The following is a 144,179-nucleotide window of genomic DNA, read 5'->3' on the forward strand; positions in this document are numbered from 1 at the left end:
CTAGACCGCCGACGGTATCAGGACCCTGCATACCGCCATGGATCTCGGGTGGTTGGGAACCGCCATGAGATCCATGGCGGTAGGCACTATCAGTGCCAGGGAATTCCTTCCCTGGCACTGATAGGGGTCTTCCCCACCCCCGCTAACCCCCACGAATCCTCCCACCACAACCCACACCCCCCTGCCACCCCCCAAAGGTGGCACAACCCCCCTCCCCACCCCGAACATGCACATATACACACCCCTACACGCACACACCCCCAACATGCACATATACACACCCCTACACGCACACATACACCCCGACAACACATACCCGCACACATACAAACAGACATGCACACTGTTCGACCCGCACACATTTCCCATACACACAGCACCCCCCGCACGCATACACTCACTCACTCACCCCCTCTACACTCTCACACGCACACCCCCATGCACGCACACAACACACAACACCCCCCCACCCCCTTCCCTAACGGACGATCAACTTACCTTGTCCGTTGATCCTCCGGGAGGGGACGGGATCCATGGGGGCAGCTCCGCCACCAGAACACCGTCACCAGAACACCGCCACACCGAATCATGGGACGTGATTCAGTGGGCGGTGTTCTGTTGACATGGCGGTGGAGGTTGAGCAACCTCCACTTTCCCGCCGTCCGCCAGTATGGCTGCTGGCGGCTTTCCGTACGAAAAAAGACGGCGGCCTGCCAGCGGTCATAATACGCGGCGTGGAAGACCGCCACCACTGGCGGTCTTCAGCAGGGCGGTACCTCGGCGGTCTTGCAAAAAGACCGCCGAGGTCGTAATGACCCCCATAGTTTTCTATAGAGAGGTGCTTTTTTAGGTCTTTCCTAAATTAGAGGGGGTAGGTGCAGTCAGAATACAAAGAAATTGTATCCTGGGCAGATTACTTTCAAGTTCTATGGAGCAAAACTCAGAGGTGCCGGTGGGGACGCTCCATCTCTGTATCGCCCAAGAAAAGGTGAAGGAGGGACTAGCATTTCTGTGCCTCCTCTCAGTGTGTGGTAACCATAACAGTGGGTTCTGTTGGAGGAGAGGTTGCTATGCTGGGTGTCCCATCAGTCAGTACCGGAGCCCAGGAGCCTGGGCTTGTGCTCATAGCTGCCAATTAGCATTTACTTGTCAGGCCCCATCAGCAGCAATGTTTCATTAATAGAGTCTCATAGGCAAACCAAAGCTAACAAAGTATCTGTCAATTTCGCTTTAACTACCCCTAACCTGGTTCACTCTGATTCATGGTAGGTCAGCTGGTTTGGAGCACCCAGCAGGCTGGCTGGAGGGACCATCAATCTTGGATCTTGTTTCTACAACTGAAAACTTTTCAGATCTGTCTATCCCAAGGCTTTTCTATTATAGGACAACAAAGACTAGGCTTGCCGTCTCTTTCCATGTTATAAGAAAGTCATTTTTTGCCAGTCCTGGAATTTTCTGTTACATAACAATTGCTATTAGATGAGTTAGTCCAGTTAATTCAATAGAAGTAAATCAGAACCACAACTCCAAGGGCACATGAGAGCAGTGGTTCCCAACGCAGGTCCAGCAGGGCTGGATCCATGCCAGATTTTCTAGACAACTGCTCATCATGTAGAGGAGTTGCAGCCAAATTCATTTAATGTAAATGTATTTTATGTGGATATACCGAAAAGCTGTTTTTGATTTGTTCAATTCTACATTGTGCACCATTGCAACATATTTATTGAGTGAAAGCTCATGTGAGGAAATGTGGTGTTCTAACCACATACAGCTAGCTGTTATCCATGGAAAAGATCCATAAAGTAACCATTAATTGAGAGAGGTTTCTGAAGACTGAAGATATATGAAATAACTCAACAGTTACACCACAAACTGGACATTCTCTTTGTGTCTAGTGGTCAGGGTTAAAATTAGCCAACTTCATGGTTCTAATTCAATCAACATAGGATTGTTAAACTGAGCTGGCCCTAATAGCATTTACCTCTTCAGAGAATGCACACCCAACCAATTCAGGAGCCAGACTGAATTGGTTGTACTCTAAGAGTCTGAATCACAAAACCATTTACTGGTGAAAACCTACATTTAACAGTCAACAGTTCATTTATATCTGCTGGTGATCCTCAAAATTATACCCAGCAACTGTAAATGTTTTTCATCATATGCAATAGTTCATACAGTTCAAACTTCATACAATTATGCGGTAATAATGCCTAAGGTAGGTGTGAGAGGTGGCTGGATCTAAGTGAGGTTGCCCCTCAGAATTTGTGAATGTTCTCAAACCCATTAGGTTGTCATAGTTCACAAACTCTTCTCCAGCCTTTTATTCCTGGGAAACGGTCAGAGATTTACTCCAGCAAATGGCACAGTACCTCATTTTAGGATGCTAGTTGCGCTCCAGCAAGTTTAATTCTTCACTGATTCATTCATAAAATCTTACACTGGAGAAATAACTGTTGTTGCATGATATCCCAGTTGTGTGCCTGGAAAGCAGCAACTGGCTAAGCCTTATAGGTGTTTTACTGCAAATATTTGTGAATTCCAAACATCTTAAAGGTACATCCATGCACAGGAGCAGGTCTTTGGTGCATTTTACTTTATGGGTGAATCGAGCCTAAAAGGTCTGATTCTTGACAGGTTACGGTATTCCAGAAGTTTGCCCTAATCACCTGGAATGTTCTGATTTTTGGAGCTGTCAGTCCCAAATCCAGAGCCTGGGCCGCTGGAATTATGCAACAAGGGAAAACCAAATTATGCAATAGGGTTGACTAAATTCTGCCTACAGAAAAGGCAAATTATGAGGCATCAAGTGGCACGTTTTGTGATAGCATTACTTCTTTATTTTATCGTTTTTTAAAATGGTTTACTCTCTCTAGGAAAAATGCATCAAACCATTGTTGCCAGTTTAACACCCAAATACACCAATAGACAACAGAGAGGTGATCAGTCAATACCTAAAGAACGAGTTACTTACCTTCGGTAACAACTTTTCTGGTGGATACATTAGCTACCTGTAGATTCCTCACCTAATGAATACTCCCATGGAGCCAGCATTCGACGGAAATCTTCTTCCTAGTCTCTGCACGTCGACGAGGACGTCACTCTAGCCCACGCGACGCCGTCTGACGTCATACAGGCAATAAGAGGTCCTCGACGACGTGCCGACGTCAGTACCAACATTTTTTACGCGCATGAGAACAACAACCCAATGCAATGAAAGAGCAAGGCAACATCCCATAACCTTGTAAAATACACAATATTGCAATGAATAGCTGTAAATTTAATATAACTCTCTCTTTTTTTTTTAAACGAACAAATATATGCAAATCATGTATATACACAAAGATATATACATATATATATATACAGATAAATATACACAAGTATCCATATATACAACATCTATTGCAACCTTGAAGACCAAGAGGAGCGCACTCAAGGATTACTTGGTAAGACCAGAAAGGCAACGGGGAGGCGGGTGGGACCGTGAGGAATCCACAGGTAGCTAATGTATCCACCAGAAAAGTCGTTACCGAAGGTAAGTAACTCGTTCTTCTGATGGATACAACTACCTGTGGATTCCTCACCTAATGAATAGAGTCCCAAAGCAGTACCACGCCCGGTGGCGGGTGCCTAAATGGTCAAACCAAGAAATCCTGCAGCACTGACCGTGCAAAATGGCCGTCCCTTCTGACCTCAGAGTCCAAACAGTAATGTTTCGCAAAAGTGTGAAGGGACGACCAAGTTGCGGCCTTGCAGATGTCGACCACAGGAACACCTCTGGCCAAGGCCGAAGTGGCCGACTTAGCTCTGGTGGAATGAGCTCTAATGCCCTCAGGAGGATCCTTCTTTGCCAAAGAGTAACAGATTTTAATGCAAAGAACAACCCACCTGGAGAGTGTTCTCTTGTGGACTGCCTTTCCTCTCCTCTTGCCCACGTACCCGATGAACAGCTGATCCTCCAGCCTGAAATCCTTTGTTCTATCAATAAAGAAGCTCAACGCCCTCTTTGGGTCCAGACGGTGCAGTCTTTCTTCCTCTTTAGAAGGATGAGGCGGAGGATAGAACGTGGACAAAGTAATTGTCTGAGCCAAATGGAACGGTGAAACAACCTTCGGGAGGAAAGCAGCCTTGGTCCTCAACACCACCTTATCCCCATAAAAAGTTGTATAAGGGGGCTTTACCGGTAAGGCCTGCAACTCACTCACTCTCCTTGCAGATGTTATAGCTACCAGGAAAACTGTTTTTATAACCAAATACCTTAAGGGGCAAGAATGCATAGGCTCAAAAGGGGACCCCATAAGGAAAGTCAGGACCAAGGACAAATCCCATTGCGGCATAACGAATGGTTTTGGGGGATATTTATTTAGAAGACCTTTCAAGAATCTGATAACAATAGGGGATTTAAATAACGATGGTTGGTCTGGAAGACAAATGAAGGCTGACAAGGCCGACAAATAACCCATAATGGTAGCCACTGCACAACCTTTCTGCGCTAGAGACAGAGCAAAAGACAAAACGTCCGATAGATGAGCATGTAAGGGATCAATCTGCCTCTCTCCACACCACGCAACAAATTTAGACCACCTATTAGCGTAGATAGATTTAGTGGAGTGTCGCCTGGCCGCTAATATAACATCCACTACATCAGGCGGAAGAGAGAAGGAACTCAGGTTGCCCCGTTCAATCTCCAGGCATGTTGGTGCAGACTCTGGAGGTTGGGGTGTAAAACCTGCCCCTGCGACTGCGAGAGGAGGTCTGCCCTGAAAGGGAGACAGAGCGGAGGGCACATTGAGAGTTGGAGAAGGTCGGAGTACCACACCCTCCTTGGCCAATCCGGAGCTATTAAGATGACTAGCGCCCGGTCTTGGCGAATCTTCCTCAATACTCGAGGAATCAAGGGTATGGGAGGAAACGCGTAAAGCAACTGGCCGCACCAGGTTATTTGAAACACGTCCCCCAACGCTCCCTGCATCGGATACTGGAGGCTGCAGAATAACGGACAATGCGCGTTCTCCAGAGTGGCAAACAGATCTACCCGAGGAAACCCCCACCTTTGGAAGATCAAACGGGCTTGATCTGGATGAAGACGCCACTCGTGGTCTGCCGAGAATTGGCGACTGAGACCGTCCGCACGTACATTCAAGACCCCGGCCAGATGATTTGCTACCAAGCAAATCTGATGGTCCTTTGCCCAGGACCATAGTCAAAGAGCTTCTCTGCAGAGAAGGTACGACCCTACTCCTCCCTGTTTGTTTATGTACCACATCGTGGTAGTATTGTCCGTCAGGACCTGTACCGACTGACCACGAAGGGAAGGGAGGAAGGCCTTGAGAGCCAGACGTACAGCCCGTAACTCTAACAGATTGATATGAAACATCTGTTCCTTTGGAGACCAAAGGCCTTTGATCTCCAGATCCCCCAGATGAGCTCCCCACCCTAGAGTGGAAGCATCCGTTATGACCGTGGCCACTGGTGGCGACTGCGCGAACTGCTTTCCTTGTGAAAGATTGTTGCTCGCAATCCACCACTTCAAGTCCACAGCAGCATCTCTGGAGATCTTGACAACACCTTCTAGATCTCCTTTGTGTTGAGACCACTGCCTTCGGAGGCACCACTGAAGAGCCCACATGTGCCAGCGAGCATGCGTGACCAACAGAATGCAGGAGGCAAACAGACCGAGCAGACGAAGGACCTTGAGGACTGGAACTACCGCTCCACTTCGAAACATTGGAACCAATTCCTGAATATCTTGAATCCGCTGAGGCGGAGGAAAGGCTCGACTCAATGTTGTATCCAGTACTGCCCCTATGAACAGGAGGCGCTGAGAGGGCTCCAGGTGAGATTTGGGCTCGTTCACCGAAAAGCCCAGGTCGAACAACAACTGAGTCGTTGACTGCAGATGATGCAACACAAGCTCCGGAGACTTGGCTTTGATCAACCAGTCGTCCAAGTAAGGGAATACTGCTATCCCCTTCCTTCTGAGCTCTGCCGCAACCACCGACATCACCTTTGTGAAGACTCGAGGTGCTGAAGTAAGACCAAACGGAAGGACCGCAAACTGATAGTGCTGCGATCCTACCACAAACCGGAGATACTTCCTGTGTGACTTGAGTATCGGGATATGAAAGTAAGCATCCTGCAAGTCGACAGACACCATCCAATCTTCCTTGTTCAACGCCAAAAGCACCTGAGCTAGGGTCAGCATCTTGAACTTTTCCTGTTTGAGGAACCAATTCAAGATCCTCAGATCCAGGATTGGTCTCAACCGACCATCCTTCTTGGGAATCAGGAAATACCTTCAGTAACAACCTCGACCCCTTTCCTGCTCTGGGACCAACTCCACCGCGCCCTTTGAAAGGAGGACTTGTACCTCCTGTTCTAGCAACAAGAGGTGTTCTTCTGAACAATAAGATGGGCGAGGCGGGATGGGGGGCGGGAACTCCCGAAAGGGAAGGGTGTAGCCTTTTCCCACAATACTGAGAACCCAAGTATCCGTTGTAATAGTCTTCCACTTGCCGAGAAAATGCCGTAATCTTCCCCCTACAGGAGAGGAGTGAGTGGGAAATGGTGGAAGCCTAAGGCTGCTTTCCCTGCTGCACCCCTCCAGAGGACGAGGAAGAGTCAGAGTGCTGCTGAGAGGCTCCTCTGGTGCGGGCCCTACCTCTCCCTCTAAAAGATCTATAGGGATGGGAAGAGGCAGGTTGCTGGAATCTCCCCTGAAAGGAAGAGGAGGAAGAGCCACGCCCAAATCCACAAAACCTCCTGAAAAATCTGGAAGAGGCAGAGGAAGAAGGAGCTTGGAGCCCTAACGATTTGGCTGTGGCCCTGCTCTCCTTAAATCGCTCCAAGGCCGAATCTGCCTTGGCCCCAAACAGTTTGTCCCCATCAAACGGGAGGTCCAATAGGGTTGACTGCACATCCGCAGAAAACCCCGAATTACGGAGCCAGGCCTGTCTCCTTGCCACCACAGCCGTGCCCATTGCCCTAGCCACCGAGTCGGTCGTGTCCAGCCCAGACTGAATAATCTGGGTCGCGGCAGCCTGGGCGTCCGAAACAACATCCAAAAGACCCTGGGGAAGCTCCGTAAATGATGACGAAATGTCATCCATAAGAGCATGGATGTATCTCCCCAGAATGCAAGTTGCGTTGGTGGCCTTCAACGCCAGACTGCAGGATGAAAAAAAATTCTTGGACTGCGCATCCAGCTTTTTCGAGTCCCTGTCTCCTGGCACCGTCGGGAAAGATCCAGGCGCTGATTTTGATGAACAGGAGGCTTGCACCACCAAGCTCTCCGGTGTAGGGTGTCTAGAAAGAAAGCCAGGGTCAGATGGCGCAGCTCGATACCTCCTGGCCACAGCCCTATGAACCGCTGAGGAAGATACTGGCCTCTTCCACACCTCTAGCACCGGATCAATCAAAGCCTCATTAAACGGCAAGAGAGGCTCCGCTGCAGCAGAGGCCGGATGTAGCACCTCCGTTAGAAGATTCTGCTTCGCCTCTGCCACCGGCAAAGGCAGGTCCAGAAAGTTAGCTGCCTTCCGTACTACAGCGTGAAAGGAAGCCGCCTCCTCCGTATATTCCCCTGGAGACGAAAGATCCCACTCAGGGGAAGTGTCCAGCCCACTGGCTGTATCCAGACCATGCAGTCCATCACCAGAGTCCTCCAGTTCTCCTTCCTCCAGGACTCGTTGGTACTCCTGCTCTTCCAATAGACGAAGAGCCCGTCTCCTCGAATGTAGCCTCTGCTCGATACGCAGAGTCGACATGGCCTCCGCCGAAGTCGAAGATTGGCGCCGATCCCCAGAAGCAACCGACGCCGCGTCCGGCGCCACAGGCAACTTCGACGCCGATGAAAGAGCAGGACGAAGAGAACTTGGAGCAGATGGATCCACCGGAGTCACAGGACAAAATCCCGACGTCGACGGGATGGAAATCTCCGGGGCCAATCCCTCTGAAGCCACCGGAGCGGCCACCGGCGCCGACACCGGCGCCGAGCCCACGTTCCCAAAAGGGAGAAAGGGCATAAAGGGTGCCGGGCGTAGAGGCGCAGGATCACCCAATGAAAAGGCCAAAGGACCAGCCGGAGCACCCCCTGGAGCCATCTGTTGGAAGATGGTATACATCGCATTTAGGAATGCTGTACTATCGGCTCCAGGGGTGGGAAAAGCCGGGTACTGGGGTGTCTGTATCGAAGGCGACCCCGACGCCGGCCTCGATGTCTGCGACGCCGGAGACAACACAAGAGGCTGCATCACCTCAATCACCGACGCCTGCCCAGGTGAAGTCGGTGACGCCGGAGAGGGCAACGGCGTCGACGGATGCGGCGTGACCGTGGGACTGACCTCCCAAGTCCTCCGGCGCCGATCCGAAGGCGACCTAGAACAAGTCTCCTTGCTTGAATGGCGCCGTGAATCTCTACGGCGCCGGGAGTCTCGATGACGCCGATGCCTTGGCGAAGAAGACTTCTTGTGATGCTTTTCTTTCTTCTACTTCGCCATAAACAACTTAGCCTCACGTTCCTTGAGGGCCTTCGGATTCATGTGCTGGCATGAATCGCAAGTTGAGACGTCGTGGTCGGAGCTCAAACACCAAAGGCAGTCGGAGTGAGGATCTGTAACTGACATCTTGCCCCCACACTCTCGACAAGGCTTGAAACCCGACTTTCTCTGCGACATTATTACTGCAGAGAAGGACTACGCAGCAAAAAATACACTGTAACCACAAAAGTAACAGTTGCTCCCTCGAAGATAACCGTTTCGAATGCACGGAAAAAAGGGAACTGACGTCGGCACGTCGTCGAGGACCTCTTATTGCCTGTATGACGTCAGACGGCGTCACGTGGGCTAGAGTGACGTCCTCGTCGACGTGCAGAGACTAGGAAGAAGATTTCCGTCGAATGCTGGCGCCATGGGAGTATTCATTAGGTGAGGAATCCACAGGTAGTTGTATCCATCAGAAAAAGTCATTTTTAAATGCGTGGAAACAATGATCCGTTTGAGCTAGAAACCTTCTTTTGGTTACAATCTGCAGATTATGCAACAGATGATGGATTATGTGGTACATGCGGAAAAGCAATATTATGCGGAAAACGCCGAGCCTGCAAAATGGCAGAAATCCAGTGGTCGTGCCCACGGCTAACTAGTAGTGAGTTCAAGATTAGTCCCTCGCCTGACAGTCTTGAGGCTGCATCGATCCCGCCTCGAACCCCTGTCTGCTGTAGTGATCACTGCCCTGGTTCGCGCCAATTTCCGCCCCCGTGGGGCAGTGGAAGCCGCCTGCCGTAGGATGACTGCGCGTTCAGAACTTCTTTGAATCTCTCTAACGCGGCCAGAAGTGATGCAGATTACAGGGCCCTGTTGGTGCAGGCCTCCATGAAACACCAGAGGACAAACGTGTGCCAAGATAAACCGCTGCAATTCTTGGAATCCCCGGTCCAGGAGGAACAACCCCTGCTTCTTACAGCCTCTGGCTCCAGGAGCCCCTCGCCACCGCCAGCCTCTCCTCTAACATTGACCGACGCATAACACCGACTGCGCATCACCCACGCATGGCCCTTCACGCGAGGCCACCCTTTGAAAATGACAGGGCCCAGAGGGGTGGGTAGTTAAAAAACAATTAAATCCTGCGTTTGCACACCGTGGGTAGGGGCCGGGAGAGCACACTTCCCCGTTCGCAGTGGGGCGCGCTGGATTCCAGTTAAACGGGTCTCAAGATCATTGAGACACTGGGGGGTCCGTTTTGGAAAGGCACTTTTGTGATGCTCGCCCAATTAAAGTCCAGTGGGTCATAAAAACAAAGAACAGGGTCAGCCAGGACCAATTATCGACGGACGCGTCAGTATAAGAAAAGGGCCTCAAAGAAGCTCACAAGGCCTCCTTGGAGAGCAAGTCCTGCGCCCTGAACATGACATCGGCCCACTCTTAGAGTGGCCTACCATACCAAAAACGTTGAAGTAGTTTTTATAGTTAATTGATTAATTTCACATTAAGACAACGCATAAACACGTCTTTGTTTCAGATTAAAGTAATTGCTAATGTCTAGTGTGCCAACCACAAACTACATGGCGTCTTGGCGCAGTGAGGTGATCACTGGACGAGGATAGCAAAAGCGGTGCAGTTCAGAGAAAAAGGGTGGATTTTACAGCTGACATGGTGTTTTTGTGGGGAAGCCCGTGTTACGGATTTTGTGGCCAAGATAGACAGTAGCTTGGGGTGTTATGTCATGTTACAACATCTGTAGGGTTTAGTGCCGTCGCCTGAACTGTCCATAAGCGCCTTCAGTATCTGGTCGCCCTACGTGGTTTTGGGGTTCTTGTTAAATTGAGTAAAACTGGACTTTTAATAATGCATTAGCTTGTGTTTAGTATTAGGTACAAATAATGTTGAACCTGCAGCAAGAGAGCAGTACATTCATTTATTGATTAGAGATGGATTTGATTGGATTGTGTTAGGCTAGATACTGTTTTTGCGGTTGTATGTCACAATATTGTGGGCACATATATCGTCTGGCACATGTTTCGACTCCACAGTATTCACTACAAGGGCCTGTATTATGTGTTGGGCGCTGAAGCGCACCTTGAGCTGGATGCACAGGTCCTGAACAGGTCAGTGCGCCCTATTGCAGTCCCAACCCTGCATCTGCCAGGGAGGACGTGCGTTAGAGAAAGGCAGACAGGCTGTTTTTGCAAAATAAAGCGTGCCGGTGCCCAAAGCGCTGCTCAGAAGCCCGCATCTAGCGCTATTGAATGTCAGAATGCTGAACACCAAGGCTGATAGGCCTGAATACACCTCCGGCCTCTTTAACCCCTTTGCTGCCAGGCCTTTTCCCCCTCCTGTGCCAGGCCTTTTTTTGCCTATTTGGAATAGTTCTCGCTTAGGCCCTCAAAACCTTTTGTTCACATAAGCTACCCACGTCAAATTTGCATCCTTTTTTCCCAACATCCTAGGGATTCTAGAGGTACCCAGACTTTGTGGGTTCCCATGAAGGAGGCCAAAAAATTTGCCAAAATATAGTGACAATTTCGTTGTTTTTTAAAAAAAAATGGGGAAAAGGGGCTGCAGAAGAAGGCTTGGGTTTTTCCCCCCTGAAAATAGCATCAACAAGGGGTTTGCAGTGCTAAAATCAACAGCTTCCCAGCTTTCAGGAACAGGCAGACTTGAATCAGAAAACCCAATTTTTCAACACAAGTTTGGCATTTTACTGGGACATACCCCATTTTTATGATTTTTTGTGCTTTCGGCCTCCTTCCATTCAGTGACAGAAATGGGCCTGAAACCACTGCTGGATCCCAGAAACCTAAACATTTCTGAACAGTAGACAAAATTCTGAATTCAGCAAGGGGTAACTGGTGTAGATCCTACAAGGGTTTGCTACAGAAAATAACAACTGAAATAAAAAAATATTGAAATTGAGGTGAAAAAAACAGCAATTGTTCTCTACGTTTTACTCTGTAACTTTTTCCTGCAATGTCAGAATTTTGAAAGCAATATACCGTTATGTCTGCTGGACTCTTCTGGTTGCGGGGATAATAGGGCTTGTAGGTTTATCAAGAACCCTAGGTACCCAGAGCCAATAAATGAGCTTCACCCTGCAGTGGGTTTTCACTCCATACCGGGTATACAGCAATTCATTTGCTGAAATATAAAGAGTGAAAAATAGCTATCAAGAAAACCTTTGCATTTCCAAAATGGGCACAAGATAAGTTGTTGAGGAGCAGTGGTTATTTGCACATCTCTGAATTCCGGGGTGCGCATACTAGCATGTGAATTACAGGGCATTTCTCAAATAGACATCTTTTTTACACACTCTCTTATATTTGGAAGGAAAAAATGTAGAGAAAGACAAGGGGCAATAACACTTGTTTTGCTATTCTATGTTCCCCCAAGTCACCCGATAAAAATGGTACATCACTTGTGTGGGTAGGTCTCACGCCTGCGACAGGAAATGCCCCAAAACACAACGTGGACACATCACATTTTTCTTCAGAAAACAGAGGTGTTTTTTGCAAAGTGCCTACCTGTAGACTTTGGCCTTTAGCTCAGCCGGCACCTAGGGAAACCTACCAAACCTGTGCATTTTTTAAAACTAGAGACCTAGGGGAATCTAAGATGGGGTGACTTGTGGGGCTCTCACCAGGTTCTGTTACCCAGAAGCCTTTGAAAACCTCAAAATGTGGCTAAAAAAACACCTTTTCCTCACATTTCGATGACAGAAAGTTCTGGACTCTCAGAGGAGCCACAAATTTCCTTCCACCCAGCGTTCCTCCAAGTCTCCTGATAAAAATTATATCTCACTTGTGTGGGTTGGGCTAGTGCCCGTGACTGTAAATGCCCCAAAACACAACATGGACAAATCACATTTTTCTACAGAAAACAGAGGTGTTTTTTTGCAAAGTGCATATCTGTAGATTTTGGCCTCTAGCTCAGCTGGCACCTAGGGAAACCTACCAAACCTGTGCATTTTTTAAAACTAGAGACCTAGGGGAATCCAAGATGGGGTGACTTGTGGGGCTCTCACCAGGTTCTGTTACCCAGAACCCTTTGCAAACCTCAAAAGTTAGCAAAAAAAACATGTTTTTCTCACATTTCGGTGACAGAAAGTTCTGGAATCTGAGAGAAGCCACAAATTTCCTTCCACCCAGCGTTCCCCCATGTCTCCCGATAAAAATGATACCCCACTTGTGTGGATGGGCCAGTTACCTGCAACAGAAAAAAGCCACAAACTTGTAGAGATTATCGGGATAGCACAGCAAGTTGATAAGCACATATTCTTCTTTTATACATCTTTAGGCTGACTCTGCTTTGAGGACCCACACAAGTGAGGTGTCATTGTACTTGGGAGACTGAGGGGAATGCTGGGGAGTAGGTATTTTGTGCTGGAGTGGTAATCGTACAAAGAAAAGTCAGGAAAATATGCTTTTTAAAGCAAATTCTGAGGTTTGCAGAGGAGTCTGGGTAAGAAAATGTTGGGGGATCCACGCAAGACACACCTCCCTGGACTCCTTGGGGTGTCTAGTTTAAAAAAAATGTCCGGGTCTGGGAGGTTTCCCTAGATGAAGGCCGCACCCAGGACCAAAAACATAAGTGCCCCCTCCCCCCCAAACACAGGTAGTTTTGTAATATATCATTTTGATTTGTCCACATACGTCTGTGATGTGCCAGAGAATGTAATTGTGAAAAGAAACACACTTAGGTTATGTGAAAAAGACCCCTCACCCACCAACCAAGTTGGTGGCATGCTTCATCATCGGGGTCCCACCTAAAACACCTAGCGTGTCACAAGTGTGCTGCGACGTCTGATTACAGCAGAGCATGTTTTTTAATTTTTACCACACATACTGGTTGGATTTGGAACGAGGGTGAGTGATGGTTCAGTAGATCACATTTTATTAACAAGAGATTTCACAAAAGTGAAATGCACTGTTAATAATTGAAAGGCCCAAAAACGGAACCAATGACTCACAGCTCGTGAGCTGTAAAGCCACGGCAAGGCACCAACCGCTTTACAGTCCATTCACACACCTTTCATACATGACATGCACAAGACCATTCATGCCGCCAGCCACGGGCCCAGCACCTTACAACACTCGCATCGACAGACAGCGCCACTCAAGGGCCCATCACTTTCATACGCCCACATGCCTGATACAGCAATCACACCAGCTGATGAGTGTGTGGGCTGGCATTTGGCTGGCACCGCCAGCCAAGCGCCACCCCACGCACACTGCCAGCCAAGTGCCACCCCATGCACACTGCCAGCCAAGCGCCACCCCAAGCACACCGCCAGCCAAGCGCCACCCCACGCACACCGCCAGCCAAGCGCCACCCCACCCATATCGCCAGCCAAGCGCCACCCCACGCACACCGCCAGCCAAGCGCCACCCCACGCACACCGCCAGCCAAGCGCTACCCCAAGCACACCGCCAGCCAAGAGCCACCCCACACACACCGCAGGGCATGCGCCACCCCATGCACACCGCCAGCCAAGCGCCCCCCCATGCACACCGCCAGCCAAGCGCCACCCCACGCACACCGCCATCACTTTTTCTTGTTTATAAACAACAAAGAAACCACTAACTAATTATAAAATAAGTACAAAACTACAAACACAAAAGCTCTAACTAAATACATGACAGTAATGCCAAACGTGAAACTGAACATATGAAAATATAAAATAGGCAGTTTACGCTCACGGTATTTCCCAAACGTTTTTCTTGGTGTGGGAACTTCTAACACAGCCGGGCACACACAGCCCAGGCTTTGAAGGGCAATAGGGGCAGTACATCCGGCTCTCCCTCCGGATTGCTCTCCGGGCACATACTCTACATATCTTTGTGGGCAAGTCTATTTTGGGAGTGGAAGGAATGTGATCTGGAAAGTGCCGATCTTTCAATCTAGCCACATCCTCCACCACTTCTACTCTAGGAACTCTTGCCTGTTCCACCACAATAAGGCTCTCTATCACTGACTCCTGAAATTTAACAAATGTCATCCTTGACTCAGGTGAACAATCCTTGGACACAATAAAAGCATTAAAAGTTGCCAAATGAAATAAATGTAGGGCCAACTTTTTATACCACACGTAAGACTTACGAAGAGCAGTTTAAGGTTCCAACCTCTGATCTACTCTATCAACACCACCCATGTGCCTATTGTGGTCCAAAATGCACGCAGGTTTGCGCACTTCCGCAACCTGACCCCAACCAGTCACAGGGGAAGTACTCTCATCATGGATGGTAGATAGCATGTACACATCCCTCCTGTCTGAAAATTGCAGAGCTAGCAGCTCATTATTCCGCAAGGCACTGCACTGTCCCCTCTCAAGTTTTTTACAGACAAGCTCCCTTTGATAGCCTTTCCAGTTAGAACGGATTGTGCCACAAGCAACAGTGTCCACTCTAAACAACTCCTTGAATAACTGCACTCCAGTGTAGAAATTATCTATGTACAAATGGTGACCTTTGTTAAACAGTCTTCTACCAAGTTCCCACACAATTTTTCCGCTAACTCCAAAAGTGGCCGGACCAACAGGAGGGTCAATACTGGAATCCCTACCAGTGTAGACCCGGAAATTATACACATATCCTGTACTGCTTTCTGACAGCATATACAATTTAATCCCATACCGTGCCCTCTTACTAGGAATGTACTGCTTAAAAACTAAACGCCCCTTGAAAAGGACCAAAGACTCGTCCACACTTATCTCTTTGCCTGGAACATAGACCTCTGAAAAACGATCTACAAAATGATCAAGGACAGGCCAAATCTTAAAAAGACGGTCACAATCAGGGTGATCTCGTTGCAAGGCTAAAGCATTGTCTACAAAATGCAGCATACGAAGAAGAAGCAAATAGCGATTACGTGTCATAGTTGCAGGAAATATAGCCGTTGCCATCAAGGGACTAGCAGACCAATAAGAAGCCAGTGACGGCTTCCTGATCAACCCCATCAAAAAAGTCAAACCTAAAAACTTTTTCATCTCTTCCAGACATGTGGGAACTCACTGAGTAGCTCTAGACTGAGGCCAAAGTCTGGCAGCGTTGTCCCTCAAATGTTGCTCTGCATACAAATTAGTCTGCTCCACAATCTCTTCCAAAAATACATCGTCCATAAACAAGTGAAAGAAATGGACAGGCAAAAAGTTTTCCGTATTGACTCTACACCCTGGGAGACCAGTAATGCAGGTAACTGTGGCTGCTCCATGTTTGGGGCAATCAGGTGTCAGGTCTTCTAATGGGAAACCCTTCAGCCCCAGGCTGCTGCACTCTTGGCACATCAATGTCCTCCTCTAAAACAGGCCCTTCATCTGCACTGAGAGTAGCTTCATCATCAGAAGAACCTCTCGGACAGAAAACTCACTGCCAGAATCTCTCACTTCCTCCTCTGCCTCAGATGCAGAGTCAGTCTCTTAATCATGGTCGGAAGACGACTCAAATAGCATGCCAACAACCTGCTGAGCGGTCACTCTGCGGTTAGCCATGATCCTCACTAACAACAAATGGATTGCCAACAACTACTAGCACTAAAATAAGTAATAAGTGTAGCTTTATCACAAAGAGTTATGTACTAAAAAACTATACCACTCACTTGCCTGAAAAAGCCACTCACCAGCAACTACTCTGCACAGACACAGCAATCACCAATGATATCCCACTAAAAAGAAAAAAGAAAATTAGATATATGACAACACATACTGTATTTAGTACACCACCTACAAACATGTCATTCATGCATGTCAACAATACTCCTTTGGAGTAAATTGCTTTCACTTACCTAAAACATGCAACTATGAAAACCGCAGAACAACTACTGCCAAAACCGCAAGGATCCACAGCAAAGGAAGCTAAAGCTTTGAACTAGAACAAAAAGAAGAAATAAACTGTTATAATCACAAATGCAAATACTTCGCCAGTTGACAAACACCCCGCCACCAAGAACTTAGAAATTGTCCCTGGTGCCTAAGTGGCTTCTGCCCCACTAGGAAGCAGATGGGCATAAAACAAATAGGCTGATCTGCCCCCAAGTTGGGCAGAAATGACGAACAACTCTGTACCCTGTTTGGGGGGGCGGCCCTTGCCAAAGGGGGCGAATGGGGGTGCCCCCAGCACAAAAAAAACAAAGGGAACCAAAAAAAAACAATCTGTGACATCTTGGTGCCTTCTGCCCCCCTTGGGGGCAGATGGGCCTTAAAAAATAGGCCAATCTGCCTCCAAGGTGGGCAGAAATGGCCATCACTAACGTGCCCCCTTTGGGGGGCGACCCTTGCCAAAGGTGCCACCCCCCCACACAAAACACCCACACACACACACACAGGATCCCTGGTGCCTAAGTGGATTCGAAAAAAATTGCCCGATCTGCCCCCAAGGGGGGCAGAAATGGCCAACAGCTCTGTGCCCCCTTTAGGGGGCGACCCTTGCCAAAAGGGCAAAAGGGGGCACCCCCAGCACAAAACAAAAAAAGGGGAAAAAAAAAAAAGCCCTGGCGAACTGCTGGTTTCTGCCCTCCTTGGGGGCAGATGGGCCTACAAAAATAGACCCATCTGCCCCTAAGGGGGGCAGAGATGGCCAATATGAAATTTCCCCCCTTTGGGGGCGACCCTTGCCCAAGGGGTGCCCCCAAACACACAAAACACACACACACCACACAATCCCTGGCGCCTAGTGGGTTTCGACCCCCCTGGTGGCCAGATCGGCCAAAAACATGGCCTATCTAGCCCCGGGGGGCCGAAACATATAAAAAATGATTGCCCCTGGGGCAGCGACCCTTGCCTAAGGGGTCGCTGCCCAAAAAAATAAGGAAAATAAATTCCCTGGTGTCTAGTGGTTTTCAGACCCCCCAGGGGCAGATCGGCCGAAAAATTGGCCGATCTGCCCATTGGGGGGGCCGAAATAGGATTAATTAAGCCCCCCCAAGGGGAGCGACCCTTGCCCAAGGGGTCGCTCCCCAAAAACATAACCAAAATGAATTCCCTGGTGTCTAGTGGTTTTCGCCCCCCCCGCCCCCCCGGGGGCAGATCGGCCGAAGATGTGGCCGATCTGCCCCCGGGGGGGGGTGAAATAGGATTAAAAATAGCCCCCAATGGGAGCGACCCTTGCCCAAGGGGTCGCTCCCAAAACTAAGCCAACAAAGAAATCCCTGGGCCCCGCCCGCGTTCGTGGAGCAGGAATCCACTGAAAATAGGCACAGGGGGAAAGGAAAATCCCTTTACTTTCCCCCGTGTCTGTTCCCCCCCCAAAAACCCCCAAAAGGGGAAGGACTCACCTCTTTAGGGTCCTCTCCCTCGACGCACTGGCCGTCCTCGGCAATACTTGATGACGTTGGCGCGCTGTGAGCGCGCTGACGTCATCAGATTGCCTCTGTGTGGGGCACAATCACTGCACCTTGTGACAGTCTCCAGGCGTCTACACCCATGTCTATTTACAGCACAGATGCAGAGGTAAAGTGTCTCTGTCATCATTGCCAAGTGGTGTTGCCCAAAGCAAATGAAAAAAACACATCTTGATATCGCACCTGAGCTACACGTGCACCAGGGTGATCTATATTACAGAAGTGACCACACAAGAAATACGTGCATATCCCTCTTGGCCCTCACTAATAATAATACTATAATATTTAGCAGTTGTGCAACCGATTGTAGTTCAAACAGGTTGCATAATAATTTCCTTCTGTTGTTTTGGCCTGCTACAGTTACATAAGACAAAGCAGCTACAGGTCATATCTACCACCTTATACTGTACTGTCAACAGCAAACAGCCCATCATCATCTTACCGCTGGCCACTGGAGGACCCTAAGTTAGTCCACAATTTCTACTGCCAACAACTATATACTATGATAATCTTCTTAACTTCTGATAATAACACTCATAGAAGAGATGTATCCAAAGTCCACCCCAGTAGGTCCCTTGATCATCTCCACTACCAATCTATGCTGCTTCAATGCATAAACAAGCTAATATCTGAATAGACAACCCTGTGCATTAACCAGCTTAGTGGACTGTGCCCCTAAGTAACATCATAAAGTTACCTACAGAGCATATCAAAGCTGCCTGGCCACACAAAACTATAGATTGCATTCCTGTCTTCTTTACCCATGACTCTGCTTAGCACTGCACCCCATAACATGATAAATGCACCTCTGTAGTCATCATGACATGGATCCACTTATCTTGTGTGACGAAAGCAAGGAAAACCCATTTCCAACCACTTCCCCCACATGGAGTAGCGTGCTACCAATCACTAAAGGTGGGAGGGAGAACACTGCATGTCATACAGGCTTATACAATTTGTCCAGATGTATTGTCATAAATGCTGTGCATGATAACGCTAACTTTAGATGAAAGTATTTAGTATTTACCATTCTTGGTGCAACAAGTTCTATGTATCTCTAGACACGTTTCAGTATATTTGTTCTTCTTCAGTTGAGAGTGACCCTTTATATTTGGGTGTGGTAGCAATTCTGCTCACTATTTTCTCTGTTTCTGTACCAGAGCGCAGGTGCATCTCAATTAGCTTTTCAGCTCAATAACACAACAAGAAGCCAATCATAAAAGAAGCAGCCTGGCCACACCACACCATAGATTGCATTCCTGTTTTTAAACTTTTTTACCCACCACGCTGCTAAGCACTGCACCCCATACCACTTTAAATGCACATCTGTAGTCATCATGCATGACATAAAACCACTAATTACATATGACCAAAACAAAGACAGCACACTGCCAACCACATCCCCTACATGGTGTAGCATGCTACCAATCACAAAAGGTGGGAAGGAGCCACTGCCTGGCATACCCGAACACAATTCACCCAGAAGCATTATGGTAAATGCAGTGCATGAAAACACTCCAGTTTGAAGTCTTTACTATTCTATGGCAGGACCGGAGGCTTAGATTATGCTTCTCTTTCTTTACTACTCAAATTTACAGCAGCCAATCAAAACACAGAAAAAACTTAACTACCAGTGGCGGCCCGTTCTTTAGGGTGGAGGGGCCACGCCACCCCCACCTTTTGCCCCTCATAAAGAGTGTTTGTCAGGCTGAACAAAGGTCAGCCTGACAGACACTCTCCACGTTCAGCTCAGGCAGCCAGCAGCAGACACGCACGATTTGCGCACACTCCTGGCTGCCTGAGCTGAACTTTGCTGGGCTGAGGAGGTCACAGCTCCTATGGGCGTGACCACCTCAGCTCAGCAAAGGTGCCTCAAGGCCCTCCCCTGGGTGACGAGGAAAGCGTCACCAACTGACACTCTCCCTGGCAACTTCTGGTTTAAGCCCTTAAGTGCCCAGGGTGAGTGTCAATCAGTGACACTTCGTCACAGAGTGGGGTGGGGTCAGCAGTCTCACTGACCCCATCCCACTCTGTGACGAGGCTGGGACTGCTGCCTTCCCTCATTAGCTGACCTTAGAAGGCAGCAACCCCAACCCTCCTGGGGCCTGGAGGCTGAAGGTAAGTGTGTGTGTGTTTGTGTGTGTATGTGTGTGATGTTTTAAATTGAATGTTTGGTGCACATGTGCATGTTTGAGTGTTCTGAGTGTTGTTAATGAATGTGCGTGCGTGTGTGTGAAAGAATGAGTGTGTGCGATCTTTTAAAATGAATGTTTGGTGCGTGTGTGCATGTTTGAATGGTATGAGTGTTGTTAATGGATGTGCGTGCGTGCGTGTCTGTGTGTGAAAGAATGAGTGTGTGTGTGTGTGTCCCGCTCGCCCACTCCCTCCTAAAGCTGCCGGCAGCCACTGTTAACTACATTTCCCATCATGCCTTATACAACATGTCCACCAATCACATGCCTCCTGACCCTATTAGAGTCCATGACACCAAGTAAAACTCCTCTTCCTTTGCTGCTTATCTGCAAGATAAGTACTCACTTTTGTTTGGGTTTATCCTTGTGGTTGCTAATTCGTCCATTGGGATTCCTGCAGTGGGGATCTTGGATTGGGCTGTTTGGGTGACGCATTGTTGCCACTGATCCCTTGGCGTTTTGGTTCGTGTCTATTTTTTTGACGGTTTCTCTTTGCAGGTTCGCCATCGGGCGGGGTCGCCTCGTCCGCTTGACGCGACAGCATCAGCCAGACTTACAGGTGGGCTCTTTGTCTTTTTCTGCCCTGTCCTAGTGGCGCTTTTGCGCTTGCCCAGTGCCTCCCCTTGTGCGGCCCGGATCGCGTAGCCCAAAACCTACCTGAAACAACTGACTGGGCTACGCGCATTCCGCTGTCAGTGTCTCCTCCTCCCAGCCGTTGACAGCACGTTGGAATCGCGCATTTTTCGCATTACTGACGTGCCTGTCATCGTTGTAGACGCCGAGCTCTGGCTGAAAGAACGGAGCAAGCCTGTAATTTAGCGGCGTGCACGCTTGGTGGAATATATTTTTGACACCCTCAGAATCCATTTGGGGGCTGCAATAATTTTCAACAGCTGTGGCTGAGGAGCGCTGTTAAGGACATTTTTCTCTTGCACCTGGGGTGGCTCCCCCCCTTTTTTAGTCTAGTGTCAGACTGGGTTATTCTATAGCTGTTTACTCAATAGATTATATTTGCAATGACCGAGTGGATGCCCTTTGAGGAGGAGTTTGGGCAAGGGTATGAGGAGGCCCTCAGTCCTTATTTGGGAGAAGGTCTGTCTGGGGTTATTAATGCCTCAGTGCAGCAGTCTCTCAGCAGGACGTTGGCAGTTTTCGTACCGCAAAAGATCAATCAAGCTGTGTTGGCAGCCTTGAAGCCCCTCACGCAGCAATTTGAGTGTTTGGTAAAAAAACAAGGGTTGGTTCCCTTAGCAGACGATAAGCTGACGGAGGAAGGTCCTTTGGTTGTGGCTAAACCCAAACCTTAAGCTCCCTCGTGGCGTCATGACGGAGCCATGTCGGCCTTGACCCAGTTTTCAGTTTTGGATCTTGTGTATTGCTCCCTTCGTTCTACTTCTAAAGGGTCCCCTCTGGAGGTTGAAATTTCATCCGTCTCGGACTCAGCCGCTTCTGATTGCTCTCATTAAAGTGGCTCCTTGTGTAAGAGCATGGGGGCAAGGAAGTCAGGTTCTTCCCACACGAAGGAGAGGTCCAAGTCTCCTCCCAACCCGTTTCAGTTTAACCAGGAGGATATAATACATCCTCGGTCAGCGGATTGGGCCCCGGCGCAAGCCGTGACGGATTATTTACAGAAGTTACAGAAGGGTTTTGACAAGGAGGTGCGTAATAGGTTGCGGGCTGAGTGTCCTAGGCCCGAAATTCCTAATAAAGTGATGGGAGATGCAGAACATTGATACTAGTATGCTCACCTTGCTCAAGAAGTTCGCCAAAGATCCCAAAAAAGGCATCGATTGGGCTTGGCATTCGTGCCAAAACAAACTATTGGACCTTTCGGGACCTTTGGCTAAGATTTTGGAAACGGCCTTAAGGGCTAAGGAAACTGGCGCTCCTATTGATCCGGATACCCTGGCTGAGTGGACGAAGAGGGCGATTTGCTTAGGTAACGCTAACTGCACCATATCTATGGAAAGACGGAAGTCTCTCCTTATGAGAATAGACACCACTTTGACTGAGATGGCGGCGGTGGATGCAGGTCCCCTTGCGGAAGGTCGTCTCTTTTGCAACAAGTTTGTTAAGGATATCGCCAAGTATGTGACCACATTTACTACTTTAGAAAAAGCGCAGGCAAACTTAAAAAAGGTATTCCATTTGGGCCTTTTTGGACAGGCTGGGCTAGGCAGGGGCCGCTTGTCAGGCTGTTCGAATTTCCAAGGCTCCCAGAGGGGCTCCTTCAACCGAGGCCAGGATTATGCCAGAGGAGGTACTTTCTTCCCCTCCCACTTCCTTCGTCGACATGGACAGAGAGGTGGTTCAAGAGCCAACATCCAGTCAAGTTTGTCCACAGGGGAGACTTACAGATTGCCCTCTCATTCAGTTGGGGGGTCGTGTGCAGCATTTTCTCCACAACTGGTGTTGTTTGACTCAAGATTCATCGGTGTTGCAGACTGTTCAGGGTTTTCGTTTGGAGTTTTATTAGACCCCGCAGTAGGGGAGTCTACCTCCTCCTCTCAATTTCTCCTGACAAGACGCCAGCGTGATCGATTCAGAGATTCAGGCTTTGTTCCAGAAAAGAGCAATTGCTTTCTGTGAACCCCATCCTTCTGGGTTCTGCAGCAACATCAGTTGGTTTTAAACCTCAGAGAGTTCAACTCCTTCATCGTTTACAGGCATTTCAAAATGGAGGGTCTTCATCTGTTGCCAGGTCTTCTTCAGACGGGAGACTGGTTGATGCGATTGGACCTCAAGGATGCATATCTGACTTCCCATTTGGCTTCCTCACAGGCGATTCCTCCAGTTCAGGTGGAGGGGCAGTTGGATGGAGTATTTGGTCCTGCCTTTCGGCCTTTCCTCAGTGCCTTGGTGCTTCACCAAGCTACTCAAGCCAGTGGTTGCGCATCTGTGGGAGATAGGGATCCGCCTGATCATATATTTGAACGATATACTGATCATGGCGCAATCCCAGGAGTTGCTCAAACAACACAGTTTCACAACGATCTCCTTTCTCCAGGATCAGGGGTTTGTCATAAACGAGAAAAAATCGATGGTTATGCCATCCAGAACTGTAGAATTCTTAGGTTTTGTGATCGATTCAGGGAGGTCCCTATTGGTCCTTCCCAAGTCCAAGCTACGAGACATCAAGAAAGAGCTTCGGGTAGCATTAGCCCAAACCTCGTTGTCCCTGAAGCAAATCACACGTATTGTGGGCCTGCTGGCCTCATCAATTCAGGCGATGTTTCCGGGGCCCCTTCACTACAGGGATTTACAGAGGCTCAAAATCCGCCATCTTCAGAGAGGCCTGACTTATTCCAATTTGGTTCCTCTGACGGAAGAAGTTCGGTCGGAGCTCAATTGGTGCTTGACGCAAGTCGATGCATGGAATGGCAGGGCTATATTCAGCTCCCAGCTGGAGACTGTGATATTATCGGATGCCTGCCACATCTCGCTGGGGAGCGAGATGTGGGGACATCTCGACAAGGGGGAGATGGTCACAACAGGAACTTCAGGTGCACATCAATTGCCTGGAGCTGTTAGAAGGGTCCTTTGCGAGAAAGACTCCCAAGAAGGTTTTGTGTTCCATTCTTCTGCAGATGGACAATATCTCGGCAGTCAGATACATCAACAAGTTGGGGGCACCAGGTCATCTGCCCTGGCTGAGATAGCCAAAGATTTTTGCCATTATTGTTTGAAACACAAACTTCTGTTGATGGCAGAATATCTTCCAGGTCAGGTCAATGTGGTAGCAGATTGGAACTCCAGATACCTCAGGGATTACAGCGACTGGAAGCTTCTGCCTCAATTATTCCATTTGACTCAACAGCTGTGAGGCCAGTGCAAGATAGATCTATTTGCCTCTCGTTTGAACAGGCAGATAAAGGATTTTTTCAGCTGGAGGCCGGATCCGTTGGCAAGGGCCACGGATGCCTTCCTTCAGGATTGGCAGGGTCCCACAATTATGCTTTTCCCCCTTTCGCCATGATTCCGAGGGTGGCGACTCAGATCAAGCGGCAGAGAGCAGAGGTAGTCCTGATTACTCCGATTTGGAGAACTCAGCCTTGGTTCCCGTTACTTCTGGGGATGGCGTGCGACTCTCCTCTATATCTTCCTTGGTCTCCAGGCATTCTATTGGGTCCGCAGGGCGAGAGGCATCCTCTGGTACTTGAGAGACAGTTGCAGCTGACGGCTTGGGGGCTTTCAGGCAACAGTGGCATATGCCAGGAATTTCGGAATCAGCTGCAGAATTTATAAATAGAGCATGGGCACCGTCTACTAGAAACAGGTATTCCTCCGCTTGGAGAGTGTGGCAGTGGGATAGCGATAGGGACGAAAGAGACACTCAGGTTGACGATTTTATATAAGAGGTTTTATTTTTTTGTGTACAGCTGTCTTCATACAGTCTCTCTATTTTCTTATGGGTTGCTTATCTTCTTTGTTTCTTCTTTTCTAGGGTCCCCAGTGACTGGTGATATGTCTCTCGGCGGTGATGTTGTCAGGTGGACCGGAAAAAGAATGAAAAGTAGGTAAGTCCTACGTCTGGGTGACTCGTTGGGATGGTGTTAGTGGGGAGAGGGTGTAGAGAGAGAGAGAGAGATGCAGTGTGAACAGTGGCGCTATGGTATAGAGTTCCAGACCTAAGGGAAAAGAACGGATTGGTAAAGTGGATAGGGTCCTGTCCCGTTTCACCTCTGTGGAAACCAAACTTTCTTCCTTCACCAAACTTAACTGTCTCTGTGTTTGTGACTAGTGCTCCCCCCTTTTGGTGTCCACTTCCCCAAGTATCCCTTCCCAACCTCCCTCTGCTCCCCCTCTCCACCCTCCACCCTTCCCACTATAGCGCTTAGTCTTGTTTTAAGCAGGACCGTACCTGCTGAAGCCACGCCCCTCCAGGGACGTGGCAGAGTTGCTGTTTTTCAGAATCTCCTTCTCCTTCCCGGATATTGTCTCTGGAGTCCAGGGGTCTTGGGTTGAGCGTTTCCTCCTTTCCTGTGGCCAGAACGCTTCTCCCCGCGTCCTCCTTTTCCGCCGTGTCCCCAACGTCCTTGGTTGCGCTCTCCTCCTCCTCTCCGGCGTCCTTCTCCTCTTGCTCTTCCTCCACAACGCGCCACGCGCATTGTCCTACAACTCTTTTCATGGCATTGGAAACCCGGATATCCGGGTTTCCAGTCGGTGTAAGTCCTTCCTCTATGGGACCCCCGGGGCACTCAGCGTACAGGCGATTTCCCTCATATAGAGCCGGGGTTTCCGACACCCGGCTACAGAGAGTTTGGAGAGGTTGGTGCCTGGAACGGCATTTGTATCCCGTGGCAGCCGGGATTGTCCAAATCGTGCATTTTTTGTCTCAAAAAGCCGAGGAAGGATTGTCGTACAGGTCAGTAAATAATTTTCGTTTAGCCATTTCAGCTGGCCATGTGAAGGTTGATAGCATTCCAGCAGGCATGCACCCTGTGGTGTCTAAGCTTCTTAAGGGTGTGAGTGTTTCCAATCCTCCATCTCCTAAGTATACGTTTCTTTGGGATGTGAATTTAGTTCTTCACTTGTTTGAGAACTGGCCAGACAATTCGGTTTTGTCAAGGAGGCAATTGTCATTCAAGTTAGCAATACTTTATGCTTGGCAGCCTGTCAAAGATCTTCAGACGTAAAGGCTCTGGATCTTTCAGGTAGAGTTTTTACACCAGAAGGTGTTTCTTTTTCTATCTTTAGGAGGACTAAGACAATGTCTATGAGTATTGAGTATTTTACATTTCCTTTTTCTAAAAAGTTGTGTGTTGTCGATTGCTTAAAAACATATGAACAGTGTACTAGATCGCTCAGGTCTGATCTGACATGTCAATTGCTGATTTCATTGCGTAAGCCTTTTAAGCCCGTTTCTTTAGCGACCATTGCTAGATAGTTGCGCGTTTTAATGGTTGAAGCAGGCATTGATATGCACTTATTTGGAGCGCAGTCAGTTAGGGGTGCGATGGCATCAAAATCTGTGCACTTGGGAGAGTCTGTGCAAGATATTATGAAATCAGCTGATTGGTCTTCGGACTCTACTTTTAAACAGTTTTATTACAAACCAGTGGATGATTTTGCATCTAGGGTTTTTCATGCAGCTCTGATCTACCATATTCTGAGCCTCTGGTCCTGCCATAGAATGTAAAAGTTGCTAGCATTCACGCCAAGAATTTTCAATTCTGTGAAGGACACAGAGGCAAGGATTATCCTTCCCAGGGTATTTATTTGCTGTGTCATTTGGCAATATGATAATCGCAGGCTATGTTGGAAATGTTTTAATGTGCCCTCCCGAGTTATGAAGTTGGTGTATAGGATTACCATGTTATTATTGTTTTTTTCAATTTTTTCTTAGGATCTGAACCGATGTCGGAATAACAGGAAAGTCTTTTCCAGCAAAGAACGGTGGGACATGCTATCTACAGTGAATGATCGCCTTCAAGCATTTGAATTTCCTTTGTGGATGCTTTCCAAGTTCTTGGTTTAATGGTTCATCGTGATGCAGTTCGGTGGAGCAAAGAAAGAGGAGTTCTACTTGGTGTTATGGACTCTAATAGGGTCGGGAGGCATGTGATTGGTGGACATGTTGTATAAGGCATGATGGGAAATGTAGTTAAGTTTTTTCTGGGTTTTGATTGGCTGCTGTAAATTTGAGTAGTAAAAAAAGAAAAGCATAGTCCTCGCCTCCGTGTCCTTAATAGAACTGAAAATTCTTGGCTCAAATGCTAGCAAATTTTACATTCACTCTTGTTGGTGCATCCAGTTCTATGTACCTTTTGACATATGTTTCAGGATATTTCTCATTCGCTTTGAATTTGGAGGTTCTTGCAGTAAGGCTCACAGTCTTCTGAAGTGCTCCCAGAGCGGAGCTGCATCCAATAAGCTCGACAGCAAAATATGCCAATGAGCCAATCACAAATTGAGGGGGTGGGGGAGTACACTGTCTGGCATACCAGTACCCAATTCACACAGATACGTTGTGGTAAATGAAGTGCACAGTGATACCCACTTGAGTACAAAGTATTCACCATTGTTGTTGCAGCCAGTGTTGTGTATTTCTAGACATGTTTCAGGATATTTGTCCTTCATCAGTAGAGAGTCATCTTTTACATTTGGGTGTGATAGTAATCCTGGCCACAGGTTTCTCAGGTTTCTGCTGTACTCTCAAAGTGCAAGTGCATCCCAATGAGCTTGTCAGTCCAACAACTCAACAAGGAGCCAACCACAAAAGGGCAGAGGGAGCACACTGCTTGAACAGAATACAGATTTCGCCCAGATGCATTATGGTAAATGCAGTGCATGATAGCACTCACTTTAGTTGAAAGTTTTTAGTATTCACCAATGTAGGCTTTATAAGTGATACAATACACCAGAGGTGCACATGCCAGCAAATTAATATGGGCAGCTGATCCAGAACTGATCCAAGAGTCTAGCTTAGGTTTAAGAGCACATGCTGGCTGACCCATGAAAAAGTTTGCCATATAAATTATCCAACAACCATCACATAAATATACGATACTCTTCATAATTCATAAAACTGTATTTCTTTTACATGCAGAACTGTTTCTCCTTATCACATAAGTATATGTTACTGCTCTGAGAGGCATTTATTAGAAGTTTTTTAACATGAACTTAGAGACGTTCATCCTTCGACCCACCCTGACAACAATGCCATTAGTAAACTAAGAGGAAAGTCAGTTGTCATGTGCACCCTAAATGTTGCCTATGTCATAATGCATTGCCCATCAATGTAGGCAAGCTTCAATGCCCTGAATAGAGGTTGTAAGTGCTTTATAAGTAATACAATCCAATAGAGCAAGTCAACACTTAACAGAATTAGCTGAGCCAGAGCCAAGCCAAACCAAATTACCTGCAGCAATTCCAACTTGGGGAATTGCTGCGGGTGAAACAGAACTGTAGCACCACACAGATATTTGAGACGAAACAGACAAAGATGGTTGGAAGATTTTGGGCTAGGAGTTACCACAAGAAGGTTCTAAGGTGAGCCTGTGAGAAGGTGAAGGGACAGCCAAGGGAGAGATTGCTGCAGCAAAAGATAAAGGTTAAAGAACCTAATGTGGTTAGATATTAACCACTTATAAAAGTGAGTCCGCCAAGATCAAATGCATGCTTGAGGCATTGACATTTAGTGAGATCAGATCTGGCGATAGGAAGCCTAGTCAGTCCCTAACCCATGGTGACTTACAGAAAAAGTAAATTATTAAGGGACATGTTGGTGACAGCTATCCAACTGGGCAGAGTAACAAGGGATCCTGGTTAGGAGAACAGCAGGGTTTTTACAAATGTGGGAGATGTAAAGCATGTGCATCACTACTAATAAGAAGATGTACACCTTGCCAACAGGGAGAACAGCCAAGGCAAAGAAATTCATCACTTGCAACAGTGACTTTGTGGTTTATGTTCTACAATGCCCCTGTGGATGTTAGTTGATGGTTAGTACCATCTTCACATTGAAGAAAATAAATTTGGAGCACTTTCGTGCTATCAAAAATAACGATCCAAATTACCCTGTAGCACAACACTGACACCAAATGCATGAGCCCAGAAGTGATCAAATCTAATTTTTTGGCATTCACAGTGTCCCTGTGAGTACGAGAGGAGGGTACAGAGAGAAGAGATTGAGGAGAATGGAATAAGAGTACATTATCATGCTTAACAGCAAGCCTACTGGAGGTCTCAACATAGATGAGGAGCTGCATGTATACATTGGATAACAGGATGGTGTAATTTACTCTGTGCATCATGTTTGGTCTGAATTTAATTGTGAACTAGATTATTCTTGAGATTAGTTATCGTTGGAAGTCATATCTTTGATGTCTCACCCCAGAGTTTTTATGATGTCTTTCTCGGTAAAGGAATATATATATATATATATATATATATATATATATATATATATATATATATATATATATAACAGCCAGCCAGGGCAAAAATCTGGATCCCAAAGGATACAATGAGCCACAAGAAAATGTAATAAAATCTCACAGGAAGGATGCAAAGCAGTTAAACACCATGCTGCTCCAGCATTCAAATCAGTCTCCCATGAACCATCCTTCAGAAAAATGCAACAAGGTCAAGAAGAAAGAGAAGACCGAATCTTCAGAATGTGGTGGGGGTCACTGATAACTTTTAGAATCACTATTTTGATGCTTCAGTCTTGCTAGAAGCTGAAAGCTGGATTGGTATTCAGAAAAGATCATTTTAAAAAACAAGCTGTATTGTAAACGGCCAGTGAATTTAGGAATGTGAGAAAAAAGATCTGCAACAAACTCACTTTCAGAACAGGGATGTTCCCAGAAAACACAAATTGTTAGGCAATTCCCTTACCTAAAATATTATTTTGCATAACATTTCTGCCGAAAATGAAGTTAGTAAACTTGCCAGTGTTCACACATTGTGCAAACATTACCAATCTTGCGAAGTTTGTAACTTTTCACATCCTTAATTTTGTCAGAGAAAGGATTCTGAAGCTAAGCACATTTTTTAAAGGAGCTTCATATGCAATGTTTGTCTAAAGACACAATTGGGAAGACAGTTCTGTAGTTATTAGTTTAAGGGTTACGCCTGCAAAGTTTGCTCTTATAATCTTTTAGAAAGGGATTTTAGTTTTGGCACCCTAAGTGGATATACATGTTGCAGACTATGGTGCGATACAATACAACACAATAATTCTTTATTGGCATGGTCTTTCATTTGAAATAGTTGGCAGATTTTTACAGATTCAAAGATGTTGTAGCTTGATATTTTTTTCTCTGATGACGTCTCAGACTGTCAAGTAGATAGGAACACTTCTTTTTCTATCATAACTGGAGTAGCACAATGAAAGTCAATAAAGGATAGCCTGCAATATTTGTAATTGTATTTATATAGCGCTTACTAGCCCTGACGAGGTGTTGAAGTGCTTTCGATGATTAGAAAGTCACTCTGGAACCCAAGGTGGATTGGGGTGGAATAGTAGAGAGAAATACAAGTTGTTACTGTAGTAGGACTACCCTGATATCATTGGGGTCAGGGGCTATGATGGAAATGCCAAGAGTAGAGTAGAAACAAAGCCTTGGGACCCCTGATACATTACATACTGCCCAGACCTAGCCTTTCCCATGCTCCACAGCAACAAATAAGATGCTGCTGGAAGGAGGAATGCGGCACAATGCTTCGACCTCGTGATGTTTGAAGGGGTCAAAGTGTAAGTGAAGCTACTACTAGAATATTTGTCATTTGATGTTCATAGGTAGTACAATGCGCCAACCCATATTATAGGAAGAAATAAATGTCAGCCATGCCCACATGGGTTTTAAGCAGGGCCAATGGAATTATGTGGCTGTGGAGGACCAAATTATGTGGCAGGGCTGACTAAATTATGTACCAAGGAAAGGCAAATTATGCATCGTATTGGTGTATAATTTTGATAGGATTACTTTATTATTTCATCATTTTTTCGTCATGTCAACAGCATCTTAGTAAAGGTTCCACCTCATTAGTACCAGTTTAACACCCAAATAGAGCAATAAGCAACTGAAAGGTGATCAGTCAAGCTTTGTGAAGGGCTTACCAATGAGCAGCAACACATTTTTAGTACCTGAGCTAGAAACAAAAAACATGTTTGTTAAAATCTGCATATTTTGCAGCGGATAATTATGCGGAAAACACTGAAACCGCTGCTCAAGCTTAAGGAAAAACCAACGAAAGTAAGTAGTAGATACAGGAGTACTTCACTGACAGAAAGAGCTACAAAACTCCTTCTGTGAAATAGCCAGCGAGGCTTGTGCTTCGAAGCCAAGGAAATGACGCTAGCTGCAGTTAAGCCAAGATACATCTGTATGTCAGAGCTTACAGCATATTCACTACATTGCCACATTGTACAGAGCATGTAAGACCCCGAGGGGGTGCTTCAGATGATGATTTCCAGATTCGCATTTGAAATAACGTCTCGCAACCACTGGATAATTGGCTATTGGAAGGTCTTACTCAACAGTCTCTTGGACTTTCAGCTGGGCGTGCCTCATCCTGCCCTTCACTATGCTGCCCAGATTCTGGCATCACTGGGTCTGGTGGCTCAGTAAGTTAATGCATGAACTCCAGGAATCTGCCCTACCTCTGGGGCCCAGGTTCAAATCACTGTGGGTCCTCTCAGCCTTTCATCCTTCTGAGGTCCATACAAGGAGTTCAATTGAGTTGGGTTACAATAAACATTTGTTATATGTCAAAAGCAGCAAGATACTTAGCTGTAGTGAATGTGCACTCTACAAATATGTCCTGTATGCGATCATCAATTAAAGATGTGATTTAGAGGTTGACAGATGGGTCCCCTAATATTTCCCACCTGCTGCTTTCCTTCATGATTCTCTGCTGCACTGAAAACGGTGCACTTCTTAATTGCTCTGTACTACCTTGGCATTCGGCAGCTCAAAAATGTTTGGCCCTTGCAATTACGGTCTTTTTACAAATCAAGCACTAGGGAAGATTCCACCCTTGGCATAGCACTGCTATTCGTTCATCTGCCAATCATCCTTGTGCCCCGACCATTCACATGCTGTTCTACACAATACTTCTTTAACTCCTGGGGGGTATAAAAGCTCGTGTTCATTACAATGCAGAGTGCACAAACTGCTCAAACCCTAGAGGAGCGCGCGAACAACCAACCCCGTCCCTCTAAGCCAATAGCAGCAGCAATAAGAATCTATCTGCAATCCAATAGCACCGCCCGACTTTCAATAAAAACTATCGAGCAAGGTTCTACTATAGAGCCACCAGGATGCCGTCGTCTATGTTCCTTTGCTGCAGACAGAGGGTGCCAAAGCACAAAGTATTTATGAGTATGGGAAGTAATACTATAGGTGTACACTTTTAAATACTCTTACGTGCTTTTGTGAATTGGTCCCGAAATGTCCAGCTCCTTATTAGTAAAAGTGAAAAGAGGGCACAGTTAATTCTGATTGAACTCATAGAATGTGGGTATAAGGATAAGTTACTTACCTGTAAATCCTAGTTCTCTTCCAGGGGTATCCTCATCAAAGTCATAAACATTGAATATTCCCGCCCTTGTGCGGGGACCCCGGAGCATATATACAATATATACACATTATACATGTGTAACAAACAGTCATGCAGGCTATCATGTTAAAAACAGGCTAAAATGCTTTATTTCTATGAAGTTTTTTTTTTTTTTTTTTTTAAATACTACAATAGAGCATAAATAAGTACCCAAGCTCCTAAAACTAGGCTTGGGGAAGTACGCAGTAGCAAACTCTAGTGAAAAAATAGAGAAAACTGCATTGAAAAACAATGAAGCATTCTTAGCCAATAGGCTGCATGTAGGTTAACACAGGAGAACCATAAAAACTTTGGCACTGTGCCTTTAAGACCCTGAGCACCTCCAGTATCCCACCATGCCTCAGGGGTGAAGGAAAGGTGACAGTTGGTTCACAGTTAGGTCAGTTCTTTTTACGGTGACAATTTGTATAATTGAATCAAAATACTGTCTGTCCTGCACTTCCAGTAGACGTGTGTCCGGGGAGGAGGGTGGGTTGTTTATGACTTTGATGAGGATACCCCTGGAAGAGAACTAGGATTTACAGGTAAGTAACTTATCCTTCTCTTCCAGGGGATCCTCATCAATAGTCATAAACATTGAATAGATTAGCAAGCCCATCCCTAAACCCAGCGGACTGTCCGATAGAAGTGCAGGAATAGACATGTCTTACGCAAATAAATTCCTTAGAGAGGCCTGCCCCACTTGGGCATCCGCTCTTGCATCTGAGTCTAAACAATAATGTCTTGTAAAAGTATGGACAGACTTCCATGTAGCAGCCTTACAAATCTCAGATATAGGAACATTGTTAAGGAGAGCAGCTGTAGCCGCTTTTCCCCTTGTGGAATGCGCTCTAGGCCGCGCTAGCAATTGTCTATTAGCTAGCTGGTAAGTATTAACAATACAAGAGACTATCCATCTTGATATTGTTCGCTTAGATGCTGCTTCTCCTGTCCTTAAATGACCATAGTTCACAAACAAGCGGTTAGAGTTTCTAATCGATTTTGTCTTGTCCAGATAAAATTTCAGCACTCTTTTCAAGTCTAATGAGTGCAATGCTTTCTCAGCCGGAGTTTCCGGATTGGGAAAGAACGTCGGTAAAGTTATGGTCTGATTAATATGGAATTCTGACACCACCTTCGGAAGGAAAGATGGGTGAGTTCGCAGAACTACTCTATTGTCATGAAAAACCGTGTACGGTTCTTTTGCAGACAAGGCCTGGATCTCACTGACCCTCCTCGCTGAAGTAATGGCCACCAGAAAAGCCGTTTTCCACGTAAGGTGTTGTAAGGAGGCCTTATGGATAGGCTCGAAAGGAGGGCCCATAAGTTTTGCTAGGACTATGTTCAGTTCCCACGGAGGAGAAGGCCTCCGAATTGGCGGAAAAACTTTCTTCAAACCTTCTAAGAAATCCTTGACTACAGGTTTCGTAAAGAAGGATTCCTGAGAAGGTGACTTGCGATAGGCAGTAATAGCAGACAAATGTACCTTAATAGATGATACCTGCAGACCGGATTTCGCTAGGTGAAGCAAATAGGACAGTATGACGTCCTCCTGCGCCCGTATGGGATTATGGCCTTGCTGACAGCACCATATGTAGAATCTCTTCCACTTAAAAGCGTAGGAACGCCGCGTGGAAGGCCGTTTGGACTCTTTCAAGATGTTCATGCACTCCTGCGAGAGTCCTAGGTGCCCATACTGCAGGAATTCAGGAGCCATGCTGTTAAGCTCAGAGAGGGTAGGTTGGGATGCAGAATCCTGCCCTCCATTCTGCTCAGAAGATCCGGTCTGCACGGCAGCCTCCTGTGAGGTTTTTCCGACAGGTTGAGGAGATCCGTGTACCAGAATTGTCGAGGCCATTGTGGCGCTATAAGAATCATTCTGGTCCTGGATCCGTAAAGTTTGCTGATCACTGCCGGAATGAGGGGAGTCGGAGGAAAAGCGTAAAGAAATGTCCCTGACCAGTCGATCAACAGGGCATTCCCTCGAGATCCCGGACGGTAGAACCTGGATGCGAAGTCTGGGCATTTCCTGTTTACATCGTCTGCGAAGAGGTCCAGTTGAGGCCGACCCCATTGCGCGAAGATGTATTCTGCGACTTCGTCGTGCAGGACCCAATCGTGAACGTCCTCCAGGTGTCTGCTTAGAAAGTCTGCTTCTACGTTCTGCTGACCTGGCAGGTGAACTGCTGTGATTGACATTCCTCTGGCCAGGAGCCAATGCCATATCGCTTGGGACTCTCGTGAAAGGGGTAGGGATCTCGTTCCCCCTTGTTTGTTCAAGTAATACATCGTGGTTGTATTGTCCGTCTGTATCAATAGAGTTTTCCCCTGAATTAGCGGTGTGAAAGACTTGAGAGCCAGATGGACCGCTCTGAGTTCTAGCAGATTGATGTGGTACTGCTTCTCCTTGTCTGACCACAGACCCTGCGCTTGAAAAGGACCCAGATGAGCCCCCCATCCCTGAAGAGACGCATCCGTTACCAGAGTGTCGGATGGAAGTACCTGGTGAAACGGAGCGCCCACTGACAGGTGAGGTCTGTGCATCCACCATCTCAATGACTGCAGTGCTACCTCCGGTAGCCGCATTGTGTCTTCCCAGAGACCTGTTCTTTGGCTCCAATTGGCCTCCAATGCCTCTTGGAGGGGTCTCATGTGGAGTCTGGCATTTGGGACAATAAAGATGCACGATGCCATGGAGCCCAGTAGTGATGTCACCTGACGTGCCGTAGGTGCGCTGGCTCTCAACAGGTCCTGGCACTTCATATTTATTGAGGACAGTCGTTCCTCCGAAGGATACACTTTTTGTAGTTCTGTGTTTATGATAGCTCCTAGGTAGTGAAGACTCTGCGTTGGAGTCAAGGTTGACTTCTGGTAATTGACCTGAAGACCTAGAGCTTCGCAAACTCCTAGTACAATGTCCCGATGGCTTCTCGCCTGCTCCGGAGAAGAAGCCTTTAGTAGCCAGTCGTCTAGGTATGGATATATGTATATCCTTTGTCTTCGTAGATGCGCCGCCACCACTGCCATACATTTCGAGAAAACTCTTGGAGCAGATTTCAGGCCAAAAGGTAGAACCCTGAACTGGTAATGCTGTAACGCTACTCGAAAGCGCAGGAATTTTCGATGCTTTGGAGCTATTGGGATGTGGAAATACGCATCCTGCAGGTCGATGGAGCACATCCAGTCTCCCTGATGCAGTTGAGGGAAAATTTGGTGAAGCGCTAGCATTCTGAACTTCTGCTTTCTTATGTATTTGTTCAGCAGTCTTAGATCCAGGATTGGCCTGAAAACGCCCTCTTGACCCTTCTTTGCTACTAGAAAGTAACGGGAGTAGACCCCCTTTCCTCTGTGGGCAGGTGGAACCCTTTCTATGGCATTCTTTCTTAGGAGGGCGAGAGCCTCCTTGCGTAGCAAGGTGAGATGAGCCGGATTGTGTTTGGTTGGTGGCAAGTGTGGTGGAGGCTGCTTGAAAAGGAGAGAATAGCCATGTTCGACAATATTGAGCACCCATTTGTCTCTTGTGATAGAGTGCCACTCGTGAAGATGAGCAATAATACTTCCCCCCACCGGAGTGGTGTACAGTGTCGAGGGAAGCGAGACTTCATTGCTTAGTGGGTGCTTTTGGAGTGGACTGTTGAGGTCTACTTGACCCTCGCTCCCTTGTGTTTCTTCGCTGAAACAGAGGGCGTCCCTGTCGTTGCTGAGACCTTTGCGACCAATGAGGGGTTTGAACCCTCTGTTGGAAAGGGCGTCTATCGTACGGTCTGTACCTCCGCCTGAAATCTTTCCTTCTTTCGAGGCCTACCGCCTTCATGGTATCCACCTCGGTCTTCATGCGGGCCATCTCTTCGTCTGCATGGGCACCGAATAGAGAATTCCCGGCAAATGGGAGATTCAGGATACGTTGTTGTGCCTCCTGTTTCAAGCCAGTGAGCCTCAGCCAGGAAGATCTCCTCGCACAGATACCATGTGCGTACCCATGAGCCGCCAAATCCGCCCCATCCGCTGCCGCGCTGATAACTTGGTTAGATACCAGGCATCCTTCCTGTAGAATCTCTTGGAAATCTTGCCTGTCTTCTCTGGGCAGTTTTTCTGTAAATCTACTGAGGGAATCCCACAGAGAACGATCGTACCTGCCCAGGAGCGCAGACGCACTAGAGACCTTCATTGCTGAAGCCGCTGTCCCGCACATCTTTCTTCCCAGAGAGTCTAAATGCCTGCTCTCTTTATCCGGGGGTACCGTGGATGAAGATGCCACCGAGTGGGTCTTTCGGGCGGCAGCTATGATCACTGAGTCTGGTGGCGGATCCTTCCTAAGGAATAAAGGGTCTTGCTCTGGAGCCTTGTACTTTTTAAGAATCCGAGCCGGGGCAGACTTAAGCGAGGCTGGGGCCAGAAAAGTGTCCATGGTCGGCTGCAACAAACCAGGCACTAGAGGCAGCAACTTTTTCGACGCTGATCTCTGTTGTAGTGTCTCAAAGATGATTGATGAGGAGGTAGATGGTTCTGGAACCTCTATATTGAGTTTCTGTGCTCCTCTTAGCAACACCTCGTTGAAAGTGGTTATGTCATCCACTGGTGAGACTCTAGCAGGTGGTGAATCTGTAAGAGTAGGTGAGTAACGCCTGACAGAAGAACCTGATGAAGACCAAGAGGGTGATCTTCTTGAGCGCGACCTGGATCTCCGTTGAGAGCGAGATCTGCTGCGGGACGCTGTAGCCGAGCGCCTAGGCCTCGCGGTCGGCTGTCGAGGAGCTGAACGAGCCCGTTCTGCCCCGGCTGTCTGCGATGGCGTTCTTGGCGGGGAGGCAGTGGGTGAATACATTCGCGAATATTGCGAATCTGGGGAGGCCGCTGGTCTGTTGAGGCTCTCCAGCCATCTCGGAGATAGGTTGATGGGCGAGACATGCCCAGGAGATGCTCTTGACCGAGAAGAGTCGCTCGGTATGGAGACCACTGGAGACTGAGCCTTGTCTGGCGAGGGGCGATGTTCTGCTCCCTGTTGGACAGGTAAAACCTGCGTCGACGTCGATGGCTGTTTCGACGTCGAAGGACGCCCAGTCGGTTGGTCCTGCCTCGCCGTTGATTGCCTCGACGTTGAGTGCCTTGACGTCAAACGGCGTTCCTTGGACCTCGACCTGCTCGCCGTCGTGTGCCTCAACGTGGAGCGATGGGAGGTTGACGGCGGATGTTTCCCGTGCCGTCGTGGAGATCTCGACGTCGTGTGTCCTGACGTCGGGGGGCGCACGGCCTTTGGCGGCGACCGGGCATGCCGGCGGTGGCTCGACGTCGATCGGCGGGCTGCCGTCGACGGAGACCTGCCCCTACTCTGATGTTCCCTCGACGCCGTTCCCTTCGACGTCGGGTGCGTCGCCGTCGACGGCGATCTATGCCGGTGAGACGGTGGTAGCGACGACGTCGACGGTGAACAAACAGGTATTTTCCTACCTGTCGACGTCGACCGGGCCATTCTCTCCTGAGAATGGCCTTCTGGATGCCTGGGGAGTGAGGAGGACGATGTTCTTTTCCTCTCCTGAAGCCCATGAAGTCGGATCTTCTCTCTGTCTTTCAGAGTCCTCCTAGACATGTTCTTACAGTACTTACAAGTGTCAGGGCAGTGACTCTGAGGCAGGCACACTATGCACAGAGAGTGGGGATCTGACTGGGCCTTCTTCTTCCCACAAGCAGGGCATTTGACAAAAAGAGAAGGCATTTTTCTGTCAGAAAAAACCTTCCTAGCTCAGACAAAGATGTTACTTGTCGAGTGAAAAGTGAAAAAACGCTTTTTTAAAGAATTTTTCTGAGGAAAAACTCAGAAAAACTGAGAGCTCAATGCTCCAGGATCCTCTCAGAAGGAGCCGGAAAAAAGAACTGACCTAACTGTGAACCAACTGTCACCTTTCCTTCACCCCTGAGGCATGGTGGGATACTGGAGGTGCTCAGGGTCTTAAAGGCACAGTGCCAAAGTTTTTATGGTTCTCCTGTGTTAACCTACATGCAGCCTATTGGCTAAGAATGCTTCATTGTTTTTCAATGCAGTTTTCTCTATTTTTTCACTAGAGTTTGCTACTGCGTACTTCCCCAAGCCTAGTTTTAGGAGCTTGGGTACTTATTTATGCTCTATTGTAGTATTTAAAAAAAAAAAAAAAAAACACTTCATAGAAATAAAGCATTTTAGCCTGTTTTTAACATGATAGCCTGCATGACTGTTTGTTACACATGTATAATGTGTATATATTTTATATATGCTCCGGGGTCCCCGCACAAGGGCGGGAATATTCAATGTTTATGACTATTGATGAGGATCCCCTGGAAGAGAACGTATATTACCATTTTACACTCATCTTAGATGTTCTAGCCCTGATTCACAAACTAACCCGCATTAGAAAGTGAGTGCAAACTGGACTCCTCCTGTGGTAGTCCGAAACATTACTCAGCACCTGGTGGTAACTGCTCACGCTACACAGCGTATGAAAGGAACGAGCACGTGTAAATGGGGTCCAATTACTTTTTTCACAAATTATTCTTACTCTGCGTTATTGTACACCCTGGTGTAAATAAGGCACTATTAACATTAACACATATAGGCACAATGTCGATTTTTGTCTTCAGTGGTGTTAGTGTGCGCTATTTGCACTTAGGTGACAATGATAGGTGTTAGTAAGCACCTGCTGTTCTACAAACCAAGCCCCCGTACCCAAGGCTTTCATTGTGATCAGGGAAGCATGATAGACAGCGGGGGAGGGCTCTCCTAATTTTACCTCCATACCTTCCCTCAGTCCACTGCAAAAGGAACCTGGGGCCAGATGTATGAACATTTCGTTTTGCGGGTCTCTAATTGTGACTTTTGCGAGTCAGAATTAGAGACTCGCAAAATTCAATGTACAAATGTGTCTAAGACACATGTAGCGTTTCCCAATGGGGTCGCAAAGACCTACCTCATCAATATTCATGAGGTAGGTCGCAATTTCCAACCCCATTGGGAATGGCTGCACTCACAGAAATGGTGGCCTGCTGGGGCCAGCCGACTATCATGTCTGTGACTGCTTTTTAAATAAAGCAGTTTTTTCATGCAGCCCCTTTTCCTTAAAGGAAAAGGAGATGCATTTCAAACAAAAAAATAAAAAAGTTTTCTTTTCATTTTTTCAGAGTAGACAGTGGTCCGTGGGACTGCTACCTGCTCTGAAAAAATATTTTCGCTTACATTCACAAAGGGAGCGGGGTCCTGAGGGGACCCCTTCCCATTCGCGAATGGGTTACCACCAACTTTAAGTTGGTGATAACCGCAATTGTTTTGTGGCCTCATTCACGGTCGCAAAACAATCTTACATGGTCCTGCAAATCGTTATTAGGACGGGACGCCCTTTGCTCGCCCCTTCCTAACAGCGACTCGCAAAAACATTTTGCAATTCAGTAATGTAGTACCAAATTGCAAAATGGGGTCTGTGCATCCAGAAATGTTTTTTTCTGGTTGCAAACAGCCTGATTCTGTGAATCAGGCCGGTTGCGACCAAGAAAAAGCATTGTACATCTGGACATTGATGATGACCTTTTATTGGATGGGATTTGCCAACCAGCTTTAGACCTACCAATCAGCTTCGTCTCCCCCAAACCCTCATGTTGCAGTGCGCCTGAGGACCTCAGAACTCAAGGTTGCTCTCTTTCAAATGTCCTGCTCTGCACAGCATGAGATTAGCTCAGCAGAATTGTAAAAAGGTAGCCTCTTTCTAGCCTTGTTACCCCCACTTTTGGCCTGTTTGTGAGTGTATGTCAGGGTGTTTTTACTGTCTCACTGGGATCCTGCTAGCCAGGGCCCAGTGCTCATAGTGAAAACCCTATGTTGTCAGTGTGTTTGATATGTGTCACTGGGATCCTGATAGCCAGGATCCCCAGTGCTCATAGGTTTGTGGCCTATATGTGTTCCCTGTGTGGTGCCTAACTGTATCACTGAGGCTCTGCTAACCAGAACCTCAGTGTTTATGCTCTCTCTGCTTTTCACAATTGTCACTGTAGGCTAGTGACTATCTTCACCAATTCTCATCTGCACACTAGAACACCCTTATAATTCCCTTGTATATGGTACCTAGGTACCCAGGGTATTGGGGTTCCAGGAGATCCCTATGGGCTGCAGCATTTCTTTTGCCACCCATAGGGAGCTCAGACAATTGTTACACAGGACTGTCACTGGAGCCTGAGTGAAATAACGTCCACTTTATTTCACAGCCATTTTTCACTGCACTTAAGTAACTTGTAAGTCACCTATATGTCTAACCCTCACTTGGTGAAGGTTAGGTGCCAAGTTACTTAGTGTGTGGGCACCCTGGCACTAGCCAAGGGGCCCCCACATTGTTCAGGGCAAATTCCCCAGACTCTGTGAGTGCGGGGACACCATTACACGTGTGCACTACATATAGGTCACTACCTATATGTAGCTTCACAATGGTAACTCCGAACATGGCCATGTAACATGTCTAGGATAATGGAATTGTCACCCCAATACCATTCTGGTATTGGGGGGACAATTCCATGCATCCCCGGGTCTCTAGCACAGAACCCGGGTACTGCCAAACTGCCTTTCCAGGGTCTCCACTGCAGCTGCTGCCAACCCTTCAGACAGGTTTCTGCCCCCCTGGGGTCTGGCCAGCCCAGTCCCAGGAAGGCAGAACAAAGGATTTCCTCTCAGAGAGGGTGTTACACCCTCTCCCTTTGGAAATAGGTGTGAAGGGCTGGGGAGAAGTAGCCTCCCCCAGCCTCTGGAAATGCTTTGATGGGCACAGATGGTGCCCATCTCTGCATAAGCCAGTCTACATCGGTTCAGGGATTCCCCCAGCCCTACTCTGGCATGAAACTGGACAAAGGAAAGGGGAGTGACCACTCCCCTGACCTGCACCTCCCAGGGGAGGTGCCCATAGCTCCTCCAGTGTATCCCAGACCTCTGCCATCTTGGATTCAGAGGTGTTGGGGCACAATGGACAGCTCTGAGTGGCCAGTGCCAGTAGGTGACGTCAGAGACCCTTCCTGATAGGTGCTTACCTCTTTCAGTAGCCAAACCTCCTTTTTTAGCTATTTAGGGTCTCTCCTCTGGGCCTTTCCTCAGATAACGAATGCAAGAGCTCACCAGAGTTCCTCTGTACTTCCCTCTTCGACTTCTGCCAAGGATCGACCGCTGACTGCTCCAGGACGCCTCCAAAACCGCAACAAAGTAGCAAGACGACTACCAGCAACATTGTAGCACCTCATCCTGCCAGCTTTCTCGACTGTTTCCTGGTGGTGCATGCTCTGAGGGCTGTCTGCCTTCACCCTGCACTGGAAGCCAAGAAGAAATCTCCTGTGGGTCGACGGAATCTTTCCCCTGCCAACGCAGGCACCAAACATCTGCATCACTGGTCCTCTGGTTCCCTTCTCATCCTGACGAGCGTGGTCCATGGAACACAGGAGCTGGGTCCAAGTGTCTCCCACAGTCCAGTGGCCCTTCTGTCCAAATTTGGTGGAGGTAAGTCCTTGCCTCCCCACGCCAGACAGCAAACCTGTGTACTGCGTGATTTGCAGCTGTTCCGGCTTGTTTGCACTTTTCCAGGACTTCCTTTGTGCACAGCTTAGCCTGGGTCCCCAGCACTCCGTCCTGCATTGCCCAACTCGCTGAGTTGAAATCCGACGTCGTGGGACCCTCCTTTGTTGCAACCTCCAGCACGCCGTGGGACATCTTCCATCCAAAGAAAAAGTTCCTAGCCCTTTTCGTTGTTGCAGAATCTTCGGCTTCTTCCACCCGGAGGCAACCCTTTTGCACCTTCATCCAGGGTTTAGTGGGCTCCTGCCCCCCTGGACACTTTCGTGACTCGTTGGACTTGGTCCCCTTCCTTTACAGGCCCGCAGGCCCAGGAATCCGTCTTCAGTGTTTTGCTGGTGCTTGTGGTTCTTGCAGAATCCCCTATCACGACTATACTGTCTTTCTGGGGTAGTAGGGTAACTTTACTCCTACTTTTCAGGGTCTTGGGGTGGGGTATTTTGGACACCCTTACTGTTTTCTCACAGTCCCAGCGACCCTCTACAATCTCCCATAGGCCTGGGGTCCATTCGTGATTCGCATTCCACTTTTGGAGTATATGGTTTGTGTTGCCCCTAGGCCTATGTCTACCTATTGCATCCTATTGTGATTCTACATTGTTTGCACTACTTTTCTTACTGTTACTTACCTGTTTTGTGTACATATAATTTGTGTGTATTACTTACCTCCTAAGTGAGGGTATACTCTAAGATACTTTTGGCATATTGTCACTAAAATAAAGTACCTTTATTTTTAGTAACTCTGAGTATTGTGCTTTCTTATGATATTGTGCTATATGATATAAGTAGTATAGTAGGAGCTTTGCATGTCTCCTAGTTCAGCCTAAGCTGCTTTGCCATAGCTACCTTCTATCAGCCTAAGCTGCTAGAAACACCACTATTCTACTAATAAGGGATAACTGGACCTGGCACAGGGTGTAAGTACCACAAGGTACCCACTATAAGCCAGGCCAGCTTCCTACAAGAATGCTTCAAACTTCAAGCCAGACAAGAACTTGACAACTAAGTGTTCGCTCAGAGGGAAGACATAAAACTCCAGGAGCACTATGGGTGGAAAGATATTCTTTATTTCTTGCAATTAGAGGGGGGGCGGTGAAAGGAGGAGGTCGAAATTTCAATTATGCCTTCAAAAACTGCTATACCATTAGGGGTGCTGGAACTATACAGCAGAACATGGCCAAACTTTACAGCAGGGTTGAATAAATTATGTGGCACGAACAGGCAAATTATGTTGCATAATGTGGCAAGTTTTATGGTAGCATTAATGTAGTGTTTCGTTATTTTTACAAATTTGAGCACTCTCTGGGGAAATATTTCACCTTATTATCATGAATCTAATGTCCAGTCATTCTATGCAAAGAACAGTCAGTGCGCAGGAACACGCGTTGCCATGTATTTAGTAACTTTTGATCCATTTAAGCTAGAAACTATTTTTTTGGTTACAATTTTCAGATTTTGCATCTGATGATGGATTATGTGGCAAATTCATAAGAATGGGCCAGATGTAGCAAAGGTTTTTACCCATTCTGTGTCTATGGGAAAAAGTGTTCGTACATATGGCCCTAAGTTACATTCCTGTAACTGTAGTTCTCCAGTACTGGAAGCTTTCACAGATTCACATGCTTGAATGCTTCCCGGTCGTCGAGATGGGAGTCCCCAGTGGAATATACAACCTAGGCCTGAAAATGTACATATTTAATACATGGCCTAGGCCTCAATAGAATAATCTATCACAGTCATTTTGTAAAATAGACCCAAACTCAAACTTGAACCAATCAGATTGCCTCACCCCTTAGAACCTCCTGTGAGAAGCTGCCTTCCCTCAGATTTTCCAAGCATAAGTGCTGTAATAATGAAGAACACTGAGAAAAGAGAGAAGGTGAGCTCCCCCGGGGAGGCGGGTGGGTCGCATGTGAATCTATGAAAGCTTTCAATACTGGAGAACTACAGTTACAGGTAAGTAACTTGTTCCTTATTCCAGTATTGGAACTTTCATAGATTTAAATGCTTGAATAAGACTAGCAAGCAGTAGCCAACACATTTACTGTATTGACAAACACTGTTCATCTCATCGTAAGATATCGTTTGAATTAAAACAGGTAAATGTAAAGCAATAAAAGTTAACCTTGTGAAACATAAATGAATATGCATAAGAGGTACGGTAATACTGAACAGATAATGTGATATTTTATCAGAAGTGGATGGTGGGAAAACAAACAGCTCATCTTTTCAGAACAAATACCTAAGGACTGCTTGACCCACTGCTGCATCTCGGAGTGCCTCAGCATCCAGACCGTAATGCTTCGTGAAGGCGTGTGTCGTTCTCCAAGTCGCTGCTCCACAGATGGCCGGCAGTGACACCCCAGAGAAGAGGGCACAGGATGTAGAGACTGCCCTGGTAGAATGCACACGCACTCTGGCGTCCAGGGGTCGACCAGCCCTTTGACGGCAAAAGGCTATTGCGCTTGAGATCCATCTAGAAATAGTCTGTTTAGTAACAGGATGCCCTCTTCTGGGCACACTAAATGCAACAAATAATTGATTTGATTTCCGGATCGAAGATGATCGCTGCAGATAAAATTTAAGGCATTGTTTGACATCAAGGGAATGCAGTGATCTTTCTGCTCCAATCTGAGGCTGTGGAAAGAAGCTCTTTAGCACCACTGGCTCATTAATATGGAAGTCTGATGGCACTTTGGGGATAAACTTAGGGTTTGTCCATATGATGACCTTATCGTCAGCAAATCTCATGAAGGGTTCCTGGATGGTTACTGCTTGGATCTCACTTACTCAACGAGCAAATGTTAAAGCCAAGAGCAGCGCTACCTTCCAGGTGAGATACTTAATGTCTGACTTATGAATGGGCTTGAATGGCTCCTTCATTAGTTAAGCCAGGACTGTATTTAGCTGACAAGCTGGAGGCGGTGATGACTGGAGGAAAAGATCGGAACAGACCTTTCATGAATTGCTGGATAAGCCTATGAGACCAGAGGAATGGTCCTTTAGAAAGCCGTTTATATCTGGAGATAGCAGCCAGGTGAACTTTAATAGATGCATGTGCGAGACCAGAGCGTGCCATATGAAGAAGATACTGTAAAACCTGCTCTAGAGCAGATGTAAGCAGGTGAATGCCATAAGGAACACACCATAAATAAAACTGTTTCCATTTTAATTTGTACGTTTTACTAGTGCTATCAGCACGTGCTTTAGCTAAAATAGTTCTGCAGTCATTAGGAATATTCAAATGGCCGAACTCATTGAACTCAGGAGCCATGCACATAATCTGAGAGACTTAGGATGCGGATGCCTCACTTGGCCCTGGCTGATGGTTAGTAGCTCCGGTATAGGTGCTAACCTGATGGAAGGACAGCAACAGAAGTTCTGTGTACCACGGTTGACATGGCCAGACTGGAGCAATTAGGATAATCTGGCAGGGTTCCGATTTGATCTTGCTGATGACCCACGGGAGTAGAGGTATCAAAGGAAAAGCATAAGCATATATCCCTGACCATGATATCGAAAGGGCATTTCCCCACGACCCTGGCTGGTGATGCCATCTTGCATAAAACCGGCATTTCGCGTTCCGCATGTCGAGAACAGATCAAGATTTGGTTTTCCCCACCTGGGAAATATCACGTCCAGAGTCCTCTGATTCAGCTCCCACTCATTGGAAGATGTGCCGAGCCTGCTTAGTGAGTCTGCTGTGGTGTTGCTCACTCCCGGAAGATGTTCTGCTCGTATGTGCACTGATTGTTGAATGCACCAGGTCCAAATGGTTTGAGCTTCTCTGGACAGCAGATGAGACCGAGTCCCTCCTTGTTTGTTGATGTAGTGCATGGTGGTCGTATTGTCCATTCGGACAAGCATTGATGAGCTTAGCAGAAAAGCCTGCAATGCCAGGTACACAGCTCTGAGCTCGAGGAGGTTGATGTGAAGAGTAGAATGAGAGGGGGGCCACCTGCCACTCACTTGAAGATCTTGAAGACGTGCACCCCATCCCTCCATCAAAGCATTTGTAAATGGAGGGACCTGAGCTAAGAATCCTAAACCCTTGGAGATGTTTGTCGGTGTTGACCACCAATTGAGGGAGTCGACGATCCTTGCTGTTATCTGTATGATGTCCCCGAAGGAACCTTGCGTCTGTTTCCACTGTTTGTCGAGCTCGTCCTGTAGAGGGCACATCCGAAGGCGACAGTGGGGAACTAGACTGATACAGGAGGACAACATCCCCAGTAACCATTTGAACTTTCGAACTGAAAGAAACTTACTTTTCTGAATTGTAACTGCTAGGGTAACGAGTTTGAGTTGTCGTTCCTCCGCTGGGAACGTCTTTGCTTGAGTTGTGTCCAGTATAGCTCCCAGGAAAACTATTCTTCTGGTAGGCTGAAGATGGGACTTGTCTTGGTTGAGAGTGAGACCTAGTTGAAGAAATAGGTGTAACGTGGTCTTGAGAGAGTGGCATAGAAAGTGGATGTCGGGAGCCTTCAGTAACCAGTCGTCCAGATATGGGAATATCTGGTGTTTGAAGCTCCTCAGATATGCTGCAACAGGGGCTAAGCATTTTGTGAAAATCCAGGGAGCGGATTTGAGTCTGAGGCCGGCTACCATGAATCTTAAGAATTTCCTGTGTTTGGGGTGAATGGGTATGTGGAAGTAGGCATCCTGCAGATCTAGGGAAGCCATGAAATCCCCTCTGTTGAGAAGTTGCAAAACATCCTTCAATGTCACCATGCAGAAGGATTGCTTCTTTAGATATTTGTTGAGCTGCCTCAGATCCAGGATGGGTCTCCACAAACGAGATTTCTTCCTGTGAGGAAGAAGCGAGAATAGAAACCGCTTCCTTTTGAGAATAAGGAACTACCTCTATCGCCCCTTTGGATAACATGACATCTATTTCCAGGAGAAGATGCAGATGTTGTTGACGTTCCCGGAAAGGCGGAGTCTCAGGGGCATGCAAGTGAACTCTAGCAGATGACCATAAGTTATTATGTCCAGAACCCACTTGTCGTTTGTGATCTGACACCAACAATACAGGTAATGTGTCAAAGAAGGAGAGGTGGCTGGCCCCTGGAGGCTGTCATTGCCTGCGGGAGGTGTCCTTAGATTGTCTCCCCAACTTCCCTCTAGGAGGAGGTCTGTTGTATGCCGCCACTGGAGGTTGTCTCTGATGGTACTGGGGTCTGGAAGATTGGTATTGAGAGGAATAAGGTGGGTACCTGAATGATTGATAACCACTTTGAAAGGAAGAGTGGCCTCCACCCCTGGCTCCTCTAAAGGGCGTGCGCTTATTCTGCAGTGATCCTAAAGACCTGGCAGTATCTGTGTCTGCTTTGATTGCTTGAAGAGCATCGTCCACATGTTTACCAAAAAGGTCTTGCCCATCATAAGGGAGGTCAAGGATCTTTGTTTGGACATCCGGTCTAAAATTTGTGGCCTTAAGCCACTCTTAGCACCTTAAGACAGCTGAACCAGCCAGTAGCCGAAACCCCATAGTGGCAATGTCCAAAGCACAGTCAGTAACCTCTGCAGACATGCGTTGACCTTCAGTGAGAATCTTTCTGGCTTGCAACTTGTTGGAATCCGGAAGATTGACGATGGAGTGCGAAATGTCTGACCATAGCTGCCTGCCATACCTGCCCAGGAGCGCCAGGGAATTTGCAGCACGGACCACAATGGCAGACATGGAAGAAAATCTTTTTCCAATGTTGTCAAGGCGCCTGCCATCCTTGTCTGGAGGTGCAGATAGAGGTGCTGAAGGGTTTCTAGAGCGTCGCTGGGCAGCCTGAGAAACCACTGAATCTGGTTTTGGATGACCCACCAGGCAAGCAGGGGCGTCCTTTGTCACTTTATATTTCTTGTCCAGCTTTGGCAACACCGCTGGCATCGTCGCGGGGTTCTGCATAATTTTTAATCCCTGTTTCCATACATGATCTATAATAGGAATTGCTCTGACTACTTTCCTATGCGGCTCCTTAAAGTCATATAAGAAGCAATCCTGCTGGCATCTGGAGCTCAAAACGCGCAGCCGCTTTTTCTAATAGATTATGGAAAGATCCAGTAGCTTCTGGAGGGGATTCAACTGCAGTTGGCTCCGGTAAAAGGGGTGCCAAGAGTACATTATCATCCCATTCATCTTGCTCTGAAAGAACTTCTCCTTCTTCAGCTGCTTCATCTGACGAGGCTTGGGCTTGTGGACACTGTGGAGCTTGAGGAGGAATTTGCGGCGCAGCAGGAAGAACTGGTAGAGGTATCGGAGTACAAGGTGCAGTGACCACTGGTGTAGGATCTTTTGCTGACTGAGGATGGATGCGTTCCCTATAATCTGCCAGAATGGCCTGTAGGTCAGAAACAAGACCAGAAGGCAAGCACACCATTCCTTGCTGTTGATGCTGTGTGACTGGATCATGATAATACTGATCATAATAGGAGTCATCATCAGAGTACTCCTGACATTTAACATGCAACTAGGATGGACTCCTGGCTACTCCAAACAATGCGACCTGATCTCATTCATCATCATCGTCGCCATCTAAAAAATGAGATGGCAAAAGTCTTGACTCCTTGCTTGGTGATGTGACAGACAGTGTCAAATGAGTCTTGGAAAGCCTCTTGAGAGGAGCATGCTCTGCAGACTGATATAATGGCAATGTTGATGGCCTCTGCCGCTTTGCTGGAAACGTTTTGGTAGTCGATGAGAAAAAACCTGTTGGCGTTGACGGAAGCGTCGACAATATCGTCGTCACTGGAAACATCATCGAAGGTGTGGTCGATGGAGGTGTCGTCGGAAGCGTCGACAACAGAGTTGTCGTCGACGAGGGCATCATCGACTGAGGCACCGTCGACAGGAGAGTCATCGTGAGATCAATTGTCGACGGGAGTGTTGTCGACGAGAATAGCATTGACGAAATGGGGTGAGGATCTTGCAGCCGCTGCCGTCAACACTGAAAGAGTGACTACAACCAGCGTCACTGATGAAGTAATCACTGACAAGAGTACCGTCGATGATGGCGCCGTCGACGGTGCTGAACCTGGTTTCTTGCACTTGTGGAGAACCTTAGGATGTGGAGTAGCCGGTTCAGAAACATAATTATTTAATGATTTTTTGAAGCATTCTGTGCCTGTTTTGTTTCTATGCGGAGAGGTATGACTTTTAGAAGATGTCCCAGCTGATTATTGTGCCATTTTCTTAGGTGGCTCTTGAATATCCGAGCCCTCCTGCTTTCTTTTAACAGGTGTTTTAGGAGCAGAAATAGAGGAGGGGGCACTATCATCATCAGAGGTTGAGTGGCCAGTCGTACCTCTCTGAATCCACAACAGCAGGCGACCCTCTCTGTCTTTCAAAGTCTTTGTAGAGAATTTTCCACATATTTTGCAGTCCTTTGTTTTATAGCTGGGATAGAAGCAGTAGATGCATTCCTCATGTGGATCATCCACATATAATCTTTTCTTCAAGCAAGAGGCACAGGATCTAAAAAGGCCTTTCCTTGGAGTCTCTGACATGGCAGCCAGTTTGAAGCACCAGAGAAGAAAAGAAATGTCCCAGAACTGGAGTAGTAGATCTTCTGAGAGAAAATATTGAGCAGAGCTCAAAGGAGACTCCTCAGCACAACGTGCAGTGGAAAATCTGAGGGAAGGCAGCTCCTCACAGGAGGTTCTAAGGGGTGAGGCAATCTGATTGGTTCAAATTTGAGTTTGGGTCTATTTTACAAAATTACTGTGATAAGTTACTCTATTGAGGCCTAGGCCATGTATTGTATATGTACATTTTCAGGCCTAGGTTGTATATTCCACCGGGGACTCCCATCTCGACGACGGAGAAGTATTCAAGCATGTGAATCTATGAAAGTTCCAATACTGGAGTAATTATGTGAAACACACTATGGCTGCACAATCACATTATTCTGGTGGCCCTAAATAAAATGTACTATGTGAAAAAGTATTAATTTCAAAGCTTCCAGTTTTTGCAAGTTTTTTGCCATAGGGATAATTAAAAAGCAAAAAGAACAGATGATAGATGGAATGATGAACAATGCATACATTCACCCAAAGTCACAGATCTTGGTTTAATCCATCATGTTTTTTGCTCATCAAGCCAGTCCAGGTTGGACCCAGCCATATGTAAATCAGTCTTGACCCTACTCTCCATGGGAACAGTTCAGCCCGAACTGCCAGGCTGGATCCTTCCTGAACCAGAAACAATCATTCTGGGACCAGTTTCTGAATATCACCCTTCCATCAGCCATGCTAACTTAAATCCAGTGGCACAGTGAGCACGGGACCCATATCTGGGATACCCTTCCCAATTAGGGTGACAAAAGCAAAAAAAGAACAGTAATGGGAGGAATGCTGAACAATGCAAACATTCACACCCAGTCACAGATCTGGGTTTAATCCATCATTTTTTTCCGCTCACCACGCTACCCCAGTTTGGACCCAGCCATATGCAAATCAGTCGACACTGCGCAGGGACAAGACTGATTTGCATTTGGCTGGGTCCAAACTGGAATGACATGGGTAGGAAAATACGATGGATTTAGGCCTACATCTCTGTACTGGGGTGAATGTTTGACATTGTTCAGCATTCCTTCCATCACTTGTTCTTTTTGCACAAGGATAATTCAAGCACAAAATGTGTCACAAACATTAGTTCTAGCAGAAAATGTCACATGGTAGACATATTCTTTTTCATCCAGTTCCCTAGCTGGAATTTCTCACGGCTTTCAAGCACAAAAGTGTCCTCTCTCCCACTTTTCACACAATATACGCCAATGTGAATTTTGTAAAATTGTGTGTAATTTCACTGAATTTGCGTGTTTTGTGTTGTGTCTTAAACATGCATCCATACATATCTAGATAAAGACAATAAAAAGCTAGTATTCCTTCAAATAGTATGCCTACCTCATACTAAGTTTTTCAAACGGAGAAGTGGGAGAGTTCATAGGACTCCTCCCCCAAGCTTGCCCCAATCAATTACATCCTATGTACCCCAATAATGGGTGTGTTGATCAGTCATGTTGTTTCGAAGCAGTGTCCACCACAATTCTCATTGTTTAATCTATTTACTGCTGTGGACAAGTTCCTGCTACAGCTGCAGAATTTAAGAAGAATTGCGTAGATGAAGATAGAAAGAACATCTGGCATAAACTTGCAAAAGACTTCCACATCGGTTAGTCAATTCAGCCAGATCAATGAACTTTTAAACAAAACAAATTGATGTGTCATGTTAATCTCCCATGGTGCCCCCCACCCGACACCACCCCCTAGTTTGTTAGCATCAAAGACTGATGGATCTAACTTTCAAAATGATGTTATTTTCTGCTTCTGACTCACAGTCTCGTTTTATTTTACATTAACTGCGGTTGGCTACAGAGGCCCTAAGTACTGTCCTTTGTTATTGGAAACATATTTATTCTGAATAAAAAAACAAGGGCAAAGAATTTATGGGTTGCAATCTTACATTTCTGAGCATAATGATAGGAATAGAACAGCTCCATCATCTAGTGAAAAAGTGCCCACTTGGCAAATTTTAAATTACGCTGGTGTAAATTGTCAATCCAAAAATTTGCATTATGCTTGTTACACAAAATTCCCAAAGTTACGCCATTATGCTACATTACGTAATTACTCACCATTTGCTGCAAAATTTTACTGCGTTTGAGCAGGAATAACCCAAAAGGCCAGAGCGTGAGTGCCTTTGCCTTGCGCCATTTGTGTTTTTCATGCTATTTTCTACAGTGAAATGTGTTCTCAGGTCAAAAATTAATGCATAAATGTACTAATTGATTGATTCGCATGTCACGTAATTACCAGTGGCGGCTCCTCCGGTCTGGCGGAGGAATGTCAACCCCCCACCAGCAGCAACCACGAGCAGTGGGGAGTGCACTGTGCACTCCCCTCGGAGTGCATGTGTGTTTGGCCGGCCATCTCTGGCCGGCCAAACATATAAGCGTGGTAGGCTCTCTTCAGCCCAGCAACACAGTTGCCCGGCTGGAGAGAGCCTGCAGAGGCTCCCATTCTGCCTGCGAACGCCCTGGCTTGGAGCTCTCAGCGAATCCTGACACTGCTCTAAGCAGTATCAGGGTTGGCGCAGGGCAGGCTGGGAGCCTGGCGGCTAATATGGATGCCCTTTTTACTTGTGATCGGACATAGACCACCAAGATATATACATGTGGGGTACTTGGAAAATAAATTGATGCTGTAAAATAGAATCCCACCTTGGAAAACTCTGTGAAACTGATGCACTGTGTACGAAATCTACCTTCATATCAAGTAATAAGTACAAGCCTTGAAAAAGTTCTATAACAGGACGAAACATGTGTCGACTGAATCCTGTCAACATTTTCGAGAATACCTGCTGATGGATTTTTCATTTTTTTGAACTGTTATAAAATAGGCTGGACTATGTGTTAATATTTAATTTCTTTTAAATGTACTTGAATTGTGACTATTAAGAACTGAATTCTGCAATGGGAATATTTGTGTTTAATAAATAGATATATATAGCAATCTGCCACATATCCGTATATATATGTAGTGACTACTGTTTCTGACTATATTTTGTTTTTACTTGAAGCTTGCATATTCTCATTGGTATGCAATGATTGCTGAATTTAGCATTTTGGACAGCTAGGGTGCATGGAATTATGATTGTGTGGGCTCCACTAATTGCTTTTGTCTTGATACTAACTGGTTTAGATTTTTCCATTCCTGTATACATACTTTGGCAACAGGTATGTTTTTAGTGTTTAAGCACCATTGATGAACGTAAGAAAATTTGCAGGAAGGTGCAGCTAAATAAACTAATTGTTGCCAAAGTTCTTAGCAGGATGGGAGCCTGGCCCAGAGACGATGCACGATCGGCGGCGAACGGCGCAGCTGTAAAAAAAATTTTTTTTTTTGTATTGTTAATAATCGTCGCCCTTCCCCCAGTAATCCAAGTAATTTTCCCCTAAATTTACGAAGAACGCACCTTGTCATATTGTATTTGGATTAGTTCACTGACACTCCGAAACCACTGGATGGAAGAACATGCTTCCATCCAGGCCCTGGCCTTCACATAAAATATGTTTTTCATAAGTAGTTGTTGAATGTATTTGAAAATACGTGACTCACAGAAGGTAACAATTATGGGGTCACTAGTCTGATCCCCGACGGCCCTTTGGTTTTCTTTCTCACTGACAAAGCAAAAACGCCCATAGGTTTTACTGACAGTGCAAAAACGAATCATATTTTGTCGGTAAGTGGAGGGGTTGTTGGCAGACCTGAAACAGCACAAACCTGGGGGAGGCGGGTAGAGTCTGATGTTACCAAGCGAGGGGTTTTTAATTCTATTTATTTGTTCTTATGTGGAAACTGATTTGTAACCAGACATTCATCTTGGCTTTCCAGCTGCTTTATTTGAGGTTTCTGTTCCCATGAACATATACGCATTACTCAGAAGGGGGCTGAAAGAGTCTGGTTTCATTGGAAAGAGAGAGAAAGCTTCAGCTAGTAATTTATTGGAAACCGACTTTGGCAGGAGATGAGGACGGTCAGCCCCACAGGCAAAGTCCATTTTATGGGCAGCCTTTATTTGCACCCTTAAATCGGTTTCCAGCTTTATTCTCCTTATTGTTGCTTTTGTTGTTGTTAATAAGCATTGTATAGCGCCCAATCTGCCATTAGTATGACATCGTGGCACTTTTCGATAGTCTGGGCTGCGATGTAACGCCGCAGACTGGAGACTGATTTGGATTGCGGACCGGTGTGGTCAGTAGGGTGAGTTGTTCAAAGTTAATAAGGCGTAGGTTTTTTGGCGGGTGATCGCGGGAAGTGTGTGTGTGTGTGTGGGGGGGGGGGGGGGGGGTGCGAGGACTGTGCCAAATTGCTTTAATATTTCCTAAGTGTTACACGTTTGAAGTGCCCCGGAAAACTACAAGGGCGGTAAGTAGCTGATTACAGTGTGTGGTGTTGGATATCAGAAGAAGCACTTATTTGAATATTTGGTTTGGAGTGGGGTATAGTCAGAAGTATCTCTTATTGTGTGCACTGATGTAGGGTGTCATTTTGTATTGATAGTGATGTGAGCACACTTACAATCACGATTGTGATGCAAGTGTGTTGTTTTGGATGTGTGTGCAATCGTCTACCTAACGTTGGCTGTTGGTTTTGTCGGTGTGACGGGACTGGGGTTTTTGTAAGTGTGCACTATGACAACTTGGCCTCATTGCGAGTGATGTGTTGTAATCCCCATGACCCCAGGAAATACAGTTTGGGCTCATAATTCTGCCAGTTTTACTCCCAGTTTCAACTTTTGTGCAGACAAGGGGCTATCTGCAACTTAAGGCACTGTTTTAGCCCCCATGTGCTACCCGTAGGAAATGAAGTGTGCCAAAGTCAATGACTGGTGCAATTCACTCAAAACCCACAATGTGTGTAAAGTGTAAAATGGGCGCAGGATGTTGGTGCAGTTGTATCCCTAGATTCACTTCAGACCTTGACCTTGAGGAGAATGGAAAAGAAAAGTGAATGGGAGAAAACAAAGGGGGTGATTCTAACATTGGCGGGCGGCGGAGGCCGCCCGCCAATGATCCCCCTCCAAAATACCGCTCCGCGGTCAAAAGACCGCTGAGGGTATTTTGGGATTTGCCCTGGGCTGGCGGGCGGCCGCCAAAAGGCCGCCCGCCAGCCCAGGGCAAATCGACCTTCCCACGAGGACGCCGGCTCCGAATGGAGCCGGCGTAGTGGGAAGGTGCGACGGGTGCAGTTGCACCCGTCGCGTATTTCAGTGTCTGCGTTGCAGACACTGAAATACTTTGCGGGGCCCTCTTACGGGGGCCCCGCGACACCCCCTACCGCCATCCTGTTCCTGGCGGGCGAACCGCCAGGAACAGGATGGCGGTAGGGGGTGTCAGAATCCCCAAGGCGGCGCAGCATGCTGCGCCGCCTTGGAGGATTCTGACGGGCAGCGGAAAACCGGCGGGAGACCGCCGGTTTTCCTGCACTGACCGCGGCCAAAGCGCCGCGGTCAGAATGCCCTGCGGGGCACCGCCGGCCTGTCGGCGGTGCTCCCGCCGACCCTGGCCCCGGCGGTCTAAGACCGCCGGGGTCAGAATCACCCCCAAAATCTTTTAGAGAGAAAGGTATAGTGTGGGTCACTAAATTCTGAGAAACAGGGAAAGGCCTTTGGTAGGGCACGTCATAGAAAGCAAGGATAAGGCTGGAAGCCACACAGTGTCTAACTGGCATGGAACTGGGGGGAGTGCAGACTGAGGAGACCATCTAACTCAGTGATGCTAAAGAAGTGACTCAAAGACAATGCCCGTGCATGGATTAAAGGATACATGCTTAAGATAAATGTGCATACAATTGAGCTACATGGAACTCAGTTGTGTATTTAGTGATTATCTTAAAAATGGGTCCTGGATCTAGCCCTCATTAATCCATAGTAGAAATTGATGATCTAATTAAATGTTTCTCTTCCTATATGCCCAGTGGTTTTACTGCCTCAGGGTCTACAGCCCGCCCATATTTCTTGGTGACAAAGCCCTCTAACTTTAAATCCTGCCTGGGGTTTAGGTCTGTCGTAGCCAAGACCATTTGCTGTTAATGAAATATATATAAAATACAATTATAGCAGCTTCTAGTCGGCTCTGTTCATCCCTTGGTCTGTTGTGTCATTCACATTTTTCCTCCGCTCCCTGCAGCATGTAGCATGAGGCAATCGATCAGCCCACTTTAGCCACTGGCTAACTTCAGCCTGAGTGAAGGAGTTCTTCCCTTTCACAAAGAGCGCATCCACACACAAAGAAGTTCACTTCAGTAACAAGGACTACTATGACAATGTGTGCTCTTTGAATCAAAACATTTGTTTTTGCTTTTATTTAAATTTTTATGCATTTGTGAGTGCCGCGCAGCTCCCAAACAATAAACATTTACAAAAAACATGGCAAAAGAGAACAGGTGAAGGACAAAGCCACAATTCTGATAGCCAACACCAGAACTAATGGCTTTGCCAATGCTTGTTTACGTCAGTTACCTGGGAATTGGGTATATGTTGTTAACTCTAGCCAGATCAGCAATGTTGCCTCTGCTGCATTCTATATCCATAAAAAGGCCATAAACGACTTAAAAGGCCTCATATAGAGATATATCTAAAGGGTTGTAATCTGAGTAATGTACATTTAACACATGTACCTTGACAGTATATATATCTTGAACATAAGTAGATGTAGAGTTCAGAATGGTAAATCTATATTTACTTATCCTAACAGTATTCTAGTAGCTGACATTCTGGTCATGATATTCTTGGAGGATGATGTTTAAAACTAAAAATTGCGTCATTAAAATGTATAAAATTTCACAGCAAAGAGGAACACTTGTGGAAATGTAGCTGTAAATAGATTGCCACTAGTGATTCTCCATTAACCTGTGTAAAATCCCAACTCATAGGCAAAACATTTACATTGTACATAGACCTATATCTATAAAGAAGGTGAACAACTCTTAAGGCCCTGTGACTCTGATAGATCCTACATCCCACATTACTGTTCACTGCCACAGTTGTGACGAGACATCAACATGTAGTGCAACTTCTGTGCTTTCCAGAATCAGAACCATCTCCTCTTGGTGCCTGCTGGAACACACTTGAGAAAGACATGTGTTGAAATGTGTATAAACCAAAAAGAAAATATCTATCAAACAGTTAAATCTAAGGAAAACACCAACTAGAACTAGGAAGCTGGAATTCTAAAGGGATGAATAACCCAATAAATCACAGGAAAATGTTTGCATTGCTTAAGAGGAAAGATGATTTTCGGTGCTGCAGGAAGCACACCTAAGGAAAGTTCTTGAAATATTAAGTACACTTAATTCCTCATCTGCATGTGGGTCCATATTGGAGAATAAAACTGTCAAGTATATTTATTATTACTCTGTTTTATGTTACTTGAATTGTGGCATTGTAGGATGTGGTGTTGTGTTGGCACCATGAGGTTACCTAGTGGCTAACAGATGTCCCGTTGGGGAAGTAAGAGAGGGGGTCGAGGAATAGGGCCATATTGTCTTTATACTGCTTGTGTAGAACACTTACTCTTAAAATTGGCAGTTCCAAGAACTTTCCCGGGGGGAGGGCTGGGGAGGCGGTTATACTTTTGTAGATAATAGGAGCAATCCCCTTCGGTAATCTGCCTTCTCTTGTTTTGATATTGGCCTTTGCTGTGTTAACATGTCCCTCTATGATAATTTATTACACATTAGGACTCATTTTAGGCCAATGAATCTTTTGACCCAGTTGAAAGACACCTTAGGACGAGATAGCTAATCAATATGTCAATCAATACGTCAATAATGTCATCAATATTTATTATCACAATGCATTTATCAAAGTCATTAATCAACTCAGGACGCTACCATGAACTTGCAGTCATGAATAACCACACCAGTTTAGTAAAATTCTATGATGTTTATTCCCTATTGATTACAATTCTAAAAGCATATGTGTTAATCTCAAAACCAAAACACTCAATAACATTGTCATAATTTGGCAACTCGAGTAAGACTTCATCAAAGCAAGGAACGCAATTATTAGAACATAACACAGTGTCAACATAGATCAACTTTTAGCAGAGTGTCATCAACACGTCAGTCCAACAAAGCATAGATTCAGTCATTTGTCTATTTGCATCAGTATAATGAACCCCTGTCCTAATCTCTGATTAGCATTAGCATGCTGGGCTTCATGCAAAACAATTTAGAACACCAATTTGGAAAACATCTAACTATGGTCCCTGTCAAAAGTAAGCAGTTGGTACCTAGAAAGGAAAAGCAAACAGACAAATTACAATTTCATTGTCATAGTTACCCTCCAAGGTTTAGGTCAGCACTCAGGTTCAGTCTTCGTCTTCAGGACATCAATTGATTCGCCATCAGTCAAAACTCAGCTCCCAGGGAAAAGGGGCACTTCCCTCATAAGGAGGTAAAGTGTAGAAAGGGCAATCTAAGGAAGAGGATGGTTTTAAGTAAAATCAGCAAAGTCACTAAGCAAAGTGACAAAGTCTCTGGATCAAACCGACAGCATTTCCCTAACCAATCTCCGATGATTCCCTGTGTAATGGGTTTTTATCCCTTTTTCGTTGTACATTCCCCTAAACCTTAATTGGTTCAATGTTATACCCCTCTATCTCTACCCAATTAACTTTGAATTAGCTCATCAAATTTGTCACCCCACAACAGTTCACAGACATTTTATTGGTCCATATGATTGACGTCTTCAGAGGTAGCACGTCCGGTATGATTTCATTCTTCTGTAATTCCTTGCACATCTTTTGGTCAGTAGCTCCATTGTCTTCACCGGTTTGAACGACCTTGTACATTATACTAATCTACACTGTTGCATTTTGGCTAAACATTTTCTACAAGAAATATGAATTTCATGAGAACGGATCTACTATGGTTACATTCAGCTTCTAGTTTGAAGAAAACAAGAGGTCATGTCCTTTTGTGAGTCAGCACACTGCACGTTTAGGAAAACACATTTAATATGAGAGCCAGGCAGCTAGAATTCGGCTCATGCTAACTTAAGGCCTACAAAGTTTATTAACACCATTTCAATATCGTAATCATTAATAATTAGTATAAAACTTATTCAATTACAATAATTCAAAAACATTAGTCATTTTATTAGTCTACGTATACATTGGCGGCCACTCCCCGTGGTCACATTTCACATGCACGTTTAAGCAAAAACACATTACTACAGTTTCTATGCAGCATTATCACACATTAATTCATAAACATTTCATGTTAATATAGATTATATAAGCTACGCTCTCTCACTGTTACAACCAAACATGCCACAGGGTTTTGCTGGACCAGAGGACAAATTTATTTTGCGGGTCCCCACTCAGCATAAGTAGCTATTTCCAAGTTAAACAAATATCCTCATGGAAGGAGGACACATAACAGGTCCATAATACCGCTGTGATAACTGCCACTTCACTTATATACAAGTCAGGATTTATTCACAGTCTGTAACGACATTTTTCAGCACAAGAGCGGAACCCTGAAAAGGTGTGGGGCCTGGATAATAATACCCATCCCTAATCCCTCTTCTGGCATCCCTGGTTACAGCTATATTGATGCAACATAGGACTAGATCTCTTCAGTAATATGGCTTCTATATGCATGTCTGAAAATGAAAGGTGAGGACCAGGCAAGCACCAGCGCACAACGGGTAGCTTAAAAACGTAATACTGGGCCCACTGCTTTACTTAGGATAGGGGTGCAAGAGAACTAGCCAATCACTGATACCAATACAAAACAGCACTCCTGTATTCAAATGAATAAACAACAACCATGTATCCAAGAATAAAAGGCAGATTAGGTAAATACACATAGACATTTTAGATAAAATGTGTACCTACGCTAAACCATATACATCTGTTCAGAAGTGAACTGGCACCTTCGGTGAAAAGGTGAAGTTCCAGCTAATTATCCCCAAATGCACTCTGGGAATGTACCCAAGAGGATAATTGTAGTGAATGTCTGGTAATGGAGTGTGGTGCTGGTACACACGGTCTGTGTCAGAAGCACCAAAGCTGGTGGGAATCTGCAGCTTTCTAGGACTGAGACACACTAGTGGTGATCAGACACTTTAATCCATCCGACACCGGGAGAGGGTGGACTCTGTGGTGGTAGTAGTAGGAGTAAAATATGGTCTGTGGAACAACTGTTCCAGATAACTTTTCTTGGGTGAGGGTCTCTCAAACAGTAAAACAAGAACATTACAAACAGACTTTTTTAGGTCACGGTCCTCGTCTGCACCCTACCCTAGATGGATGCTCAAACCAGCCTGGAATCGTCACCACTGGCTCTTTGAGAGGGTCTTTCAAGTTAGAGTTATAAAAAATGCGTGTTCTCTGTGCATCTTTGCAGTCAGTCAGACAAGCAGCTGAAGACTTGCTTCTAATAACAGCTGGGAATTGACATGGAGCCTGGATGTGAGTGGGAGGCTGACCACTGGCATCTCTAGCTGGAGAGAGAGGTACAGAGCCACAAAGGCAGAAGATGAGCCAGTCTCTGCTGATGGCCCCTCCCAGCACAGAGGCACAAAACTGAGCTCAGCACCGAGGAGCAGCAGATAATCTCCTCAGGAAAGTCCAATGACAAGAGACCAGACACAATTCAAAAGGATCCTAAAATGCTCCCTTTACTCCATATGTCTGAAATGCTCACCCAGCCTACCCTGAGGGAGAGGATGCGGTGTCTCTGTATGAGGGGGACACACCCTCCCTTGGTTGCCTCGTGATGTGACTCATGTCATCTGAATATAAAAACGTATACGGGATATCATCTGTCCTACCTCTAGAAGGAATAGTTTCTTACCTGTAACTCCAGTTCTCTTGAAGAGGTATTTCCATTATAGTCATAAGCGTTGAATAGTTCCGCCCGCCTGAGGGGACCCCGGAGCACTTTTTCCAATATAACTTCTTAAGTGTTCATGTTCGCCTTACTTCAGGAAGGGCTGCAAAGTCACTTAAGAATGTCCATATGCAGCCTAATGGAAAGGCTAGTGTTCAAAATTCTTCATCTAGTTTGCTTTAAAAAGGACAAAGTTAAGGCACATGCATTCAAATACATGAATGAGTTGAAAACTTAGCAGAAACTGTTTTATATTGCAAAACAATGATGAAGGAGTGAAGGGCAGTGTAGCCCATAGGCTGCCATTATCAATAAAGAAAAAGAAGACTGTGTCTTTAAGAACAGCCATTCCTCCAGTATCCAATCATGCCTAGAGAGAGGCAGTTACCTCAGTTCTTTTTGTAGGCAGTCCTAGCTGAGAGTAATGATAAACATGCAATATTATTCTGTCTTCTCCACCGGGGAGGAGGGAGGGTTGCTTATGACTTTCCTGGAAATACCCCTACGAGAGAACTGGAGTTACAGGTAAGAAACTGTTCCTTCTCTCGTAGGGGATTTCCATGTATAGTCATAAGCATTGAATAGAATAGCAAGCCCATCCCATAAACAGCAGAGGAGTAGACAGAACAATAATGAAATACGTTGTCAAGCAAAGAGGTTTCAGAGAGAAGCCTGTCCTACTTGAGCATCTGTCCTGGCATCAGAGAAAAAGACAGTAATGTTTAGTGAACGTGTGGACAGACCTCCAAGTCGCAGCTCTACAGATGTCTGCTAAGGGAACATTCCTCATTAAGGCAGTCGTTGCAGACTTGCCTCTGGTAGAATGTGCTCTTGGTCTGCCAGCGAGGGTTTTGTTAGCTAGTTGACAGCAAAACAGAATACAGGAGACAATCCATCTGGAGATTGTTTGGAGGTGGCCAGACCAGTGTGAACCGGACCATAATTAACAAACAATTGTGGAGATTTTTGAATAAATCTGGTTTTATCTAAGTAGAATTTTAAAACCCTCTTTACGTCTAAAGAGTGGAGAGCCCTCTCTGCTGGAGTAGATGGGTTTAGAAAGAAAGTTGGCAAGGAAACTGACTGGTTGACATGAAAGTCAGAGATAACCTTGGGCAGGAATTTAGGATGTGTTCGTATCACTATCTTGGAGGAGTGGAATACTGTGTAAGGCTCATGAGCACAGAGAGCCTGAATCTCGCTAACCCTGCATGTTGATGTAATTGCCACAAGGACAGCAGTTTTCCAAGTTAGGTGTTGGAGTGATGCTTTGTGTATGGGCTCAAATGGATTTTGCGTGAGGCGTGAAAGGACCACATTAAGCTCACATGGTGGAGAAGGGCGCCTAACTGGAGGAAAGACCTTCCTTAACCCTTCTAGAAAATCTTTGATGACTGGTATCCTAAAGAAAGAGGTTTGCAAAGGACCTTTTCTGTATGCAGTCAGAGCTGCCAGATGGACCCTAATTGAAGAGAGAAGCAGGCCGGATTTAGCCAGGTGAAACAAGTATGGAAGAATTGCATCTTCCTAGCAAGATGTAGGGTCTATCATTTCGGAGGAACACCAGGTGCAGAATCTCTTCTAGTTGAAGGAATGTGCCGTACAGGTGGGTGGCTGTTTCACCTCTTTTAGGATTTCCATACAATCCTGTGGAAGATTTAGGTGTCCATACTGTACTAACTCAGGAGTCATGCTGCCAAGCTCAAGGAGGAGAGATTGGGGTGTCTCATCCGTCCCCTGAATTTCGTTAGGAGGTCTGGCCTGCATGGCAGCATGAGATGTGGTTGGAGCGACCAGTGAAGGAGGTTCGGGAACCACCACTGCCTCGGCCACCCTGGTGCAATGAGGATCATTCTGGCTGAAGTCGTTGAGAGTTTGAGAAGGACTGCTGGGATCAGTGGAACTGGTGGAAAGGCGTACAGAAATTTGTTGCACCACTCTATCCACAAAGCATTCCCCAACGATTCTGGATGGTAAAACCTGGTGGCAAAGTTGCGGCATTTTCTGTTTTCCTCTGTGGCGAAGAGGTCAATAGAAGGTGTGCCCCACAAACGGAAGATATCTTGAACGACATCTTCGTTCAGCACCCACTTGTGGTTCTTTTCAAGAGCTCTGCTGAGGGCATCCACTTGTACATTCTGAGCACCTGGAAGGTTGGTTGATACTATGTTCAAACACCTGGCTAGGAGCCAGTGCCATATTGTCTGGGCCTCTTGAGGACTCTGGATCTGGTTTCCCCATGCTTGTTCAAGTAATACATGGTGGTTGTATTGTCTGTCTGGACAAGAGGAGTGTTGGTGGTGAACGACGGGAAAAACGCCTTGAGAGCTAGGTGCACCGCACGGAGCTCGAGGAGATTGATGTAGTATGAAGTCTCCTTGGGAGACCAGAGGCCTTGTGTTTGTAGGTGACTGTAGGAGGCTGGACTGGCTTGTAGTGAGTACCAAGGGGTACTTGCACCTTGCACCAGGCCCAGTTATCCCTTATTAGTGTATAGGGTGTCTAGCAGCTTAGGCTGATAGATAATGGTAACTTAGCAGAGCAGCTTAGGCTGAACTAGGAGACGGGTGAAGCTACTACAGTACCACCTAGTGTCATATGCACAATATCATAAGAAAACACAATACACAGTTATACTATAAATAAAGGTACTTTATTTTTATGACAATATGCCAAAGTATCTTAGAGTGTACCCTCAGTGAGAGGATAGGAAATATACACAAGATATATGAACACAATAGCAAAAATATGCAGTATAGTCTTAGAAAACAGTGCAATCAATGTATAGTTACAATAGGATGCAATGGGGAAACATAGGGATAGGGGCAACACAAACCATATACTCCAAAAGTGGAATGCGAACCACGAATGGACCCCAAACCTATGTGACCTTGTAGAGGGTCGCTGGGACTATTAGAAAATAGTGAGAGTTAGAAAAATAACCCTCCCAAAGACCCTGAAAAGTGAGTGCAAAGTGCACTAAAGTTCCCCTAAGGATAAAGTAGTCGTGTTAGAGGAATAATGCAGGAAAGACACAAACCAGCAATGCAACAACTGTGGATTTCCAATCTAGGGTACCTGTGGAACAAGGGGACCAAGTCCAAAAGTCACAAGCAAGTCGGAGATGGGCAGATGCCCAGGAAATGCCAGCTGCGGGTGCAAAGAAGCTTCAACTGGACAGAAGAAGCTGAGGTTTCTGCAGGAACGAAAAGGGATAGAGACTTCCCCTTTGGTGGACGGATCCCTCTCGCCTTGTAGAGTCGTGCAGAAGTGTTTTCCCGCCAGAAGGACGCCAACAAGCCTTGCTAGTCGCAAATCGTGCGTTTGACGTTTTTGGACGCTGCTGGGGCCCAGGAGGGACCAGGAGGTCGCAAATTGGACCAGGAGGTAGAGGGGACGTCGAGCAAGACAAGGAGCCCTCTTAGCAGCAGGTAGCACCCGGAGAAGTGCCAGAAACAGGCACTATGAGGATGCGTGAAACGGTGCTCACCCGAAGTCGCACAAAGAAGTCCCACGTCGCCGGAGAACAACTTAGGAGGTCGTGCAATGCAGGTTAGAGTGCCGTGGACCCAGGCTGGACTGTGCACAAAGGATTTCCGCCAGAAGTGCACGGAGGCCGGAGTAGCTGCAGAAGTCGCGGTTCCCAGCAATGCAGTCTAGCGAGGTGAGGCAAGGACTTACCTCCACCAAACTTGGACTGAAGAGTCACTGGACTGTGGGGGTCACTTGGACAGAGTTGCTGGATTCGCGGGACCTCGCTCGTCGTGCTGAGAGGAGACCCAAGGGACCGGTAATGCAGCTTTTTGATGCCTGCGGTTGCAGGGGGAAGATTCCGTCGACCCACGGGAGATTTCTTCGGAGCTTCTAGTGCAGAGAGGAGGCAGACTACCCCCACAGCATGCACCACCAGGAAAACAGTCGAGAAGGCGGCAGGATCAGCGTTACAGAGTTGCAGTAGTCGTCTTTGCTACTTTGTTGCAGTGTTGCAGGCTTCCAGTGCGGTCAGCAGTCGATTCCTTGGCAGAAGGTGAAGAGAGAGATGCAGAGGAACTCGGATGAGCTCTTGCATTCATTATCTAAAGTTTCCCCAGAGACAGAGACCCTAAATAGCCAGAAAAGAGGGTTTGGCTACTTAGGAGAGAGGATAGGCTAGCAACACCTGAAGGAGCCTATCACAAGGAGTCTCTGACGTCACCTGGTGGCACTGGCCACTCAGAGCAGTCCAGTGTGCCAGCAGCACCTCTGTTTCCAAGATGGCAGAGGTCTGGAGCACACTGGAGGAGCTCTGGATACCTCCCAGGGGAGGTGCAGGTCAGGGGAGTGGTCACTCCCCTTTCCTTTGTCCAGTTTCGCGCCAGAGCAGGGCTAAGGGGTCCCCTGAACCGGTGTAGACTGGCTTATGCAGAATTGGGCACATCTGTGCCCAAGAAAGCATTTCCAGAGGCTGGGGGAGGCTACTCCTCCCCTGCCTTCACACCATTTTCCAAAAGGAGAGGGTGTCACACCCTCTCTCAGAGGAAGTTCTTTGTTCTGCCATCCTGGGCCAGGCCTGGCTGGACCCCAGGAGGGCAGATGCCTGTCTGAGGGGTTGGCAGCAGCAGCAGCTGCAGTGAAACCCCAGGAAGGGCAGTTTGGCAGTACCAGGGTCTGTGCTACAGACCACTGGGATCATGGGATTGTGCCAACTATGCCAGGATGGCATAGAGGGGGCAATTCCATGATCATAGACATGTTACATGGCCATATTCGGAGTTACCATTGTGAAGCTACATATAGGTAGTGACCTATATGTAGTGCACGCGTGTAATGGTGTCCCCGCACTCACAAAGTCAGGGAAATTGGCCCTGAACAATGTGGGGGCACCTTGGCTAGTGCCAGGGTGCCCTCACACTAAGTAACTTTGCACCTAACCTTTACCAGGTAAAGGTTAGACATATAGGTGACTTATAAGTTACTTAAGTGCAGTGTAAAATGGCTGTGAAATAACGTGGACGTTATTTCACTCAAGCTGCAGTGGCAGGCCTGTGTAAGAATTGTCAGAGCTCCCTATGGGTGGCAAAAGAAATGCTGCAGCCCATAGGGATCTCCTGGAACCCCAATACCCTGGGTACCTCAGTACCATATACTAGGGAATTATAAGGGTGTTCCAGTAAGCCAATGTAAATTGGTAAAAATGGTCACTAGCCTGTTAGTGACAATTTTGAAAGAAATGAGAGAGCATAACCACTGAGGTTCTGATTAGCAGAGCCTCAGTGAGACAGTTAGTCACTACACAGGTAACACATTCAGGCACACTTATGAGCACTGGGGCCCTGGGTTACCAGGGTCCCAGTGACACATACAACTAAAACAACATATATACAGTGAAAAATGGGGGTAACATGCCAGGCAAGATGGTACTTTCCTAAAGTGACCCATAAGGGCTCCCCATCCGAGGAGAGAGACATCTGTCACAATAGTCTGGGCTGGAGGCTGTGGACAGAAAGGCATCCCTGGTAGGAGATTGGCTGGAGAACACCGCCAACCGAGGGATCTGATTGTGTGGGTGGACAGAAAGATTCGGTCTTCCCAGTTTCCAGACAGTTGATTCCATTTGTCCTCCAGGCACTCCTGAAGAGGTTGCATGTGGAGGCGAGCGTTGGGTGTCAGAAAGATGCAGGAGGCCATGGAGCCTAGAAGTGAGGAGACTGTGCGCACTGTTGGGCGATGCATAGTTTGGAGTGCACAACACATCTGGAGAATGGATAAGCGTCTTTCCTCAGAAGGACACACTTTTGCCTGCAGTGTGTCTATGGTAGCTCCTAAGAAGTGTAACTTCTAGACAGGAACTGTCGTGGACTTGAGAAAGTTGACATGAAGCCCTAGCCGATAAAGGAGATCGCATGTCCATTTGAAATGCAGTTGGGCTTCTGCACAGGTGGATGCCTTGATTAGCCAGTCGTCCAGATATGGGTAGACGAAGATTCTGTGCCTTCAAAAATGTGCTGCCACCACAGCCGTGCACTTGGAGAAAGTTCTGGGTGCTGACTTGAGACCAGATGGTAGGATGGTACTTTGGAAGTGATCTTGTCCCACAACAAATCTCAGGAACTTCCGATGCTTTTTTACGATGGGGATATGAAAGTAGGCTGGGGGTATATTTGGTGTAAGTTCAGTATCCTGAATTTTTCCTTTTGGATCCATTTGTTGGCAATTTTGAGGACTAGAATGGGTCTGACCTCTTTCTTGTCCTTTTTTGGAACGAGGAAGTGCCTTGAGTAAATACCTTTTCCCCGCTGGTTGAGGGGAACAGGCTCTACTACTTTCTTTTCTAGCAGGATGGAAACTTCCGCCTTTAGAAGACCGAGATGAGAAGTGGTCGACTTTGGCGGAATACTTGGTGGTGGGTGGAAAACCTGAGACAATACCCATTTTGTACAATGTTCAAGACCCAAGCATCTGTTGTAATTCGTTGCCACTCTTCCAGGCAATTGGTGACACTTTCCTCCCACCAGAGTGGGTAATAGACGCAGGGAAAGAAATCTTTCAGGGCTTTGAGGCTGAAGACAGTCGAGAACCCAGATTGGGTTGATGTGTCGCTCGTCCTCTTTGTTGTTCCCGCTGAGGCTGGTAAGATCTTTGGAATTGCTGCTGAGTTCTTGCAGGCAGCCACTGAGGGGTTTGAACCCTCTGAGTAGAATAGCGAAGTTGGAAAGGTCGGAAGAGTCTTCGTTGCTCTTTGGGTTTTTCAAGGCATACTGCCTTCAATTTGTCTACCTCAGCCTTCAACCTTGCCATTTCATCGTCGGAGTGAGAGCCGAACAGAGTGGAGCCTGAATATGGCAGGTTCTGAATGCGTTGCTGAGCATCCGGTTTCAGTGATGTTAGACGCAGCCAGGAATGTCTCCTTAGCATTACCCCGTGGCAGTATGTATGTGCAGAGAGCAAGGAAGAGTCCACCACTGCACTAATGATCTGGTTAGAGACCATGGCGTCTTCTTGGATGATCTCCCAAAAATCCTCCTTCCAGTCTCTCGGGAGGTGTTCAGCAAATTGGAGTAGGGACTCCCACAGGGCCCTAGCATATCTGCCCAAGAGGGCTCTTGTGCTTGCCGCCTTTATGGAGTTTGTGGCCGAACTACAGATTTTGCGGCCTGTAGAATCCACCTTTTTACTCTTGTTGTCAAGAGGAGAGGTAGAAGACGGAGAAGTAGTGTGAGATTTGCGGGAAGCCAGTATTACCACTGAATCAGGTGGAGGATCGGAGCGCGGAAACAAAGGGTCTTGTTCCAGAGGATAATACTTTTTTTGTAGTCTGGTGGGAGCAGACATAGTTGTAGCCGGCATAATGAAGACTTCCATAGTGGGTTCCGGAAGACCAGGCACTAGTGGTAGCAAAGGTCTGGCGGCTATGCGCTGCTGGAGATAATTGAAGTAGTTGGAGTTGGGATAGCCATCAGAATGTTGAGTTTCTTCACACCTCTTACTAGAACTTAATGAAAGGTGTTGATATCGTCAACCGGTGAGGAATGAGGTTGAGGTGAATCTGTTAGTGTAGGTGAATAGCCTCTAGTGGAGGACAAGGAATCTCTATGACAGCAGGCACATGATCTTGATCTTTGTCTAGATCTGTGGGAATTTCTTGACCCTGAACGGCCAGATGACAGATAGTCATAACGAGAATGGTGGCGCGATCTTGAGTGCAGTCTGGGAGCTGGGGCGGTGCTAGGGACTTGAGGCACCAGAGGTGGTACGGGTGGCAGGAGAACCGGAGCAGCCGGCTGCAGCGGAGTCAGTCTTCGAGATGAAGGTTGAGGAGGAGGCATAGCAGCCGGTGGAGGAGAGGTGTGAGGAGAAGGCGATGATGAAGAAGCACCAGAGAAGGAGAGGCTTCTCTGGAATGGTGCAAATCTGATGAAAAATAGATCCTTCTCAGTTTCTGCCTCCTTGACGTCGAGAGGCTCTTCGACATCGATCTTTCTCCCTGACGTCTAGGTGTTGACATTGAGCAGGACCTCGATGCCGAACTGCAACATTGGCATTTCCTTCACCTCAACATCGATTCCAATGACATCGATATACTTCTCGACGTTGTGTGCCGTGGAGTCCTCGACGTCGTGTGATGTCTTGACGTTGAGCTGCGACGTCGAGCCAGACTTCGAGGGCGAGCATGTCGGCACCGTACCTCCTCTCGACATCAACCTCCTCGACGTCGACCGGGACCAAAAGCGTTTTCTTGCAGAAAAACGCCTCTCAGACCTTCCACGTCCATTGGAGGCTGAGGGAAGAGCTCTGGTGGAAGATTGACCTTCCGCTCGCTCAGAGGACCCACTGGCTTCTTGGCGTCATCTCTCTGCTCTCCCTTTAAGGTGAATCTTATCCCTGTCACGCAGGGTTTGCCAGGAAAATGACTTGCAGATGTTACAGTAGGCAGGAAGGTGTGAAAATGGCAGGCAGATGATACAGACATCATGAGAGTCTGTTTTGGCCTTTTTTCTGCTACATCATGGGCATTTGTCAAATACAGAAGGCCTTTTTACTGGGAAAAATGCCTTAATTCCTTTCAGAAAAAGAAAAAAATCAAGAAAGAAAATCAAAAGACATGGAGTAAAACAGTTGTCACTGAGATTTTTACTCAATTTTTGAAGAAAAAAACGAAAAAGGTCGAGCTCAATGCTCCAGGGTCATGTCAGCAGGAGCCGGAAAAAAGAACTGAGGTAACTGCCTCTCTCTAGGCATGATGGGATACTGGAGGACTGGCTGTTCTTGAAGTCACAGATTCCTTTTTCTTCATTGATAATGGCAGCCTATGGGCTACACTGCCCTGCACTTCTTCATCATTGTTTTACAATATAAAAAGGTTTGCAAAGGATTTTTTTCTCTAAATTTTCAACTCAATCATGCATTTGAATGCATGTGCCTTAACTTTGCCTTTTTAAAGCAAACTGGATGAAGAATTTTGGACACTGTGGCCTTTCCTTTAGGCTGCATATGGACATTCTTAAGTGACTTTGCAGGCCTTCCTGAAGTAAGGCAAACATAAACACTTAAGAAGTTATATTGGAAAAAGTGCTCCGGGGTCCCCGCAGGTGGGCGGAACTACTCAATGTTTATGACTATACATGGAAATCTCCTACGAGAGAACCATTGTTAAATCCCTTTTCTAATAAGGCCTACCTTATATACAAGCCTGTCAGAAGCCTACAGCTAAATTAGTAGGCCCGGCCCACCCAGGAACCTACTGGTTTGAACTGCTTGCAGTGTGGTGTACTCTTTGAATGGACATCCGTTCACCAAATGGAAGGGGTACTGGAAGTGACATCATGTACCATTAGTCCCTAAGATTACATCACAGGGAGCAACAGTATCCGCCAAACTTTATAGGAAGTGACATCATGTGAAAACTTTGAGAATGGCAAGTTAGGCAGGCCTAATATTGACTGAGCCACTGACAGATATCAGTTTAAGTCTGCAGCTAAATGGTGAAGGTATAGAAAAGAAGTGCAAATCCACAACATCCATGAGTGTAATTACTATTTTTAAATGATGTACAATTTCTGGGTATAAAGATAATCATAGTTTAGGAGCTCGTGTTTTCATCTCTTGATGTGCCCAGCTGGAATGCACATTAGACAAAACAAATCACTGCCACCAAAACAAAATTGCAGGTTCAAAAATAAAAAGGCATGTTATGGAGGAAATGCGTAAGATCCACAGTGCCTAAACAAAAGAACCTCATTCCACATTTACTCTGGCAGTCTAAAATAGAACTGGATTCTACAAAACATGCTGTATATTCTTCAACATGTGTTAGTGTTTGGCATGGGAAAGAAAACACATGCATTTTCCATTTTATGTCTCACTGCATATTTTGGATTTCTCACAGCATGAAGTCTTGTTTGAAGTGCACTTGGTGGCATCAGTGCCTGATTGTCAAGGGCTGCAAGAGCAATGCTATGGGTACCAAAGGAGTAGATGATTTAGCAGCTGCTTCCACTGGAGATCTTGCTCACCACAGGCGTAGGGCTGTGTTTCGACTCGGTCATCCCATCTCGAAGGCGTGCTGTAAGGGGACTGTCTGAAGCCTGGGAATCACCTTGAACACTTATCTAGAGTACCTTGCTGACTCCTGTTTGTTTCTCTTTTCGCCATGGTATACTTTTGTAGTATTACATTTGCTTCCTGGGACTGCAAATCCCATAATGCACAGCGTGGTAGTCAGGAAAGCCTGGATTCTGTTTTACATTGTTTTTTATAGGAGAAATCCAGTTGCTCCTTTTCACCGGATCCTCTCCTTCAGGACTTGCAAGTGTCTGAAACTACACATACCTGGGACCTCTCCTGTGCAGCCCAGTCATGTGATTCCACCTGGGGATTTCTGAAGCTTGGAACTGCTTATAAACAGCCATTTCCTAAAGATCCCCGTCGTGCATTGGAGTTAGATTCCTTTGTGTTACAGACCCCTATTCGGATGGTGTTCCAGTCTTGTTTCTCTTCTGTTCCAGCTTGAACCTGTATCCTGTTTCTCTGCCCTGCTCCTGATTGTTCCAGCCAGAGTCTGCTCCCTATCTCTTAGCCTTGTACCTGTTTGTTTCTTCCAGAGCCTGCTCGCTGTTTCTCTGTCCTGCTCCTGCCTTGTTTCAGCTTGAACCTGCTCTCTGTTCCCCAGTCCTGTTTACTGCTTATTCCTACTCACGGTATTCCAGCCTTATCCTTGTTTGTTCCAGCCAGAGCCTGCTCTCTGTTTCCCAGTCTGGTCTCTGTTTGTTCCAGCCAGAAATTTGCACCCTGTTTTCAAGTCCTAGTCCTGCCTTTGCTTCAGCCTGAGCCTGTTCCCAGTTCCTGCCTTTGCCTCTTAGTTGTTCTTTCTGTTTCCGTTACTTCTCGGTATTTGTGTCTGGTAAGTGTTCTATCAGTCTTCACCAGTGTATAAGTGTGAGAAAGTAGCCTCTTTCTAGCCTTGTTACCCCCACTTTTGGCCTGTTTGTGAGTGTATGTCAGGATGTTTGTCACTGTTTTCACTGTCTCACTGGGATCCTGATGGCTAGGCCCCAGTGCTCATAGTGAAAACACTATGTTTTCAGTATGTTTGTTATGTGTCACTGGGACCCTGCTAGTCAGGACCCTAGTGCTCATAAGGTTGTGGCCTATATGTATGTGTCACTGGGACCCTGTCACACAGGGCCCCAGTGCTCATAGGTGTGCATGTATGTGTTCCCTGTGTGGTGCCTAACTGTCTCACTGAGGCTCTGCTAACCAGAACCTCAGTGGTTATGCTCTCTCATTACTTTTAAATTGTCACTAACAGGCTAGTGACCAATTTTACCAATTTACATTGGCTTACTGGAACACCCTTATAATTCCCTAGTATATGGTACTGAGGTACCCAGGGTATTGGGGTTCCAGGAGATCCCTATGGGCTGCAGCATTTCTTTTGCCACCCATAGGGAGCTCTGACAATTCTTACACAGGCCTGCCACTGCAGCCTGAGTGAAATAACATCCACGTTATTTCACAGCCATTTTACACTGCACTTAAGTAACTTATAAGTCACCTATATGTCTAACCTTTACCTGGTAAAGGTTAGGTGCAAAGTTACTTAGTGTGAGGGCACCCTGGCACTAGCCAAGGTGCCCCCACATTGTTCAGAGCCAATTCCCTGAACTTTGTGAGTGCGGGACACCATTACACGCGTGCACTACATATAGGTCACTACCTATATGTAGCTTCACAATGGTAACTCCGAATATGGCCATGTAACATGTCTATGATCATGGAATTGCCCCCTCTATGCCATCCTGGCATAGTTGGCACAATCCCATGATCCCAGGGGTCTGTAGCACAGACCCTGGTACTGCCAAACTGCCCTTCCTGGGGTTTCACTGCAGCTGCTGCTGCTGCCAACCCCTCAGACAGGCAGCTGCCCTCCTGGGGTCCAGCCAGGCCTGGCCCAGGATGGCAGGACAAAGAACTTCCTCTGAGAGAGGGTGTGACACCCTCTCCCTTTGGAAAATGGTGTGAAGGCAGGGGAGGAGTAGCCTCCCCCAGCCTCTGGAAATGCTTTGTTGGGCACAGAGGTGCCCAATTCTGCATAAGCCAGTCTACACCGGTTCAGGGACCCCTTAGCCCCTGCTCTGGCGCGAAACTGGACAAAGGAAAGGGGAGTGACCACTCCCCTGACCTGCACCTCCCCTGGGAGGTGTCCAGAGCTCCTCCAGTGTGCTCCAGACCTCTGCCATCTTGGAAACAGAGGTGCTGCTGGCACACTGGACTGCTCTGAGTGGCCAGTGCCACCAGGTGACATCAGAGACTCCTGCTGATAGGCTCCTTCAGGTGTTAGTAGCCTATCCTCTCTCCTAGGTAGCCAAACCCTCTTTTCTGGCTATTTAGGGTCTCTGTCTCTGGGGAAACTTTAGATAACGAATGCAAGAGCTCATCCGAGTTCCTCTGCATCTCTCTCTTCACCTTCTGATAAGGAAACGACTGCTGACCGCGCTGGAAGCCTGCAAACCTGCAACATAGTAGCAAAGACGACTACTGCAACTCTGTAATGCTGATCCTGCTGCCTTCTCTACTGTTTTCCTGCTTGTGCATGCTGTGGGGGTAGCCTGCCTCCTCTCTGCACCAGAAGCTCCGAAGAAATCTCCCGTGGGTCGACGGAATCTTCCCCCTGCAACCACAGGCACCAAAAAGCTGCATTACCGGTCCCTTGGGTCTCCTCTCAGCACGACGAGCGAGGTCCCTCGAATCCAGCGACTCTGTCCAAGTGACCCCCCACAGTCCAGTGACTCTTCAGCCCAAGTTTGGTGGAGGTAAGTCCTTGCCTCACCTCGCTGGGCTGCATTGCTGGGAACCGCGACTTTGCAGCTACTCCGGCCCCTGTGCACTTCCGGCGGAAATCCTTTGTGCACAGCCAAGCCTGGGTCCACGGCACTCTAACCTGCATTGCACGACTTTCTAAGTTGGTCTCCGGCGACGTGGGACTCCTTTGTGCAACTTCGGCAGGCACCGTTTCACGCATCCTCGTAGTGCCTGTTTCTGGCACTTCTCCAGGTGCTACCTGCTTCAGTGAGGGCTCTTTGTCTTGCTCGACGTCCCCTCTCTCTTCAAGTCCAATTTGCGACCTCCTGGTCCCTCCTGGGCCCCAGCAGCGTCCAAAAACGCCAAACGCACGATTTGCGACTAGCAAGGCTTGTTGGCGTCCTTCCGGCGGGAAAACACTTCTGCACGACTCTACAAGGCGAGAGGGATCCGTCCACCAAAGGGGAAGTCTCTATCCCTTTTCGTTCCTGCAGAAACCTCAGCTTCTTCTGTCCAGTTGAAGCTTCTTTGCACCCGCAGCTGGCATTTCCTGGGCATCTGCCCATCTCCGACTTGCTTGTGACTTTTGGACTTGGTCCCCTTGTTCCACAGGTACCCTAGATTGGAAATCCACAGTTGTTGCATTGCTGGTTTGTGTCTTTCCTGCATTATTCCTCTAACACGACTACTTTGTCCTTAGGGGAACTTTAGTGCACTTTGCACTCACTTTTCAGGGTCTTGGGGAGGGTTATTTTGCTAACTCTCACTATTTTCTAATAGTCCCAGCGACCCTCTACAAGGTCACATAGGTTTGGGGTCCATTCGTGGTTCGCATTCCACTTTTGGAGTATATGGTTTGTGTTGCCCCTATCCCTATGTTTCCCCATTGCATCCTATTGTAACTATACATTGTTTGCACTGTTTTCTAAGACTATACTGCATATTTTTGCTATTGTGTATATATATCTTGTGTATATTTCCTATCCTCTCACTGAGGGTACACTCTAAGATACTTTGGCATATTGTCATAAAAATAAAGTACCTTTATTTTTAGTATAACTGTGTATTGTGTTTTCTTATGATATTGTGCATATGACACTAGGTGGTACTGTAGTAGCTTCACACGTCTCCTAGTTCAGCCTAAGCTGCTCTGCTAAGCTACCATTATCTATCAGCCTAAGCTGCTAGACACCCTATACACTAATAACGGATAACTGGGCCTGGTGCAAGGTGCAAGTACCCCTTGGTACTCACTACAAGCCAGTCCAGCCTCCTACAATAAGTGTCCTCCTTTGTACTGGGGTTGGCTCCTGGTTTCCAGGAGGCAATTCCAGCCCCCATCCTTGTCTAGTGTTATACGTTGTCTTTCGTGCCTAACAGTAACAGGGTGCATTTGCTGTTTTTCCAGGAATCGCCACTGTGTTCCAGCTGGACCAACAAGAGCGTGTCTTGTGTATGTAAGTACTATCCTTGTTTGTGCTCCAGGGTCCAGAGACAGAATCACTTCTGCTGCCTCCTTTCTATGGGGCTGGCAGGGTGACTATCTGTAAGAGCAAACTGCACAGAGGCATTGACATTCCTTGTCACTGTGGGAGGTTCTGCGCCCTACTCTGTGTACAACCCCAGCGTGTTTGTCCATTAGTAATCCCTTTCCTGTTTGTTCACACAAAGGTTGCTCTGCTTTTACTTTCCTGTTTCCTGTGCCTGTCCGTAGCTGTCTTTTCCGTGTATGCCTTTAGCTGCTCTTCAGCCCCAGTACACTACCTCTTTAGGATATTTGGTGACCTCAAGGGGTGTCCCAACCAGAGTCCTGATCAGACCTTCCTGAAACCGTGACAGGCTGAGCTTGTGAGGATGAAATAAGTGTTAGATGCCATGGCAGTCTATTCACCCTCTAAACGCAAGAAAGAGAACAAAACACTGTACTACTTGGCCTGACACTTTTGCCAGGGAGTAAAACAAATCCTGAACAGTTATGGTAAATGTGTCCCAGTAAGCTATTGTGAATATATATAAAATCAGTACTACAAAATATCAATTTGATCCATAGGATACACTATGCTCCTCCACCATAACTTAACTGGGAACCCTTCTTAAAACATTAATTAGATTGTCTTTCAAATCTAAACTTGCGAAAATTGCAAGCAATCTATATCTACACCCCACACGATTGATTGATAGATACACCACTCCGAGTTAAACATATTTGAAATCTTGGAAAAAATTATTAAGATTTGTTTTACTTTGTTTGCTGTTTTCCAGTACTTGAGGCAATTGGTCTTGCTTTGCAAATGCTTGCTGATTGCCGCAGCTGTCTTTGACAATGCTTGAAAATTGTGTTAGCATTGGCAAAACCAACAGTGGTGACAACATCTTAGAATATTATTTTCTACACTTACAAGATGTCACATTGTGTGCACACAACTTGACAGCCATCATGGAAGCATACAAGATAACGTTCAGTTAACATAGAATGTTATTTTCTACCGTTACAAGATGGTTACCATGGTGCATCTAGATACAATTTGACAGCCATTCTGGAAGTATAGAAAATAAATTTTCCAAGATGCCCACTGCATTGCACCTACATGCAATGTGGATACCATTTTGGAAATTGGAGCCAATGAAATTCAAATATATCCGACAGATATTTTCCAGAATTCAAAGATGTATCTACGTTGTGCCCACACAGAATGTTCTGGGCATCTTGGAAGAATCAAAAATACTATTTCAAAAAGCCTGGACACTGTATTGGCCATGGTAAAACCAGTACAATTTTACAAGCATTGCAACCCCACTAGTTGCGAGTGAGCAGCAGCAGGTGGGGAGAAAGTCGTGGGGCAGAAGAGAAAAATAGACACACAGAGAGATGCGAAGCAGGGAAAGAAAGTGAGTGAACCTGCAATAAAAATCAAAAAGAGAGAGTGTGTGTGTGTGTGTGTGTGAGAGAGAGAGAGAGAGAGAGAGAGAGAGCGCAAGGAGCAGGATATGAACTCATTAAGCTCTATATCAATATCATATTTACAAAAGAAATAAAACAGAAAGCCATACATTGGAAGCAGAAGGATGCACTGGATCAAGGAGAAAAACCAATGCAACAAGATCACAAACGTGAAATTAACAAGAAAAACATTCAGTTATGAGCAAGGAGCAAACCCAAAGCATCTACATGTTTCCTAAAGTATTATTTACAAAGCTGTCTGTAGCGGCCTGCAAAAATGAAAATACATGCTATTCACATAGACACTTTGCAGAAACAATCAACCATGCAAGGCGCACCAACCTAGAATCTCCTGGTTACCTACTTTTCTAAAATGTCGGCAGTTCGTAGGTTTGCATGGGTGGCATCACAGCATGGCCCCAAATACCGCAGCTACCCGACTGCTTAGCTCTCAATGTAGGGATTTACTGACTTTTTTGTTGTGGCCTTGTGGCCTACCCACACAAGTGGGGTACCATATTTATCGGGAGACAAGTGGGAGCTCAGAGTGCTAGACTATATGTTGCTACCTGTAGATTCCAGAACTTTCTAACACAGAAATGTATGGGAAATGTGTGTGTGTGTGTGTGTGTTTTTTTTTACCAATGTTCTACATTTGCAAGGGCTTCTGGGTCAAATTACCTAGTGAGAGTCATACAAGTCACCCTGCCCTGGATTCCTCCAGGTGTCTGGTTTTAAAAAATGTGCAGGTTTGGTAGATTTCCTAAGGCGATGGCTGAGCTACGGCCAAACACCCACAGCTACCCACTTTGCAAAAAAAACCTGTCTGTTTTGAGTGGAAAAGTGTGATGTACTCATATTGGTTTTGGGACATTTCCTGTCATAGCCACAAGGCCTTCTCACACAAGTGAGATACCATTTTTATCAGGAGACTTCGGGCAATGCTGGGTATAAAGACGTTTGAGGCTCCCCACAGACTCCTGAACTTTCCATCACATAGATGTAAGGAAAATGTGTTTTTTTGTCAAAATGTGAGTTTTTCTAGAGATTCTGGGTAAAATAACCTGGTGAGAGCCATGCAAATCACCCCAACCTGGATTCACCCAGGTGTCTAGTTTTTATAATGTTCATGTTTGCTAGGTGCTGGCTGAGCCAGCGCGTGAAATCCACAGCAACCCAATGTGCAAAAAATAAGTCTGTTTTTAGTGGAAAAATGTAATGAGTCCATGTTGAATTTTGGGAAGTTTCCTGTCGCAGGCACGAGGCCTACTCACACAACTGAGCTACCATGTTTATCAGCAAACATGTGGGAGTTTGCTGCATTTGTACTTTTCAAACCTAAACCACTGTATAAGAAAGAAGACATTTTGAAAAATAGGGCCAGATGTATCAAAGGGTTTTACCCATTCTGTGTCTATGGGAAAATGTGTTCGTACATATGACCCATACTCTCTAATTCACATGCTTTGCTGGTACCCACAAATTCAGAGATGCACAAATAACCACTGCTCCTAAACTCCATATCTGGTGCCCATTTCAGAAATACATAGGTTTCCTTGATACCCATTTTTTTATTCTACATATTTCACAGTATGAATCGGTCTATCCTTAGTACACAATGAAAAACCTTTGTTCAGTGCAGTTCAGTTGTTGGCTCAGGGTACCTTGGGATCTTGGAGAACCTGAACATTCTATATATTCTCGCAAACACAAGAGTCTAGTGGACGCAATGACACATTGCTTTTGTAAATCGGCCATTGTGACAAAAAGTTACAGATGAAAATGTTGTCAGAAATGTCAATTGTTTTCCTATTCATTTTCAGTGTTTCTTTATTTCAATAGTTAGTTTATTTGGGAAAACCTTGATGGATTCAAGCATATGACTCCCTGCTGAATTCAGACGTTTGTCTACTTTTCAGAAATGTATAGCTCTTTCGGATCACCATTTCAGACTGGTTTCCACCACAAACTGGAAATAGGTTGAAAGCACAGAAAATAGAAAAAATGGGCTACATGTTTGAAAAATGCCAAAACTGTCTTAAAAAAAAATTGTTTAGCACAGCAAACCGTTCGTTGGTGCTTTTTTTTTTTTTAGAAAAAAAAGACACTTTTTTCCTATTTTCCACAAAAAAAAACAGAAAATGAAGCTATATTGTGCCTATTTTCGTTGTCCCCTCCAGAGGAATCCACATACACCGAATACTTCTAGAATCCCCAGGGTGTTCGGAAACGGGGACACAAATGTGTCTTGGATACCTTATGTGGAGAAAAGTTATGCAGCCCTAAGCTTGAACTACCCCCAACTAACCAAAAAAGGGTTCAGACTTGGGAGGGGGGCTGCGAATGGGTTCAGCAGTAAAAGATTGAAATTCCAATTCTTATGCAAACTCCTCTTTGAGCATTGATAAGAGTTCAGTGCACTGTGCTATTTACAGCACTACTACAGTTTTCCATACAGTTGACGAACTTCAGCTGGCCAAGCCTGCCTACATGTACCCAATGAAAAACAGCCAGTGTTAATTTCGCAATCTCCAGAGCCAAATTCGGAATAGCACCTAGTCACCACATCAGGTAAACACTGCAAACCACTCTGTCGGTATTTTCCAGATTTGGTAAATACATCACTCATTAAAATCCTCTTTGGATTCAGGATGTCAGAATTACTGCTGGGGCAGCAGGAAGAAAATTAGTTACTCACCTGTAACTGTAGTTCTACAGTATTGGAATATTTCATAGATTCACATGCTTGAATCATTCCCCGTCATCGAGATGGGAGTCCCCGGTAAATTAAAATAGCAATATAGAAGCAACTATAATGAAAAAAGGCCCAAAGGCTTTCACCTTAGTAGCCTATCCTTGTCTCTGTGAGTAAAAAGGACCAAACCAAGTCTCAGCCAATCAGGCTTCCCCTCCCTCTAGAACCCTCCTGATTTTCCAAAGCACGAGTGACAAAGTATCTGAAGAGAACAGATAACAGTGAACTTCCCAGGGGAGGAGGAAGGGTCGCATGTGAATCTATGAAAGATTCCAATACTGGAGAACTACAGTTACAGGTAACTAATTTTGTTACTCCAGTATTGGAACTTTCATAGATTCACATGCTTGAATCAGAATAGCAAGCAGTAGTGAAGCACATTGTATAATACATATAACCACAATCATTGAAGTAAACATTATCATGCAAGAGAGAAGAAATATTAAATAAGCAATGGATATGCGAAGAGAAGATCACAGTAGCATGATAAATAATAAATAATACATCATCAAAGGGAAAAAAACAATGCTACACAATCTGCGCAAAACATACTGGGCTGGCTATAAAAAAAAATGAAGAAAATACAACAGCTCACAGTTACTGGAATAGATGTCGTAATACTGCTTGTCCTACCGCCACATCACCCTGCTGTGTTTCTTCCAAACAATAATGCCTCACAAATGTATGCGTTGACTTTCAGGTGGCTGCTCTGCAAATGTCCTGAATGTGCACTCCTGCGAAGAGCGCTGTGGATGCAGCCATTGTCCTTGTTGAGTGTGCATGAGTTGGTTCCAGTAAAGGTTTTCCTGCCGCTGTATGACAATAGTTAATAGCAGAGGCTATCCATCTTGCAATCTCCTGCTTGGACAGCGACTGGCCTTTTCTAGCAGCACTAAATGCTATGAAAAGCTGATTTGATTGTCTAAAATGCCTAGTTCTATCTAGATACAACTTAAGGCACCTCTGAATGTCCAATGAATGCAGAGCCTGTTCCACTGGTGTTGAAGGATTTGGGAAATACAACTTTAGTACCACCGGTTGATTAATATGGAAATCCGAAGGATCTTTAGGTATAAACTATGGGTTTGTTCGTAAGACTACCCTGTCTCTCTTGAACTGTAAAAAAAAGGGTCCTGGATAGTGAATGCTTGGAGCTCGCAGACTCTTCTGGCTGAGGTAAGAGTGAGAAAGAGAGCCTCTTTCAAGGATAAAAATGTTAAATCTGCCTTGTGAATTGGCTTGAATGGAGGCTTAATTAATTGGGACAACACCAGGTTAAGCTGCCACGATGGTGAAGGAGGTCTGACTGGAGGGAAAGATCGGAGCAGCCCTTTAAGAAATAGTTTTATGACTCTTGCGGACCACAAAGGAGGTACGCTGTCCTTACTTCTATAGCGGGAAATTGCTGCTAAGTGGACTCTAATCGAAGAGATCGCCAAAGCTGATCTGGCCAGAAGGAGAAGATAAGGCAGTATCTGCTCCGGCGATGATGAAAAAGGATGTACCTGAGCCTGTGTACACCATGAGCAAAACCTCTTCCACTTCAGACGATAATATTTGTTGGTACTATCAGCTGCAGCCCTGGCGAGGATGCCTCTACAGTCCAAAGGAATATTTAGGTGTGCAAACTCATGGTGTTCAGGAGCCAGGCTGTCAAGTAAAGTGAAGCTCGATCCAGGTGGAGAGTTTGACCCTTGCTCATTGCTAGTAGGGACGGCATCACTGGTAGAGGGATGTTGTGGCTCTCTGAGAGGAGAAGGGGCTCTGTATACCAATACTGCCGAGGCCATGCCGGAGTGATCAGAAGAAGTTTGCAGCATTCACTCTTGATCTTCGCTAGAACTCTCAATATTAGTGGAAAGGGAGGGAAGGCGTAAGCATAAATTCCTGACCATGCCATGGAACACGAATTCCCCCAAGAGACCCGATGGTGATCCCGACTTACAAAAAAATTGCATGTTGCATTCTGCGGGGTGGCAAAGAGATCCAGGTTTGGTTTTCCCCATAGGGAGAAAACTTGATTTAACACTCCTTGATCCAGTTCCCAATCGTGGTTGGATGATACTGACCTGCTCAGAGAGTCTGCTATGACATTATGAACGCCAGGGACGTGTTCTGCTCGAAGGTTTATGTTTTGCCTGATAGACCATTCCCAAGTGCGGTGAGATTCTCTCGATAAGGAGAGATCTTGTTCCTCCCTGCTTGTTGATATAATGCATAGTTGTAGTGTTGTCCGTCTGAATGAGTACTGATGAGACTCTTATCTTTGGAAGGAAAGCGCTAGGCGAACTGGCTTCAGTTTGAGGTAATTGATGTGAAAAGACCCCTGATGTGGCTTCCATTTGCCCCTGACTTGTAAGTGCTGAAGGAAGGCTACCCAACCTTTGAGAGATGCATCCGTAGTGATCACCCACTGAGCTGTTTGGAGGAGAAAAGAAAGCCCCACCGACAATTGAGACTCCTGCATCCACCAAGCCAGAGATGATATCATGGATTTGCTATCCTGATTATATCGTCGAAAGACCCTTTGGCCTGTGTCCACTGAAGGTCCAGCTGTTCCTAGAGGGGTCGCATTCTGAGACGACAGAACGGTACCAGTGGAATGCAGGAGGACATCATTCCCACCAACAGGGACTTGAAGAGGCGAACTGAAACATACTTTCTTTTTTGCAGGAGCCTGGCCAGGGATATGAGCTTTTTCAGCCTCTCTCCTGTAGGAGTTGTCTTGTTTGTGGATGTGTCCAATATTGCCCCCAAAAATGTTCTTCTTCTTGAGGGCTGGAAGGCTGATTTGTTGCGGTTGACGGTTAGGCCCAGATTTGTGAACAGCTCCACGCAGGCGCATGTGGACCTCAGTGCCTGAGATCTGGACTTGGCCTTGACGAGCCAATCGTCCAAATACGGGAAGATCTGATGGTTGTGCCTTCAAAGGAAGGCTGCGACTGGAGCTAAACGTTTGGTAAAATTTCTCAGGGCCGATCTCAGACCGAAAGTATGCACTTTGAACTGGAAATGCTCTCCGGCTACTGCAAATCTGAGATATTTCCTGTGGGAAGGGTGTATAGGGATATGGAAATATGCGTCCTGCAAATCGAGGGTGGACATGAAATCTCCTGGATTGAGAAGGGACAGGATATCTGCTAAGGTAATCATACGAAATGACTGCTTCTTGAGATAAGTATTGAGATCCCTGAGGTCTAAGATTGGGAGCCAACATTTCCACTTCTTTTGAATCAGGAAGAACCGAGAATAAAATCCAGTCTTTTTGTCTTGATGCGGAACTCTCTCTATAACTCCCTTGAGAATCATTGACTCAACTTCCTGTTTGAGCACATGTAAGTGTTTCACCCTTCGTGGAAGGGGGGGTCTTGCAGGAGGAAACTGCAGGAATTCCAAAGTGTGGCCAAATTGAATCAGATTTAAGACCCATTGGTCTGATGTAATTTTTTGCCAATTGTGAAAGTGGTGGGAAATCCTTCCCCCTATTTTTGTATCCAAGGAAATGTTCATAGCCGGAGTCACTAGCAAGTCATTGTCTGCGCCCTGTGTCCTTGGCTTGCCTTCCTGCTCTTCCCATTTGCGTTGTTCTCGAATATGCCGCTTGTGGAGGCAGCCTCTGTTGGTACTGGGAATGAAAGGACTGAGATGCAGTAGAGACAGAGGGGTATCTGTATTGGTGGAATCCTGCCCTATAAGATGAATACCCCTGACCTCTGGTACCCCGAAAGGGCTGCCTTCTAAACTGTAGCGTGCCAAGGGACCAGGCTGTGTCCGTATCGGTCTTTATGGACTGAAGTGCGTCGTCAATATGCTTTCAGAAGAGGGCTTCTCCGTCAAAAGGCAAGTAGAGAATCTTGTTTTGAACCTCCAATCTAAACAAAGTTGCATGGAGCCAACCCTGCCTTCTTAAAACAGCCGCACATGCCAGCTGCCGAAACGCCATGGTGGCGATATCCATCGCACAGTCTATAACCTCAGCAGAAGACCTTTCACCTTCCTGCAAGATTTTTCTCGCCTCTTTCCTTGATTCCTCTGGTAGTTGATCTAGGTAGCGAGCAATGTCTGCCCATAATTGCGTGTCGTACCTGCCTATGATAGCCAAAGAGTTAGATGCCCTTATCATAAGAGAAGACATCAAGGAGAAACGCTTCCCTATATTATCCAGCCTTCTACCCTCCTTGTCTGGTGGAGCAGATATTGGTGATGAAGGGCTTCTGGACCTTCGTTGTGCAGCCTGGGTAATGACTGAGTCGTTTTGTGGTGTCCCATGAGGCATGCCGGAGAGTCTTCCGGTGCCTTTTATTTTTTGTCAAGACGAGGCAAGACAGGAGTGACGGTAGCCGGGTTTTTCATCACTTTGATGCCTTCATCCCATATATAGTCCACTATTGCCATCCATTTTATACTTTTTTGGAAAGGTTCTTTAAAATCATAAAGGAAACAATCATTTGCTTCGTTGGCATGGGCAGCTCAAACCTCTTTGCAGCTCTTTCTAGTAAACTGTGAAAACCTCCGATGTCACCCGGAGGGGAATCTATCGGGACAGGGGAATGTGAAGATGAGAGTAGGAATTTGGTAATCATCCCACTCTGTTATTGCATCTGACAATTCTCCCTCCTCTCTGTCCTCATCCAATGAAGACAGATCTTGTGTCGGAACTGATATTGGTGTCTGTGGTGGTACATCTAACGTGGTACCCCTGGATGAATAGGAGTGGAAGTAAGAGGCACAGAAGGTCGCAAAGATGGTTGCTGCACTTCCGAGCCGGCTGGTGGAAAACGCCTCCTGTAGTCATCTAACATTAACTGTAAGTCCGCTATAAGGGATCCTGGCAAAGGGACCGTTTGCTCTTGATAAGGATACTGCTGTGCCTGCGAATAAAATGATTGAGGATCATGCTGAATATCCGCTCCCAAGTCCTGGCACTTCACATACAGTTCCGAAGGGCTATGCGCAATCCCAAACGGGCCCTCATCCTTTGAATCTTCCTCCTCGTAGGTACTAATGATGATACCTTAATTGGTGATGTGATTAATGTCAAAAGCAAATCAGATTTTTTATATTTTTTTTACCGTTGGTATCGTCGATGACGTCGTCAGCTGTGACGATGGAGAAACTCTCGTTGACGAGGCAGTCGACAACGGTAATAGTGTCGTCGTCGACGATGGTCTCGCCGACGGTTTCGTCGACGGAGGAGAAGCGATGAGTACATTACTCGTCGACGATGTGACTGAAAAACCCGTCGACGAGGAGGTCGTCGAGGTGACCATTGTTGAAGCAGAAGCTGTATAGATAGTGGACGTTTTGGCAGTCAACGATGAGGCCGTATACACTCCTTTTGACATTGTCATCGACGAGGAGGTCGTCGACGATGCTGCTGTCGACAGTGTTGTCGTAGTTTTTCCAGATGGTTTTTTTAAAGTGTGTTTTACCACAGGAGGTGGTGTTGGAGGCTCAGAAAAGACTTTTTTGCTGCGTTCTTTTCCTTGTCTGACATGTTGAATTTTGAGAAAATAGAATTCCCTTAGGCAAGGGAAAAATTTGAAGCCTTACTTGCTGAAGAAATCTACTTTCTCTGATAGAAAAGGCACTAGAAATAGATATTTGGAGATTTGACTGAGAAGAGCTCAGTGGAGACTCCCTAGCACGACGTGCGGTATAAAATATGAGGGAATGGAGCTTCTCACAGGAGGTTTCTAGAGGGAGGGGAAGCCTGATTGGCTGAGACTTGGTTTGGTCCTTTTTACTCACAGAGAAAAGGATAGGCTACTAAGGTGAAGGCCTTTGGGTCTTTTTTCATTATAGTTGCTTCTATATTACTATTTTAATCTACCAGAGACTTCCATCTCGACGATGGGGAATGATTCAAGCATGTGAATTTATGAAAGTTCCAATACTGGAGTAAGCATAGTTTGGTAGCACTATGTAGTGTCAAAGACGCCAGTTTCAAAGCTGGCATGTCTGTAGTTACCAACAGTGGCTTGCCCCCAAAATGGTGGGGCACCCCTGCAGGATGAGATGAGGTGGCCCCTGGGTACATTATAACTCATTATTTAACACTGAACTGCGGCTGAGTGGTGGCTCTTTGAAAGGTGGCGCCCCCCCCTCCAATGCAGGGACCTGTGTTACAGTAACCCTGCTTACTAAGTTGGGGGGTGGGATGTGGACAACAGGGTCTTTTAGACCTGTGCGCAGGCGCAGATGTGATGATTATATTCTCTATGTGATGCACTATAAAGATGCCCCTTCGGCTAGGCACAGCTGTGTGCCTGCACTTTTTGAAGTGCTTACACTCAAGTTTGTGTACCGCATGAGCTGCAGGCAGCAGAGCTCGTAAAGGAGAAGAGGCAACAACAGCTCACCGATTCAGAGCTGTGTGTGTGCAGCACATTTACTAAGTTGGAGAAATTTCTAGTTAAATATATGCACTATAGAAATTGTAATCACATGAAAACTACTGGCTGTGCTGTGCACGATCGCACGCATTCACCTTAGGCCCCAGATGGTCATTACAGTGTGCAGATCAACTCTTAGGGCACAATTCAAAGTAAAGAAAATACAGATGTTCTATAAAGAAGACATTCTGAGAACGAAAAAAGTGGTGCACGTTCTAAGAAAAGATGGAGAGATACAGGTCATTGAGTGTAACTCTGACGTCTAATCCCGGATCGGTGGCCAATGTTTCAAGCGAAGTCCCGATTACCGGAAGACGAGACGATTTCAAGGAATTCGCATGACCCAAGCAGCCTGCTGTGCGGAGTGGCCAGGGCCTGCCTGTACCCGGAGACGCACGTTACGTTACGCCTGCTGTCTCTCTTTTTCCCATAGATGCCCCCCTGCGTAGTAGCTGAGACAAGGTTTAGCCGGAGCCGTGCCACAAAGAGCCGAGAGCCATGCGGCACTGCACAGTCAATACTGCCTCTAGTGCCACAAAACATATCTGTGAAACTTTTGAAGTAACTTGGCGGGTGACACTACCAGCACAGGCGGGAGACTCACGACTTTCTTTTGGCCTTACTGTGACATTATTTTATCTTTCAAAAGCATATCTTTAAAACACATTAGATCAAACGTGTGATCGGATATTTAACAGTGAAAACATTTATATACAGGCGCTCTGTCATGCGGCAAACGTCTTCCAGCTGTAGAAATGTGGCTTAAGCTCCTTGGCATCCTAGCTCAGTGAAGGAAACGTTCATGATAAGAACAAAGTGAGTGTCTGCAGATCACAAATTCGAGACCATGAAACAAAAGCGAACAACTGTCCCGGATTTAAATGATCTTTCTCCTGGGCCTGGGCCTGTCACTGCTGCAATTCCAGCCCTCTAAAACCACATCTCCTCTCGTAAGCGCAAGCTCGCCTTGTACCTGAGGGAATCCCGGAAAAGCAACAGTGATGGTTAAATTTTTGAGCTATAGGCTAGTTTGAGCAAATAGTCATAACAAAAAAAAACAAGCATTTGCAAAGGCAATATGTCTCACCTGTGCAATAGCTATTGGCTTTGCCAATAAGCTTTAGATATGTTATACAGCCTCTTGGCTAAAAGTTAGTGGTGTAAAGGAGAGTGGCATGAAGTGGAGTGTCGTAAAGCAGAATGTCTTGGAGTAGAGTAGGTTGGAGTATTATGAAGTGGCGTTGCGAGTCGTGGATGATGTAGAATGGTGCAGCGTAGAGTTGAGTAGCATGCAGTGGAGTGTCATGGAGTGGTTTGATTGGAGTGGCATAGTGTTGTGGAGTGTCGTGGAGGGAGTAGAGTGCCGTAGAGTGGAAGGGCGTAAAGTGTTGTAAAATTGAGTGGAGTAGAGTGTCAGGGTGGAGTCCTGTGTTGTAGAATGGAGTGGCACAGAGTGTTGTGGAGTGGTGTAGAGCAGAGTGGACTGGCATAGAGGGTGTTGCGTAGAGTGCAGCAGAGTGGTGTAGAGTGGATTAGAGTATTGTAGAGTGAGTGGCTTAGAGTGGAATGGTATAGAGTGGTGTACACTGGAGTAGAGTGTTGTAGAGTGGAGAGGTATAGAGTGTCAGAGTGGAGCCGCACAGAGCGGCATAGAGTGGAGTGGCGTATAATGGAGTAGTAAAGTGCAGTAGAGTAGTGTGTCGTAGAACAGCGTGGAGTAAAGTGGCATGGAGTGGCATAGAGGGAGTTGCGTAGAGCGTTGTAGAGCAGAGTAGTGGCATAGAGTGGAGTAAAGAGTCAGGGTGGAGTGACAGAGTGGAATAAAGCTCACAGAGTGGAGTAGAGTTTAATGGAGTAGAGTGTCATAGAGTGGAGTGTTGTAAAGTGGCCTATAGTGAACTGGTGTAAAGTACAGTGGTGCAGATTAGATTGGCATAAAGTGCAGTGGCTTAGAGTGCATTTATTTTGAGTAAAGAGGTGTAGAGTGCATTGGTGTAGAGTGCAGTGGTGTAGAGTAGAGTGGTGCGGAGTAGAGTGGCCAAAAATTACATGATTAATTGCATAATTATAAGCATAATTATAAGCAATGTGGCACAGAAATGCCACAGGAGCACAGAAATAATGATCTTAACTAGCACAAACAGCTGCTGCTGTTCCTATTCTGTTGCATGTATTGCTATTTTCTTCATGCAAATTGAAACCTCATTCATTTTTAGACACAAAGGTGCATTTTAAGCCAAGAAAATAGGACTAACTACTGGGGTGTGCTCCTCCCATAATTCTGCATAACCTTGCATGTTTTTGCTGTAGTTTCATGTAATTACTCTACAGTGAATTACACGAATTAAGCCAACCCCTAAATACAACCTACTATACTGCCAGAGTGAGGTGAAGCAGCACAGCAGTTGAGTCTTTCAAGAAAAGTAACCATTTGCCCACAGTGTAATACAAATGAGAGAGTGGAATTGCAAGCATGCATGCTCACCTGGCCCTCTCAAAAACTAGGATATTTAAAATTGTAAAGGGTGTCGGGATGCCAGGGCAGAACTTGGAAACTGGGACAGCCAACGAAAATCAGGGACATCTGGACACCCTAACTGAGGCCCTATTCACTACTTAGGCTCTCATTCCCAATTTCTCAAAGGTCCTGATTTTAGGGCAAACATGAGTGTCGACCCAGATCATGAATTCTGAGCAACGTCATTTTGTACCTGGTATTACCGCATGCATATTTACATCAGGATTTCCCGGGGACATTTTGGAAACCTAAGCCTGGTGAAGGTTTCTCCTTTCTCCTGGAAATGAGAGCATAGTGAGGAATTATTTGTGGGGACGTGTGCAGTAACAAAGATTTATGTGGCAATTTCCCATTCCCACAGGAGATCTCTCTGAATTCCATTGTTATTCCTCATCATTGAATTACTTTCCACTGGATTCAAGCTAGCCTGGCTGATGAAAGGTGATACCCTGAAACTGGTCACAGGATGCTTGTTTCCGGTCCAGGAAGGACTTGGCTTGGCAGTTAGGGCTGGACTGTTTCCATAAGGAACAGGGTCAAGACTGATTTACATATGGCTGGGTCCAAACTAGGGTGGCGTGGTGAGCAAAAGAACAATGGTTTAATCCAAGATCTGTGACTGGGGGTGAGTGTTCGCATTGTTCAGCACTCCGTCCATCATCCTTTTGTGTTGCTAAAGTTGCCCTAAGTGGGAAGGGTAAGCCCAGACGTGGGTCCCTTGCTCACTGTGTCACTGGATTCAAGCTAGCCTGGCTGATGAAGGGTGATAGCCTGAAACCGGTCCCAGGAAGCTGGTTTCCAGTCCAGGAAGGACCTGGCTTGGCAGTTCGGGCTGGACTGTCTCCATGAGGAACAGGGTCAAGACTGATTTGCATATGGCTGTGTCCAAACTGGGGTGGCATGGTGAGCAAAATAACAATGGATTAAGCCCAGATCTGTGACTGAGGGTGAGTGTTCGCATTGTTCAGCACTCCGTCCATCATCCTTTTGTGTTGCTAAAGTTGCCCTAAGTGGGAAGGGTATGCCCAGACGAGGGCCCCTTGCTCACTGTGCCACTGGATTAAAGCTAGCCTGGCTGATGAAGGGTGATACCCTGAAACTGGTCCCAGGATGCTTGTTTCCGGTCCAGGGAGGACCTGGCTTGGCAGTTCGGGCTGGACTGTTTCCATGAGGACAGGGTCAAGACTGATTTGCATATGGCTGGGTCCAAACTGGGGTGGCATGGTGAGCAAAAGAACGATAGATTAAACCCAGATCTGTGACTGGGGGTGAGTGTTTGCATTGTTCAGCACTTCATCCATCATCCTTTTGTGTTGCTAAAGTTGCCCTAAGTGGGAAGGGTATGCCCAGACGTGGGTCCCTTGCTCACTGTGCAACTGGATTCAAGCTAGCCTGGCTGATGAAGGGTGATACCCTGAAACCGGTCCCAGGATGCTTGTTTCTGGTCCAGGGAGGACCTGGCTTGGCAGTTTGGGCTGGACTGTTCCCATGAGAAACAGGGTCAAGACTGATTTGCATATGGCTGGGTCCAAACTGGGGAGGCATGGTAAGCAAAAGAACAATGGATTAAACCCAGATCTGTGACCGGGAGTGAGTGTTTGCATTGTTCAACACTCCGTCCATCATCCTTTTGTGTTGCTATATGAAGCCAAGCAAAATTATCCTAGTACCCAATGAAAAAAAAAAAATACATGATGAATCCAAATATGAATCATGAAGGTAGTGGTTGTTTTAATTATAGTAGCAGATCTTTTTTAAGTAACTCATCGTGACAACACATGTATGTTTCAGAACACAATATATCAAAATACAGTGTCAAAATATCTGAAATTTGAACTTTGTGTCTTTTCATCAAACAATTTAAGCAAGCCAATATCTAAATTGGCAGGGAAATCAAGTTACTATCAATTGCAGATAAGATCAGGTTTTAAATCTGCAGGACTGTTGTTCAACATGGTAGAATATAAAATGAAAAAGAACACTTGTAAGTCCAGCTTCATCTTGTTTAGATAGTCATGTGCTTACCGGAAGTTGCTGGAGTGGTTTCCTCCTGAATCATTTTAAATGAGGTGTGCCACCCAAGACCCTGGGTCTTTTTAACAGAGGATCACACTGCATGCTCCAGAAGACACCAGTAGCAGAAGTCTAAGGTTGCCTTAATAGTGTTGAGAGGCCTCAGGGAGCTAGGTGGGGCCAACAACTCTCATACTCTCTAAAATTATTTCACGCAGAAATAGTACAACACCTTCACGAACCATTGAAAGTAGGCTTCCAACTAGGAAGCTGCTATGGCGGCAGCTTTTATTACACATCCTGCAGACTGGATCAACTATGGCATTTGTTTTTAGGTCGGTAGAGAGGACATCATCCAAAAAGTGGTGGATGTTTCATCTTCCATATTTAGAGAGCCACTGACATTAGTCTACTCATAAAATAGCAAATGAGACATATGCCGCTTTTTCGTGAAAATTCCACATCCAAACAACTCTCTACAAGGATGTAGGTGTTTGGAACACTGTAATGAGCATATGAGCTGAGAATGAAGTTGTTGTGAAATTCATGGGTTTTAGAGAGAGGACTCTAGGCCTAGCAGCGAGGTGGGAGTGTGAAATGACTATTAGTTAGACATCAAAAGTTAAAGTGAGCGATTGTGAGATTTAGGAAAGAGTTGATAATCTGCGCTTGGTATGCCAGCCAGTGGAGAAAGGGGTTGCATGCGGTTTAGGGACTAGAGATTAGTCAAAGTGTCAGGTTGCGATGCACAGTGGCTTATATTTAAGGCTTCCATTTTTACTGATTTTTACAGATAACTACAGATAGAAGACAATGGCCCTCATTATAACATTGGCGGTATATACCGTCTACCGCCGCAGCGACGGCTGCCAAAAGACCGTCGCTGCGGTTAGCAGCCGCGGGCCGTATAATGACCGCAGCCGGATTTCAGCCAGAAGGATGGCGGGAATCCGGCTGTGGCCATGCCACCGGATGGCAGTAAGGTGGCGCTGCTGTCAGCAGCAGCGCCACACCAGTAGACCGCCGCAGACCGTATCATGACCCATGATACGGCCTTGCGGTGTTCTGCTGGTGGACGCTGCTGCTGACAGCAGCGCCCAGTCCCGTCTCCTGCCTGAGGACCTCCTGACATCAGGTAAGTCTGGTGCTCCAACAAGGGAGGGGGTGGGGGGTGTTGTGTGTGTATGTCTGTGCGTACGTGAATGCGGGTGTGTGATGCGTGTTGTCTGTGTGTGCGTGTATGGATGTGTGAGTGCATGTATGTTGTGTTGTGTGCATGTATGTATGTCAGTGTGTGTGAATGGATGCATGCATGCGTGGGTGAATGTGGGTATGAGTGTGTGTATGCATGTGTTCGTTGGTGAGTGAAGGTCCATGAATGTTGTTGGGGGGGTCTGGAGAAGGAAGGGGGTGGGGGGAAACCTGGGGATGGGGGTGGGGAAGACCCCTATCAGTGACAGGGAAGGAATTCCCTGTCACTGATAGTGCCTACCGCCATGGTTTGTGTGGTGGTAAGGAAGCCCCGAAAACCATGGCAGTAGGCGGGTTCATAATCCAGCCGGCGGGCTAATGACGGCCGCCTGGCTAGAGACTGAAGTCTCCAGCCCGGCGTTCGTTACCGCCATGGCGGACGGTGTGGTACATTGGCAGTTTGGCTTGAGCCAAACCGCCAATGTCATAATATGGAGAAAAATACCGCCAGCCTGTTGGCAATACTTTTCTCCATTTTACCGCTGTCCGCCAGGGTCGTAATATGGCCATTTCTTTTTTGCCTGTGTTTATTTTTAAAAGCAGGAAAATACTGAAAAGTGGTCTTCTTGTTAGTGTTTCTCCATCCTGTCTTTTGTGAATTTCAACCCAGCATCTGAACAGAGAGACAGCATAAGAAATTAAAAAACAGGATGAAGTATCCTTAAATTCAGGCATATGTTAACATATACTTTTGCCATAATGCTATTATTTACCTGTGGGTGTAGTGATATGCTATATTTAGCTGCTTTATTTGCTAAAACGTGACAGGCATCAAAGTACAAGTGCACATTTATCAGTAAAATATTGAACTATACCATTTTACGACTCCACTTATACTCAAAACTCAAAAAAGAAATCTGGAAAAATACCAATAAGATGGCCAAAAAATAAATATGGATAAATACAAATTGAAATGTGAAAAAAAAAAATACCACAAAACCGGGAGCCATAATTATATTATTCCATTCTAACCAGTAAATTTTTAGTGCAAATATTTCACACTCACTTGCCTCACTAGTAGATCGGTTGATTGGAAGAGATAAAAGAATCTGAGCAACAGTGAGATTAACTAAGGCTTACATTGAAAATCACAACAAATCTTTTTGCATTTGTGCATTATCCCATTTTGGTTTGACCAAATTTTTTAGCAAATTAATTTGATTCATATGAAACCATTTCTTATTTTATGACCATGACCTTCTGCAAAATAATTTTCAGGGTACAGTGATCAAACATCCAGTAGTTAGATTGCTTCAAAGCACACTCAGTTTTGACTGGTTAGAGAATTGAGATACAAATGAGATAAATCAATTTTCCCAGGATCACAGTATGATCTGCGGTTCTGGGTAAGCCAGGATTCAAACTTGTGTCACATGTTACTGCATCAAACATCCTATTCATGAAAGTATATGTTTAGAGAATGTTACTTCTAACTTAAATTAACAAATGAGTAAAACTGATGCTGGTCAAATGCCAAGCAAACAACGTGACGTGATAGTCCCAAACATAGCATTTTAATATACTTTCACTTCAATGGCAAGAGAAAATTCATTATAATTCTTCGTACACTGTCCCATGGTTACTACAAGCCCTGCCAAAGCCAGTAGGCTTTGGCAGGGTTTGTGTTCTTTAGGATTGTTTTGTATAATTATACAAGTGTACTACTTTTTGCCTTGAAGTGCTCAGTGTGCAAGATTAGTATGCCACCACTCACAGAGAGGTGAGCCAATGGCTAAAGTGGGCTGTCACATTTTCTTATTAAATTTGTTGTGGGTGGTGAAACAAAGTATACAATAATGATAATAAGTGCACAGCAAGGGCGCGAGTTACAGTAACCTAAGCGCATGAGTTATAGTTTCTTGAGATAACTATAACTGCCAAATTGATTTGGTTTTATGTGTGTAAAATCTGAACCTAACTGTAACGTCCCAGTAATTTTTGTTTTTTGGGTGAATTTCTACGTTTTTTAAAATTCTATTTTCTAACTATAACATCCCTGTAACCTTTGTTTTATTCAGTGAATATCAAGTTTTTTTTTTTAAATGTAAAGTAATATTTAATTACCCTATGTTAATCCAACCGCCACGGTGCATGGCCTTCGGCTGTGGCCAACCCCCTACATGCAGCCAACCCCACGCTATGCAGGCTTTCGGACGTGCATGGAGGAGGGTTGGTTGCCGGGCGTGGCCTGTGGCAATGCACGGCCAACCCCTCACTTGCACCCAACTCCATGCTGTGGGTCTGTGAGTGGGTGTGTGACTGGGTGTATGGATGTGTGACGGGGATGTGGTTGTGTGGGTCTATAAGTGGGTGTATGATTGAATGAGTGTGTGAGAGTGAATGGCTTTGTGGGTCTGTGAGTGGGTGTGTGAGTGATTTTGTGGGTCTGTGAAGGAGTGTGTGAATGTTTCTATGGGTGTATGATTGGGTGTGTGAGTATGTAAGTGAGTGTGTGAGTGGCTGTGTAAGTGTGTATGTGAGTGGGTGTGTGAGCGGCTGTGTGGGTCTGTGAGTGGTTTTGTGAGTATATCAGTGACTGTATGGGTGTGTGAGTGGCTGTGCGGGAGTGTGTATTTTTTTTAATGCTGGTTTGAATCCACAGATCCGTCTCGGATTCACATGGACGGACACCCTGAGCGCTGCGAAGGTTCAGCAGATCCTCATACAACCCAAAACAAAATTGTTTGTGTAATTTCTTGCCCATGAGGGGTCCCTCAAAAACCCCTCCATCTGTTCCATGGGGTCAGGATACCGCTATCCTAAACCCTTCCGCCATTTTTACATTTTATTCACCCCACTGGGAGGTGCTGATACACCAAATGGTGGACGCAACTCTCCTTTCAGTTAGCAGCCAGCCAATCACAGCACTGCTGTTGGCGCGTTTCCACATTTCTGCTGCAGTGTATCCACGTCTCTAGATATACATTAATAATTTTTCTCTAATAACTCGAAAACTACTGAACAGATTTACACCAAATTACAAAAATATACGCTTCTGGACCAAGATTTAGCTTTTTGCCATGTATCTGGTGTAATTACATGCAGCAGTTCGGGCTGTAGTTGTGTTTAATATCCTTATAGAAAATTTCATGGGGAAAATGTGTTTTGGGAAGCCTCCTCTTATCAGCACCCCCCTGCTTGATATCACCAGAAACTTTCCAGACAGCAGCTGAAGTGACTGGCTCACTAGTAATGAAAAATTAATGAAGATTCGTCAAACGGTGGCAAAGTTATTAGCAAAACAAAAAACTATTTTCCTGTGGAAACTAGCTCCTAACTATAACACACACACACACGCACAGTTGTAGTAAACCATAAGGTTTTGGCTGATGTCACACCTTAAATTTACATTTTGTAAATGTAACTGCATCCCAGGGCTTCTTGTGATTCCAGGCACCTCTTGTTCTCCGCATATTTCCTCCGTGGGGGCTGCCATTGCCTCCTCGGTTGCAGCCATGCTGTCAGGGCGGGTGTAAACATGTCCTAGCGGTTTAAGTAATAGGCCTCTGGCACTAGTTTGCTAGACCGGAGCTGGTCTGCATTATGCCAGCCTGCCTGTGACTCACCCAAACGTCCGAATTTATTTAAAAAATACTCAGGCCTTGTGACAAAGAAGAGTCTGTTGTAAAATGAGAGCATGAGCGAGAGCTTCTGGTATTTGGCTAATGAATCCTGCGGTCCCTTAAGTGTGCCCTGCTGGGGAGTTATGTGGTCGGGTCAGCTGAGAGCCCTTTGTCCCGGCCCACATTATGCTTTGTTCTGCCCTCGGTGGCTGGAGGCCTCGTCTCCACCACCCTCCTCGGCTCCGGGAGGCCTTACATCTGAGGATGTCATAACTCCTGGCTCTATTGTCTGTTGTGACTTGTGCTGTCTCCGGGAGACATCTCCATCTTCGACTCCATCCTGGGTGTCCTGACACACGCTGCGCTGCAGTCTCGGGCTGGAATTCGTGCACTCTGTTGAATTGTGCTGTAATATTAGCATAGGGCTTACTACCCCGGTGTGGCGCACTGAATCGCTTGCCTACACGGGCGTGTATCTAGTGTGTTTTTAAGGGTGCTGTCTTTGTTTTGTTCCTATGGGCGAATAGTTTGTATGTCGTATGTGATGGACACCGAGAGGCAGTTACAGCGTTAGGAGGCAGAAATTGTTCTTTCATTCCAATCATATTTTAAGATATAATGTGGTTCCGATAAAACGTTTGGCAACTCTTGCATTAACCGGTGAGCACATTGTTTAAGTTAGGCTGTAGGCTGTGGTACGTTTAATTTGACTAACACAATTAGCACAAATATCAACTTTCACAGCCTACCTGCCATGGAAAGGGAGAATCAAAGCAAGTTGTATGAAATCGATGTTGAAATGAAACATACTTTCATTAAATAATACAGTTAACATACACCTACTGGAAAAATGGTATATGAACACAAGAAAAAGTGCTACAGTAGTGAAATTCCTATACAGACTTCCTTTATGCAGAAAATTAGTTCAACTCCCCACATCCATGCTGTCAATAGGCCTTTTCCGTTTCTACCCTCTGACCCTTTATTTTCCATAACATTGAGGGATATTAAAAGTTGTAAAGTTTGTCCTGTGCCAAATTTCTAAAGTTTTCCAATACCTCAAAAACCCTTTAAACCATGGAGGTGTAAGAAACACTGAAGGGGCAAACACTTCAAAAATCTGTTTTGTTGAAGCAGATCTCTGAACAAACCTACTTTTTACAGGACGCTGTCTCTCACAATAAAACATTTTGCAGAATACTTCTACAGACACTTGAAGAATATTCACCCTCAATAGGAGATTTGTAAAGCTGAGAAAACTTTTCAACCTATTGAAGTGCAGAGTTTGTAAAATCCTAACAAGTTTCAGGAATAATTATATTTTGTCAATTTCTGAAACTGCACTATTACTAACAGCAAAAAGACATGTTGGCATTACATTTAATTCCTTTTTTGATAGGACCTAAAAATGTAATTCATCATAACTACGTTTCGTCTTGGTGGTTTCTTCATTGTGGAATTTCTTGAAAAACATTTCTTCAGAGGTATTATTACTACATTAGCACCTCAAGTGGAAATTTTGGTTCTGGCCAGCCAATCAGAATGCTCTTTTTTCCAGCTATACTCAATGTTACTGGCCTGCAAAGGAAGCATTCACTCGTGACTGGCCAGTGTAGTGTGCTGCTGGACACATTATGGAGCAGACCCTCCCACCCACTCCATACCCAACCAACACAGGCATCTCCAGTCAGAGGACACTGCAAATAAAAGCAGCCAGGCACACATGTTCGCAGCCAGTTAAGTGGGCCTAGGGTCCAACGCATTGACAGCCAGCTGCCTACATCCAGAGCCACTGTAATTCTGCGATTGTGTGGCTGTGGCGTTTCTTTTTTTGCAGAATTTTGGATCTGCAGCATTTGCCACATAATCTATAATCTGCTGCGTAATCTGCAGATTTTAACAAAAAAATTAGTTTCTAGCTCAAAGGTTACTAAAAACACAGCAACACGTGTTTCAGCACAGTGAAATGCCCTTTGCAAAGGTTCACTGGTCACCTTTCTGTGCTTATTGCTATATTTGGATGTTAAACTGGTACCAGTAAGGTGCAATTTAGGCCCAGACAGTGTTGACAAGTGAATCAAGCACTGGCCAGACCCTGCAGCTTTTCGCAATTTCGTAAATCATGATTTTCCTGCAATATCCAATGACTCCCGCAATGCCCGTAAATTTTAGAAAAGCTGCTGCAAAAACAAAACAAATGGTCTCTCGTATGGTGTTTATTTTTCTTGCTTCCTAGAAGTGCTTAATTTGTGCTTGTTATTTCTGGTGCGGAGCACCAGAACTTATTTTTGAGGGCCGGGGCTTTTTCTTTGGTCTCAAGCATTTGCTGCGAGCAAAAGATACATATGGTAAAGACGGATGAAGAGAAAAACGAAAAAGCGTCACAATGGGAGAAAGCAGAAAGCTGCAAGAGTGAGCAGCAGGGGCAGGGAGTGGCTTTATATGGATTACAGAGGCCCGAGATGGCTTCAGGATTACGCCGCCTCAGTATTCAATGTTCACACATTTAAATGCAAGAGCTGCGTGTTTAAGAGGAGGGCTTTGGGCACTGGCACCTATTTATTTACAAATTAAGCACTGCTTCCAAGTGTCATAAAATGCTGACTTTCTACACAGGAGAGCAAGAAAAATAAACACCACATGGAGACATTTTCTTATGTTTTTAGCCTGGAGCATTAAATTCGTACTGCTCCATTCCAGTTGCCTCTCACCTGCCCCAGACACCCTTGCTGCCACAGATTACCACAGCAGGTATTGTTATGCAGCTGCCAAGGATGGTGGCACAGGCAGAGATGCCCTGTAATTTACCCCCTTTTCCACTGCTGGCTGTTCCTGCCCGATGAAAGACAAGAGATCAAGGTTTGTCTTTTTAGGGTTGAGCCTGCAATACCATGTGCTAGTGCATGTGTATCGCTAACAAGACACTGTTGTAGTTAAAAAAGGGCTTGACGCCTGCCTGTGACTTACCATTTGTTGGTTTGCGTGGCACTCTTCTTTACAGCCTAGTAATTCAACAGTGGAGGCCATATCATCATTTCTGTTCCCGTCCGTGGACCAGGGACCAAGCACTGATTGATTCAACTTAATCAGTGCCATCTGCTGCTCACGTTGAGGTACTGCTTTCTTATTTTAACTTCTAGTGCCCTGCAAACAGAAGGCGTGTGACTAGCAAAAACGTGCCCAGAAGCACAAACAAAATTGAGAGATTGTATTTTCTATAGTAAACTTTTTTTATTTTGCCAAGTCTTCTTTTTTCAGTTTGCACCAGTGCTTAATTTGTAAATAAAAAGGTGCCAGTGCCCAAAGCCCGCCTCCTAAACAAGTGGCTGCTTCCATTAAATGTGCAAACACAGAATACTGAGGCAGCGTAATCATGAAGCCATCTCGGGCCTCTTTAATCCATTTACAGCCACTCCCTGCCCCTTCAGCTCAAGCTTGCAGCTTTCTGCTTTCCCCCTTTGTGACGCTTTTTTCTCTTCCTCTTTCTTTCCCATATGTGTCTTTTGCTCATAGTAAATGCTTGAGGCAGAAGAATAAGTGCCGGCCCTCAAAAATAAGTGCTGGTGCCCGCACCGGAAACAAGAGGCACAAATTAAGCACTGCTTTGCACTCATGTTGTGTTTTTTTTCTCATGGTCGCTGGTCTCAAAAGATGACTATTTCCTTGTTCTAAATAGTGCAAAGCAACATTGTTTCTTTCTAATGTGTAATTTTCGAAATTGTACTTCAACACATAATTGTGCAGTATGCCCGAATCCACCCCACTCCAATCCAATCCGCCCCATTCCAATCCAAACCAATTACCCCAATCTACTCCAGTCCAAAACACTCCAATCCTTCAAATCCACTCCACTCAATCCAAAATAATCTGCCCACTCCAATACAGCAACCCAAAATAATCTGCCCCACTCCAATACACAAAAATGAGCCCCACCTCAATCCAAAACAATCTGACCCACCCCAATCCAAAAGAATCTGCCCCACTCCAATCCAAAACAATCTGATCCACTCCAGTCTACCCCACTCCAGTCCAAATCAATCTGCCCCACTTCAACCCAAAACAATGTGCCCCACTTCAATCTATACCACTCCAATCCAAAACAATCTGCCCCACTCCAGTCAGCCACACTCCAGTTGAATCAGCCACACTCCAATCCAATCTACCACACTCCAATACACCCACTCCAATCCCCCCTCTTCTATCCAAAACAACCTGCTTCAATCCAATACAGCAATTCAAAACACTCTTCCACTTCAATCCAAAACACTCTGCCTCACTCCAATACAGCAATCCAAAATAATATGCCCCACTGCAGTCCACAACAATCTGCCCCACCCCAATCCAAAACAATCCCCCCCACTCCAACCTGTCTCATTCCAATCCAAAACAATCTGCCCCACTCCAATCCAAAACAATCTGCCCCACTACAACCTACCCAACTTCAAACCAAAACAATCTGCCCCACTCCAAAACAATCTGCCCCACTCCAAACCAATCTGCCCCACTCCAGTCAGCCCCACTCCATCCAATACTCCCAACCCACCCACTTCAATCTGCTCGTTAAATCCAAAACAACCTGCCTCTCTCCAATACAACAATCCGAAACAATCTTCCCCACTCCATTCCACAGCAATATATCCCCCTCCAATCCAAAACAATCTGCCCACTCCAACCTGCCCCAACTCCAGTCCAAAACAATCTGCCCCACTCTAATCTAAAACAGTCTGCTCCACTCCAATCCAAAACAATCTGAACCACTCCAACCTGCCCCAACTCCAATCCAAAACAATCTGCCTATTCCACTCCAAAACAATCTGCCCCACTCTAATCTAAAACAATCTGCTGTACTCCAATCCAAAACAATCTTCCCCACTCCAACCTGCTTCAGCTTCAATCCAAAACAATCTGCCTATTTAAATCCAAAACAATCTGCCCCACTCTAACCCAAAACAATATGCTTCACTCCAATCCAAAACAATGTGCCCCACTTCAATGGCCGAACTCCAATCCAATCCGTTCCACTCCAAGCCACCGCAACCCACCCCACTCCCATCCAGCCAACCTCACCCGACCGACCCCACCCACTTCAATCCACCCCACTTCAATCCACTCCACTCCAATCCGCTCCACTCCAAACTACCCAACTCTAATACATAACAATCCGCCCACTCCAATCTGTCCCGCTCTAGTCCAACATAATCTGCCTACCTCATTCCAGAACAGTCTGCTCTATTTCAATCCAAAACATTGCTCCACTATAATTTAAAACATGCCCCATCCCAGTCTGCCCTAATGCAATATAGAAAAACTGCCCCACTACAATCCAAAACAACCTGCCCTACTACAATCTGTCCCAGTACAAACCAAAACAATCTGCCCCACTCCAATCCAAAACAATCTGCTTCAATCAAACCTGCCCCACTCCAATTCAAAACAATCTGCCCCACTCCAACCCAAAACAATCTGTCCCACTCAAATCTGAAACAATCTGTCCCTCTCCAATAAAAAACAATCTGCCCCATTCCAACCCAAAATAATCTACCCCACTCCAACCAAAAATAATCTGCCCCACTCCAACCAAAAATAATCTGCCCCACTCCAACCAAAAATAATCTGCCCCACTCTAATCCACTCCAATCTGCCCCACTCCAGACCGCCCCAATCCAATCCAGTCCATCTCATCCCAATCCAATCCCCTCCATCTCAATTCACTCCACTCCAATCCACCCCAACCCACCCCACCCCACTCTAATCCATGCCACAATCCTCTCCAGTCATTCCACCCCACTCCAGTCAAATAAATCTGATCCACCCCACTCCAGTCTGTTCAATCATCCCCACTCCAGTCCAGTCTAAGCCACCCCACTCCAATACACCCCACTCAAAACCACCCCAATTCAGTCTACCCCACCCCAATCCAATCCACCCCACCTTAGTCCTGTCACTTCAGTCCAGTCCATCCTCTCCAATCTAACTACTCTACTCCAATCCAATGCCCCATTTCAATCCACCCCACTCCAATCCAATCCACCCCATTCCACTCAATCCACCCCACTGTACTCCAATCCACCCCAATACCTCAGTCCGCTTCAACTCACTCCATCCTATTCCACCCCATGCCAGTCCATGGCACGACATTCTCTGCCACTGAACTCTGCTCTCCTCCACTCAACGCTACAAACTCTGCTCCTCCTACTTCACTCTACTCCCCGACTCCACTCTACGACACTGCACGCGCTGAATAGCAGCCACACTGATGTACAACATGACAAAAGCACATTGCCAAAGTCAATGGCTCTTGTATCAATGCTTATTTAATTCCATGTTAATCAACTGCTTCTTACTTGGTGAAAGGGAAGTTATGCAGCCTAGCTTTGGAACTGTAGATAAGGTTCAAGCCCCGGCGTCCGCTCATTATCTTGTGATTCTGGACACATCACTTAAAAACAGACCTTTAACATTTATGGATATGTACAAAGCGGTTATTAAAAAGCAGAGAAAACATAAATACTCATGTGGTAGGATCGCCACCTTTTAAACAGTCTTAAATTATAAAGTTAAGCTTTGCAATAAGTGTTCTTTCACCTTCCCTGTCAATAAATTTCCAAAAAAGCCATACCCACTTAAAAATGCATGCTATATCAACACGTCCACCATCACATAGAAGCAAAAACGGTGGCAGCATACACTGATCTGCTAGCACAAAAACCTCCCTCATAGACAACCTCTTACTCCCCACAACATATAGACCTAACACTAATTAAAACACCTTTGATACTTACAGCATTACAGCTACAAACTTTCGATAGTACCCTAGAGAAGGTCAAGGAAGAAAACAAACGTTAAAAGACGAATTCTCGCTCTCTGCCTCTCTGTTAAGGATAAAGGGACTTATCTTTGAGCTTTGGAATACTGCAATGGATATGTCCAAGATATCTTGCACTCCGTTCAAGTATATACCAGATCAGGTAACACCAGAGCTTGCACAAGATTACACAGTGAGCCTGCATCATCAGTGCAAACCTCTAGGAGTTGCGCACATCTCCTCAGGAACAATATCCGGAAGTAGAAAAGGTGTGAGGAACGGACTGAGTGTGTACTCACAACTAATCTTAGCCTGAGGAAGGACGAAGAATAGAACATGAAAAGTTATTTGGGAGGGAGCTAATGTCGTTCTATTGCTACAGGGACCTCTTACTCTACTCTGGATCAGAGTCGAGAGGGAGCAAAGATGTCAGCGTGGAAAACTCAGGTTAGACTAAATCAATTAATCTTTCCGTTAGTCTTGTTAAGTCTGCCACCAGTTACCCCTTTTTGTGGACTAGAGAAACAGTTTATCTTTGTAAACAAATGTAAACAGCTCGCTGTGCTATCAGATTTCACAACAAAAACTGGGCAAATTTCGTAAAATTTATTTTGCAGAAATGAAACAATATGTCCAAACAAAATGCTCGAAATAAAACGTGTTATCAGTTTTAATGGTGATCCAGCTTTTTACGCTGTTTTCTTTGGGAATGTCGAATGCATTGTACTCTCATACATATCCCAAAATTGCACATGATGTGAGTAACAACCACTCACATTCTGTTTTTTCGCAATCTCAGTTCAGCAAAGTAGCGTAATCGTTGACATTGTGTGCAACAACCATAAACTGAAATGGCAGAAAATAAGTGAGATAAGGCCGGTATTCACGACATTTGGCTGACGGGGAAATTAAAATTAGGCTGTTTTATAATCTCTCTGTAAGTCTCAGTGTGGGTGTGATTTGTGCACCTCGCTCTGTTAGGGGAATTACGGATGCCACAAACTGTCTCACAGCCTTAGGAGAGTGACCGGCCTTGTGGCCACCTCAGATGCTGGTTATCCTAACCGCATCCGCATCCACACCGCCACAGTGCCATGGACCATTTTAAAGCATCCCCAGTCGAAGCAGAAGTAGAACAACTCACAAGTAGCTTCCCAAGAACGTAGATGGAAAGGCAAAGATGAGACCCGGGAAAATTACTTGCTGGGTTCTTAAATCTCGTCTGCCACAACGGGCAGGTCATCTTCAAATCCTCATTGCTTCTCTATTGTGACACAGGACTATGGAAGAAAGACCTCCGCCATGTCCAGGATTTTAAGATTCTGATACTGCTCACCTAAAGATATTTCATCATTTATGCTTTTGCTTTGTGTTTACATCGACTGCCGTGTGTTCTGTAACAATTCTTGTCATTTCCTAAATATCAGATCTAGATCTATATGTAATCAGGCAATAGACACTATTTAGTGTAAAATACAATCTGAGTGAAAAAGATGAGTGACCTACACTTTAGTCACCAAAAAAAAAAAAAACAAATAGCAGAAAAGGATTTTTACTGAAAGCTTAATACTGTTTGACTGCAGCCCCGCTTGTCTATCCAAAGATGGTAACTTTACCATGTAGCGGCGGTCAGTCAAGGTGTTCCTCAAGGCTCCATACTTGCACCCACACTGTTCAATCTCTATTTAGAACCGTTGGGAAATCTCCTGAGTAAATCTGGGATCCACTATCATCGATATGCGGATGACACTCAGATCTACCTTAAGGTGGCCTCCACTCACGATCTCTCCTTCCTTAACTCTACTCTCGACTCCATTCAAAACTGGATGTTAACCCATCAACTGATTCTGAATCCCTCCAAAACAGAATTCCTCCTCCTCACCTCCTCACTTTCTCATCCCCCAGTGCAATCATGGATGGATCAGATCAATCTAATGAACAATAAGCCCATCATTGTCGAGAGCGCAAAATCCCTTGGTGTCATACTCGACAAAAAACTCAATCTACTCTCCCACATCGACTCCATTGCAAAGTCTGCTCGATACCAACTGCGCCTTCTTTGGGGGATTCGTCGCTTCTTCCTGGAGCACGACCTTAAAACCCTGGTCCAATCGCTGGTTCTCTCCAGATTGGACTACTGCAACTCTCTTCTTACTGGCCTTCCCAAATCCCACCTTTCCCCCCTGAAGTCTATTCTCCATTCAGCAGCTCGTTTCATATATGGGGCCAAAAGAAGCAACCACATCACATCCATTTTATCCACCCTCCGTTGGCTTCCCATAGAGGCAAGATCTATCTACAAAACTGCATGTATCACCCACAAAGCCTTGCACTCCTCCTCCCCTCGCTACCTGGTGAATAAACTGAAACTCTCTGGGGGCTCCAGACCATCACGTAATGCAGAAAAGTTATTGCTTGAACCTCCCATTTTCAAGAAGGAAAGATCGATGGCCCAATCCTTTTCAGGCAATGCGGTGAGAATCTGGAACTCACTTCCGCCTCAGCTTCGGACCACCACCTCTTCCCAGGCCTTCAAAACTGACCTCAAAGCTCTCCTCCTGCAAAGACACTTCCAAATGTAATTCAAGCCCTCTGTTTTCTGAAGGAAGTCCTCCCATTATAGGAAAATCTGTTCTCCATGCCTATAGAAGTGCCTTCCCAGGGCGTTTTTGTGTTTTGAGTGTCTGCCATTTAGTGCAGTATTATACCTCTACCTGTATTTTGTACTCTTTTGTAACATGCACACGGCACCTTTCCTTTTACAACGTATCATTTGCTACCTCTTATATCTTGTTTGCTTTTGATACATGTACAACGGCCACCACTGCCTCATGTAACGTAACTATTGTTTTAGTGTTTTGAGTGTCTACCATTTATTGCAATTTTTTTTACCTCTACTAGTACTTTATTTGCTCTTGTAACCTGCACACGTCACTTTTTCCTTTCGTAACGTATCGTTTGCTACCTCGTGTATTTTTTTTGCTCTTGATACTTGCACAATTATCACTATTGCCTCATGTAATGTAACGTTTGTTTTTGTAACAGGCTCACTTGTAATTCTTCTCCTCTTGTATCTTTACTTTGCCTATTGTGAAGCGCTCTGACACCTTCGGGTAAAGTCCGCGCTATATAAAAACGCATTAAATAAATAAATAAATAAAACTCTACTTACTGACAGGCCGTCCCTTGCTTTTAAGCCTTCTCTGCTGTGCTATTAGATCTAAGAAAGGAATCTTGAGAAACTTTAGGATGCCAACGAGGTGGGCGGACGTATTCCATGAAGCCGTTAGCACGGAATATTATGGTCCTTATCTTCAGGCATGAACTCCACAGGACCTTGCAAAGTACCCTTCTCACGGCCACTTCAGACCTCATGTGACTATAGACACTGTAAAATTTCAACACACAAAGTGCTTCTGCCTACAAAGCCAGCACTGACTGAAGGTCTTGTTAGTGAGCACTTGGCACGTACTTAGATAGGAGACCACTGGTTTAAACCTAAATCACAACTTATAAATATGAATAACTGATAATTGTCAAAAAATAAAATGCAGCAAAAGCGCATTAGTGTGCCGCAAAATGTGCATTTTTGTGCTGCTTTTATCCAAATCCATATGGAAATATCCTGAGGAGCCTGATTGGCAAAGTCAATAGGTGTCATCTTCACAAGAGCTATTGGCTTTGCCAATGCGTTTTAGCCATTTTGTCCACCAGGGTTTAGTTTTAGTTTAGTTTTATGAATTTATAGAGCGCGTAGCTACCCTAGGGCATCTCAGCGCTAAAGGTACAGGAAAGTTCTTGGGAGGAGCAAGAAGGACTGGCTAGCGACTTAAGAGAGTAGTTTTCAACCTCTTCCTAAAAAGGGATTCAGAAGGTTCGTGGTGGAGTTCAGAAGGCTGGGCATTCCAGAGACGGGCAGCCTTAATGATGAAAGAGTTTCCTCCCCATGATCTGTTGACACAGGGTATATAAATCTGCTGAGTAGATGATGATCTCGGGTGTCTCGAGGGAGTGTAAATGGAGATTCGCTTTCTGAGGAAATGTGGACCTCTGTTGTGTAGAGGTCTATGGGTGATACACATGGATTTAAAATGTATGTGCGGTTTGATCGGCAGCCAATGGAGTGCTGCAAGAGCCAACTTGGCAGATAGATGTCTGGGACAGTTCGTAAGGAGTCTAGCTGCCGCGTTCTGCACAATCTGCAGCTTCCTTGCTACATATTCCGGGGAGCTAAAATAAAGAGAATTCCCATAATCCAGGCGGGAAAGAACCAATGACTGGACCAGGATTCTTCTGGATGAGGCAGGAAGAAGATTGAGAATCTTCCTAAGAGATCTAATAAAACCAAAGCAAACAGAAGAGATTTTCTTTGCTTGTAGTTACATCGTGAGACGGGAGTCCAGCACAAAACCTAGGCTTTTTACCTGTGCTTTAGGCGGCGGCAGACTGATAAAGGCCTCCGAATACCATGTTAGAGGGGATGCTGGAGAGCCAGGATGGTGGATGGTGGCTGCTGTCCAGCAAGGCTGAAAGTTAGTGGCATAGAGCAGAGTGGCGTGGAGTGTTGGAGAGTGGAATGGCGAAGAATGGAGTAGAGTGATGTAGAGTGGAGCAGCAGAGAGTGTCATTAATTGGAGTGGCATAGACTGGAGTCGCGTAGATTGGACTCGTTATAGGACCTGGCCTGGTTTGTAGTTGGTACTTACACCAGGTCCAGTTATCCCTTATAAGTGAAATGTAGTCAGTGTCTAGAAGCCAGGCTGTCTAGAGGTAGCTGTAGGCAGAGCAGCCAAAGCTAAACTAGGAAGCATGCAAAGCTCTTGCAATACCACTGTAGTCACACAGTACTCACAAACATGAAAGACAATACTCAGTGTTACCAAAAATAAAGGTACTTTATTTTAGTGATAAAATGCTAAAAATACTTTGGAGACTATACATCCTTAGGAGGTAAGTAAATTACACAATATATACTCTAGTAACCAAAAACAGGTAAGTAAATAGTTAGAAAATAGTTCAAACACTGAACATCACAATAGGTTGCAATGGGCCTAAGGGGAACACAAGCCATACACTAAAATAGTGGAATGATAAAGTCGGTTTCCCACCTAGGCAAGTGTAGTGTGTAGAAGGGTGCTGGGAGTGTAAGAAAACACCAAAGGTAAGTAAAATACCCCATCCCAGAGCCCAGGAAAGTAGAGTACAACACAGCAAGTTTCCTAAAACACACTAGAAGGCGTGATAGAAAACAGTGTAAGAACCAAAAGAGACTGCAAGACACCAATGATGGATTCCTGGACTTGAACACCTGTGTAGGGAGGAGACCAAGTCCAAGAAGCACTGAAAAATCCAGGGAGAACAGGAGCCCCTGCTAATCTGGATGAAGGAGCAAAAGAAGAACCACAGGTGAGAAGACAAAGTCAGTATTGCACCAAAGAAGACAGATGGTGGTTCCTGGTTGGTGCAGAAGATGTCCCACGCCGGATGGATGAATGCAGTCTGGTTTTCGTCGCTAGATTCTGCCAAAAAAGCCTTGTTTCATGCAAAACATGAGGTTGGCGGAAACTGGCACTGCCCAGGGCCAAGAGGGACCTGGTGGCCTCTACCCAGGAGGAGGAGACAGAGGGGCCTCTCAGCAACTCCGAGAGCCCTCAGAGGACCAGGCAGCATGCACAGGAGTCCCACAGCACGGGGAGAAAGGAGGTGCAAATGGAGGTCCAAGCAGCATGACACAAAGGATTCCTACCGGAGAACTACTCAGGAAGCTGTGCATTGCAGGATGGAGTGCTGGGGGCCTAAGCTGTGCTGTGCACAAAGAACTTCTTGGAAGGTCACACACAAGCCTTGGCAACTGCAAGTCACGAGGTGCACGGGGATACTGTCTTGCGTGGGGAGGCAAGCTCTTACCTCCACCAAAGTTGGACAGCTGGACGTTGGGACTGTCAGAGTCACTTTAGTCTACCACTGTGTTGCTGGATCCACACCATGTCGTCTGGAGAGGGGACCCAAGCCACCGGTTGTCACTGCAGAGGGGTGCCTGTTGAAGCAGGGAAGTGACTCCGTCACTCCACGAGAGATTTGTTGGGTTCTGCTGGTGTAGGCTGAAGACAGGCAGTCCTCGGAGGATGCACGACCTGTAAACTGTTGCAGTTGCTGGCAGAAGCTGAAGTTACAATGTTGCAGAAGTTGTCTTAGCTTCTTTGTTGCAGTTTTGTAGAGTCCCTGGAACACTCAGCAGTTTATCCGTTGGTAGAAGCAGAGGATTCCTGCTTAAATCTTGCAATCCGAATCTGAAGAAACACCCAGAGGAGAAAGCCTAAATAGCCTTGAGAGGGGGATTGGTCACCTAATCAGGTAAGCACCTATCAGGAAGGGTCTCTGACGTCACCTGCTGGTATCGGCCTCTCAGCTGCTCCTAAAGTGCCCCACCACCTTGGAACTCAACATGGCAAAACTGAGGACCCTCTGGAAGAGCTCTGAGCACCACCCCATGGGTGTTGATGGACAAGGGAGTGGTCACTCCCCTTTCCTTTGTCCAGTTACATGCCAGAGTAGGCACTGGGGATCCCTGAACTGGCATAGACTGGATTATGCAAGGAGGGCACCATCTGTGCCCTTCAAAGCATTTACAGACCTTCTGGGAGGATAACCCTCCCATGCCTGTAACACCTATTTCCAAAGGGAGAGGGTGTAACAACCCTCTCCTAAAAGAAATGGATTGTTCTACCTTACTGGGATTGAGCTGGTCAAGCCCCAGGAGGACAGAAACCTGTCTGTGAGGTGGCAGCAGCTGGGGCTGCAGTGGAAACGTCAGAAGACTGGTATAGCAGTACTGGGGGTTCTCTGTGGAGCCCCCAGAGTGCATGGGATTGTGCAACCAATGCTAGAATCAGTATTGGGGTACAATTCAAAGACACCTAACTTAGCCATATTCAGAGTTACGATTGTGATGCTGTACATAGGTATTAAGCTATGTGCAGTTCACACTCAAAATGGCGCCCCCCACTCATGCAGTCTGGGAAAATGGGCCTGGATGATGTGGGGGCCACTCTGCTAGCGCAGGGTTGCCCTCACACACAGGTACTTTGCACCCAGCCTTCAGGGTTTGAAGACCCGATATATAGGTGACATATGTCACTTGGTGCAGTTAAAATGGCAGTGAAATAGTGCATGCTCTATTTCACACAGGCTGCAATGGCAGTCCTCTAGAATCCTATGTATGGGCTCCTTATGGGTGGCAAAAGAAATGCTGCAGCCCAAAAGGATCCCCTGGAATCCCAATGCCCTTGATAACTAGGTACCATATGCTAGGGACTTATAAGGGGGGACCAGTATGCCAATTTGGAGTGAAATACTGATTCACCAGTATGTACTGACAATTTTAGGAACAGAGAGAGCATGAGCACGGGGGTCCTAATTAGCAGGACTCCAGTGACAATTTAGAAAACATTGAAACACAATGACGAGCAGGCCATAAACCATAAGCACTGGGGTCCTGACTAGCAGGATCCCAGTAACATAGTCAAAACCACACTGACATCAGGCAGAAATGGGGGGTAACATGCCAAAAAGAGGATACTTTTCTACATTGGCATAGAGTGCATTGAGGTAGAGTATTGCAGCATATAGTGGCATTGTGTGCAGGTGCACTGAATTCACGGCAGTACAATGTAGCATCTTAGAATGTAGTGGCATAGATTAGAGTTGTTGTAGAGTTGTGTATAGTAGAGTGGCACAGAGTGGAGTGACACAGAGTGGAGTGGTACAGGGTAGAGGGGCACAGAGTAGAGTGGCATAGAGTGCGATGGTGTAGAGTGCAATGGTGTAGAGTAGAGCAGCATAGAGCACAGCGGTGTAGAGTGGAGTGGCATAGAGTTCAGTGATGCAGAGGTCAGTTGTGCAGAGTAGAGTTGCTTAGAGTGCAGTGACAGAGGGCAGAGTAGAGTTGAGTGGCATAGAGAGCAGTGGCATAGAGTGTTGCAGAGCAGAGTAGCATAGAGTGGCACAGATTAGAGTATAGAGTCATAGAGTACAGTGGCATAGAGGTCAGTGGTGTAGAGTGGAGTGCAGAGTAGAGTGGCGTAGAGGGCAGTGTTGCAGAATAGAGTGTCAGAGTGCAGTGATTTATAGTGGAGTAGAGTGGTGTAGAGTGTAGTGACAGAGTGCAATTGTGTAGAGTGCAGTGGTTGAGAGGAGTGGCGAAGAGTGGTAGAGTGTAGTGGCATAAAGTAGATTGTTTCAGAGTAGAGCGAAGTAGAGTGGTGCAAGGTAGAGGGCGTAGAGTGGCATTGAGTGTAATTGAGTTGAAAAAAGTGGTGTAGAAAGCTGTGATGAACAGTGCAGTGGTGTAGAGTACCAAAGGGTGCATTGGCATAGAGTGGGGTGGTACGGGGACAGTAGAGAGGCGAAGCATGAAGTGGCGTTGACTGCAGTGGCGTAGAGCGGAATGGTGGATTACTCATGGTGTGGTAGCACACTGCCATTACAGGTGAAACAACTGTGCCATCTACGCAGACATACAGTTTTACAACTAAAACTATACAGTGCCCAGACGAAAAAGTGTGGAAATTGGATTACTTAGTTAAATGATTTGTTTTGATTATATTAAAGTGTGTTTCCAACACACTTCAGAAATAAAAAGTGTGCTTAATTTGTGGGGTCATAATTTTGATATATTCTGAAATACTTACACAGTTCATTTAATGTTATTGTGAGCTAGAAAAAAACTATTTCCTACCCCCAGTATCCAGCAAGACTGTCACATAAGACTTCTCACTTTGAAGTCAGAGAAAGAAAAATAAACAAACACCCTCAGAAGATAGCATCTGACATTTGACCTCGGTCTTAGGAATGCACAGAAAATCTGAGGGATAAGAACAAAGGCCTGTTAACAGCAACTGCTCCTTCACACAAGGCTATCTGGGTTCCTTCCCTTGCTTTTGCTGAGAGGGAAGTTCCATCAGCCTAAGAAAAGCAGAAAAAAATAACCAAACATTTTCTACTTTTCTTTGGTTGATTGGTCTTCCCTTCATCAAAAACAAGGGGAAGAGGCCAAACAACTGTAGGTGAAACAGGAGCTACTAGACAAAAGGCTGAGACACCAACGCTGGGGAATGGAGCTGTGTATTTCCACCCAATATTCCAGTAATAGTTAGCCCACTGCAATGGAGTACCCCCTACCCAAACTCTCAATCAGCCCCAAAATGTCTTCGCTAAGCCAGACTTGATGAAAGACAGGGGTGTGACCTTTTCTCCTTTGTATAAAAACTCGGAGCATCACACCCAGTTCATGCTGATGTACACGTTCATTGCCAGTGCTGTGAAGAATTCTTCTTTGCTTTGTTCAGAATATATCTTCAAACAATTCGTTCCGGCTCGAGCTATTAGCCTGTTTCAACTCTCAGAACCTTTTTTACACAAAGCTTGCCCGAGATCAATGTACCTACTCTAAATCTCTGGTTCTTATCATCTCCTTCGAAGTACTTCTTCTGTCCCAAGAACATTCCCATCCGAGCCTCACAGAGCCCATTCTGCAGATCACTTAAAGACACAGTGTTTCACCTCTGACCTGCAGTGTTTCAGAGCCTTTCTGATAAATCTGCATTGCTGACAGTTCCCTGGTTTGCAACAACAATTGTCTGGAGTGAAACCGTCTACACGGGTAGCACTCGAAGACCCCATCTGTCCCAGGCTGATGGCTTTTTTGTATGGCAGCCAGATTAAGAAACAATACGCAGCCTCGACTCCAGAGTCTGGCTTTATCATATTTACATCACAAGATAAAGCAGGACCCGACACTAAATCAAATTGTATCTCTAGGCAAAGCCATTTACAGGACACCATCGCATGTCCTTTTTAACACGGCATGTATTTGTAAATCACACGTTGACTCCTTGCGCATCTTGGCACTCAATAACAAAACTGTATTGTAATCTAAGTCAGAGATATTCATTTTATCGTCCTCCAAAGGGTGAAAGGCTGCATGGCCCTGCTGGGAGTCCATCTAGAGACCAAGAGGCCATTCACCGGACCAGCACCACTCAATAATCGCATATCCTTTCACACTGTCCCCTCCTATCGTCCGGGCTGCTACTCGCAGACATTCCACGCATACGGTAAACCAGAACCAGCGGTCGAATCTTCTCCTACCTGGCTCCTAAGGTTTGGACTGGCCTGCCACTACACATAAGAACATAAGTGCCTTCTCCTCCTTTCTTAAATTTCCCAAGAAGCTGAGGATTTGACTTTCCAGTGGTCCACTATGCCCTCGGGTTGGCTAGACTCACATCAGCCCAGCGCCAGGATACCGTCCAGTGTGATAGTGCACTGTACAAAGCTGCAAAACATAACATAGCTTACACAGATTTCCTGAGGGAATGTGCTAGTCCCCTGAGCCACGGGACCTGTGCTTCAAGTGGAATGGCTGAAATCCCACTCCCAAGCAGTAGTCTGACGTGCAATCCTGCCGAGTCTGGTGCCCTGGTTGATGCGGAGGGTGCCAGGAGCTCTCTAGGAGGTCGCCACTCTAGTTTTTTATTCGCCCCCACTTGCCAACCAGGGAGAGAGATTCTCGTTTCACTCAGCTCCACCGATGAGGAGGGTATTTCTTCTTCACCTCACTGAGTGGGTAGGCATGCAAACTATGCTTCGTCTTCTCTGCTCCCTCCAAGCAGCAAGTCGCGTGAAGTCAAGAGATCATCACAGGTCTCAATCCATTGGAACCGGGTTTGTGTAGAGCCACAATGGATCAACCTGAAGTCTCAGCGGTTTAACCTACAGACAGTTCTCCTATTTGAGAGCCTGAGATGAGGTCCTTTGAGCTTGGCCCTTCCTGGCTGGGCTCCAGTGTTGCTTTCTACAAAACGTAAACCCCAGTTAATAAGAACTAGGTTTAAAGACAACAATGAAAAAAATAATAATTTTGTGAGCACTTATTTGTTGTCTGTCATTATGTGTCCAGTACTCCACATCCATAGACAGAGTGAAGGAAGGAATGGTTTCTTACCTGTAACTCCAGTTCTCTCGTAGGGGTATTTCCATGATAGTCATAAGCACTGAATAGTTCCGCGCGCCTGCGGGGACCCCGGAGCACTGATGTGAAGTATATTCTTAAGTGCAAACACCAGCCGTTTGAAGAAAAGGTCTGTCAAAAAACACTTAAGAATAACATTGTGCAGCCTATGTGAACAGCTACACAGGCCAAATTGTTGAAAAGAAAATCAATAGTAGAGTAAATTCATGTTCAAACACCTATTTATTCTAGAAATGTAATAACAAATACATTCTCATACTTTATTTACACCTCTGATGAGAATAAAACAATGCAGGGCAGTGTAGCCCATAGGCTGCCATTATACAGAATGTAAATAGAGCTGTGCCTTTAAGAAAGCAAAGTCTTCCTGTATCCCCTCATGCACAGCAACAGGCAGTTGCCTCAGTTCTTTTTGAAGGCTTTTAACCCCTTCCCCGCCACGGACGTAATGGTTACGTCCATGGCAGCGCCCGTGTGGCGCCATGGACGTAACCATTACGTCCTGAATGCTTCCCTCGGGAGAAGCGCTAGCGCTCCTCCCGAGGGACGCCCCCCCCACCCCCCCAGGTCAGGGCTGACCGGGGAATCCCTTCCCCTTCCACCCCCGACCCCCCCCCACCCCCCCCTGTGACGTCAGCGCGCGAGCGCGCGCTGATTTGTCACAGGGGCCTCCCTAGTCGCGCTGGAAGCTCTGCTTCCAGCGCGATTGAAAAAGAAATGCAAAAGCATTTCTTTTTCAATCACTTGGGAGGCCCGGAGGGGCTTCAAAGGGAAGGAAAAGTATTTCCTTCCCTTTGAAGTCCCTCTGAGGGTTTCAAAAGCCGGATTGCTTGCAATCCGGCTTTTGAAACCCCACTAGACACCAGGGATTTTTTTTTTTTTCATTGAAATTGACCAAAGGGAGCGACCCCTTGGGCAAGGGTCGCTCCCAGGGGGGGCATTTTTTTGAAAAGGCCTTTTCTGCCCCCCCTGGGGGCAGAAACCTCTAGGCACCAGGGACCATTTTTTTTTTTTTTTTTTTTTTTTTGTTTCATTTTTTTTTTTTTTGGTGGGGAGCGACCCCTTAGGCAAGGGTCGCTCCCCTTGGGGGAAAATTATATTTTGGCCATTTCTCCTCCCTTGGGGGCAGATTGGCCTATTTTGATGAGGCCAATCTGCCCCCAAGGGGGGTAGAAACCACTAGACACCAGGGAGTTTTTTCTTTGCGTGAATTTCACGCAAAGGGAGCGACCCCTTAGGCAAGGGTCGCTCCCTGGGGGGGAGGGCAATTTATTTTAGGCCATTTCTGCCCCCCCTGGGGGCAGATCGGCCTATTATTAGGCCGATCTGCCCCCAGGGGGGGAAGAAACCTCTAGGCGCCAGGGCAATTTTTTTTTTTGTGTTTTTTTTTGTTTGTTCTTTCTTTTTTTTAGAGATGGGGAGCGACCCATCAGGCAAGGGTCGCTCCCCTGGGGGGCAAATTGTATTTAGACCATTTCTGCCCCCCTGGGAGCAGATTGGCCGATTTTAGGTCAATCTGCCCCCAAGGGGGCAGAAACCACTAGGCACCGGGGATTTGTTTTTTGGCACCAATGTCACGCAGGGGGAGCGACCCCGTAGGCAAGGGTCGCTCCCGGGGGGGGGGGGTTGGGGTTGGGGGGGCAAATTTATTTTAGGCCATTTCTGCCCCCCCGGGGACAGATCGGCCTATTATTAGGCCGAACTGCCCCCGGGGGGGGGGGGCAGAACACTCTAGGCGCCAGGGCAATTTTTTTTTTGTGTGTTTTTTTTTTGTTGTTTCTTTTTTTAGAGATGGGGAGTGACCCATCAGGCAAGGGTCGCTCCCCTGGGGGGGCAAATTGTATTTAGACCATTTCTGCCCCCCTGGGGGCAGATTGGCCAATTTTAGGTCAATCTGCCCCCAAGGGGGCAGAAACCACTAGGCACCGGGGATTTGTTTTTTGGCGCCAATGTCACGCAGGGGGAGCGACCCCGTAGGCAAGGGTCGCTCCCGGGGGGGGGGGGGTGGGGGTTGGGGGGGCAAATTTATTTTAGGCCATTTCTGCCCCCCCCGGGGGACAGATCGGCCTATTATTAGGCTGAACTGCCCCCGGGAGGGGGGGCAGAACACTCTAGGCGCCAGGGCAATTTTTTTTTTGTGTGTTTTTTTTTTTTTTGTTTCTTTTTTTAGAGATGGGGAGTGACCCATCAGGCAAGGGTCGCTCCCCTGGTGGGGCAAATTGTATTTAGACCATTTCTGCCCCCCTGGGGGCAGATTGGCCAATTTTAGGTCAATCTGCCCCCAAGGGGGCAGAAACCACTAGGCACCGGGGATTTGTTTTTTGGCGCCAATGTCACGCAGGGGGAGCGACCCCGTAGGCAAGGGTCGCTCCTGGGGGGGGGGGTGGGGGTTGGGGGGGCAAATTTATTTTAGGCCATTTCTGCCCCCCCGGGGGACAGATCGGCCTATTATTAGGCCGAACTGCCCCCGGGGGCGGGGCAGAACACTCTAGGCGCCAGGGCAATTTTTTTTTTGTGTGTTTTTTTTGTTGTTGTTTCTTTTTTTAGAGATGGGGAGTGACCCATCAGGCAAGGGTCGCTCCCCTGGGGGGGCAAATTGTATTTAGACCATTTCTGCCCCCCTGGGGGCAGATTGGCCAATTTTAGGTCAATCTGCCCCCAAGGGGGCAGAAACCACTAGGCACCGGGGATTTGTTTTTTGGCGCCAATGTCACGCAGGGGGAGCGACCCCGTAGGCAAGGGTCGCTCCCGGGGGCGGGGGGGTGGGGGTTGGGGGGACAAATTTATTTTAGGCCATTTCTGCCCCCCCGGGGGACAGATCGGCCTATTATTAGGCCGAACTGCCCCCGGGGGGGGGGGGGGCAGAACACTCTAGGCGCCAGGGCAATTTTTTTTTTGTGTGTTTTTTTTTTGTTGTTTCTTTTTTTAGAGATGGGGAGTGACCCATCAGGCAAGGGTCGCTCCCCTGGGGGGGCAAATTGTATTTAGACCATTTCTGCCCCCCTGGGGGCAGATTGGCCAATTTTAGGTCAATCTGCCCCCAAGGGGGCAGAAACCACTAGGCACCGGGGATTTGTTTTTTGGCGCCAATGTCACGCAGGGGGAGCGACCCCGTAGGCAAGGGTCGCTCCCGGTGGGGGGGGTGGGGGTTGGGGGGGCAAATTTATTTTAGGCCATTTCTGCCCCCCCGGGGGACAGATCGGCCTATTATTAGGCCGAACTGCCCCCGGGGGGGGGGCAGAACACTCTAGGCGCCAGGGCAATTTTTTTTTTGTGTGTTTTTTTGTTGTTGTTTCTTTTTTTAGAGATGGGGAGCGACCCATCAGGCAAGGGTCGCTCCCCTGGGGGGGCAAATTGTATTTAGACCATTTCTGCCCCCCTGGGGGCAGATTGGCCAATTTTAGGTCAATCTGCCCCCAAGGGGGCAGAAACCACTAGGCACCGGGGATTTGTTTTTTGGCGCCAATGTGACGCAGGGGGAGCGACCCCGTAGGCAAGGGTCGCTCCCGGGGGGGGGGTGGGTGTTGGGGGGGGAAATTTATTTTAGGCCATTTCTGCCCCCCCCCCCTGGGGCCGGCTGAGCTACAGGCCAAACACCACAGGTAGGCACCTTGCAAAAAACACCTCTGTTTTCTGTGAAAAAATATGTTGTGTCCACGTTGTGTTTTAGGCCATTTCCTTTTGTGGGCGCTAGGCCTACCCACAGAAGTGATGTACCATTTTTATCGAGAGACTTAGGGGAACGCTGGGTGGAAGGAAATTTGTGGCTCCTCTCAGATTCCAGAACTTTCTGTCACCGAAATGAGAGGAAAAAGTGTTTTTTGGGCCAAATTTTGATGTTTGCAAAGGATTCTGGGTAACATAACCTGGTCTGAGCCCCGCAAGTCACCCCATCTTGGATTCCCCTGGGTTTCTAGTTTTCAAAAATGCACTGGTTTGCTAGGTTTCCTCAGGTGTCGGCTGAGCTACAGGCCAAAATCCACAGGTAGGCACTGCTTTTTATAAAAAAATGTGATGTGTCCACGTTGTGTTTTGGGCCCTTTCCTTTCGTGGGCGCTAGTCCTACCCACACAAGTGATGTATCATTTTTATCGGGAGACTTGGGGGAACGCTGGGTAGAAGGAAATTTGTGGCTCCTCTCAGATTCCAGAACTTTCTGCCACAGAAATGTGAGTAACATGTGTATTTTTAGCCAAATTTTGAGGTTTGCAAAGGATTCTGGGTAACAGAACCTGGTCCGAGCCCCGCAAGTCACCCCTCCTTGGATTCCCCTAGGTCTCTAGTTTTCAGAAATGCACAGGTTTGGTAGCTTTCCCTAGGTGCCGGCTGAGCTAGAGGCCAAAATCTACAGGTAGGCACTTCGCAAAAAACACCTCTGTTTTTTTCCAAAATGTAGGATGTGTCCACGTTGCGCTTTGGGGTGTTTCCTGTCGCCGGCGCTAGGCCTACCCACGCAAGTGAGGTATCATTTTTATCGGGAGACTTGGGGGAACGCTGGGTGGAAGGAAATTTGTAGCTTCTCTCAGATTCCAGAACTTTCTGCCACAGAAATGTGAGGGACATGTGTTTTTTTAGCCACATTTTGAGGTTTGCAAAGGATTCTGGGTAACAGAACCTGGTCCGAGCCCCGCAAGTCACCCCTCCTTGGATTCCCCTAGGTCTCTAGTTTTCAGAAATGCACAGGTTTGGTAGGTTTCCCTAGGTGCCGGCTGAGCTAGAGGCCAAAATCTACAGGTAGGCACTTCGCAAAAAACACCTCTGTTTTTTTCCAAAATTTAGGATGTGTCCACGTTGCGCTTTGGGGTGTTTCCTGTCGCCGGCGCTAGGCCTACCCACGCAAGTGAGGTATCATTTTTATCGGGAGACTTGGGGGAACGCTGGGTGGAAGGAAATTTGTAGCTCCTCTCAGATTCCAGAACTTTCTGCCACAGAAATGTGAGGGACATGTGTTTTTTTAGCCAAATTTTGAGGTTTGCAAAGGATTCTGGGTAACAGAACCTGGTCCGAGCCCCGCAAGTCACCCCTCCTTGGATTCCCCTAGGTCTCTAGTTTTCAGAAATGCACAGGTTTGGTAGGTTTCCCTAGGTGGTGGCTGAGCTAGAGGCCAAAATCTACAGGTAGTCACTTTGCTAAAAACAGCTCTGTTTTCTGTGATATGTCCACGTTGTGTTTTGGGGCATATCCTGTCGCGGGCGCTAGGCCTACCCACACAAGTGAGGTATCATTTTTATCGGGAGACGTGGGGGAACGCTGGTTGGAAGGAAATTTGTGGCTCCTCTCAGATTCCAGAACTTTCTGCCACAGAAATGTGAGGAACATGTGTTTTTTTAGCCAAATTTTGAGGTTTGCAAAGGATTCTGCGTAACAGAACCTGGTCCGAGCCACACAAGTCACCCCTCCTTGGATTCCCCTAGGTCTCTAGTTTTCAGAAATGCATAGGTTTGGTAGGTTTCCCTAGGTGGCGGCTGAGCTAGAGGCCAAAATCTACAGGTAGTCACTTTGCTAAAAACAGCTCTGTTTTCTGTGATATGTCCACGTTGTGTTTTGGGGCATATCCTGTCGCGGGCGCTAGGCCTACCCACACAAGTGAGGTATCATTTTTATCGGGAGACGTGGGGGAACGCTGGGTGGAAGGAAATTTGTGGCTCCTCTCAGATTCCAGAACTTTCTGCCAGAGAAATTTGAGGAACATGTGTTTTTTTAGCCAAATTTTGAGGTTTGCAAAGGATTCTGGGTAACAGAACCTGGTCCGAGCCCCGCAAGTCACCCCTCCTTGGATTCCCCTAGGTCTCTAGTTTTCAGAAATGCACAGGTTTGGTAGGTTTCCCTAGGTGGTGGCTGAGCTAGAGGCCAAAATCTACAGGTAGTCACTTTGCTAAAAACAGCTCTGTTTTCTGTGATATGTCCACGTTGTGTTTTGGGGCATATCCTGTCGCGGGCGCTAGGCCTACCCACACAAGTGAGGTATCATTTTTATCGGGAGACGTGGGGGAACGCTGGGTGGAAGGAAATTTGTGGCTCCTCTCAGATTCCAGAACTTTCTGCCACAGAAATGTGAGGAACATGTGTTTTTTTAGCCAAATTTTGAGGTTTGCAAAGGATTCTGCGTAACAGAACCTGGTCCGAGCCACACAAGTCACCCCTCCTTGGATTCCCCTAGGTCTCTAGTTTTCAGAAATGCATAGGTTTGGTAGGTTTCCCTAGGTGGCGGCTGAGCTAGAGGCCAAAATCTACAGGTAGTCACTTTGCTAAAAACAGCTCTGTTTTCTGTGATATGTCCACGTTGTGTTTTGGGGCATATCCTGTCGCGGGCGCTAGGCCTACCCACACAAGTGAGGTATCATTTTTATCGGGAGACGTGGGGGAACGCTGGGTGGAAGGAAATTTGTGGCTCCTCTCAGATTCCAGAACTTTCTGCCAGAGAAATTTGAGGAACATGTGTTTTTTTAGCCAAATTTTGAGGTTTGCAAAGGATTCTGGGTAACAGAACCTGGTCCGAGCCCCGCAAGTCACCCCTCCTTGGATCCCCCTAGGTCTCTAGTTTTCAGAAATGCACAGGTTTGGTAGGTTTCCCTAGGTGGCGGCTGAGCTAGAGGCCAAAATCTACAGGTAGTCACTTTGCTAAAAACAGCTCTGTTTTCTGTGATATGTCCACGTTGTGTTTTGGGGCATATCCTGTCGCGGGCGCTAGGCCTACCCACACAAGTGAGGTATCATTTTTATCGGGAGACGTGGGGGAACGCTAGGTGGAAGGAAATTTGTGGCTCCTCTCAGATTCCAGAACTTTCTGCCACAGAAATGTGAGGAACATGTGTTTTTTTAGCCAAATTTTGAGGTTTGCAAAGGATTCTGGGTAACCGAACCTGGTCCGAGCCACACAAGTCACCCCTCCTTGGATTCCCCTAGGTCTCTAGTTTTCAGAAATGCACATGTTTGGTAGGTTTCCCTAGGTGGCGGCTGAGCTAGAGGCCAAAATCTACAGGTAGTCACTTTGCTAAAAACAGCTCTGTTTTCTGTGATGTGTCCAGGTTGTGTTTTGGGGCATATCCTGTCGCGGGCGCTAGGCCTACCCACACAAGTGAGGTATCATTTTTATCGGGAGACGTGGGGGAATGCTGGGTGGAAGGAAATTTGTCGCTCCTCTCAGATTCCAGAACTTTCTGCCACAGAAATGTGAGGAACATGTGTTTTTTTAGCCAAATTTTGAGGTTTGCAAAGGATTCTGGGTAACAGAACCTGGTCCGAGCCACACAAGTCACCCCTCCTTGGATTCCCCTAGGTCTCTAGTTTTCAGAAATGCACAGGTTTGGTAGGTTTCCCTAGGTGGCGGCTGAGCTAGAGGCCAAAATCTACAGGTAGTCACTTTGCTAAAAACAGCTCTGTTTTCTGTGATGTGTCCACGTTGTGTTTTGGGGCATATCCTGTCGCGGGCGCTAGGCCTACCCAAACAAGTGAGGTATCATTTTTATCGGGAGACTTGGGGGAACATAGAATGGCAAAACAAGTGTTATTGCCCCTTGTCTTTCTCTACATTTATTCCTTCCAAATATAGGGGTGTGTGTAAAAAAGACATCTATTTGAGAAATTCCATGTAATTCACGTGCTACTATGGTCACCCCGGAATTCAGAGATGTGCAAATAACCACTGCTCCTCAACACCTTATCTTGTGCCCTTTTTGGAAATGCAAAGGTTTTCTTGATAGCTATTTTTTACTCCTTATATTTCAGCAAATGAATTACTGTATACCCGGTATAGAATGAAAACGCACTGCAGGGTGCAGCTCATTTATTGGCTCTGGGTTCCTCGGGTTCTTGATGAACCTACAAACCCTATATATCCCCGCAACCAGAGGAGTCCAGCAGACGTAACGGTATATTGCTTTCGATAATCTGACATTGCAGGGAAAAGTTACAGAGTAAAAAGTAGAGAAAAATTGATGTTTTTTTCACCTCAATTTCAATATTTTTCTTTTTCAGCTGTTATTTTCTGTAGGAAACCCTTGTAGGATCTACACAAATGACCCCTTGCTGAATTCAGAATTTTGTCTACTTTTCAGAAATGTTTAGGTTTCTGGGATCCAGCATTGGTTTCATGACCATTCCTGTCACTGACTGGAAGGAGGCTGAAAGCACAAAAAATTGCACAAATGGGGTATGCCCCAGTAAAATGCCAAAATTGTGTTGAAAAATTGGGTTTTCGGATTCAAGTCTGCCTGTTCCTGAAAGCTGGGAAGCTGCTGAGTTTAGCACCGCAAACCCTTTGTTGATGCCATTTTTAGGGGAAAAACCACAAGCCTTCTTCTGCAGCCACTTTTTCCAATTTTTTTGAAAAAAACAAAATTTTCCCTGTATTTTGGCCAATTTCTTGGCCTCTTTCAGGGGAACCCACAAAGTCTGGGTACCTCCAGAATCCCTAGGATGTTGGAAAAAAAGGACGCAAATTTGGCTTGGTTAGCTTATGTGGACAAAAAGTTATGCGGGCCTAAGCGCGAACTGCCCCAAATAGGCAAAAAAAGGCCTGGCACAGGAGGGGGAAAAGGCCTGGCAGCGAAGTGGTTAACCTGGAACAAGCTTTGTTGGAGTACCAACATCAACCATATTTATGGTAACTTTTTCTATGTGAACTCCACCGGGGAGGAGGGAGGGTTGCTTATGACTATCATGGAAATACCCCTACGAGAGAACTGGAGTTACAGGTAAGAAACCATTCCTTCTCTCGTAGGGGATTTCCATGTATAGTCATAAGCACTGAATAGAGTAGCAAGCCCATCCCCATAACCGCGGTGGAGCAGACAGAAAAATAGTGCCAAAACACTAAAGTTATGCAAATAAGTTCTTAAGCAAGGCCTGTCCAACCAGTGCATCCGCCCTAGCGTCTGTATCAAGGCAGTAATGCTGAGTAAAGGTATGGACAGACTTCCAAGTGTCAGCCTTGCATATTTCTGCCAAAGGTATATTTCTCATTAAGGCTGTAGTAGCTGCCTTCCCTCTAGTAGAGTGGGCTTTTGGCCTACCACCGAGGGACTTGTTCGCTAACTGATAACATAACATTATACATGAAACAATCCACCTGGATAGTGATTGCTTAGACGTGCCCAACCCTGTTCTAAGTGGGCCATAGTTAACAAAAAGCTGTTGTGATTTACGTAAGCATTTTGTCCTGTCCAAGTAAAATTTCAAAACCCTCTTTACATCCAGAGAGTGCAGCGTTCTCTCAGCAGGAGTAGCTGGATTTTGAAAGAAAGTTGGAAGTGAAATGGTTTGATTCACATGAAAATCGGAGACGACTTTCGGTAAAAATTTTGGATGAGTTCTCATTACCACTTTCGCAGAATGAAAAACCGTGTAGGGTTCCTGAGAGCAAAGGGCTTGGATTTCACTGACCCTACGCGCTGAAGTGATTGCCACCAGAAAAGCAGTTTTCCATGTGAGATGTTGAAGCGATGCTTTATGTATTGGCTCGAATGGAGGTAGCATCAGGCGCGATAGGACAACATTCAATTCCCATGGAGGAGACGGCCTTCTAATGGGGGGAAAGACCTTTTTTAAACCCTCCAGGAAGTCTTTAATAATTGGGATTCGAAAAAAGGAAGGTTGTGATGGGCTCTTCCTGTATGCTGTTAGAGCCGCCAAATGTACCTTTATTGATGATAATTGTAAGCCCGATTTTGCCAATGTTAGGAGGTATGGCAGAATAGACTCTTCTCCACAGGATATCGGGTCAATGTTGTTGTCTAAACACCGCACACAAAATCTCTTCCACTTGCTTGCATAAGTGGATCGTGTGGAAGGGCGCTTAGCTTCTCTCAGGATTTCCATACAGTCCTGAGGTAAGTTCAAGTGTCCATATTGCACTAGCTCAGGAGCCATGCTGCCAAACTCAGTGATGAGAGGTTGGGATGAGATATCTGCCCTCCGAACTTCGTGAGCAGGTCCGGACGATAAGGGAGCCTGATGTGTGGTTTGAGTGACCGGTGAAGAAGGTCTGGGAACCACCATTGTCGTGGCCATTCCGGAGCAATCAGGATCATTTTGGACTGAGCATTGGATAACTTCTGGAGGACCGCCGGAATCAGGGGAAGCGGTGGAAAGGCGTAAAGAAATGCTCCTGACCAGCTTATCCACAGGGCATTCCCCAGTGTCCCTGGATGGTAATATCTGGAGGCGAAGTTTTGGCATTTTTTGTTTTCTGGGGTTGCGAACAGGTCTATAGAGGGGGAACCCCATAGTGCGAAAATGGAATGAACGACGTCGTCGTGTAGAACCCACTCGTGGTTCTCGTCCATTACTCGGCTGAGAGCATCCGCTTGCACATTCTGGATGCCCGGCAGGTGAGTTGCTACTAGCGACATGTTCCTGGCTAGAAGCCAATGCCAGATTGTCTGAGCCTCCCTGGATAAAATCCTGGACCTGGTGCCTCCTTGTTTGTTTACATAGTACATGGTGGCCACGTTGTCCGTCTGAAGAAGGAGAGTTTCCGCTCTCAGAGAGGGAAGGAAAGCTTTGAGCGGAAGGTGGACCGCTCGAAGTTCCAGCAGGTTGATGTGATAGAGACTCTCTTTCTGTGACCACTTGCCTTGGACTCGAAGATGTTCCATGTGCGCTCCCCATCCGAGCAGTGACGCATCTGTTACTATGGTTTGAGCTGGAGGCTGTCGTTGGAACGGAATCCCCACCAAGAGATTGTCGGGTAGACACCACCACTTGAGGGACTGTAAGGCGTGGGGAGAAAGGAGGACTTTGTTCTCCCATTCGTTCATTAGTTGACTCCATTGATCCTCCAGGTTTTCCTGTAATGGTCTCATATGGAGGCGAGCATTGGGAACGAGATGGATACAAGACGCCATCGAGCCTAGTAGGGAAGCTATTACTCTTGCAGTGGTCTGTGGAGCCTCTTGCAGTTGTTTGCACTTTTGGAGAATCGATAATCGTCGTTCCTCTGAAGGAAACACCTTTCCTAGATTTGTATCTATAATGGCTCCTAAGTAATGCAACCTCTGAACCGGTGTTGCTGTGGATTTCAGGAGATTTACTTGAAGACCGAGTTTCTGTAACAGCTGTAGAGTCCATTTGAAATGTTGTTGCGTCTCTAGATAACTGGAGGCCTTTATGAGCCAATCGTCTAGATAGGGGTAGACAAAAATTCGATGCTTCCTCAAATGGGCGGCTACCACCGCCATGCATTTGGAAAAAGTCCTCGGCGCTGATTTTAGGCCGAAGGGCAGTACCGCAAATTGGTAATGATGTTTTCCGACGGTGAACCTTAAGAATTTTCGATGTTTCTTGGCCACCGGAATATGAAAATAAGCGTCGCAAAGGTCTACTGCACAGAGCCAGTCGCCCTGACGAAGATGTGGGTAAATTTGGTGCAAGGATAGCATCCTGAATTTCTCTTTGCGAATCCACTTGTTTGCTGTCCTTAGGTCTAAAATGGGACGAAACTCTTGCTTGTCTTTTTTTTGGCACAAGGAAATACCTCGAATAAATCCCCTTCCCTTGCTGGCTGATCGGGACGGGTTCTATGGCTCTTTTTTGCAATAGGATGGTGACTTCTAACTGAAGAGCTTCGAGGTGTCGGTTGGTTGTTTTGGGTGGAACAGATGGTGGAGGACTGGTGAATCTGAGAACGTAACCATGTCTCACAATATTCAAAACCCAGGCGTCTGATGTGATGCGTAGCCACTCGTCCAGATGATTTGAGATACTTCCCCCTACCGGAGTGGATAACGGAGGAGGGGGAAGTGAAGATTCAGGGCTTAGACGCGGGCGCCTGTCGAGGTGTCTGGGTCTGAGGTGTTGAACGACCCCTTGTCGACCTTCTGGAGAAGCCCCTCTGATGCTGCTGCTGCTGCTGTTGCTGAGGGCGTGAAGACGTCCAATGTGGAGTCTGATACCTGTGGGTGAACAGTCTTCTTTGATATGGGCGGAATCCTTTTCGCTGTTCTTTAGGTCGCTCCATGCCTACCGCTTTCAGGGTATCCAGCTCCGACTTCATTCTGGCCATCTCGTCATCGGCATGAGAGCCGAACAAAGTGGAGCCTGAGAAAGGTAGGTTCTGTATCCTCTGCTATGCTTCGGGTTTAAGCGATGTAAGCCGCAGCCATGCATGTCTCCTGAGCGCTATACCATGAGCATAGTTATGTGCGGATAGTGTTGAAGAATCTGCCGCAGCACTTATAATCTGGTTAGAAACCATAGCTCCCTCGCTCACGACCTCTAGGAAATCTTCCCTTTTGTCCCTAGGGAGATGCTCCGCGAACTGCAGTATAGAGTCCCAGAGGGATCGATCATATCTCCCTAATAAAGCAGTGGCACTGGCTGCTTTCATGGTGATGGATGCCGTCGAGCATACTTTTCTTCCTGCAGCATCGACCTTTCTGCTCTCTTTGTCTGGAGGAGCAGAGGAAGACGGTGACGTCGAATGCGATTTCTTCGCTGCCACTATAACTACCGAGTCTGGTACTGGGTCCGACCTCAAGAATAGAGGATCTTGCTCTGGTGGACGGTACTTTTTAATGAGTCTGGAAGGAGCAGACTTTGTTGTAGCCGGCGTGAGAAAAATGTCCATTGCTGGCTCAATAAGACCCAGAACCAGTGGAAGTAAAGGTTGTGAAGATGTCTTTTGATGCAAGGTCTCAAAGATTACTGATGTCGATGGGGCCGGAGCTGCTAGCGGGATATTCAGCTTGGTTGCCCCTCTCACTAAGACCTCCTGAAATGTGTTGACATCATCTATGGGGGACACTCTTGGGGACGATGAGTCCGATAAGGTTGGAGAGTAGTCCCGTGTGGACGATGAAGAATGTCCATGATGTGATTCCTGACGACGGTGCCTAGAGGTAGATGTACGCCTCGACGAATATCCAGAACGCCCTGCAGATCGCGTTGGAGTCCTCGGAACAGACTCTGGAGGAGGCGCCGGAAGAGGAGCCGTAGGTGTTACCGGAGTCTGTGGTAACGGCGACTGCCTTTGCGAGAGCTGTGGCGATGCTGGAAGTAGGATAAGCGAGGCCGAGGATTCCGAGGTTGTATAAACCCTTCTAGGCCTCTTAGATGGTCTTCTCGACGTCGAAGCACTCCTCGACGTTGAACTGCGGTGACGGCGAGTGCCTCTAGACGTCGACTCGTCTCGCCCCTGAGAACCTCTCGACGACGACCCTCGACGTCGGTGCAGTGACGGTGAACGCCTCCAACGGCGAACACTCTCTCTCGACGGCGATCTCCCTCGCCGTGTCGACGGCGAGCCCGACTCGGATCTCCTTGGCGTGGACTGTGTTCGCCGTGTCGACGGCGACCCAGATCCTCTCGACGTCAGGTGTCTTCGCCGCCTCGACGGCGAAATAGCTGTCGACGGCGAACAATGTCTTTTTCTCGCCGGCGAACCACTCCTCGACGGCGAACATGTTGGCGCCGTTCCCTGCTTCGACGTCGACGCTCTCGACGTCGTCGGAGATCTATGTCGTTTTTCAGCAGGTCTGGAAGGAGTCATGGAGGAAACAGGTTGAGCCCTGGTAGAAGCCTGACCTTCTCCTCGCTCTGTAGTGGAATGGCCACTTTTTCTCCTGTCCTCTCTCGCCTGAAGTCGGATCTTCTCTCTATCACGAAGGGTTCTTCTAGAGAAGGTTTTACATATGTCACACGACTCCGGTTTGTGGCTGGATGGAAGACAAATTATACAGACCCTATGTGGATCTGTTTTAGCCTTCTTTCTGCCACAAGAAGGACATTTATCAAAAAGTGAAGGCATTTCTAACTCGAAAAACCTCAAAATTCTGTCAGAATTTAACAGAAATCAGTAGAAAATGATCACTCAAAGGTAAAAACGTCGAGTGAAAATGAAATTCAAAAGATATTTCAATGAATTTCTGTCACAAAAAGCTTTGTGAGGTAGAGCTCAATGCTTCAGGGTCCTGTCAGCAGGAGCCAGAAAAAAGAACTGAGGCAACTGCCTGTTGCTGTGCATGATGGGATACAGGAAGACTTTGCTTTCTTAAAGGCACAGCTCTATTTACATTCTGTATAATGGCAGCCTATGGGCTACACTGCCCTGCATTGTTTTATTCTCATCAGAGGTGTAAATAAAGTATGAGAATGTATTTGTTATTACATTTCTAGAATAAATAGGTGTTTGAACATGAATTTACTCTACTATTGATTTTCTTTTCAACAATTTGGCCTGTGTAGCTGTTCACATAGGCTGCACAATGTTATTCTTAAGTGTTTTTTGACAGACCTTTTCTTCAAACGGCTGGTGTTTGCACTTAAGAATATACTTCACATCAGTGCTCCGGGGTCCCCGCAGGCGCGCGGAACTATTCAGTGCTTATGACTATACATGGAAATCCCCTACGAGAGAACTATTGTTATCTCACAGTTTGAGTACTCAAGCGCAGTGGGACTTCTCATTGACTTATTGGACAGAAAATATCTCTTCAGCAGTGCACTAAGAAGGTCCTTATAAAAACATAATATGTTCTTCTCAAGGGCCAGATTAATTATTGACAGGGCCTTCTCCTCGCTTGCTGGGGCTCCTTACAGGCAGGGAGGTCTCTTTACTGATTACTCCTCCTTGGAGCTTTACAATTGCTTTTCATTAGCTGGCCCTTCAGTACGGTGTGGGTGTAATGTGGACCCGACTTCTAGGGGGCAAAAGGGAATGAAGAGATGTCTCATGGTACCCAAAGACCTTAGAACTGTATCTTATACAAACAGTGACACTTGAATAAGACTGCTTAAGAGGTGGAGAAAAAGAAAATCCAACTGGTGGAAGGATCTCCCTAGCGGTAGCCTGGGACACACTTGAATAGAGGGTCGAGTTCCCTCAGGGATTAATTTGGATCCTGCCCAGCAGTGATGCCACACACGTCACATGATGCTTGGCGGCACATACTACCTGAGAAGTCACACAGTCTACCTGTGACTCAAAGCCTGATGAGAATTCCATTTTAAGAGCAGTCCAGCTTCTCAGTAGCTCAATCCTGCCACCCAGAAGCTGGTAATAGGAGTTCTTATACTTAAAGACGAAGCCCACATAGACAACCTGTATGTGCCTGGCCTGTCAGGTCAGACAAGCTACAATGATCAGTTAGTTCGTCTGGGTCTGGCTCTAACAAGTGCTCTCCATTACCTGACATGGATTTAGCCTTTCTTTCCTATGGGTTGCTGATAGAAAGTAAGTGTTGCTTTATTTGCTACTGGGTGGAGAGAAAGAAATAGAGAGGATGAGGTGTAAATCTATAACCACATCTGTGCCTTCTGCTGCTCGGCCCTCTGATGACCAAACTGAGGGGGTCATTATGACTTTGCCATGGGCATCAGAAGACCGCCAGTGCTGGCGGTCTTCCGCCCACCATATCACAGGTACTGGCGTATTTCTGCCACACTTTGGGTGGAAATCCAGCAATAGTTGTGCTGGCGGGCGAATGCGCTTGGGTGGTTCCACCACTGGACCCACCCCGCCAGTATGACACTGCCCGCCATATTATGACCAATAATACAGCAGGCGGTGTCCTGCAGGTGGGGCACTGCCGGCGGTGAAAGCACCCCTTCCCTGCCAGATGACCTCCTCCCCAGACCAGGTAAGTTGACTGTCCGACAGGGGAGGGGGGTGTTCTGTGTGCGTGTGTGGTGTCTGAGTGTGTGTATGAATGTGTGTATGCGTGGTTGAATGAGTGTTTGAGTGCTGAGGTGAATGCGAGTATGGATGCGTGAGTGAATGCGTGTATGTAAGTGTAGGTGAATGAGTGTATGCATGGTGGGTGTCTGTGTGCATGTATGTGGGGAGGGGGTAGTAGGCGCTGGGTCTGGAGAGGGGTGGGGGCGCTGTATCTGGAGGGGGCAGGGAGAGGGGGTACTGTATATGGAGGGGGGTTTAGTGCTTGCTGGGGGTGGGGGAGTCGGCTACCGGTGACAGGGAAGAAATTGTCACAGGTAGCCTTCCCGCCATGGTTTTTATGGCGGTCCTACCGCTGCGGAAACCCTGATGGAAAGGCGGCTCCTAATACCGCCAGCGGTCTTCTGTGGACCGCTGGGTCGGAGATGGTCATTTCCGGCCTAGTGGTTCCAACCAGCATGGTGGTATGAGTGGAGATATGTCAGGATGGCAGCGGCCAACCTGCCATGCTCATAATGTGGTGGTCTTTACCACCAGCCTATTGGTGGTGGGACCACTACCTTTACCCTGGAAGTCAGAAGATGGCCAGAGTCATAATGACCCCCTGAATCCCAATCACGTAAAGTGACAGCTGGATATAACTACACCTTAACATTTGTTAACCTAATATTACTCCATTTCTTCACTAGTTGATAGATGTGGATGCGTCAGTGGGAAACTGAGTTGAAGCCCTATGTGGTGCATGGTAATTGTTACCTATGTGTCAACCCTACTCCCTAAAAACAGGCAGGGAGGTGTTGAACATAACGCAGTGGTATCTAGAACGAAATATGGTGTTTGGTTTTATGATGAAAGGGAGTGTTAGCAGTGATTCTGTCATCAATTTCCAGCACTTCCAATCTTCACAACTGTATCTCATTAGATTGTGTAGCTTTAGGAATCAAAGCCATTGATGTTGAGTGTTACACCAAGGGGAACATTTCACTATTAGCGTATGCTGTTTGGTTTAGTATCAGCATCTGCCTCTTTTCAGCAAGTGATGCACCAATTTTTGTTCAAGGATGTACTTAATGTATCCTGTTTCCAAGATGACGTCCTTGTGTTTGGGCTCTCCCCTTCACAGTATGATGGAACTCTGTTCTGAGTGCTGACAGTATTGGAAGAAAGTAACTGAACTGTCTCCAAAGTAAAGTGCAAGATTGGAAGAGACAATCCAGATGACCTGGGTCATGGTCTAAGCAAGAATGGTGCGGCTCCAAAAAACACATTCATTTCTGCAGTTGTGGATTCCACAATCCCTAAACACAATCTTCAAATAAGATCTTTCTTAGGACTGGAAGAGTATTATTAACAATGTATTGTACATTTTCAGACAGGATCAAACTCACACAAGGCCTAATGTGGAAAAGAGTAAAGTCTATATGGTGGAACTTTAGTGAAAAATAATGTGTTCAACTAAAGAAAAGGGTCACAGAGACCACTGCCTTGGTGCAATTTCAAACTAAGTGTAATCACGTAATCATAACAGATTCAAGCAATGTGGAAGAATGGTAGTTTTGCTTCAAGTAAAAAACAAACAGATTATAAATTGTAGTTTTTGTGTTGATTCCATTAAAAGAGGCAGAGAAAAAATATTCGAGGACTGAAAAATAAGTTTGGAATGCGGATGACGGGGTGGTTAATTTTTTTATACAGCATGTTTGGGGAACCCCATTTGTTGTCCATTTTAAAACTGTAAAACTAACTTTTAAAATTCAGCTTAAAAGTAGAATATGTCGCAGGAGTTAGCAGTGTGTTGGCTGACTGTCTATCTTGTATGTCTGTGCATGAGGATAGGCAATCTAGCAGTAGCCTTGTCATTGCAGTTTTTCATATTTTAAATAATGCTTTTCAGTATTGACAAAAAATGTCTTTTGGCGATGCTGCACAGCATTCGCAAAGCCAACAGATCTAAAGGGTGAGACTTATTGGCCTTGCCAATGCTTGCACTTTAATCAAGTTATTACAAAAATCACCACATGCAGGGAAGTGGCCTGAAACTAGCAGGGAAGTAGTCCCAAAGCCTTTCATTCAGGCGGGTCCGTCCAGGAATTGCCAATGTTCAAGTCACCTGCTAGGAAAGCCAAAGGGTAGCTTTCTGAGTTTAATGGTGAGAACATGACAAGTGATTTGGGCCAGGCCAGAAAGTTTGAGCCTCTCGGCTACCTACTCTCCAAGAATTATAGCCTTATGTGCCACATTTAATGCAAGTTCCTTCAAAGAGAATTTTCACTTCCTAACTGCACATACATTTAGTTACGGCGGTAAGAACTCCCTAGGTTTATCTCTTCAGGTTGGCCGACGGGCAATATGAGTTTGCAAGAGAATAGTGTCGGACAACTTTCATAAAAATTCGAGTTTACATTTACAAAAGGTTAAGCTGGACTAGCTGGTTACACTGGAAGTTTCCATCAAGGTCCGTGGTGAGGTTAGAGGGCAGGGTCTTTATTCAAGAGAGTGGAACCACTCAGGTAGGAGATAATAAGTTCTTTATTTCATGTTAGGCCCCTTAGGCTACAACAATAGAAGACAGATGCTGTCAGGGCTGAATTCCCCATTCAGGTGCCCACCTTTCCTACCTTCCACTCCACACCAAAACCCAGTATTCCATTACGTCATTAACTCCCAGCATTCCAGACACAAGCTCAGATATACAAGGAATGAGGACACACAGTGTGCAATAGATAAAGATCCAGTTGATTTGCATTATAGCTTGATGCTGGTTACTGGCAGTCCTTTCGTTTGAGACTGCAGGCCAGATTTACGAACATGTGATGCAACATAGCAAGACAACTTGATGCGCTCCCCTTCCTCACAAGGAAAGGGCAGGAATGCACTATATCTGCTAAGATATGGTGCATACTTGCTCTTTCCTTGCGCTGGCACACACAGTGCAGCCTTGTGCCAATGCAGGCACCCTTGCACCATGGTGTAAGATGCCTGCATTGCAGGCAGGATAGTTTTTGGGCAGGAAGGGACACATTCCTAAACAAAAACAATCCATAGAGGCTTTTTACTCTTTCTGTGTGTGCTGCAGAATGCAGCACACATAGAAAGACGAAAAAATGAGTAGAAGTAACTTATCTTAATTGCACCTCCCCTGGGATTGGGTACCTTTTGGGTGCATTCACAGGTTTACCACTGGTAGTAAATCGGGGGATGCGCCAAAATCAATCGGTGGCTGCCTGGGAACACCAGTGCTCCAACAACAGAACGCCTTCCCAGTGCGGTGTAACGCCAGGCTGCAACTTGCACTGCTTTGCGTTAATCTAAATTTACTATGGTACACAGAGCCACACAAGGTGGCTCCGCGTGGCACAGCAAATCTCACTTGTGGCTTGCATTGCCCTTGCGTCACATTGCGTTGACGCAAAGGTAACACAATCCTTTCGTAAATCTGGCCCATCAGTTTTTTCATCAGTTGACCTTGTCTATTTTTTATCAATTTTTTTACTGGATGGTTATGGACCTTGGTCTTGAAAGTCATATGATTCAAATGGATCCAGTTCAAACCATTTCTAGCTGGTCAACAGGAAGCTTCACTAAAGAGAACAAAAAAGATTTCAAATAATTTGTGTGTACTAGGAATGGAAGCTCCAGCAAGCTGACATATCTTCCAACATTTAAAATCCTCAAGAGTGGGTTATTTGGAGTCACTGAATTCCAATGTCTCTCAAATTCCATTCAATTATGTCACTTAATCTACCATGGCTATGGTTTGGAAAATAACTTAAAGTTACCGTTCATAAAATCTAGATTTTTCAAATGGTAAAAAAAAAAACAATTGTCTGAATATGAATCCCTCTCAGAGCTTGGGTAAAGACTAAATAGCCAATTGACTACCTCCTGGGAACACCCAATAGTTAAATGTTCTGGTTCCTGAGGGGAAGAGTGTGTCCTTCTGTAATAGGGAAACATCCCATAGACAAGGCAGCCACGAGTCAATCTCCTCCGGCTCCCATCCTCAGGGAAGGCCGAACAGTGCTGAGAGACAACCGGGCTCACTCTGGTCTCCGGCCATGCCATGTAGTCCAAGCACAGTATTTTGTTTGGATCTCTTATTCAGACCAGGGATCAGTACTATCATTTCTGTATTGAGTACTGTGAACTCGCAAGAAGGGTACGAGAATGACCTGACTGAGGTATTTTTCAGAATTGACAATCTAAAGTGATGCCAACTGCCAAACCGGGATAAATTGAATTACTGTCTTCAAAATGTTTTTTAACCCAACCACTGCAAGATCTGCTCATAAAAAGTCTTCAGTCGAGGTATGAGTTTCAGCCAGAAAAACCAGACATGTTGAAAACGTTCCCTTGGTTAAAGGTGGCAAGACTATCAACTGGGCTGACATTAAATAATCTTACATCAGGCTCCCTTTCCAAGTTCAACTGAGAGAGCCTTGCACCCCGTGTTGTACAACTGGAGACTGTTCCAAGTTAATATATTAATGTATGAGTCAAGCAGTGCTTCATTTGTGCCATGGGTTGCTGGTGATCGGCTCTCATTTTTGGGGACATGGATTTTTTTTTTAATTAGATGTTTCCCCAGAGCAAGATAGAGAGAGGAAGAAAAGGGAGGAAGAAAACATAGGAAAATTGTGACAAAGGGAAACAAATGGATGAAAAAAACCTGCAAGAGTGGGATAAACAGACAATAAGGAGGTGTAAGAAAGATGCATGAAGTGAAATCAAGACTACATAGCCTTGGTATTTGGCACCCCCCTCCGTTTATCAGCTGCTCCTAGCAGAAACCCTTGGATTGCAGTAGTTACTTTTTTATTTTTACAAATTAAGCTCTGTAGCGAAGGTCACATACAGAGTGCCACCCTCCATAGTGTATCCAGCCATCATTCTTCCCATTGGCGATCCGCCAGCCCCTTAAAGTCTCTTACATGGTGATTGTAGAACCCAAGGGTGATCGACATACTTTAGTGTCTCCCCAGGAAGGCAGTGTTTATGGAGTCTGAGTCAGACCTTCCTTCCACTCACACTTCATATATCTAGTTAGCTGTGGTATTGGCCATATATATCATACGCTTTGTTTGTGCGACATCTGCAGTGTGATCTGGCCAGTTTATTGCACTGTGCCGGCTGGAACATTCCAGCACAGAGGAGTGAAGCTGGTTGCAAAGTTTCACAGAATTCTTACCTCCTCAGTATTCTCGATGCAGGGTTCCTTCTCTGGAAACTTGTGAACAGATGCAAATGCAGAGATGAAGGCCTACAAGGGACAGCATACTCATCTTGCAGATCTTGTAACCACCAAGTCAATGGCCACACTAGCAAAAAAGTAATACTTTGGGATGGGACATCACAGGAGAGGGCATGTGATGGTCCATAAGACTGTTAATGCCGCACAGAGGAGGCTGTCTAATGATCTAGGCTTCCACAGTGGAAAAGGTTATAGACTGACAAACGTATGCGGCATCCTGTCCATGTGCTGGGGTCACAAACCACTGGTCCCCCCTGTTTGAAAACCACAACGAATTGGTGAGTAGGCTTCTTAGCTGGTCCTTTTAATTGCATTTCGCAAGGAATAACAATGTTGGCATGGTAAGTAGTAAAATAGTGTGGCTCGGTATGTCACTTTAATACATTGTGGTTTGTGTTTTTTCACCCTTGCAAAGCTTGCTACTTTATGCAGTGCAGCATCTGCGAGGGTCCAAAATATTTACTACAGTGGTGCCCAACGTCTTTGTATGTTATGACTCTTTGCAAACTCATTTACATATCCAGAACCCCCTTATTTTCTGCAGAGATATTTCAAGTTCATTACCATTTCATCAAAGGAATTATTAATCAAATGGAAGAGTGTTTCACCAATAGAAACTCGAGGCAGGGAAGGACCCCATCATTTTAAGTGTAATTACAACAAGTGTTGGCAATTCCAATTATTCTAACAGTTGTAGAGTGAGAAGTTTATTCACAAACATGTCAGAAACAACGGGTTTCTGTGGGCATCAGGAGTAAAAGCTTCCAATAGATCTACAATAGGTACAGCAGCAGACTGCCTAAAACACACACACTTAGAAGACCCCTCTCACACACAGAAACTCATACACAGACTCACCGAACGGTGCAGGAGGATGCAGACGTGCAAGCTTCACCATAGTGTGTAGACACTATCACCAGTAGCAGTGCAAGCTTCCACTGCATATTGAAAACAGTTAATACAGCAATTCAGTAGGAATCAACAGGTGAGAATTGCAGTTTTCACACCCGTAGAGGCTTTTGGGGGTGCGGCAGGCCTGCAGCAAGGGCCTAGCTACCATTGGTGTAGTGGGTGCAGAACACCTGGACCCAGAGCCCTAAGGGGCCCAAGCAACCCTAAGAATTGCTGTATTTTACTACACCAACTGCAGTCAAAGGGGCCTCTTTCCTTGCCTGCACCAGGGCTCATGGCATCCTTGCTACTCTACTGGCGCCCTGCAGTGGGAGTTGTTGGAGGGTGAAATCAAGATGAAAGCCAGGAAGGCTGGCAGTTCCCTCTGTGTTTGGTGGCACACGGGTGGCCCTAGGCCAACACGAGGAGATGCAGTGCTTGAGAGCGAATGGAGGGAGGGGTGTAGGGGTGCAGCAGGTGATGCTAATCTGATGCACTCCTACACCACCCAGTTCTTTTTACTCTGAAGGAGCCGAGGGGCTATGTGTGTGAGCTAGCCTTTCATTTACAAAGGTGGCACCATGCAATGGAGAAGCCTACACAAAAGTAATGCGAGAAATCATAATGCACAAATATGCACTCCAAGTGGCAATGGAAAGAGGGAGCGGCAAAGGAATGTTCTTACCCATCTTGCAAGTTGCAAGAGAACATTTTGTTGCTTTCTGACCCCTCTTCTGGAACCTACACCTTGAATAGTTATGGACTGCAGAGCTGTTCCCAAAGAAGTAGGCAGTTGCGGCTTGCAGGGAGGAAAAGGGGCGTGGTGGCACGTGATGGGGGAGGGGGGAAAGGACAAACAAAAAAATAATTTTAAAAACGTACCTTCCTCGCCGCCCATGCAGCTCCTCGATCCTCACAGCAGGCACAGGCTCCCAGCCTGCCCTGCAGCTAATCCTAATGCTGCTTTCATGCTACTAGCAGCTGAAAGCAGCATTAGGATTGGCCAGAGCACCCTGGCTTGGCGCACCAAGGCAGAGTGCTGAGGGTTGGAAAGAGCCCAGTTTGCATGTGTGTTTGGCCGGCTCAAGACAGCCGGCAAAACATACATGCGCACTGAGTCTGTCCCTGTCATGCCCCTGCTTCTTTTACAATACAACAATAATAAACATGGTTTATTATGGTTTATTGTAAAAGGTTTGCAGCTGCGGCCAGGGGCTGGTGCCATGCTCCTCTGCCAGAGCGGAGGAGCCGCCGCTGGAAGTAGGTGTGTTTGACAGACAGCATTCACTATACGGGCACTAGAAAAGTCTGTGGATCTCTGCACGCTTCGTGTGATCTCTCCTTCACAATGTGAGAGAGGATGTGGTGTTACTGCCGGGGCTGCGACTTTGAGACTGGTGAACCTGGTTCAAGTCTCGGCGCTGGCTCCCCAGTCTGGGCAACTCGCTTAGACTCCCTGTTACTACTACAAGAAAGAAATCTGGTGTAATGTAACAGTGCTCATGTAAAGCGCTCCAATACCCTCGGGTCGAGTTCACGCTATTTAAAAGCGCAACAAAAAAAGTAATTTGTGCTTGTTACTGCTGCAATTGTCCCTTTAAAATGCCTGCACATTGAGACAGCAGGTACAGAGGCGAGGGCTGCTGTCCTTGCATTCTCTCCTTTGTGAAAGATAAAGTAGTGGTCAGATGTCTCCTGCATTTGCATGTCAGTGCAATGAGATGCTCAGTTAAACCCAGCAGACCATCAAATAATTGCAAGAAGTCAATTCTTATGTATGGGCAGTGCCTTTGAAACTATGTGATTTTCCAGCTGTAGCATTTTCTACATAATTTTGGATTTATCACAGTTGACACACAATGCACCATCTGCTTTATAAATTGTAAAAAAAAAAAAAAAGTTCTCTTGCTCAACAAGATGATAATACCAAAAAAGCACCACCCAAAGTGCTGTGCAGCGGCAGAGGTTAACTTCTCCCCTTTCAGTTGCTGATTGCTTATTAAGGTTTTAAAGTATTAGTAATCATGTGAAACATTTGCCTGCAGATGTTTTGAAATTACAACTAGTAAAGCTTTACTACACAGCAATATGATGCATGATTAGCTTTTATTGCTGCCTAAATTAGTCAATCCGTGCAGCATAATTTCGTCCTCTGTTGCCACATAATTCCAGTGGCTTAAGGACTTTCTTCAATTGGAGTAAAGTGCCACAGACATTTTGAACAGGGGAAGGAAAACATATTAGAGGAGGGCAGGCTAGAAGGTGTATTCTGAATTGGGCAACATGTGCTTGGAATATTGTAAACTTGTGGTCGTAGGCACAAAATAGAGTATCTTATGTAGAGAGGAAATTACCCCTCAACATTTTTAGGTCTCTTCTAGGCAGCACGCTTGCTGGCTACCCGTGGTTGTTTTTCTCTCAGTAAGCTTAAAGACTACCTTTTGATTACTATTGTTTGGTTTCTTTGTCACTCTCATTTGCTTGCTATTTATTGGTCAGATCCCCAAGGTTTCCATCCTCTTCATATGTTTGTCTCTCCACTGGAGGATGGCTGCATTACTTGTGTCCTTCCACTGCTCACTGTTTTAGGCACAACTTTTTTCTTCGTTTTTAAGCACTCTACCAGAGTGTGTCTTTTTCAACTGGCTCCCTATTATACTCCTCTACCCTCCGTGTTCCTACCACGTCTGTGTGGGCTTTCCCCCACCTGCTTGCCCCCACTTGCCCTCCCTCAGCTGTTGTGTTGCCTTGCCCACACCCTCTTCCCATTGTGCTTGTTGCATTGCTCCCATCACCCCTCACATTGCCTTGTTGCCTTGACTTCACCTATCCTCCGTTATCCATGCTGCATTGTTCTCAACCTCCAATTGCCTATGCTGCCCTTCTCCAATCTTCACTTCCATTTTCAAAGTTGCTGTTTCGCGTTGTGGAGCATGAGATACAGCAGCGCAGAGTCATATTCAGTAAATATGTCCTGCTGCTCCTCTTTTGCCTTGCGCGGATGCATAGACAGGTTGCCTAGCACCACTCAGACACCTGTGCGCCATATTGCAGCACACACCAATGTGTGAACTATTTGGAGAAATATATTTCCCCAATTTTGCACCTGGCTCAAGAAGGCATTATATTTTGATACCAAGCCCAGTCTGCCCAATTTAGCAGATATGGCTTTCCACATGGAACCATGGAAGATTGTGCGGAATGCCCAAGTACTATCCTGTAAAGTCCCTTGATGCAAAGTGGCATGCATGAGGGCAAAGTACGATTTGTGCTGAAAAAAAGATCTATTTTCCAGAATAAGAAAAGTTTTGCATTGAAAAACAAGTATCCTTTCAAGACTTTGTGTTACTTTGTGGAATCGCAAAGTCCTGATAAATTTGACCCGGAAATGTATATTTACAGCTCCATGTCCTGTCCCAGAACGTTCACAAGGGAATATCTTCTATGATGGACGACCCCTTCAACCCCTAATGCTTAGTTTTTCATTGGCTATTGCAAGTCTCCACAGCACCCAGAAACTAATCGGGTTGATGTATAAATTAGGTTTGTCATGAAGCAGTATGACCACATCTCACCACCAGGAGGATTGCGCATTGCTCTGTGTCAAGTTATAAGTTGAGTTTTAAGGACATGTACCTGGTACATAATCCCTTCCAAGAGTGCAAACTAGGATTCAGCTCCAAGACCTACAACCTGACCTGCTGACTAGATTGCCTAAGGTCATTCTTTCATTTTGAATACTTTTCCATAAGTTATGGTGAGGGCTGTAAACAAGAAGTTGGCAAAGAGCAAGTTACTTACCTTCGGTAACACTTTTTGTGGTGGATACAATAGCTACCTGTGGATTCCTCACCTTATTAATTCGTCCTTGCGCCAGCATCCGACGCAAAGTCTTCTTCCCAGCTCTCAACGTCGACGAGGATGTCACAATTGCACGGCTCCACGCGACTCCATCTGACGTCACCGTACCAATAAGAGGTCCTCGCCGGCATGCTGACGTCAGTTTCACCCATTTTTTACGTGCCTTTGAGGCGAACAGGTAATAACCGACTTCCACAATAACTCCAATAAATACATATATACATAAAACCTTCATGATGCAACATAATCAAAAACCATCATTTATATATACAGGAAAAATATCAATATACACATACATCTATACAACCACATATCCTAGTGCAATCAGACAGGCAACGGGGAGGCGGAGAGACTTTGAGGAATCCACAGGTAGCTATTGTATCCACCAGAAAAAGCGTTACCGAAGGTAAGTAACTTGTTCTTCTGATGGATACAAACTACCTGTGGATTCCTCACCTTATGAATAGAGTCCCAAAGCAGTACCGCACTCGGAGGTGGGTGCCCGTCTGATTACACCAAGAAATCCTGTAAGACAGATCATGCCAAATGGCCATCCCTCCGAACCTCAGAATCCAAGCAGTAATGCTTTGCAAAGGTATGGAGGGACGCCCAAGTTGCCGCCTTGCAAATGTCCACTACCGGAACCCCACTTGCCAGGGCCGAAGTGGCCCACTTAGCCCTGGTGGAGTGGGCCCTGATACCCTCAGAAGGAACTTTCATTGCCAGTGAGTAGCAAACTTTTATACAAAGAATGGCCCACCTGGAGACTGTTCTTTTATGTACCTCTCTGCCCTTCCACTGACCAACATACCCCACGAACAGCTGATCCTCCAGGCGAAAGTCTTTCGTCCTCTCAATATAAAAACTGAGAGCCCTTCTAGGGTCCAATTGATGGAGTCTCTCTTCCTCTTTTGAAGGGTGGGGAGGAGGGTAGAAAGAGGGAAGGGTAATAGTTTGCCCTATATGAAAAGGAGTTACAACTTTTGGCAGGAAAGCCGCCCTGGTTTTCAGTACCACTTTATCAGGGAAAAACAAGGTAAAGGGAGGCTTTACGGAAAGGGCTTGAAGCTCCCCAACCCTCCTAGCAGAGGTTATAGCGATTAGGAAAACAGTCTTAAGGACCAAATACCTTAAAGGACATGAATGCATGGGCTCGAACGGTGAACCCATCAGAAATAGTAAAACAAGATTTAAATCCCACTGAGGCATATGAAAGGGTGTGGGAGGAAACTTATTAAGCAAGCCCTTAATAAATCTATTTTCAATCGGAGATTTAAATAAAGAGTGCTGGTCCGGGAGGCAAAGAAAAGCCGATAGAGCAGCCAAATAACCTATAACTGTAGCCACTGCACAGCCTTTCTTTGTTAAATCAAGAGCAAATAACAAAACATCTGAAAGGTGGGCATTCCAGGGATCTTTCTGTTTCTCTCCACACCAAATCACAAATTTAGCCCACCTACCGGCATAAATGGACTTAGTGGAGTGTCACCTGGACGATAGAATAACATCCACTACATCCGGTGGGAGAGAAAAGGAACTCAGGTTGCCCCGTTCAATCTCCAGGCATGAAGGTGCAGGCTCTGGAGGTGCGGGTGTAGAACCTGCCCCTGCGACTGCGAGAGGAGGTCTGCCCTGAGCGGGAGACGGAGCGGAGGGCACTTTGAGAGTTGCAGAAGGTCTGTGAACCACACCCTTCTCGGCCAATCCGGTGCCACCAAGATGACTTGAGCCCTGTCTTGGCGAATCTTCCTCAGGACCCGAGGAATCAAGGGTATGGGGGGGGGACGCGTAAAGCAAATGGCCGTCCCAGGGTATTTGAAACGTGTCCCCCAACGCTCCTTGCATCGGATACTGGAGACTGCAGAACGACGGGCAGTGCGCGTTCTCCCGAGTGGTGAATAGATCTACCTGCGGAGATCCCCACATCCCGAAGATGTACAGGGCCAGGTCTGGATGGAGACGCCACTCGTGATCGGCTGAGAAGTGCCGACTGAGACTGTCCGCACGTACGTTCAGAACCCCAGCCAAATGATTTGCTATCAAGCAAATCCGATGGGACTGAGCCCAGGACCAGAGCCGACCACTCCTCCCTGCTTCTTTACGTACCACATCGCAGTAGTGTTGTCCGTGAGGACTTGAACCGACTGACCACGAAGGGAAGGAAGGAAGGCCTTGAGAGCCAGACGTATCGCCCACAGTTCCAACAGATTGATATGAAACATCTGTTCCACCTGAGACCAATTACCTTTGATCTCCAGATCCCCCAGAAGAGCACCCCACCCTAGAGTGGAGGCATCCGTTATAACCATGGCCACTGGAGGTGGTAGCGGGAACGGCCTTTCTTGGGAAAGGTTGCCGTCCACTGCCCACCACTGGAGATCCGCTGCAGTGTCCCTGGAGATCCTTATCGAATCCTCAAGATCTCCTTTGTGCTGAAACCACTGCCTGCGGAGGCACCAATGAAGAGCCCTCATTTGCCAGCACGCATGAGTGACCAACAGAATGCAAGAAGCAAACAGACCAAGCAGGCGTAAGACCTTGAGGACTGGAATAACCGCTCCATTTTGAAACATTGGAATCAGCACCTGAATGTCCCGAATCCGCTAAGGTGGGGGGTAGGCCTGATACAATGTTGTGTCCAGTACTGCCCATATGAACAGGAGGCGTTGAGAGGGCTCCAGGTGAGACTTGGGCACGTTTTATCAAAAAACCCAGATCGAACAACAACTGGGTTGTCACCTGCAGGTGATGCAGCACCAGCTCTGGAGACTTGGCTTTGACCAACCAATCATCCAGGTAGGGTAATACCACTATTCCCTTCCTCCTGAGATGTGCTGCAACCACTGCCATCACCTTTGTGAAGACTCGAGGTGCTGAAGTAAGCCCAAACGGAAAGACCGCAAACTGGTAGTGTTGTGACCCCACCACAAACCGGATATACTTCCTGTGCGACTTGAGTATAGGGATATGAAAGTACGCATCCTGCAAAGCGACAGACACCATCCAATCCTCTTTGTTCAACGCCATAAGTACCTGCGCTAGAGTCAGCATTTTGAATTTCTCCTGCTTGAGGAACCCATTCAAAATCCTCAGGTCTAGGATCGGTCTCAGGCGACCGTCCTTCTTGGGGATCAGGAAATATCTTGAATAACAACCCTGACCCCTTTCCTGCTCTGGAACCAACTCTACCACACCCTTCGATAACATGGCCAGAACCTCCTGTTGCAACAACAGGAGATGATCTTCTGAACAAAATGAGGGATGGGGGGGGGGGGAGGGAGGAGGGAACTCCTGAAAGGGGACAGAATATCCTTTTTCCACAATATTCAACACCCAGGAGTCTGTTGTTAAAGAGAAAAAAACAAAGCCTTCCCCCTACAGGAGAGGCATGTTCGATAAGGTGGGGAAAACTAGGGCTGCTTCCCCTGCTGTTGTCCACCAGAGGAAGAGGATGATGATGGAGGGTGCTGCTGGGCTGCCACTCTAACTCTAGCCCTCCCTCACCCTCTAAAGGATCGATAGGATGGATGGATTGGCAGGTTGTTGGGCTGAGTACTGGGGCCTCCTAAAAACTGCCCCACAACCAAACCCTCTGAATCTGCGAAAAGGCCTATAAGGGGCAGCAGGGGTAGCCTGTAAGCCTAAGGACTTTGCTGTAGCCCGGCTGTCCTTAAAACGTTCAAGGGCAGAGTCTGCTTTCTCCCCAAACAGCTTTTCACCATCGAAGGGCAAGTCTAGTAAGGTGGTCTGTACATCCGAGGAGAATCCGGAGGACCTCAGCCAAGCGTGCCTCCTTGTAGCAACAGATGTCCCCATTGCCCTAGCAACTGAGTCCGTTGTATCAAGGCCAGAATGTATAATCTGCTGTGCAGCAGCCTGTGCGTCCGAAAAGAGTGTTCCAAAAGGCCTCTGTGAGTCCTGTGGCAGATCCCCGACCATAGCCTTGGCCGAGTCCATAATGGCGTGGACATACTTGCCCAGCACACAGGTATCGTTTGCAGCCTTGAGCGCCATGCTGCAAGACGAAAAGATATTTTTAGAAGACTGTTCCATTCGTTTGGACTCTCTATAAGACGGGACTACAGGGAATGAACCAGGAGCAGACTTTGTGGAGCACGACGCTTGAACCACTAAACTCTCTGGGGTTGGATGATGTGAAAGGAACCCAGGATCCCTGGGTGCTCCCCTATGCCTCCTTGCTACAGCCCTATTCACAGCCGGAGACGAAACTGGTTTCCTCCACAGGTTCATAATAGGCTCCATCAATGCCTCGTTGAAGGGCAGCAAAGGATCAGCCGAGGACGTAGAGGGATGCGTCACCTCAGTTAGCAGATTTGTCTTCACCTCTGCTGCAGATAAAGGCAGGTCTAAATAGTCTGCTGCCTTTCTAATGACCGAATGAAATGTCGCTGCCTCCTCCGTAAACTCCCCTGGAGATTAAATGTCCCATTCTGGGGAAGTATCCAGCCCCCTGGCTGACCCCAATCCTTGGTATTCATCCGAAGGCTCTACAAGCTCGCCCTCCTCCAACTGCCGGTATTCTTCCTCTTCAAGGAGACGCAAGGCTTTCCTTTGAGATCTCAAGCGGGACTCTAGCCTTGGCGTCGACATTGAATTCACCGACACCGAAGACACCGCTTTCGAATCCCGACAGGGCACAGGAGAGGATGGATGAATCCGAGAATCACTTGGATCCGGCACCGACACGGACTCTACCGCTCCTTCTTCGGAGTCGGCTGGCACGAAGGTAATGGGGCCGGCTGGCCAGGGGATAGCATCCGTGTTGGCTAACGCGGTGATGGCAACGGCGCCACGGATCTAGATGGTGACGCCATACCACATGGAGACATCATTGGTATCGACCCGGAACCCCCAACCGGGCAAAACGGCATAAACAGCCTCATCTTGTATGGAGCGCAGTGAAAATGCTAATGGGCCTGTGGGACCCGCCGGTGTACCAGCAGGGGCCATAGACTGGAAAACAGCATACATAGCATTTAGAAATGCTGCTGGATCTGCTCCCAGAGCCGGGAAGGCAGGATATCTCTGGTCTTGATCCTGCTGCTGCACATCAGGGTCTTGTGGCGCCGGTGAAAACTGAGGGCTATGAAGAGCCACCTCATAGACTGATGACGACGGAGATATTTCTGGACTTTGGGGCTGTGGAGTCACAGTAGGGCTCACCTCCCAATTGCTTCGACATCTAGTAGATGGAGACCTTGACCTCGATAGGCTCCGTGTCGAACGGCGCCGTGAGTCATGACGCCGCCACTTCTTGTGCCTCTTGGAAGAAGCGTGAGATGAAGCCCTCTTATTGCCATTCTTCTTCGCTAAGAAAAGCTTGGCCTCTCTTTCTTTGAGTGCCTTAGGGTTCATGCTCTGGCATGATCCACACCCCTCAACATCGTGCTCAGAGCTAAGACACCAAAGGCAGTCCCCATGCGGATCAGTGACTGACATCCGACGGCCACATGCATTACAAGGCCTGAAACCCGATTTTCTCGGGGGAGACATTGTAACTACTAAAGCTACAACTCTATCCAACTAGCCAGGAAAAAAAAAAAGTTAGCGTCGAAGGCACGGAAAAAAGGAAACTGACGTCAGCACACCGGCGAGGACCTCTTATTAGCACGGTGACGTCAGACGGAGTCGCGTGGAGCCGTGCAATTGTGACGTCCTCGTCGACATGGAGAACTGGGAAGAAGACTTTCCGTCGGATGCTGGCGCAAGGAAGAATTCATAAGGTGAGGAATCTTAAGGTGAGGAATCCACAGGTAGTTTGTATCCATCAGAAGTTTCCTTTATTTTTGGAACTCTTACCAAGTTTATGGACAGCAGACACCAGTGTAAAAAATAGACCTTTTCAGCAACTTATTGTCGGATATTTTCTTACTTAAGAGTGGCAAAATTGTTAAATAGAAGGAATAGAAGGGGAAAAAAAAAGTCATGTGTAGTACTATTATGAACAGAAAAACTCTGCAAAAGGTACTCTTGCAGAGAAAAATTGTGAAAACATATGCCGCTGTGCAAAGAAAAGCTCAACAAAAGGGAAACTTGTTAATGAATAGTCTGGATATACTATCAAACCTTGCTGGGTTCAGATAGAGTTAAAATATACCACTATGTGATGCAAATCATCTTGTAATGTGCAGACAAACTTTGGTCAGACAATGGTAAATCGAAAAACTCTTCACACTTTGCAAAACCTCAGTAGAAAAAAATGACAAACTCTAAGTGATAGTGCCTCATTTCAAACTGTGTTTGGTCTGCAATCCACCTCCTCCCCTCTCTACTGTATACCCAACCATCTTTGAATTTGTTCAGAAGAAAACCTAAGGTAAAAATTGTAGAAATGTATAACATCAGCGCATTTTTTGTGTTTGGCAGTTGTCCGTTAGGTGTATATATCCGAAGTTTGTCGATGTTCCTTCATGGCAGCTTCCTACTAAAAAGAGAGATTTACTACACGCGGTAAACAAAGA

This window comes from Pleurodeles waltl, chromosome 12, assembly GCF_031143425.1.
Source record: "Pleurodeles waltl isolate 20211129_DDA chromosome 12, aPleWal1.hap1.20221129, whole genome shotgun sequence".
NCBI classification, from domain to species: Eukaryota; Metazoa; Chordata; class Amphibia; order Caudata; family Salamandridae; genus Pleurodeles; species Pleurodeles waltl.